Genomic DNA, 144,179 nt, shown 5'->3' with positions numbered 1-144,179 from the left:
TGCAGTTTGAAAGTAGAAGAACGGCGGACGTCGAAAGAAGACGCCAATATCAACAGCGAAACCAATTTGGTACGCCAAGACTACAGCAAACTCAAGCACATGGCTACGGAGAAAAAGCGAATCAGTGGGCAAGGAAACCCGAGCATTCAAAAACAGCCGGCGAACGTCGACAGTTCAATAGCAACCCAGGAAAAAAGTCTCAAGGCCAGTGGAGAAAGAAGGAAAGCACCGAAAGGAAAAATAATTTAAACTAAAACGGATTTCTGCCGACGAGAGGGTGCGGAAATCTGAAGGCTACGAAAACCCCTCTTCCTACAAGTTAAATACAGTAATGGTGAAAAATTTAACTCTTCCGAAGATTGAAGTCTTGGTAAATAATATCCCGGCCACCGCACTCCTGGATACCGGCGCGCAGTGTTCCTGTGTGGCAGAAGTCTTTTTAGAAAGTATTTTCGCAAATACCGCATATATAATGCGGATAATACAACAGTATTAGCGGCGCAAGGAGAACAATGTAAGTGCGTAGGTAAAGTACCTTTGTACATCCGTATCAAGGACGAACAAGTAAAGGTGATGTTTTTTATAGTAAAGAATTTGCAAGCAAATTTAATCCTAGGAATAGACTTTCTTTCAGACGCACAAGCTACACTGGATTTTAATGCAGCGTCCCTTAAGCTGACGATGAAACCAGTGCGTGTAGAAAAGGTTGAACCGCCAAGGTTAAATCTTGACCACCTGCCTAATGACGAGCAAGGAAGAATCCGACAAGTGGTAAGTGAATTTGCTTCCTTATTTAGTGATATTCCAGGATTTACTCAGGTTACTAACCATAGTATTGACACCGGAGATGCATTGCCGGTTCGTCAAAAACCATACCGGTATGATAAGAATAAGGAAAAAATTATAGAATGGCATATTACCGATATGCTACGTAAAAAGATCATAACGCCTATCTCAAGTAGTTATGCTAGTCCGGTGGTTTTATGTAAGAAAAATAATGATTATCCTTTGGAGCATCCAAAAAGGTGGAGATTCGCTATTGATTACCGTAAATTAAATTCCATAACGAAATATCCGGTATATCCGTTACCGATCATAGAAGAAATTTTAAGGAACATAAAATCAACCAAATTTATGACGACTTTAGACTTAACGAATGGTTATTTTCAAATAGGGGTCAGGCCTGAGGACGTGCCTAAGACTGCTTTTATAACCAAGTCTGGCACTTATGCATTTTTGCGTATGCCGTTTGGCCTTTCAGGCGCCCCAGCAACATTTCAGCGATGCATGGACATTGTGTTAAGACCTGTTCTTGGAAAGTCCACATTTATCTATTTAGACGATATCATTATTACTAGTGATAATCTCGACCAATATATACAGGATTTAAGACAGGTGTTTTCTTTATTAAATGAGGCCGGTCTAAAAGTTAATGTCGAAAAGTGCAAATTTGCAGCCCCTGAATTAAAATATTTAGGTTACAAAATATCGCAAAAAGGGATCGAGACAGATGAATCAAAAATAATCGCTGTACAAAAGTATCCGACTCCAAACACGGCAAAGAAGCTCTCTTCTTTTCTAGGACTTTGTTCATATTATAGGTCCTTTATAAAAGATTTTGCAGCTATCGCTGAGCCATTGTTAAAATTAAAAAGGAAAAAGGCAAGATTCTCGTGGACGGCTGAAGCCAATAGTGCTTTCGAAAAATTAAAACAAGCATTAACGCAAGCCCCTGTGTTGAAATTTCCTGAAAAGGATGAAAATTTAGAAATTTCAGCGGATGCTTCGGATTATGCGGTAGGAGCGGTACTTTCGCAAAATCAGCAGCCCGTGGCATTTTTTAGCCGAACTTTAAATCAAACACAAAGAAACTATTCCGCGACCGAGAGAGAGGCACTTGCAGTTCTGTTAGCAGTGCAAAAGTTCCGAGTCTATTTTGGAAAGGCGCCGATAACAGTATATTCTGATCATGCGGCAGTAACTAGATTGTACTCAGGGAAAAATTTATCCCCAAGGTTAATAAGATGGGCACTCAAGCTGCAAGAATATAATCTGGTAATCAAGCATACCCCCGGAAAGGAAAATATCGTAGCAGATGCCCTATTACGAATTAAATTAGACGAACAGGGTAATACCGTAAAAGTTGCAATGCTGACAGCGTGTACAATAAATTCCCGAGAAACTGTAATAACCGAACTGGGTAAGGATCCTGAGTTTGGAAGTATTTATGAGTATTTGAAGGATCCTGAAAATTTTAGCCACCAAGATATTGTGGCGATAAGAAATAGGGCGGCCCATTACGAACTAATAGATGGTCTATTATTCTACACAAAACCTACGAATTCCAACAACGAATTTCGACCTGTTATCCCAGCTAGTCTTAGATTAAATATCCTGCAAGAGCTCCATGACAGCCCTTTAGCTTCTCATGCTGGTATTCGAAAAACTACTCAACGCGTACGCGAGGCAGTCTACTTTCCTGAACTGCAAAAGTTAACAAGGGCGTATGTCCAGTCCTGCCCAACATGTCAAGCCGTTAATTATATTAATTTCCGCCCGGCCGGGTTTCTAAATAGTATTAAATCCGAATTTCCCAATGAAATAATTGGCATCGATTTATTGGGCCCTTTCCCAAAAAGTCAGTTAAACAAAAGTCGCTATCTCCTTGTTATGGTTCATCATTTTAGTAAATGGACCGAAATTGTTCCCTTAAAACAAGCCTCCGCGAAATTAGTTACCGATTCTATTTTAAATAAATATATTTTAAAATACGGGGCGCCCCTAAAAGTTATATCGGATAATGGTCCTCAATTTGTAAGTAATATATTTGAAGACATGTGCCAAAAACTGGGCATACGTCATTTAAAAATGGTCCCGTATCGGCCGCAATCAAATATAGCGGAACGGGTCAACAAAAATATAGTGAAAATTATCCGTAGTTATGTTAAAAATTTTCATAAAAGCTGGGATAACTATGTCAATGAATTTGCTTTCGCCCTTAGGACCGCAAAACATGATACAACGGGCAAAACTCCTGCTGAGTTATTTCTAGGCAGAAAGGTTATAACACCGTTAGATAAACTATTTTATGTGCAACAAAGAGCCCCAGAATTTAAAATGGGTGATATAGAAAAACTAATAAAAGAAGCAAAAAAGAATACGGAAGTAGCACAAAGAAAACAGAAGTTATACTATGATCTGAAACGACGGGGAGTAACTTATAAAGTAGGGGATGAAGTTTTAAAAATTAAGCATTCACTTTCTTCAGCACCAGAAGATAAAACTGCCAAATTTTTTCCACTCTTTGAAGGACCATATGTTATAGAAAAAATAACTCACGCTGTTGTAGTGTTAAAGGCAAGAAATGGTGAAACCTGTTCCGCAAATATTGATCAAATTAAACCCTACTTCGATCGTAATAAAATGCAAATCTTTTCAGATATTTTGCAGGATCCGGTACGGCAGACACCGCAGGTACAAGTTCCAGAGGTGAAAAAACGACAAGTACAAGGGCAAGCCAATGAGAGACAGAAGCAAGTGAAAAGAAAATTGCCCCGCGGAAAAACTGAATGTAAAAAGAAAAAGAAGCCGTTCCACCGTCCAGAAAACAGAGTTCACGAACACCCCCAGAATGAAGAAGGGAGAAGGACGACGTATGTGGAAAGGACCGGGAGAAAGGATGGCAACTATAACCCGGCTGTGAAACGGAAGATTGACTCATCCGACAGAACTCTCCGCAGCAAAAGTCACCGAACTGCGGAAGGGCCATCAGCGGCGGAGGAAAAAGTACAAGAAAAATTTGAACGGCCAACAACGAGGTCCAAGCAGGATCACGACAGAAGTTTCCCGGTTCCACCAAGACCAGCTGCCTTCAAACGGCCAAGACCACAAGCAGAGGACAAAAGGAAGATGTTCAAGGGTGGCCGTAGTGGTGAAAAACGGAAGCTTCCAGAGGAAAGCACTGAAGGGCGAGCCCGTACAAGAAGGAGGATCAACCAAGCTACTATCTCCTATACCTTTAAAGACTGGGCCCAGAAAAGGATGTCTGAATATTACAAAGATAAGTAAAATTTTATGTTACTTTACAAACTTAAGTTAATCTTTCATTCTTACTGCAAGTGGCAGATTTCAAGAAGTTTTACCTCATGCGAGGTCTACCTTTATCGCCAAAAGGGCGAGAAATGAGTTGTGACCGATTTTCTTATTATGTTTTTCAATTACTCGCGCGTAAAACTAAAGTTGATGTATAATAGCGTTGTGTAAGACTTAAATATTGTAAAAAGTTATTGTATAAATTTTATTTAAAACATTCTAGCAAGAAAGAAGTTTTAGTCTGAAAGACTTTTTGAAATGTAGTATTATTTCAATGTAGAAAGAATTGGCACTTGCTTTGAAAAGAATAGAAGTTAACAATGTACTACTAATGTATGTTTTCAAATGTGTAAAATTAACGGCATGTTGATATGTTCTTATATACATGTGAAGTGTTATTTTAAATGTTAAGAAATACCGTGATATGGTAAAAGTGAAAGTAATGTTAAAAATTTGTTATTCGTGTGACTGTAAAGATTAAATCATGACGAATATATGTTAAAGGTTGAATGATGTAGTTAGGCTCTCTGACGCTACACTTTAGAGTTAGCCACTTTTAGAATAGTACCTCAGGGTTTAGAGTTGAAAAGTAGGGTGTGTTAAGAGGTCTCGTATGTTGAATTTTAACACGTTAGTGTTTTGATTGTAGGAGGAAGTGTGGCACACGTAGACAGAAACACATTCGTGTTTGGTGTTTTTACAACACATGTCAGAGAGCACGGGGAGAGATAATTAAAATAGTCATGAATGAAATAAGAATGTTAAGAGAAGTATATTCTATATGTTATTTGCAATGTCATTCTGTAACATTTCATTAAACTAGTTTTCCTTCCAGATCTCTGGAAGGAACCAGAATTGAATAAAGCTCCTGTTTAGATGCAGTACAGATGAAAAAAAAAAAAAGAGATTGTTGTATATCCCGGGAGCTGCTATTGTAACAAATTTCTTTCTTTTAAATTTTCTAGTTTCTAGCTAAGTTATGATTGTAAAAGGTTGGCCTCGCGTTAGTTTCTAGAGCTAAAAGTTTTCAACAAGGTCGTTTTAGACCTCAGTTTCAAACTAATTAACTCTGGCGGGAAGTATGTAAGGATCTTAAGTTTTACTAACGTTTATTTTATTTTAAATCTTTACTATCACTTCTTATTTTCTACTTCCGGCCAGAATTATAAGCGTGAAGGAGTTTATGCAAAGTTGTCTGGCGAACGCCAAGTATTTAAGTGTGGCCTTTTTGCCAAGAGAGAGAGAGGAAGCAGTGAGTTCGAAGCAGGCCGCTTACCTTAGAAGTTACGCAGTTGCTATTTGCCTTCCAGGCCAGAGGTTTTAATCCTCTTGATAAATTAAACGTATTGTAGTGTTCACAGTCTCTGTGCTACATACGCTTCCTGTTATTATAAGGCCAATCTTATTCTAAAGTTAAATTAGAGTTTAGTTTTATTTTTATACCTTTTACGTTAGACCCCGAGTGGAGGGTCATTGTATTCCGAAGTACGGAAGTCATTGTATATAAAGAAAAATAAAGGGTCTTGTATACCCTTCGTCTGTATCCTGTCTACTTACTACAATTAGTGAACATAGCTTTAGTAAGCTCTCTATTCCTAGTCAGGTCATTGTATGTTTCCGAAGAAGGTTAGAAGAAACATTGAACCTGATAAAGTGATAAAAAAAAATGGGTCTGGAAGGAAAAGGGTGCATTTCGAGAAAAGAAAAGAGGACCCTCTTTTTCTCGCAATGCACCCGTTTCCTTCCAGACCCATTTCTTTTGCCTCCTCAGAACTCTCTTTCTTTTCTCCTCCCTCTCTCTCTTAAGAGGGATTGAAAGAAAGAGGCTAGATGGAAAAGTTTCTTTTTTTTTCTTTCGAGAAGATAAAAAAAAATTTGGAGGAGGAGCAAATTTTTTTGGGGTGGTGGTGGTTGTTTTTTTTAGAAGGTGATAACTTTAGTGACATTTAAAGAGACCACCAGAGGATCCGTTTGAGTCTCGACGACCTTTTCTTGACGGGGGTCTGTCTGGCAATAAGCGCTGGCATATTGTTTAGGGTAAGTAGAAGAATCCGTCATGCCTGGATGAGGCGGTATGTAGCGCACTCCCAGATTAAAGAGGGTGATGAAGGGAAATTTCTCCCCCGGATAGAGCAGTCGGTAAGCGGGTTGATTGGGTACAACTCGAACCAGCGGCTGAGTTAAAATGCTATACACCCAGGCCAGAAGCTGATTATTTTTAGGATTATTTTCGGCCAGATGTAACATTTTTTTGCTGGAGAGGACATATCCCTCTTGAGAACTGCCGAGACTCTCAAGATCTTTTATTTTCCTGAAGACGTGGTGTTCGTCGAAAAACACGGAGAGAATGCCCCAGGTTCTTTTACTGGAAGTATGAATCAGAGGCAAAATGTCCGTAGCGTTCCAAAACAATCTTCCGTCATCCACATAACAGCGAATGCTCACAAACTCATTATATAAGACGCGGATCATCATCTTGAGTAGAAATATGGATACGCACAGCAGTCTCTCTCTCTGGGAAATAGAGTCTGTCTTCCACTCGCCTCTCTATATATACGAGAAGACCACGTGATGGGCGACGTGACGGTTGACTTATAGAAAAAAAAATCAACTTTGTCTACCTCTCTCTCTATAACCTTCTATTTTTTTTTCCTAAAGAACACCCCGTCACCTTTTCAAAGGTCATGGGATTGAGAGGAACGAAAGAAAAAAAACAAACAACCATCCTTTGTATACTACCTATGACCTTCTCCTAGAGACCCCTGTCATTTTCTTCTCGAGAGCTACGTGATGAAAGCTTTTTTTTTATTCTAAAGTTTATCAACTTTGTAGACACATGATCCCGTCACCTTCTCAAAGGCCATGTCGTATGGAATGGGACCCTTTTGGTTTTTTCTTTTGAGAAAATAAAAAATAAAACAACTCTATAATCATCTCTCTATGACCTTCACAAACACTCATGTTTTATCATTTTTTTTTATTTTAGAATTCATCAACCTTGTTCCTCCTCCTCCCCTCTCCCTCTCTCTCTCTCTGAGGAGTCTATATAAACGGATCGCCAGCGAGCTCTTGTTCATATCAGACGAGTGTTTCGCCTTGAGAACGGAAAAAAAATACAAAAGCCATGCTGCTCAAACTGGAATATAACGATGACTATTACGTGCACGCGTATGTGGATCTAGGATTCCTGTACTGGAATGCCAAAGATATCTTGACTCTCTTGCCTACGAACGTCTCGCATACGACGAGTGTTCTCCAAGTCTTTTTTCCTAATCGACACCATTTTCTTCGACTAGGCGATTTGGACAACTACTCCAAAGAATGGGGTCAACCGAACCAGATTGTCCTCACTTCGAATGAAGCGGCCTTCGTCGCTTCGAAATCCCTGCATAACAAGTCGCTCTTCCCTTGGATGTGTAAAATATTCATGAGACCTCTGACGAAAATTGAGGAGGACGGGGAAACGTATATCACCCTCCGAGAGACTGTGCAAGACGAACAAGAAAGGAAAAAGAGTCCTCTCTTTTTCATCACTCAATTCGGGATCCATCATCTCCCCAAAATAATCCAGAGACATCAAGCCTTAGTTGAAAAGTATCAGAAAGAGGACGATGGTGATGGTGATGATGATGATGATGATGATGCGATATGGTCTCCAGTCGCTTAAAGAAGGGAAAACGTTCTCCGCTTTCCCTATTCCATAGACTGGAGAGTTGAATCAGGAGACCAAAAAAATGGGTCTTGGAAGGAATGAGTGCATTTCAAAATGCATTCGATTCCTTCCGAGACCCATTTTTTTGGGCCACTCTCTCCTCCAATATTGGGAGAGAGAGATAGAGAAAAGAAATTTATCATCTCCTGTCCACCCAAAAAGAAACTATGTATTTTTGTTTCTCTGGATGCGGCCGAATTTGTAGAGGAATCGTCCAGAAACCGGCCCTCAAGCCCATTTTCAGACTATTTCTATACATATTCGGTCATCAAGATGGTCCGGGGACGACTTTGTTTGGACATCATCTCTATATAGATGGTGAAATTTGTATAGCCATTTCTAAAGAATCTCAGAAAAAACTAAAAGCGAGATTGCAAAAAAAGAAATAGCCTCCAGTGAACACAATTCCAACGACAGTGGATAGGAAAAGTGAAGAGTTGAAAGTGAAAGTCGAAAAACGAAATGGGATCGGCTAGGAAAAATTTCTCAGAGCTCAGAAAAAAATTCTGAGATGTAAAAAAAAAAAAAAAAAAAAAAAAAAAAAAAACTTTTTGTTAATTTTTATCATGTCTTCTAGACATGATAAAAATTAACTCACCCCCCTTTTGTCTGGGAATGTTGTCTCCCACTTTCTAAAAATAGACCATGACTCATCCTTTTAAATTCCAAGAAAAGACTGGGTTCTGGTCTATTTTTAGAAACGGTGAGACCAAACCAAATTGGCAGTCCTCAAAATAAAAAAAAGACATCATTTTTTTCTTGGATCGAGCTCTATTTGTATTGAAATATACTGAAAACCGACTCAAACACCCGTTTTCAGTATATTCCAATACAAATTGGCAGTCCACAAAATAAAAAAAAAGACATCATTTCTTTCTTGGATCGAGCTCTATTTGTATTGAAATATACTGAAAACCGACTCAAACACCCGTTTTCAGTATATTCCAATACAAATTGGCAGTTCACAAAATAAAAAAAAAGACATCATTTCTTTCTTGGATCGAGCTCTATTTGTATTGAAATATACTGAAAACCGACTCAAACACCCGTTTTCAGTATATTCCAATACAAATTGGCAGTTCACAAAATAAAAAAAAAAGACATCATTTCTTTCTTGGACCGAGCTCTATTTGTATTGAAATATACTGAAAATCGACTCAAACACCCGTTTTCAGTATATTCCAATACAAATTGGCAGTCCACAAAATAAAAAAAAGGCATCATTTCTTTCTTGGATCGAGCTCCATTTGTATAGAAATAGCCTAGAAATCAGTTCGAACGCCCGTTTTCAGTATATTGTAATACAAATGAAATGACATGAAAAATGCAAAAAGAGGAAAAGTAGCCTACCTTGACGGAAATTCTATTCCAAAAGGGGAAAACTTGTATCCAGGTTTGCCCACAGCACGGCCGGAACTCAAGCGAAACTCGATAGGTTGAAATCGATCCATTAAATAACATTCTTAAAAAACAGTAAAGTTTTATTCTATTCCAAAAGGGGAAAACTTGTATCCAGGTGGGCCCACAGCACGGCCGGAACTCAAGCGAAATTGAAGACATCAATTTTCAGACTAAAAGGGGGGTATTTTTTTTTTTTTTTTTTTTTTTTTTTTTTTTTTTTTTTTTCAGTCAGAGAAATTTTTCTCCGGCTCTCAGAAATTTTTCTGCACTCGACTGGATGAATAAAACATCCCCGTTTCTTTAAGAATGGGCTCATTGTTAACTATTTCAGCATTCGACGTTTCGCGTCCAATAATAACTGCCGGGTGCTCAAGAATGCAGATGCACCTACTAGATTTTCTACAGAGAAGCTTGACTGGATGGAGAGAGTGGATGACTTTTTCCAAGATTCTCGACTTTGGACCGTCATGAGGTAAAGGATCTTTTTTTTTTTTTTTTTTCTTTTAAGAAAATTTATGGATAGATTCATTTCTTTTTGAATGGACCTAGAAAAATAGGACAAAGTTCTTTTCCAAAATTGGATGAGAGAGGGACCCAAAAAAAAATGGGTCTTGGAAGGAATCGAATGCATTTGCACTCATTCCTTCCAAGACCCATTTTTTTTGGTCTCCTGATTCGTCTCTCTCTCTCTCTCTTCTCAGTCCATTTCCATAAATATAGGGAAAGCGGAGAACCTTTCCCTACTTATTTCTAAAAATCTTTTCTTTATTTTTTTTTCTCCTGAGTTTATGTATATATCAATTCAAATACTTTTGAGAACGGTCATCCCAATTCTCTGTCGTCTTTTCGGTTTCATCGTCCCAACACTCAGTGGACATAGTCTCAGTCGATTTTGGAGCATGGGTCGTCCGTTCATTGTCCCAACATTCAGTGGACATAGTCTCAATAGATTTTGGAGCATGAGTCGTCTGTTCATTGTCCCAACACTCAGTGGACATAGTCTTAGTGGATTTTAGAGCATGAGTCGTCCGTTCATTGTCCCAACACTCAGTGGATTTTGTCTTTGGATCCTCTGAAGATATTTTGGGGGTCTCATGAGATTCTTTGGAAGGTTCGTCCCAACAGGCTGCTGGATCGTAATGGGGAATATTTTCAGGTATGTCTCCCCAACCCTCCGTCTTCCTCGAGTTATTGGAGGAAGTTGACGACAAAGAAGAAGAGCCCATCAAGTTTAAAGGCGTATGCTCATCCGGATGTTCCATCACTTGGAAACAGGACAGATTATACCATTTCTGGATGAGGTTATCGTACGCTTTTGGGGACGGATCCTTCTCTAACTGATCGTAGGCCTTATCAAAAGCTTGCAGAGGATTGTCTGCTTCCTCCAGAATCCTCTCCTCTTTCTCCGTTCCGTCTGGATAGACGTGATTGATATGAAAATCTCCTTCCGTAATATGCCATCGATAGTTGCGCACTTTGTTTTCGGCACAATGGAAATATTTCATCCTTTGATGATGTCGGGCACATTTTTCCCGATACTTCCAAATGATTCCATCTGGGACATAAATTTCCGTCACGGGTTTTTGATAATCCAAGGCTTTAGCAAAGAATTTAGCTTTCTGGCATCCCACCACATAAATCGTGGAGAAGCTGTGAGTGAGCGATTGGAGAATGCGTCCTAAATGGTTGCAGGGAATATGACCCTCGTTCCAACGAAGTCTGTGCCGGTTTCTCGTCAGCCAGGCATTCGTCTTTTGGTTTTTTTCATTCAGTTGGTGGAAGGGGTGAGGAGGAGCAAACGTCAACGATCCCACGGTCAAAAAATCTTTTGTCGCATAGCCCAATTCTTTTAAAACGTAGGTAAATTCACCCTTCTTGTGGTTGTAGGACTGGAAACCCTCTAGATCGAGCACGATAAAGTTTTCTGAACACGCCATGGCGATGAATACGGTGATGTCTTCCACAAACAGGAGCAAAAAAAAGAATCGAAAAGGTATATATGTATAACAGGGTAGATCTAGAAAGGAAAAAAAAAACAATAAAACGTTTTAGAGTCGTCGTCTTGAAAGAGACATTTTTCTTTTCAAAGGGTTAAGAAGTTTCAAAGTTTCAAAGGTCTTTTTAAATGAAGTTATGATTAAACCATATTCATAGGACCAAAGGGACTTACCAGCTAAGTTCACGTCTTCTTCTGTTCTCTGAAGAAATCTCGCGGAGGATACACACTTTTATACTCGCGCGACATCTGTCGGGATCGCGACCCCATCTAAATGTCAGGGTCATTCCAACCTCTTAAAAGGATCGGAATGAAAGAAACACTTTGATAAAAAATATATTTATGAAAAGATATCTGAGGGTCGTGAGAATATTTTCTCTCCCCACCCCCCGCCTATTTCAAAAAAAAAATAATAAAAAGTCTTTCTTGGATCACGTCAAGATTACAAAACAACTCACAGGACTTGTTTATCTCGATCTCGTCAGGGTCACCGTTTCACATAAGAAGATGGATGGACCCTGAACTTTAGACATGATAAAAATTAACTCTACCCGCCTTTTGTCTGGAAATAGGGTCTCACCGTTTCTAAAAATAGACCAAATCCCATTCTTGGAATTCTATTCTTTAGGAAAGGAGGAGTGATGGTCTATTTTTAGAAAGTGTCAGACAACATTCCCAGACAAAAGGGGGGGGGGGTAGAGTTAATTTTTATCATGTCTAAGACATGATAAAAATTAACAAAAAGTTTTTTTTTTTTTTTTTTTTTTTAAGGCTGAAAAATTTTTCTGAGAGAGCTGAGAAAGATTTTTCCTCCCAATCTTTTTCGACGATGGAAAGGGAAAAACTACTGATCCGATCTCCCTACGCTTTAGGGAAAAAACAAAAAAAATAGTTATGAAATATTCATGTGTTGAAATTGGCTATTCAAATAAATGACATTTTGTTTCTCATTGGAACTGTTCAACGGCGAGTCCACTCGTCTCATTCTTTGGGGTAGGGGATGAAAGTACAGCGGTTTGTTGAAATCGATGATAATTTCCTCTTTAGTTCGGCGGAACTGTAAATCTATCCCGTCTTAACTCTTCTAATCTCTTTGAAAGTCTTTCCACTTGCTCTGCTAAGGTTTCCTCGGTACTCATGATCTCTCTTAGTTTAGGAAAGTCTTGACGTATTGGCTAGAGAACAGAGGGTCTTTTTCTCTCTATACATATATCATGTGGGAGCGTGTGATTTATAAATCCTTGTGAAATCTTTCTACGTCTTGTGTAACTTGGAAGATTCGTCTTGTGTAACTTGGAAGATTCGTCTTCTTCTCATCGATTGGGGTGGAGTTATAGAAAAGAAATGGGATTGGAAAGAAATCAACATATTACAAAAAAAAGGGAACTTTTTTTTTCTATTTTTTTTCTCTAGGGATTTACATACCATTTCATTCATGAACATTCAAGGGTTCTCTCCAAGACCAAATTTTAGAAGAGGACCACAAAGAGTACACTTGAGGATCCTCTTTCAGGTCTAGGTGAGATAAGGGTTGAGACCAATATTCTTGGGTCTCTAAAGCATCCCAACTTAGACATTTATTATTATTATTAGAAAGTTCATCCTCCTCCTCCTCCTCATCGTCGCACGAGTTCTCCTGGGGAGATTCTTCCGCCTCCTCTTCGTCTTCGACAGCTTTGCTTTCGGAGGGGTAACAATGTAATTTCCGGAAAACGTAACTACCCTCCATCAAATGGTATCGAAAATTTCTCACCTTGTTCTCGGCACAATGAATCATCTTTTGGAAATATTGGTGTCGCGTGCATTTCGAGTTCCGCCACTCGGTTTTCCCTGGGATGTAAAACTCGTAAACGAATCGCTGGCAGAGCTTGCTGAAAAATTCGGCTTTATCGTATCCATTGACGTAGATCACCTCCACATTTTCGGTCAGTATTTTCAGGATCGTAGGAAGATGCTCGTAGGAAAGACGACCCTCGGTCCATTGCAGGCCGTGTCGGTTATTTGTAGTCTGGTTGACCACAGCTTGATTGCGGGACGATAAGTCATCGTAATGGACAGGAGGGAGAAAAATCATGGATCCGCATAAGGTTAAATCGCAAGTGATGTAGCCCAGTTCTTTCAAGATGAAACATATATCTCCCGTCTTTGGATCATAACAGTGAAAGTATTCCATGTCCAGAACAATGTAGGAATCTTTGAGAGGTTTGGCACTCAAAATGTCCATCTTCTTCAATTGAGGAAAAAAAGAAAACAAAATTCTCTCTCTCTCGCTGTGTGTCCTGAAGGAAAAAATGGATAGCGTTCTCTCGCCGTCTCCTCTTTTATATATATATAGAGAGAAGGTTGCACGTGACAGGTCGTATGAATTCTGGGAAAGGTCACATTCGTATATATATTTGTTTTTTGAATAATATCGTGCGTATCTCAATACACATCCATCATAATAATAATAAAGGTCACCTTGGAAAGAAAAAGAAATAAAAAACATGGAACTCGTGCTCGACTTTGAAGGTTTCTACGATTCTCAAGGAGCCTTTATTGTGAAAGAATTGGCTTACGTCACATTGGACGGTACTTCTCGAGGGGTATTTGTTTTTAAACCCCCGTTTCCATGGCAAATGCTCACCGAGAAAGAAAAACGAACCGCTGTGTGGGCGAGTGATTATTATCACGGCTTGTCGTGGTACGAAGGAGAAATTCCGTACAGTTATTTTCCATGGGTGTTAACGATGTTGACGGAACCTTTTTCCATGATTTGGGTGCGAGGAGAAATGAAACGGCGGTTTTTAGAGAAATGGTTGCAAAGATCCATTTATTGCATTTCGGGATCGACGCAAGAGATTCTCAAATACAATGGGATCGAACACATGAATTGTCCTAACCATACAAAAGGTTTTTTCAATTGCGCTCTACAAAAAGCAGTTCGGTATCATTATTATTTAAAGACACAGAGAAGAAATTCGCAAGGTCGATCCTGCACAATTCAATCTTGACAGAACTCATTAAAAAAAATACATATATCACGTTACTTCTTCAACAGCATAGATGGTTCTGAAGCGAAACTTGGAATTTTGAAATAATAGATCAGAGAGAAATCATTCTTAAAAACAAATGGTAAAGTCTCGAATCGGCTGGGAGAAAAAAAATTTCTCAGAGGTGAGATAAAAATTCTCTAATGAAGAAAAAAAAAAAAAAAAAAAAACCTTTGGTTAATTTTTATCATGTCTTAGACATGATAAAAATTAACCAAAAGTTTATTTATTAATTTTTATCATGTCTTAGACATGATAAAAATTAATGACCCTCCCTTTTTGTCTGGGAAGGATGTCTCACCCTTTCTAAAAATAGACCATGACTCATCCTTTCTCTAATGGCAATCATTCCATGAATGAATCACGATTTGTTTTTCAAAAGAGTGAGACAACATTCCCAGACGAAAAGGGAAGGGGGTCGTTAATTTTTATCATGTCTAAGACATGATAAAAATTAACAAAAAGTTTTTTTTTTTTTTTTTTTGAGTTGTAGAATTTTTCTCAGCTCTGAAAATTTTTTTCCAGCCGACTCAAGACTTTACCATTTATATTTACGAATAGTCTTTGGATTATTTATTTATTTTCTTTTAAAAAGAAAAATTCTAAGCTAGACCTATCTATTGGCTTAACATTCTGGTCATAGAAACAGTCTAGAATCTCATTTTATTTTTCGAGGCTAATGCACGGGTTCTCCAATCAAAAGGGTTACTATAAAGGGATTGGTTTGAATGCATTTATCTGCAAATGTTGTAGGATTCTGTTGTTGAGAAGGGGGTATATTATTATTATTATTATTATTATTATTATTATTATGATTGTGGCAGATTCGTTTTCTACGTGGAAGTCTAATCTCCTCCGAAGACCTTTTCTGGGGATCGTCGATAGATGGTTTTTCAATAGGAATCGTTTCCCTCGGATCCTCAAGAGATAGAGGGGGGTCCTGTCTTGAGACATGGAGCAGTCTCTCCTCCTCCTCCTCCTCGAGAAGTCTTGAGAAAGGGAGAGGATTTTCGGTTCCCTTATTCTTGAGGGGTCTTGACAAATTGAGAGGTCCCTCCTCTTCGAAAGAGAGAGAAGTTTTGGTTCCCTTATCCTCGAGGGGTTTTGACAAATCGAGAGGTCACTCATTTTCGAGGGGTCTTGATAAATGGAGAGGTTTTTCATCTTCGAGGGGGTTTGATAAAGGAAGAGGTCCCTCCTTCTCGAGGGGTCTTGATAAATGGAGAGGTTTTTCATCTTCGAGGAGGTTTGACAAAGGGAGAGATTTCTCCTTCTCGAGGGGTCTCTCTTCCTCAAGGGGTTTTGTGGAAGGGAGAGGTTTTTCATCCTCGACGGGTTTTGACAAACGGAGAGGAATCTGAACAGGCTTCTCCTCATCCCCATCATTATCGAGGAGGATGAGGATAGGCTTTTGGAAAGGTTTTTTCTTTTTCTTCTGAACAGGCTCCTCTTGATGCTCGGGGAGAGGGATGGGGTACTTGTTCCACCATTCTATTTTTTCTTGCTCGAGGATTTTTTCAAAAGTCGTGGCCTCTCTATGATGAGACGAAGGAGGAGAGTCCTCGAGAAGAATATAATAGGTATTCTTCCCAGTCTTCTCGATCGAGAGAGGTTCGTGCAAACATTTATGCAACCATTCACTAAAATGAACGAGAATCCCTTTTGTCTTCTCAAGACGATCCATAATCCTATTCATTTGCGAGACGGTTAGAAAGTGGGACGTGTAAAAATATTTGGCTCGTTTCATTAACAAAATTTGTGCATCCAAAGGTGGAATGTCACGAGCCATCAACACGTTTTCGTCGGATAAAAATTCGTCCCGCATCTTTTGATAACTCCCCAAGGTATAATAACCCGCACATTTTGAAAAATCGGAGGCTTTCAGGTAAACGACTCCTTGGATGATATAAAAGGAAAGATCAACATATTTATATTTGAAAGGAATACACGTAGTGAGCTGGGGATGCCTCCTCATGATCCACTTGGACAAAAATACGACTTTGGGGCTCTCCCCTTTTATTTATAGAGAGAAAGAGAGTGTGACCTTCCCTTCCCTCCTCCTCCTCTCTCCCTGCTTCCTCTATCTCTGGACGTCCTTGGATTGGAAAGGGTGACTTTGAAAAAAAAAAAGAAGGTCATGGTTGGATAATTTTTTGTTTATTAAATTATTACTTTCACTTCCTCATTCCCACACACATTCATCTTTTTAAGAAAAGAAAAAGAGGTCATGGAGATAAGATTTCTTGGAAAGAAGAGAGAGAGAAACAAAAAAAAACAAATAAAACGGACGTCATAGAGCCTCTATGTGTGTCTGTGTGTGTCTATATAGATATATAAAAAGACGAGAGTACTGGGCGAGATCATTTCTTTTCCATTGGGAGCCATGTCGCTATTAGACGTTTTTCCAACTCAACGGATTTCGAACGGGGAGGATTTGAAGACGCTAAAGCAAATCTCCAACTTGAAAATTTTTTTGGCGTGTCATTGTGCGACATTTATTCCGCATTTACCACCTCATCAAGCGATCGTTTCTTTCAACCAAGATGTCGAATCCTCCAACCTGCTCGTTCAGAATATATACAGAAATTTATTCGAATCGCAACAAACGAAAGAGGAATCTCCCTTCTCTTGGAATCGGATGGATCGAGCTTTGAGACGGCCCATTCAAACAGACCGGCGATATACAGATCTGCGCACGAGTTTTCGGTGGAAGAATATTTTTCTCACGAAACGATATTTTACGTTTGGAGTGAGAACGACGGCTGAGGACGAAGTTCATATTGTTCAAACCACAGCCGCTCCTCTCGCCTATTACGAATCATCGTCCCCCAATCTGAAGGAAAGAAGTTTTAAAGTCAGCGACAGGATGAAATATAAGAAATATATTCTAAGACATTTTCAAAACTATGTCGTTCCCCCGAAAACGCAATATCTCATCGTCACAACCCAGAAGAGTCTCTTTCTCGTCGATCGGTGCTCGTACTCGCTTTGGAAACAATTGAAACAGGAGATTTCTTTCCAATCGCCGATGATGTTTCAAGAAAAAGAAGAAGAAAACTCTCCGCCACCTTTACCCATCCCTTCCTTAGATGATAAGAGGAGCTGGACCAAACCGTTATTTCCCGAAACAAAATCGACCCGGCAACGGAATGAAATTGAAGTCATCACAATTGAAGATGAGGAGGAAGAAAAAAAATTACCTCTTAAAAAACGGTCGACTTACCGGAACCTACCTGGCGTGCAAGATCCGCTTCAGAATCCAGAAGCTTCTTCTTCTTCTTCCCCGACTTGTTCAAACAGGCAACCTCTTTCGGACTCCTCACAGACAGAACCTCTTCTAGTATCCTCTTCTTCTTCTTCTTCTTCTTCTCCAACCTGTCCCGACATCGTAGAGGTAGAATGTCAGACGGGTCCACAAGCTTCAAAATGTCCCGACATCGTAGAGGTAGAATGTCAGCCGGGTCCACAAGTTCCAACGGGTCCAGAAATCATGGAGGCAGAATCACAGCCGGGTTCACAAGTTCCAACGGGTCCAGAAATCATGGAGGTAGAATTTCAGCCGGGTTCACAAATTCCAACGGGTCCAGAAATCATGGAGGTAGAATCGCAGCCGGGTCCAGACATCCTAGATCCCTCCACTCATCCCAAAGAGACTCCAAGTGTTTCAAGACAGCCTTGTGAGGATCCAGCCCTTCCCGTATGGAATGATTATATGGACTTACAAAATTTGGTGCAACAGGAAGGAGAAGAAAATAATCATACGGATGGGTGGGTCAAAGACTGTTTAGATCATTTAACCTCGAATGAAATTGAACTGTTATGGAATTGCATTTCTGAAATCACATCGGAAATGGGATAAAAACCAAAACAAAAAAAAAAAAAAACAAAAAAAAAAAAATAAATAAATTTTTTTAATAACAAATGGGAGGAGGGTCATGATGTCAATTAAAAAAAAAAATTATATAGAGTCCAATCTTGGTGGTTCACTTCAGTTTTCCAGCATGAGGTGATCCACGTTTCCCGAAATATGGATCCCATTCCAAGAGAGATTGTGTAGAGCCTTCACTTCAGTTCTTTTTTTTTTTCCTACCAAGAGGAGAGGGTCCCCAAAGGGCTACCCATGTCCAAAGAGAGAAAGTGTAGAGCGTTCATTTCAGTTTTTTTTCCAAGTTTAGGGGAGGGAGGTCTCAAAATGACACCCCCCATTTTCAAAGAGAGATAGTGTAGAGCGTTCATTTCTGTTTTTTTCCAAAGTTAGGGAGTTTTCAAATGGCTACCCATTTCAGAGAAAGAGAGAGAGAGAAGGTGTAGAGCGTTCATTTCAGTTTTCCAACATTAGAAGGTCCCAAAATACCTTCTGAATTCAAAGAGAGATCGTGTAGAGCGTTCATTTCCAGTTCTCCAAGATCAGAAGAAGAGGGTCCGCTTTTCCCAAAAGGGCTTTCCGCATTCAGAGACAGCGAAATGCAGACTTCAGTTTTCTCCCTCCCCAAGAATAGAGGGTCCCAAAATGGCTTCCCATTTCAAAGAGAGAGGGAGAGGCGTTCATTTCCATTCTCCAAGATAGGGTCGTTTGCTTTTTCCCAAAATGGCTTCCCAATTCAAAAAGAGAGAGAGTAAAAGGGTGTGTAGAGCGGTCATGTTCATTCTCCAAGATAGGGTCGTCAGCTTTTTCTCAAAATGGCATCTCCCCATTCAAAAAGAGATCGTAACCAATTTTTTCCAGTTTTTTCCAAGATGGGGGGGGGGAGAAGAAAACCTAGGATGGAATAACACGACACACAGAGAGAAAGAGAAAAAAAAAACGCCATCTTGTCATTTTCTGATAGGGTACCGGTGTTCGAATACTTTTGTGACCGACTGTACGTAATGTAAATAATTGTAAATAGTATAAGATCATGGTTCTTTTTGTTTTTAAATGTGTATTTGATTTGATTTGTATTTAGTATTTGATATGCATTTAGTATTTGATTTGTTTAAGCTATCTATTACATTTATTGTTCATGTTGTTTGATATTGCAATGTAATGTTTATGCCTCAGTTGTAAGTTTGGCTTCCTGTCCAGGTATTGTACTGCCCGGGACGTGCAGTCCTTGAGAAGGGGGCAGTATTATGAATTTGGTATTTAAAAAGCTAATGTTAGTTCAATTATAAATTAAAGGGTTTTATTTCTCGCGCAGTGCAGCGCGTGACTAATATTAAAAGAAAGCTAAGCCGGAAAATTGAAAATAATAGAGCGCGTGCATTAAATAAATAAATATCTCTTTTTGATTTCAAGAAAGTACTAGAAAATTCTAGCGCGTGATTTTAAAATCTTATAAAAGGAGGAAAACATCTCAGTTCGTAGCAGTTGCTTAGTTTGTTGTTGTTTAGAAAACTGCTCTTGTTGATTGTAGCGAATTCGCGGATTAGCTTTCTTTAGGTGTTTTGAATTACGTTCTATTGGACTTTTGAGTAGTTAAAAGATAACTACTGTGAGATATTGTAATACTGCATGATAATTTGAGAAAATTTAAGCATTTTTGTTGTGATAATATTAAATTTTTGTTCATTTTTCATCGGAATTGTGCATTCATTTCATAACGAACCCGTACGCACGCAACAATATATTTGTAGATCATTTATGTTGACACTTGTGATAAATTTCCTGGATGTGTTTTTATAAAATGTATTTATTTTATTCACGTGAATGAAACTGATGTTTTCTTAAAATTTTATTATTCAGAGTATTACTCAATTATGACAGAATGCCGGATTTGCTCCCAGTATTCATCATTCATATGAACTTCAGCATTCTAAATCTTTCACGTAACTTTAATTTTTCCTATCAATACTAAGAAGACGAATGGAATAAATGCAGGTTATGAAGACATAAGGTACAAATCTGGAAGTAAAAGAAATTCTTTCGATCTAGGCAATTCAGTAGAATGTGCAAATATTCATCCTATTCAAAGGTTATTTTTGGAATTACACAGCATAAAAATGTAAATTTACTGAAAAGAGATGTAATGAAGATCAAGTACTCTGCAAAATATGGGCAGTAATTACACAAAACTAGTTATACGGAAGATTTCCATAAAAGTGGTTCGAGCGAAGGAAACACGCCAGCAGTCTCCTAAAACTTTAACCTGATCTCTGCTCTTAAAAAAGTTAAGTAGAATTGTAGATTCTACGTAAGAGCGTTCTACGTATATATATATTCTAAATATATACATTCCAACTGAGAAATTTTTGTATTCTAAGTTGGGAAAAAGATGACAAAGTTTCACTTCCGTGACTTAACGTAAATTCCATGTCCAGACATCCTTTCTTTTTAGATGTTTTACACAAATATGGCTCTATAGTGAATTTAAAATATTGCATTACAATGTGGATATTCTTCTCTGCAGTTAAAAATTCTGTAGTTTGTTAAAAATTTATGGTTGTGTTAAGTTCAAATATAGCCGTGTTTATGAAGGTCTGCGGTAAATTCTGGAATCACATTAAGAATCCGGGTGAAGTTTTCACATGATAGAAATCAAAATTTAACGTATGTTCCGTGATTTAAATACAATGTGTACAAGAAAATCAAAGATATTTTTGTAAAATATTTCAAAGAGTCAGTCTGTGTTAGTAATATATCTGAAACCTCCTGCTCAATAAAAAGGAGTGTTCTGAATATATTCATGTAAATGCCTGTAGTGTAAAATAATAGGAAATGAAATGCTGTTGATACGTATTAAACAGGGGTAGACAATAATAAGAAATTTCATATTGTTTCGTATGTATTTGAACTAAACTGGCTAGAGATGTCCATATATTAGTTCAATTTTATGCTGTGAAAATTTATTATTTCTGAATTAGAAAGTTTAATTCAAAGTCAGTAGATCTTTAAAAAATCCATATAAATCTGTATTTATTTTTAGGAAAAAAAAGAAACAGAAATATTAACAGGGATATGTTTTAAAAACATGGTAAAGGTTAAATGTAAGGCCAAATGTCTAAATGGAAAATAGAAAGTAAAAAATTTACATTTGTTTGACACATTTCGTGAATCCTTTGAACAAAAATGAGATGTGTAAAAGAGAATCCGCGACGTTTTGTATAATGTTTCAAAAAGTTAGTATTATACATTAGAAGAGAAAGTTCGAAGTATCATCTGTTAAGTGTTAGTAGTATGGTATAATACATTAGAAGAGAAAGTTTTGTATATCTTAAGTATTAGTAGCGTAAAAAATGATAAGAAATATAATATGCTAAGTAAGCTATATGGAAGGAACATCGTACTTATTGGTTTAAATTTACAGAAAATATTATCCATGAAAGTCTCTAGAGGGAAATTATATGTGTGCAAGTTCCAGCTTAAATTTCATAGACAGATTCAAAAGTATATATGTAACTTTACGCTTCGAGAAATGGAGGTGTAACATTAATAAGTATTTAAAACATTAAGAAAAACCTTAAGAGGAAAATAAAAAAAAAAAAAAAGAAAAGAAAAAAAAGAAAAGAAAGAAATGAGAGAAGAAAATTCTTCAAAGAATTCAAAAAAATACTTTTATATAAAAGAAAAATTAAAAATTACATCTTGAAGTAAAATATATAGGAAAAAAGACTGAGTTCGTAAAAAAGAAAGAAAAAATCGTATGAAAATAAGTACAACTTTTGTAAAACAAATAAAGTGAAAAATGTAAAACACGGAAAGGAAAGATTAAACTGAAGGGGAAAAAAACTTTTGTAAAATAAAAAGAGAAAAAATTATTGTGAAAACGTATTACTTTTATAAAATCTATTACTTTTGCAAGTTAAACTTAGGGGAAAAGAATGTAAAACTTAAAAATGTGGAAAGAAAAGAAAATCTTATGATTGTATATAAAAAATATGGTGTGAAAATTAGTGAATTTAATTTAAGGACGAGAAGAAAAGAAAATTACGTAAATTATGTTTGTAAAATAAAGAAATGAGAAAAGAGAAATTTAAAATATCTTAACCTAAAAATAGAAACAAAATAAATTTTAAAGTTATGAATTCATTCATTATCGAGTATGTACAAAGGTCTGATCAAATTAAAGCATGGCTTTGTGTTATCGTCCACGTTTGCCATGCCGTAGATGTAGGGTTTAAGTCCCAGCCGTGGGGTTATTTTTAAAACTCGTGCAAATACATGAATGTTTTTCACTAAATACTACTACATTAAATCAAATAGTATAATCAATTAAAAATAATGATTAATAACTTGGCCAGGAAGTGCCGTGGATAAGACTATTGCCTTCTAGCGGACGTTGCTGAACTAAACAGAATGTTCTAGAAACTTCTAGGATGTATCTAGAAGATGCAATCACGTTGGAGATTTACGTCAATCGATAAGCGCGGACATGAAACCGGATTACAACACAAACAGGATGAAACATGTGGCTCATGTAGTAATAGCAATATAATCGGAGGTGATAATGCGTGATGACGTCACAAACAGGATGCAGCGCGTCAGGGGTAAAGCCCCGTGATTGATGACGTAGTTGATGACTTAGCAACCCTCGGCAGATCCCCTCTCCGAGAGCCCCCAGCGCCCTGTGGCTCCAAACCCCCATATTATACCTACTCACTATCTTTATACAAAGATACAAAAGATGTTACACATTAAAAAATGAGCAATATTCATAAAGTAATATTATTCAATTTAAAATACCTATCCTTATTTCTCTGTTCTAAATCTAAATTAGTCTAACTTCAAAACAAATTTTACTTTTTAAGACTAATTTATAAATATTGTGAATTTACTGTGTGCTATGTTAGCTGCAGAGAATATATATATATTGAACATGAAATAATGAATTAATAATCACAACAGCTTTTTATAAAGAGTTTTAAATTAATAATACAGTTATTAAAAATCTCTGCACATAATACACATTACCGAGAAATAATACTTTTTCTCTGCTCTTAATACACATTTACGGAGAAAGAATACATTTTCACAAGAAGAAATAATACTTTTTCTCTCTAAGAGAAAAAAATCACTACATATTTTATATTAAATTTACCACTCTACAGTGTTGTAATCTCATAGCAACAAAAATACAATGCACGTAATAATCTTTTTGGTACTGCTATCAAAATGTAAACGAACGGTATGGAGGTGGTACCCTCGAGCCCAAGCAAAGTCAAGGCGTTCCTAAGCATAGACGACATGATGTTATCGGAAGCCATATCCAATCACGAGGAGGGATTGTCCCCTATGTGAGTGATGCGGTAAAAAATGTTTATATGCGCCTCGGTGTAGTCTATTCAGATCATGCGGAAGTTAGTCGCTTCTATTTCGGGCAAAAAACTTTCACCCCGGCTTATATGCTGGACGTTAAAGCTGCAGGAGTACAACTTAATAATAAAACACACGCCGGGGGAGAAACGTTTTCTCGACCATATCCTATCAGGAATTAAGGTTGACGAAGAGGGAAATACTCTCAGATGTGCGATGTTAACCTCGAAAATAATTGAGTCGCGTGAAACAATAATCAGAAGTGAAGACGTACCCTGAATTCAAAAATATTTACGCATATCTCATAAACCCCGAACATTTCGAGCATGCGGAAATAACAACAATCAGAAATAGGGCAGCTCACTATGAAATCATTGATAAATTGCTATTTTACACAAATATAACTAACTAAAGATTATTAACCTTCCAGCGGGCGCGCGTATGTGTGACATACACTAGATTTTAATTTCGCGTTTTTTTCGTAGACCAGAAGGCACTATGACCGCGTGTTCTTGGCTATTCTCTCCTCTTCGTTCGCCCTTCTTTCAGTCGTCTGCTGGATTTCGAGGGGTTAACCTTCTAAAACCGGGCCGAAATTCTCATAATATAGCCTTCAGACTGGCGCGATCCGAAACAGTTTTGCCCCCTCTTTGACATTTTCCTAATGAGAAAAGTCGTTAGTTCCCCTCCATGAATGAAGTAAAATTTACATGTTTGTCGGACGCTTACGTCCCATAGTAGAGGGGTTGCTAGATTTGCAATTTTTTCGATGATTATTTTGCTTTCATTTAAATGAAGTTCTAAATAAATAGTGCATAAATAAATATGCAGTACTGGATGCATATCCAGTGCACACTTTATTTAGAACAAAATGTATGCAATGTTTATATTTCACTCACTATTTCTAATCAATCTCGTAAATAATTTGTGAATTTTTTAACTTTGTTTTCACTCTTCATTTATATTCGAGTATTTTCGTATTAGAAATTAGAAAGCGAGAACAAAATTTAACAAAATATAGTAAATACGGACTAGATTTGTAAGTCTGCAGGCTGGAATGCGATTTTTAATAACATATTTTCATTAATAAAATAATGGTAATGACTAATTTAATGAAATAATAATAATAATATTTATTACCATTAGATGATTAGGATGAGATTCAATACAATTAGATTTTGAGATGAACTTACAGCAATAAATAAAGCTTTACATAACAATAACAGAGATTTAAATCTGCTTTTTCGATAATTTTGTTATTATAATATAAAAATCAAAATCCGAGATACATTGGTTGCGTTTAATCATTTAACTTTAACAAATATTACATTGGACTATCAGGCAAAGAAGGTATATCTTTAACGAGAATTTTTCTTTGTAAAATTGACTTTTGTTTATGTTAGCAGAGAAAAAAATCCGTGACTTATACATGCAATCATCAAAAGAATTTTCAGAACAGTTTTAAATGTTCATGAACAATTAATTATACGTCAATTTCTTTTCATAGGTAGAAATTTCGTCTAAAACCATTGTTATGTCCAAAAGTTGAAGTCTATTTCATTTTCAACGAATATTCTATTTGCACATAATATATTTTCTAATTTATTTTAGAAAGAGTAATCTTTCACGTTTTCAAAAGAATAAGGAAATATTGGGTGTTGACACAATGTAGTAAATCTGTTTTTCATATTTCTTCCAGTAATGAAAACGATTACCCTGGAATATTTTCAAAGCAAAATTAAGAAAACCGCTTACGCCAAATTTTGCATAAAGTATCTTCTCGTGTATTTTTTTTATTTAAAGTGTGGAATTTTCTCTTTGAAAATATCAAAAATCATGAAGAGCAAAATTAATTCATGAGAAATAACTTTGAAATGCAATAATTCCATCGTAATATGAAATAGTGGAGAAAAGTGCAATACAGTTTATTTATTTACAAATAATCCCCCTCATATGCGTAATTTCTGTACTGTCGATTGAGAAATATAGGTTAGTAAATTAAACCGGTTATTTCAATACTTTTCCTTTATAAATATTTTTACGGGCTCTTCAGTAGAGCGGTAAAGATGGCTGAACACTTGTAGCTCGCTTGGGTTTGAATCCCGGATAAATAGTTGGATTCACGGTTTTTGTGTAACGTAAATGCAAGCCAGCTTCTCTTAGAAAGTCCTCCGCGAAGGCATAACTCCCCTTATACAGGTAATTGTTGTGTGCTTTGATGTAATTCAGTAAGCGAACAAAATTAATCCAATCAATACCGAAGAACGGGTTGATTACATGTGGAGTTTTCCACCAGGAACTAAATGCGAGCAATTTTCTCTTAAAATGATTTACACGAAAGCATCCATCCCCTTAAGCAGATAGCGTTCGCGTGCTTTTCCGTAATCCAATCCTAATTTTCATACATTTAATAGTAAGTTGACATACACCTTATTACAGACAAAATAACAACCTTTTTTAAAGATATTTTTTTATCAACTTGTCTGAATTCCCTTTATCTCTTGAGGAGTATAAGAATTTCAGCAAATAAAACTGGCCGAAATTTTATAAAATGTAACTGATGTTTTGATTCAATTTAGAAGTAACGTGAGCTTTACTGATATTTAAATACTTTTTGGCAGATCTCATCCTAAAAGAGGGTCTAAAGATAAATTGATTTTATTTGATTTACAATCAATGAAAATCATTGAAAGCAATCACTGAATGAATGAAAATCAAAAAAACTATTATGCATACAATTGTCTCTTATTTATCTCCTGATAAATCAGACAAAATTGCCTGCATAATAGAAGCACTTTGAAAGAGTTAACAGTTCTTAAGGGTTTTATGCACTCCACAAAAAAATGTCAAAATAAAATCTTATTATTCATAAGTATGAAAAGGAAGTAAACGATAAAAGCGGTTTTACCTATTTTCTATAAGGGCATTAAATCTAAAATATTAATCTATTCTTATTTGTTATAATTAAAAAACATTAAATATGGTAAGCTTAAAGAGAGTGCAAAATCGCTGACGTTTTAATCATAGCAAAAGTCAGTACTAAAAAAATTAGCATTAAAATTGTGAGACAGATTGAGAAAGAGATGGCCTCTATTTAATTTTCAAGTATATTGGCGCGAGACGAAACCTGCGGTTTTTGCCAAAATGTAGCCAAACTGATAAGAAGAGGGAAATAATGCGTAGCCAGCGGCTACTCTGAGCAGCGACAATGGACCACCCAAAGATCTACAGATAGGCGATTCTCTAAAATGGGGAGGGCATGGATGGTACGACAGTTGTACCAATGCCGGCATCTGAGAAAGTCATTCTCCTGGTACAACTGCTGTACCAGTCGGCTTCGAGAGGTTAATGCGAGTCTGCAGCTTTACTATTTGTATTCCAGAAATACGCGCGACCGTTGAAGTAAGTTTTTGCTATATCTAATTTCCTTTTTTATTATAGAAAATCTTTATTCTTTTGCATCTAAATCTTATAATTTTGTATAATTTGTGTGCATAATTACTTTTAATGATAAAATAGAAGCACTGTATGCGTCACATACGCGCAACCATGTATCATATTTTTGTTCTTTTCTTTTCGGTTATGGCGAATAAAAGTAAAATACTCGACATGAATGATCCGAAGGATCTTGAGATTATAATAAATATGGTTTTATGTGACAGTGATGACAATGAGGACATTATTTTAGATGAAAGCATTACAGATAAAGAAGAGCGAATTTCAGAAAAAGGTGATTCAGAATCGGAGATAAGTGCAGAGGGAAATAATGATGATAATTCTTCCGAAATGTATATAGTTCATAAAACAGAAAAGTCAACGATTCTTGGACATGGCATAAAAAGAAAACTAAACGAGCGCTTCGTAACATATGTGTTCATGTTTCTGGAGACATCGGTGAAGCTAAATATCTAACAGATATTTTGGATATATGGAAATGCTTCTTTACTGATAGTTTGATAGAAATCATCGCTGAAGATACGAATAAGTTTATTTCTTCTGTGAAGTCTAATTATTCTCGTATAAGGGACAGCAGAGAAACGAATGGGCAGAAATAAGCTTTTTTTGGGCTTACTTTACTTAGCTGGTATTTATCATGGTAACAGAGTTCTGGAATCTTGAGGAACTGTGGAGAATGGAGGAATTTAAAGTAGTAATGAACTTGAAGAGATTTTTGTTTTTACTAAGAGCTTTACGGTTTGATGACATAAACACAAGAGCAGAACGAAGAGAAGTCGACCGCTTGGCTCCAATAAGAAACATGTTTAAAAAGTTTGTCTCTAAATGCCAGAAGTGCTATTCACTTGGAGAGAATGTCACAACCGATGAGAAATTAGAAGGATTTTGAGGAAGATGTGGTGTCATTCAATACATTCCCAAAAAAACCGAACAAATATGGCATAAAAATTTATGCCATGGTAGACGCTCGTATGTTTTACACATACAATATGGACATTTATGCTGGAGCGCAGCCAGATTGTCTTTTTACGTAAGCAACAAACCACAAGATGATGTAAAAAGGTTGACAGAACCTATTGATAACACTGGAAGAAATGTAACCGCAGACAACTGGTTTTCAAGTTTTGAGTTAGTACGAGAAATAGATGAAAAAAATTGTCATTTGTAGGTACTTTGAAAAACAATAAACCTCAAATTCCGGATTAGTTCAAGCTGGCGAAAACTCGGGAACCCAATACGAGTCTTTTTGGATTTAGAAAAAATATGACACTTCTCTCCTATGTACCCAAACGTTATAGAAACGTCATATTGATTTCAAATCTTCATGATGACGTAGCAATAGATGAAAATACCCAAGACCAAAAAAAAAAAAAAAAAAAAGCCTGAGATTATCACATTTTACAATCGTACCAAAGGAGGTGTGGACTCTTGTAGTTTTCTTCTCTATGCTGATTATAGCAGCAATCAACAGCTACATAATTCATTCAACGAATAACAGTGAAAAATTACTTAGAAGATAATATCTGCGAAAGCTAGCAAATGCTCTTGTGAAGGAAAACGTTGAAAGAAGAATCCCTAACTCTCTTCAAAGTGAGCTGAAATTTAAATTGTTGAAACGAAAAGCAGAATTGGCTGTTGTTGAAGAAATGACCTCAGGGAAAAAAAGATGCAGACCCTGCCAAAATGAAAAGCATACTGGAATTACGAGGTTCAGCTGTGAGATTTGTTTAAAATTCATTTGTCTAGAGCACTGTAAACATATTTGTTCAGACTGCACCGATGCAATGACGTGACTATGAAATTGATTTGTTATGTAATATTTAATGTGTTTTTTCACTTACTGATTAAAAATATAAAAGTTCAACTGAAATATTGGCAGTTTAATTTTGTTTTACTTTCAAGTTAGTTTGATAAGTCTTTAGTCCATTTTTTTTTTTTTTTTTTTTTTTTTTCTCTTTATACTTACTTTATTTTCCTTAATTTAAAGTTAATATTGTTTAACTCAATTGTACTTATTAACATTTAACTATTTACAAGCTAATTTTAATATTTTTGCTCTGGCAAATTTATCTTTTATAATAGCGTATCTAAGAAATACGCCGACCTTTCTTGTTGGCGCAGAAGGCGCGCCCGCTGGAAGGTTAAGGGTACCAGCCAGTGATCTCAATGAGTCTATGATTAAATATTCTAAAAAAGTAGCATGATTCACCCATATCGGACCACCTCGGTATTAGGAAAATATTGCAAAGAGTTCGCGAAGCGGTTTATTTTCTGCAGTTACAGAAAGTTGGGACAGCGCATGTCAAATCATGCCATATGTGCCAATTAATTAACGATGTTAATTATAAACCGGGTGGGTACTTAAATAACATAAAAACTACTTTCGCCAATGAATTGGTGGTATTAATTTGCTCGGCCCTTATCCCGGAATAAAGTTAAATAAGAATAGATATCTCTTAACTAACTTTGATCATTTTTCAAAATGAGCGGAAATAATTCCCCTTAAACGAGCATCAACGAAAATAGTGTCAGATTCGCTTTTAAATAAATGTGTCTTAAAATATGGGGGCCCATTCAAAGTAATATCTGCTAACGGAAAACAATTTGTCAGTTATTTGAAAATCTTTTCCCAGCACTTGGCACACACCATCTGAAAACAGTACCATATAGGCCGCAATCGAATACAGAGGGACGCGTAAACAAAAATATTGTTAAAATTATTCGCGGATACGTTAAGAATTATCATGACCATTGGGATAGCTGTGCCAATGAATTAGCTTTTGCTTTTAGAACGATGAAACATGATACTACACAAAAGACCCCCCACAGAACTCTTTTTAGGAAGGAAAATTTTAAGTCCCTTAGATAAACTCTTTTTTGCGGAACAAAGGCAAGAAGAATTTAAGTCAAATGATATTCAGAAAATCATTGATGAGTCGTTAAGAAACTCGAATTCAGCTTGACATAAACAGAAAATAAATTATGATAAGAATAGACGGTTGGTGGAACATTCTGTGGGTTAAAAAGTACTGAAATTAAAACATTCTTTATCATCTGCTCCAGAAAATAAAGTGGCCAAATTTGAGGCCAGGTTCGAAGGACCTTTTGTCATTGAAACAATCAAGTTCACGACGTTATATTTTAGGCTATAAATGGCCAGAAAACAGTGGCTAAGGTTGACCAAGTTAAACCGTATCGAAATGATTTTAAAGTTTTGAAGGATCTCTTTCAGGAACCTGGAAGCGTGCCAAGAGGTTCGGACGGGCAAACATCACAGTTGATTCCCCTAGTAGAGAAAATGAAGCCTGCAGAAAACTCGAATGTAAGGCCAATTAAGCGAGTTCCGCCACAACGAGGTCCAGGGCCAGCAGTAAAAAGAGAAAAATTTCATTAATGGAAGGCCAGCTAACCGAGTTCCACCACAACTGGTCCCAGGGCCAGACAAAAAGAAGTCAACAACCATGACAGCAAAGAGAACTGTTACACGCAGAAGGGTTCATATTCAACTAAGGTGGTGTGTGGTGTATTTAATTATGGCAAAGCACACTAGGGCTATCTGCCTAAAGGGAGGGATGCCTTCGTGGAGGACTTTCTAAGGGAAACTGGCTCGTATACATGATACATATGGGGAAAACCACGAAAACACCCATGCAGCCAGCCCGTTCGCGGGATTCGAACCTCGGACGGAAATACCAGTGTTCAGCGACTTTACCGCTCGGCCGCTGGTGGGCACATTCAACTAAGGAAACCTCAGCAGACGTTCACGGTTACCCATTGACACCCTCTTCAAGGAAGGCCGGTAATGATCGAGCACGAAGAAGTCTGAGGGGTAAAAGTTCTGCCGAGTCTATATCCACGTCGCTTCTGCAGATAAGGAAGTCCTAAAGGAGGGTAAAAGACTAGGAGGAAAGGAGCACCCCGCAAGAAAAGAAACGCATAGCGTACTATCGGAATCCTCAACCGGCAAGAAAGGCAGCTCGATTCATCGCCAAGAGGTTGAAGAGGAAAGAATTCCAGAAGGAAAATAAAGTTGCCCTAGGAGAAAAATTCGTCTACAAAGCCTGAATTGCCCCATTTGGGAAGACTTTATCCACAAACGAATAGAGGATTACATAAAGCAAAAAGATAAGTGAAAAGTTTCTTTGTTTTCTCATTTAGAATTGGAGTTCAGTTTATATCATTTTGTTCAAAGTTGCTTTTCTCAAGCGAGAACAATATTCTTAAATGCTGCTGAAAGGAGGAATTTTTTCTGAGTTCACAAGTGTGCGAGAAGGTGTATTGTAAGTATCTTTTAGTCTGAAAGACCTGAATTTAAGATGATAATTGTTGTAAACTAGAAATTAAAATTAAATTGTAGGAAAGGATTGTAAACTATGTAAAGCAATTGTGTACGTTTTGATGTAAAATGTACCTAAAACTTTTATATGTTAAATGTGTAAAAATGTTTTCGCTGAAAGTAAGTATTATGTAATGATTGTAAAAGTGCTTTAAAGATAAACTTTATTTAAATGAAATATTTGAAAACTTTGTTTAAATGAAATATTTGAAAACTTTGTTTAAATGAAATATTTGAAAACTTTGTTTAAATGAAAGCTTGGAAAGAAAGTTATAATAGAACGAATGTGTTTAAACTAGGCCCTCCAGTTACAGAAAAGCTTAAAACACTTTTCGCGCGTCTAGTACACTAGGTATAGTATTGATATTAAGGTGTCATTTGAGGTCTAGTGGGTCTAGATTTTATTTTTATTTTTAGGAATATGGTTATATTGTAGTGCTGTTCATTTTAACCCAAGACTTACACGCTCACTCGATTTCAGAACAAACTTCTGCAGTTCAGAGGAAATGAGTTAAAAGTATGAGTGAATGAAATCTGATTGAAGGCCTTACTCCACACTGGGGGGCAATGCAGTTTTTTGTCGCAAGAAATTTTTAAAAAGAATTTTCGCCGTTACAGACTGTTTAAAACCACGGGGCAGAAAATAATTGCCGCCCAAGGAAAACGGTGTGTCTTCACTAGAAAAGTAGTGCTGCATGTACAAGTCAAAAAATGAAACACAGAAAGTTAATTTTCTTGTAGCAAATGGTTTACTAACTTCGCTTACTTTGGGGGTCGATTTTTTACGCGCAGCAAGAGCGAACTTAAATTTTAAGAACTCTACTTTACTGGTTCAGATGTAAACTGCAGAAGAAGAAGAGGGGGCCACTCCAGACATAGACGTGAGCCACCTCCAGGAAGAGGAAAAAAGGAAAATGGGAAAATTGGTGAGAGATTTTATAAATTATTTGATGAGAAGCCAGGATTTTGCGAAGTTCTGCAACAGGAGATTAACTTGTGAAATGCCCCGCCCAGTTCTGTCTAGGCCTTATAGGTATGGCAAGGTGAAGGAAAACCTTTTGGAGCAGTACATTAAACAGATGCTGGCTAATATACTAATTATTTCGATTAGTACTAGGAAGGAAAACGGCCTCCCACCGTCAGATCCGAATTCGTGGAGATTTGCCTTGGACTACCTAAAATTAAATAGTATAACGAAATATCCTACATACCCCTTGCTGATAATTCATGAAAAAATATGAAAAATTCGATTTAGTAAGTTTATGGCTACGTTTGGCCTGACGTCAGGATATTTTCAAATTGCAATAAAACCCGAAGATGTGGAGAAAACAACCTTGATGAAAACAGCCTTTCCCTCTTGATGAAACCAGTCTTTCCTTTCATTTCATGCCTTCAAAATACTTAGCCACTAAAGACTGATAAAGGCTCTGACCAAATACTGATGAAATGGATTGAATCTGATTATAAAATTACGGCAAAGCAGGGCTATCTGCCTAAAAGGAAGAATGCCTTCGTGAAGAAATTTCTAAGGGAAACCAGCTGGCATACACGTTACACATGAGAAAATCCCCGAAAACGCCCATGCAACCAGCCCGTTTACCGGAATTCGAAACCCGGGTAAAATCCTAGTATACGGTGCAGCCTTGGCGCGACTTTGAAAATTATCGCCAACACTAAAAATGTTCCAAAGAACGTCTATATATATACTATACACACATAGTATATGTATATACACACATAGTATATATACTATATACATAGTATATACTATGTTTAACTACATATTTTCTTTGAATGACCCATTAACTACTCATTGTGTATGTCCCGTTTCTACTGCTCATTATAAAGTCGCCAAAAGTAGCCAAATCCCGTGTGCACCGGATACTAGGATTAAACCGAAACCCGGAGTGAACTACCAGTGTTCAGCGACTTTACCGCTCAGCCGTTTGTGGGCCTTTATGAAATGGAAGGCGATAACTTTATTTAAAATGATTGTCAGAAATACCAATATGTTTCGAAACGTTGGATGCTTTTTAATATACTTGCTGAATGCCTAAACAAAAAGAGCAAGAATGAAGCAGAATGCCTGAACAAGAAGAGAAGAAAAAATAAATTTTTCCGCAAAATTTAATAGTTGTACATTTTTTTAATTTAAAACTTTTTAATCTTATGATATTAGATCCTTGCGATTTCAAAAATAAAATATTTGACTAAAATATGAATACCATTCTAAGAAACCAAATGTAGGATAAAATTGTGTAAAGCAGTGGGCACGATGATAAAACTGTTTAAAGCAGCGTATGCAAGTCATCCTAAGTTAAAATGTCGGTTATACATCTCTCTTATTTATATATATCTTTTCTGAACGGAACATTGAAAGGCGTGTTAAGTGTGCTTTAATGTATTTTCTCTTTTAATATATGTAGTTTTCAAATGCATCGTAGTCTGGGTTACAAAGTATTCTTCCGAAAGAAACGCAATTCAAATAAATAAAATCAAATTCTGGAAAATTTATATTAATAAATATATTTAAAATGCTCAGTTCGAATGAATAAATAGAAAATTTTAAAATAATTATCTGAAGAGACAATGCAACACTAACAATTAAAATAAAAGTCTAAAAATTTTAAAATTACCTAAAATAGTAACTATGACTTAAAATAGAGTATAAAGAAAACTATTTGAAAAAAAAAAATAAATAAAATAATAATAAACGATGCGTCTTTGATTTAAACTACGCAGTTCGAATGAATAAATAGAAATTTTTAAAAGAGTTATTCGAAAGAAACTATGCAACGTAAACAATTAAAATAAATTCGAAAAAGAAAAAAATTGCTTAAAACTAATAACAATTATAATTAAAAATATAAGATAAAGAACATTAAGACACAATAACACGCCGAATAAATACTAATTCAGAAGTCAAACAACAAAAATCAGCGTTAATTCACAAAATTTCACAAAATCACTAGTCCTGTGAAAATTTTGTGAATTAATGCTGATTTTTGTTGTTTGACTTCTGAATTAGTATAAAGAACATTATTTGAAAGAAGGAACGATTGAGTCTTTTTTTCCTCTCACGCACTATATAAAAAAGGAAATGAAAATAGGTTGCCACATATTAAGAAGTTCGCCAAGTGAACTAATTTTGGCGCAAAATGAATAAAAAGCGCCAACATAAATTGTTGAATTTTTCCGTAAATTTCGCACCAAATTTTACAAAATTTAATATTTAGGCATAAGTCGTAGAATCGAAATATGTAAAAAAATTGATATGTTATTTCAGAAAAAGTCCGATTTTGTGTCAAAATACCTATGTTAGAATAGTGCTATATATAAATCTAATATATATCCTAAGTCGCGCTTTCGAGACGAAGGCAATTCGAGTTTCGTGAATCGGCCCAATAAAACAAAAGATATAGAACTGTCTTTTTTTTTTTTTTTTTTTTTTGAGCAGTGTACGTATTTCGCATAACTCAAAAACGAGTAGCCTCAGAGCGTTGAAATTTTGTATATAGGACTTTTTTATATAGATGTACACCTCGTATTTTGGTTGCAATCGGCCGCACCAAACGTATATAAATATATTTATATATATATCCACTCTGTTACCCGGCTCAGTGATCTCAGTTTCTTTACTCTTATATGTTTGTAAATTGTGCATTTTTTGCTTTAAAAATGATTGAATTATGTTGTTCTTATCTTCCGCTTAAGGGTTGTATGCCTTTAGTAAATCTGAATGCAATATAATTTGAATTATCAACAATTTAAAGTTGTTTAAGTGCCGCTAAGCCTAATAAATTTTTTGATAGCGGCCATTGCTTGTTTACATTTGAAAAGGCAGGATAGTGGATTTGTTGCCAATCTAGAGAAACTTAGCTTGGCAACAACAAAAATAACACCTTCATTTATTATTGCGAATTAAATCATGCTTAATCAATCCTTTCTGGAATTTTTTCGAGAAAATAAGTGTTTAAGATTTACTTCGTAATTTTTAATACAGATATTTTGAGTTTTTATGTATTTTTGCCTTGTCACTAAGTGAGAACTGAATTAACTGAATGAGAAATACTCAATCGTCTGTGAAAAACTGTTTCTTTTTTGTTTTGTTTGCTTAATTTCTTTTATACATCGTTCTAGCTTTATTATAGTATTTGAATGGAACATGTGGCAACGATTAGATAATTCTTTAAATGATATCAATTTTGTGCATTCTGAGTTATAATATGAACGAAATATAATACTGTTAAGTGAACCTAGCGCCAGAGTGTCGCTATGGTAAACAAATAGAGTGAATTTTAAAGAATGCATTTATTCTATTGTGGTTTATGCGCTATCGGTGAAGTAGATTTGATTTAATTCAATCCAATAAGTTTAAATGAAATACAAGAAAAAATGCGTATAATTTAATATTCCGTACAAGGAAGTAATGTGGTGTACACATCATATTTTTAAATTTAAAAACAATAAAACATGAATCTAATAAAAATATTTCTAAACTTTTGTTGATAGTCTAATTGTTATGTGAAGTCCTTTGCATAATCATTATGTGTGCATGCTGTTTGTTATATAGAAAAAAGTAACAGTCGATTGCTATAGGTTATTAATTATATAACAGAATATATAATAATTAATAACTTATGGTAATAATTAATAAGCATTTCCATAGCAATAATGGAATAAAAAAGTACCAGAAGAATCAGCAGAAAATGGCTAATGTGAAATTTTATGCCTGTGCTCTCAATTAATTTCCTGTGCCTTACAATTAATAGTTAAAAATAGTTACAATTAATGGTAAATATAATTGTAATTAATGGTTTACTGTATTTCTAAATCATGGTTCAATATGTCTCCAAATTATGGTTCAATATGTCTCCAAATTATGGTTCAATATGTCTCCAAATTATGGTTCAATGTATTCCTAATTCACGGTTCAACATTCTCTAATCATGGATGCATGCCAATTCATGGTTCAACATATTACCAAACAATAGTTCACTCAAAGCACCAAATTGTGGAACAACATTTTACCAACTTTTGGTTGCGACGTTTTTGGAACCGTAATTTGGTGAAACTTCAGTCCAAATTTTTTACAGTGTAGGATTTCTGAGTACGCGCGTTTGCCTTTGGGCTACGTCTCTCTAAGCTGTTGTTACGCTCGGCGGTATTACGTGCCCTTAATAGTTCGCCGGCTAATTTAAGATTACGGGCCAACTACCGTAGAACTGTGTTAGCTTTAGTTAAATCTCTTAGTTAGTCATTAGTTAAGTTCTTATTTCTTACTTTTGAGTTTATGCCTAAGTGGAGGCTTTGCTGTACGCCCAAAGAAAGGAGCCGACTGTTAATCTTATTTTGAGTGAATAAAGGGTATTTAACCTTTTTGGAGTTTACGCTCTCTGTTCTTTGAGCCAGACGATTATTCGCTTAGCAGTTCCCTAGCTTCTTCGACACTTAGTTTAACAGAATAAAAGTGAGGAACTGTATAATTTTTTATCAAATTAAATGCGCTTAAAACAATTTTTTCTTGAAAACAAAAGTCGCATTGTCATGGGACAGCGAAATCCTCAAATTTGAATTATTCTATGATAAATTTTAGTATTTTAATCAAATTAAGTATGTTCGAAACATTTTCTTTTTGAAAACTAAAATCACATCCATAATTAGTTATTAACTTAATTGGCATGTTCTAATTGAATAAAATACTAAACTCTATACCTAAATTTCCAGATTCGAATTATTCCATAAGTGACTGTAGAAAACTTTGATCAAGTTAAATGTTTGATTTTTTTTAATTGAAAACAAAAGTCGCATCGATAATTTGTTCAACATTTTTACAAAATTAAAAATATTGTATGTGCTTACGGCTTTGCAATGGATTTGGAAGCACATAAAAACGATAATAGCTTGATAATATTTATTTTCCTAAAAGAAATACTTTACAATTCTGGGAATTTTCCTATATGTCTTCGTACGGCTCTTCTCAATATGACACAGCACAAGTAGTAGTTACCACGTCAAACTACTAAGAATGTTAAACGTAAGGAAATATAAAAAGAACCAAATACATAAGCTCGCACAGTTCTCGATTCTCTCAATATTCTAAAATAAATTCTAAACTAATCTAAACTGATGCTCTCTCTGGTCTTATATAGATTTCCTCTCTTCACCGAGAAACTTCTAGTACCTTCGATTTTTCGAAATTGTTGGAAGGCATACGCAGTTACATAGGGGTCGGACCAGTTACAGTTGCATAAGTAGACCAAAATGTCGGCAAATTTGGTGATTTTTAACGATATGTTTATAAGGATCCGAAGTTTTACTAACGTTTATGTTATTTTAAAACTTTACTATCTTTCTTATTTTCCACTTCCGACCAGAATTAAATGCTTTAACTTGTTTATGCAAATTGTACTTGCTAACGCCCAAGTATTTAAGTTGTGGCTTTTTGCCAAGAGTTAGAGAGAGAGAGAGTAAGTGAGCCGCCTTGCCACTGCATTCTTACGAGTTCTCAATCAGTTGCTGCTTGCCTTTAAGGCCAGAGGTTTAGCCTTCTTGATATCTAAAACGTATTGTAGTTTCAGCAGTTTGAGTACTACCTACGTAACCTTTTAAAAAGGCCACTCTTAGTGTTAGTCATTTGTATACTAATTCAAAGTTAACTTTTAGTTAGAGTTTTTGTTAGTAGGTTTATATTTTTACGTTTAGACCACAAATGGTTGGTCTTTATCCCGTAGTACAGAGACCTGTAAAGTAATAGAGAATAAAGGGTTCAGTATACCCTTCCTACTTGTGTCGTCTATTCCACACATACTGGAACATAGCTTTAGTAAGCTCTGTACTCCTATTCAGGATACGTTCTGTTTCCAAAGCAAGTAAAAAGACATACAAGTCCTGATATCTTGCCTAATGTGGCGACAAAATTAGTCGCCGAAACTATTGCCAGCTCGCTTACGTTATTTACTTGAATATTAAATGGACTTACTCCTGTAACCCTGTTTTTCCGGCGATGCCTCACACTTTTGAGGAATTTCGTATTAGATTGCACAAGAGATACTACAATTACATTTAATTTCATTTAATTTGTTTGCATATATGTAAAATTCGTACTAATATCATTAACATTTTAAAAACGAGTATTTCATATATCAGATTTGAGCCAATATGATCATTCAATAATAGGTAGTTGAACTAGAATGCAGTCAGTCATATCCGTTCCGTTTTGCTATAAATAGTAAAGTATAGGTAAATTTTAATAAGGCATAAAAAGTATACGTAAGTTTAAATAATATAATTTTTTGTAATTATATATTAAGCAATGAAATCATTCTCAGGTAGCTGTGACAACAGTTTTTTATGAGTTTCAATATTACTGATAATGCTATCTACAAATGTTGACTCTTTCTTCTAAACACTGCTAACAATGTGATAGGCAACCACCTATCAAATTCCAGCAGCTTTACGAAATTTCCCCAGGTACTGTACGATAATTCCCTACTCAAGGGTGAAAAAATTTCCCTCCTCTGTGTTAAAATCGTCTTTTTATCTTTCACGTTCCATTTACCTTGCATGCTGAATAGCAGAATGCGCTACCTTCAAGTGATTATTGTTCTCGCTTCCCACAATCATCTTTAACCGGTATAAAAGTCGCCTTTTAGTGTTTAATTTTCTGCGTCTCATAATCTCATATTTCAGTACCGTATTATTTGCACAATATATTTTCTTTTTACTATCAAAATATTTAAATTTCTATTCATGGTAAGCACTTTTTTTATTGTTTATAATTTATTATTGTTATCTGCAATTCTAATTTGTTTGTACCATTACTTATATTTTATACTGCGATAAAAATTCAAGAAAAAGAATTTTTATAGAATCCGAGAAAGTTCTGTAAATAGAACATTATATGTTTATTTAACTTAATTTTTTTTAGGTTCCATAAAAATTTTTCTTAAGGTACTAATTTTCCATATTAGAATTTAAAAATAAAAGCTCCTTTAGGATTTTCCCTAAGTGATGTGTTCATTAACACAGCAAAATCGTTTTCAGTATGTATCCTCTATTTAAGAGTTTCATTAAGAATTGTAAGTCAAAACGACCACGAAATCTTTCTTTATTTAACAAGTAAGAGAGTTTTGTTTAACTGAAGTAGAACGCAAATTAAATTAATATTCGTCACAGATATTTAAAATTTAAATGTTGAAAAAAATTACATACGCTTATTCATCAGTCATAAATAGCTTCAGGATTACCTATTAGGCAATAGTTACAGAAAAGACAAGACCCAAGATGGGAGGTAATATAGCTGAAAGGGAAAAAAAAACTGAGTTACTGGATACTCTGGAACTCAGGGACAATGCTTCCTAGTTTTATTATGCAAAAGAAACACAAATTTATTCTAACACTAAAATATAGCATTTTTAAGCATTCCTTACAATTTATGAGTCTTTCTAAAGCATAGATGAATCACTTTTATTTAATCATAGACTGTTATTTAAATATGTGAAGATATTTGTAAGCGAAATTAACTTTTTAGTGAACCCTTATTTCGTGATGTCAAACTTCCCTTGTGAAATATTTTATAGAGGCTGATAGAGCTTTCTGAAAATTCTGAAAGAATGTTATATGTAATCCTCTATATAAATATTTATAAAATTCTGTAACAATTTATCTATAGAATTCTATAGAAATACTGCTTTTCAAAACGATACAGAAATTTTACACCACCTTTCTAGAATGATATTTACAGAAATCTGCAATGGTTTTAAACCGTAATCAAAGCAAATTTGAAGTTTCTGATGCATTTTGAGGGACATAGAAGAGCAAAAATTAGCATTTTTATTCTTAAGTTTTGAATCATTTTTGAATGGTAAATTTTGCGTTCTTTTTTCTAGTTAAATATTTTTTATCTTTTAAATTTATGCGACATTTTGCGCAATTTTTTGTACAGTTTTGGTTATATAATAGAAAAATTAAGTCTTGTAAATGTGTTGAATAAATTTAAGCTATAAAATTAAGTAAAAGATTAAATTTAATGTTATTAGTTATAAGATTTTAATTAATGAAATAAATGCTATTAATTATTGTGTATGTACCCATAAGCTAAATCGTTTCTTAATTTTAATTAAACTTCATTATTATTTAACATGTATTTATTTTTATTTAAATATTTTTTTAATTAAATTGATGTTAAAATTTTTTGTTAGGAAAATGAAATCATGTCTATTTCAAGATTTTGTTCTAATCTCCATATCATTGATCATTTCAAAATTTAGACAAAGTTAAAAAGTTCTACTAAAAATCAAAATTTATTTCATTTTTTTTAATTCCGAAAAAAAAAAAAAAAAATATTGTTGATTTTATATTGCTTTCGAGCTTTTTCTTGTTTCTATGGGGTTTTTATAAGAAAACGGACTATCTTTACAGAACACTAAAGAAGCTGTATCTAAAGTTTTATATAAATCTCTAAAAAATCTTTGACCTAGTTTTATAGAAAATTGGACTATTATTCTAAGGGATTCTGAAAAAGATTAAAGCTGAATTTTTTATAGATTTCTATAAGAAATATTCCATTTTACTAAGGAATATGACAAACTTATTTCTTATATAATGGAATTCTACACCTTTATCTATACCACTATCTAGTGATATCATCATATGCTACTGAATCGTAAAGCTGATGGATATAGTGTGAAATATCTGCAGTTATACGTACTCAATAATAGTTAATTACACAATAATAGTCAATCGCTTTAGTTAACTGACTAGTCGTAATTAACTATCACCGTAATTCCTCGCGCATTTTTCTTCCCCCCCCCTTTTTTTAGCTAATTTTATCGCAAGAAAATAAAGAGGGGAAAATTATGCGAGTCTATTAATTTCTGAAGGACGCAGTTACAGTAAGATCATAACAAATGAAAAGTAGTCATGGATAAAATACTGGTAATTGTAACAATATTATTTCTTAAAAAAAAAAAAAAAAAAAAAAAAAAAAGGCTGGTGTGTACACCACATGACTTCCTTATACAAAATATTAAATTATACGCAATTTTTCCCGTATTTCATTTAAACTTATTTCCTCAAATTTAATTATTCAATTAATTCAGCTCTTTTTTCGCGGCATGGCAAAAATACGTAAAAACTCAAACTATTTTCATTAAAAATTAAAAGATATAGAAAAACATAAAAGAACAAATAAAGTTAAAATAATTTTTTAAAAAAATTAAAATTAAAATTACAGTTTCTACGCAAAAACAAGCAATTCGGCCAGCAGGCAAGAAGACAGACTTTTCGGTGCATAAAACTGAAAGTTTCCTTTTGGTCCCACTCGGCAAAAAGACTATGAAGGTGCAGAAAGATTTAATTCACTCTTCTGCTAAGATTCAAATGTAAACAAATATGGCTGCTATGGTAAAACATATTAGGCTTAGTCGCACTTGAAAAACTTTTAAATTGTTGATAATTCTACAACTATTACATGCAGCTTAACTAAAGGTATAAAACCTTAACTGGAAGATAACAACAGCATAATTCAATCATTTTTAAAGCAAACGCGCACAATTTAGCAATATGTAAGAATATAAAAAACTGAGCTCACTGAGCTGAGTTACAGAGTGAGTATATATGAGTTGAGAAAAGTTGAAGATGATGTAAGAAAATAATGAGCTCAGTAAATAAGGAGCAATCCTTTTCCAACACAAAAGAACATTTAATAATATAAAAAGCTGCAGATAAAGTTAGGATTTTAATAGTGGATTAGCGCCTTATCGCGCAAGATGAACACAATGTCAAAACAGTAACTCAGCGCCTACTCGCGCGCGCGATCAGAACAAAGTTATTTTTTTATCACCTGTCTTGCACTGTCTGCAGTTGCGCAGGCGATGAGTTTTTCCGGTCAGGTGATGCCCTCTGGTGGCTGTAGGACTTACTGATACTACATATATATATATTTATATATTTTTGGTGGGAGCGATTACAACCAAAAAGGGAGGTTACAACTGCATGTTATACCAGTCCTATTCACAAAATTTCAACGTTCTGAAGCTACTCGTTTCTGAGTTATGCGGGATACATTCATACGTACTAACGTCCAGACACCACGAAAATATCCCTTCTGAATACATAATCAGTTTTATAATTCATTTGGGAAAAAGAGTCCTTTATTCTGTCCTTACATACAGATGTTACGCAAAAACATTATTAAATTGCATTCGATATCGTCAAAATGGATCATTTCATTGAAATATATAGTAGCTATAATATATATTGAAATATATATTGAATAATATATATTGAAATATATAGTATTCGCGATTACAATACTTCCTTTCCTTCGCACAAGGAAGTAAAAAGCATTCCAATACAAATGCATAGTAATATTAACATTGCAATATCTGACAGTTATTAAGCCGATATCTGACAATTATTGAGTCAGACACATCGCACGGCTCAGTTACCTTGTAAAGCCGCAAGGGCACCTCACATGACTGAATCTTGAAAAAGACATCGGAAGAACAAAGGACAACGAGTCGAACAAAAGAGCTGGATTTCGAAAAATCTAACATATTGGCAGTGCATAATGCTACAATGAACTGGAACTTAAATAACAGAAATAAAGTGAAATCACATAATTGGAAAGTTTCTTAAGAGTAAGAACATCTGCCACGTCCAGGAAGATTCATGAAAAATCTGCACAAAATACGTTTCATATGATAAATGCAAGTGAAAATGAAATGCATGAAGTACTAATGCAAAAAAAGCAAATACAATTTGAACACACTGAATACAAATAAAAATTATTGAGGGAATAAATACAATTTACCAATAAACTAGACCTCAGAGGGAATAACCATGTACAACAGAGGAAGGGGAAAACTGTGCAGATATTTTTAAAATTTTCAGAACTTTAGCATTAAAAAGCTAGAGGGAAAATATGTGAGGAAATATGATATATCAAATATTCACTATTATATGTTGTTGTAATTAACTGGCATGATAACATATCAGTTATTATACCATACAAAAATAACTTTTACAATTACTGAATCGTATGATTACGAGGAATAGTGTTGACAAGCAACATCCTGAAAACCTTACGAGGTTTCACTCTCAATCCAACTGAGCATATAGCGTTGCTATGAAATTTTATACAGGGTGATCGTAAATGCTTAACCACAATAAATACTGGTAATAAATACTGGATAAATACTAGACTTAATGTTATACGGCCGTATTGTTACTTGCTTGCTATTATACGCCGATGATCTTAAATAAGTGCCAATTCTGTGCAGCTTATTTTAGTTAGTATTAGATTAGTTTTATGTTTTCTATCTTGAGTTAAACTCCAAGGGGAGGCTTACAGTAAAAAGTAAACTTTTCATTTACTTTGAATTGGAATTAAGTGTAATTTAACCCTTCTTTGGACTTCTCACGTATAAGAACTCAGTGACTAGTCGCTACACAGCTCTTCAGTATTCCAACTGTCAAGGAAATTCAATTAAGCTAGAATATTACAACCTTATAAAATACGTAAAAAGAGGAAAAGTGGTTTATGAAACAAAGAAAATTATACATTATTGCATATTCTGAGCGGCAGGTAAACGTCAAAAAGTGTTCTCACCTAAAAAATAAACAAAACGGAGAGATATCTCTTATCAATCCTATCGCATGCATGTTCATTGTAAAACGTTATCCATTGTATGTTATCTCAGTTACAAGTTATTCCTTAGATAAGACAGCTGACTTTTTTTTTTTTTTTTTTACTATTTTTAGGCTGGTGCGTGACAAAATGGCTACCTACAGAAAATGGGATCATTCGGAAATTCATCTCTGTACATTTTCATGTATGTATGATATCTAAAAATTACATCTCGATTAATCAAATCTCTGAAATTTTATTTTCTACTGTATAATGACATTTTTAGTCCACTTTCTGTCATTTAGTTTTCATCTCTCCTGCTTTTTTCAGTTAACCTAATGTCTCTACAGTGGCGCCCGAACTAAAAGGGTGGTGGATGATGATTTTTTCCACCCAGGATTTAGCGATTGTGTCCCCTAAAAACCCCAGTCGCCCTTTAAAAGAAGGAGTTTATAAGGTATTTCTCCCACCTTCTTGGCGTGCTTTCGTGGTGTAGTGGTTCTGCACGCTGGGTTGGTATTCCAGAGGTCCGTGTTCGATTTCCGGCGAAGGCGTTTGCTAATTTTTCATCCTTCCTGCTCCAAAAATTCCTAATGTCTCTACAGATGTTAAAGCTCAAAACAACAAAACAGTAGAAACTTGCGGTCATGATTAATATAAATATTCATTTTGTTTTAGTTATGCATTTTGCGGCCACAAATATCTTACTCCAACTGCGCCTGATTCAGAACGTCACATTTATATTTTTGATATAATTGCGGAAGGAAGAGAATAGCACCGCAACGTTTGAACAGCAACAGAGGTAGAAGCAAATTGCTTAGTTATTTAGTGTGCAAGCTTAGTTTAAGAGAAAGATTTTGTTTGGAATTAGCTGTGTCATTGTCGTTATGTAAAAATCATATGATATGGATTAATCTAGAAATGATGCAGTCCAAAAACAATTATTACAAACAACTGATATTTTTAGAATGGAGAGAGCAAATACTGAAACTTAAATGAAGAATGAAAGGACTATTGCTGTCTTAATTTATAATTTTGCTTTACCAGTTTTTTTATTTTACATGTATGTATTTGTATTATTTATTATCTTCTTGTCGTCAAGCTCAAACATAGTAAAAAAGAATAAATTAAATGGCATTAAGTCATTTTGCCATAAACACTCGAAGATGATATTTAAGAGTAGTGCTGTGTTACCTTCGTGCTACACAGTTCGACCTGTATAGTTGATTAGGATTCAAAGATAAATATTTTACATTTTGCCGAAAGACAAAAGTCTGGTGCGCTGGAAATAAAAATGTTCTGTTTCAAGCATTATTGCCACTGCTTTCTTTCAAATCGCTCAGCATATTTGTAGGATTCTTACCTTAACTAGATATTAAGATTTTGAACTTTACTTAACTTCTTCTTTCTGTATTCCTCACTAGAGTACAAATTAGTTTTAAGTGTATTTAAGCTGGGAAGCTCTTCGACCTTAGTCGGAGAGAGAGAGTTTCTGGTACTCGCGTAGCATTTTTAGATTCTGTTAGTTCTGTCTAAATGTAGTTATCCCAGCTTCTTTGCCCACCAGCGACCGAGCGGTAAAGTCGCTGAACACTGGTAGTTCGGTCCGAGGTTCGAATCCCGCGAACGGGCTGGCTGCATGGGCGTTTTCGTGGTTTTCCCCATGTGTAGCGTGTATACGAGTCAGTTTCCTTAGAAAGTTCTCCACGAAGGCATCCCTCCCCTTAGGCAGATAGCCCTAGTGTACTTTCCCATAATTAAATAAACCAAACCAAACCAAACCCAGCTTCTTCATTGTCTAGGCAGATAGCCCTCGTGTGCTTTGCCGTAACCAAATAAACCCACACCCTCTTCATTCTCTTTCAGCCGATACTTTTAAACTTGCACACTGGTAAATTATTGGAGCTTAGTACTTGACTGTATGGTCTTACACTATTTTAAGAAGTCTGTTAAGAAGTCTGCCTTACACTGTTTAAATGTCTTTTATTGATTATTGTACATCGCCACAAATAGTGGTAGTACCACTATTTGGGATGATACGCCTCAAGTGGCACGAGTTGTGCCTGTTGAAAGTCATTTTAATAAAAGTGTTGTTTAAAAACTTTCGTAAATGTTAGTCATACTATTTCATGTATTTCAGACATAGAGATAACTCGCTATCTGTCTATTAAGGTTGTAAGACTATAACTTATAGAGACCCAACCTTTTAGGTAGCATTCTCTAAGTCAAGACTCTTGTAGACTTCAAGCGAATGATCGCCATGTCTAGATAAACGATAGAACTCAGGGAAGGTGTAAAAGAATCCTTTTATTAATAACTCGAATAAGTGAACAGAAAGCACTTTCTGTGCATACAGAAACGGCCAGCATTTATGGCACAACTCAAGTAGAAAATTTCAAATTAAGACTAAGTTAAATCTTAACCAAAATGCTACGCAGAAATACTTAACCCACAAACTGGTTCAAACCTATTCCGGCCTGAAAGGCACTATCGCAAAGAATAAATCAACGACGAAGAGAGAATGCTTTTAATTGTAGAATTTCAACTTGTAACATGGCCTTTAGCAGGCACAGCATGCTCTGACTAAACATTTAAAAACCTTCCTTTAAGCATTACCTCTTCCTACCTCATTTCAATACACTTAAGCTAAAATTTGCATTTTGGGGGCAGGAAAGCGGAAAGGAAGAAATGACAGTTAAGATACTGAACATAAAATAAGTGGTTAGATAAGCTAAATATCTCACAAACTCTAGTATAAAGCTAAATACCCATATATATTAATAAAAAGTTCATAAAATTCGTACAAATATGTATGAAATAAATAAAAAAAATTCGAAACTCAAAACTCAAAATCCAAATTCGAAGCACATATGTTTTGGTGAAAGACTACGTGTATTCAAAATTTAGTGACTGTAGGTGTCGCCATTTTCCACAGTGCGAGAAACAAACATACATACTATGTACATACAGAGCCTCGTTCACTTTCGTATAACGCTTGCAAACATTAGAGTATAATTATTAATACAAAAAATAACAGGAAGAAATATTGTAGCGAGCTTGCTAAAAAGTTACCAGGTGCTGTAGCTCCATGAAATAGTTCAACGCAGTATTTTTAAAATATTAACATAGAAGTAATTTTTTAAAAAAATATTAACATGCAAAAGTGAAAAAACAGCTTACACGCGAAATAAACTGTTAAAATCAATGTTGGAAAACATGTGAATGCACAAATAAACTAATCTGATCGTTGTGATATGTGAAAAGTTAATACATATAAAAACAGATCGACGGAACAAGTTAAAACAAAATTAAAAAAATTAAAACATGAATTGCAAAATTACAAAAATTATAAAAATTACAAAGCGGAAAATGGCAAATTAGCCCAATTGGACTTCCAACCAGGCTTTTCAAGGGAAAAATAGTTGAATGTCGAACTAGGCCAAACACCATTACGCGTTTCGCCGAAACAGACAATTGAAGCTCTTGTTTGACGAAAAAATTTTTAAATAATATGAATTGTCCCGAAAAAATCTTTTTTGGAGCTTCAATTCTCTGTTCCAATTTCCCGATGCGTCCGCAGAAAAACACATTAAGGTGTAAGAAAAAGTAAATGCAACTCCGAGCAAAACAAAATTAAAATCAAAATAAAATAAATAGCGGTCTGCTATTAGTCAAAAATTACAATAACGTACAGGCTGGTCCTGCTAGCTTAAAGAAGAATAAGGTGTGTGTGTATTTAATTATGGCAAAGCTCGCTAGGGCTATCTGCCTAAAGGGAGGGATGCCTTCGTGGAGGACTTTCTAAGGGAAACTGGCTCGTATACACGTTACACATGGGGAAAACCACGAAAACACCCATGCAGCCAGCCCGTTCGCGGGATTTAAAGAAGAATAAAAACCTTTATAAAGATTATGGTACCGAAATTAAATTAAAATGAAATTCAATACTAATGCAAACAAACGCCGTGGGTCTTGCTAGGACCAAGAAAAAGATTTTAAGAAACACAAAAAAAAAAAAAAACATAAAACAAAATGTTTCTAATTCAAAATTTCATTTTATGAACTGTTCATAACATTTCCGGAAATTATTTGACCGAATCTAAACACTTGGAGAGCGTCCCTCATGCACTGGATGAGAACACGCAAACTCAAAATTTTAAATTAGACAAAAACGTAATCTTAGCTTGGTTTCGGCGGAATTTTTGAACTGGGACCTGTGTCTAACCATCTTCAAAATCAATAGAGTTATTTACAGTTATGAGTTAAGGTGACTTTTTATGCCTAATTTTAAATTGTTGACTAAGATCGAGAAACGAGCTGTTTGGTGACATAATTCCTTTAATTGGCGACATTTTTCTGTCGGTTGTCAATTTTTACGATCTATTTTGACCTTAATCAATGAGTTTACTTAAATAAAGAAAATGCTTCGATAGTATTTTGATTATATTAACCGACTTATTCTTCCCACTAAGAGATGTATTTTTCATGTTTTCGTATACAAATAGGTGGGACTTCGGTAGTCCTATAACAGCATCTAGAATACATTAAAGGGCGTCTACTGTATTTAATAATGAAGATTTAGGGAAAAAAAATGAAGCAAAAGTCACCACAGGTTCGGTAACAATGATATCGCTTTTTGTTTCAGTTAAATGATTCACCATCGCAAAATAATGATTTGCTAAGTATATCAAAAAAGAAAATCGTTATTGCCCCTTGAATAGCATTTATTGTTGCAACCCTGCGCGTGCTGATTGGTATTATTGTTTCTACATTCATTTTTACTTTCACTTTTATATCTAGTTTATATACTTCTCGTCATGCATACCCAATCCACAAACAAACTTGCGTAATATTTGTGGTGCATTTAAGGTCTCGTCAAAATAATAATTAATTTAATGATGCTTTTTCACTTTGCGTACTTTAGCTATTTAATCCACTAGCCGCGTAAAACAGTTATTATAAAAAATATATAACGATTTTAATGAGCTCAGCTAATGGAATTTCCGAGTCCAGCTAGTTCTTAATAATAATGAAAATGAATCTGTATTTATTGCTTTTAATTTGCTTAGTTTGTTAATTAATTAACATTAAAAAGAGAATATTATCAAGCTTTATTGAACTACCACACACCTGTCGCGCTTCGAAGATAAAAATAATTTAATTAGAGCAATGTAAACACTTTTCGTTCAAATCGCCGAGTTAATGGCCTAAATTTGAAAAACAAATATATTACTTTTTACCGACCCATTTCTTTTAAATTGCTGAGTTTTCCGAATGAATTTCGAACATAGATATCTTATGCTTTGCCGAATGGCAATATATTGCTTTCAAATGGCTCAGTGTCTTAATCAAGAAGTCACTAAATTCTCATCGAATATGAATTTAATAAAAAATAAAATTCGAAAATCAAAACTCCGGCTTCTAGGAGCATATGTTAAGATATAAGACTACGAGTGTTCAAAACTGGGTGGCTCTAGGTCGCCCCGTTTTCTCACATGGTTAAATTCGAAAGATAAATACTCGTACATTGCGTTTAAACATGCTTCTTTTATTATTGCCAAATTTTCTTATAAATTTGAAACATAAAATGCTTAAATGCAATAAATATAACAACAGCATAAATGTGAAAAAGGGGCCAAGTTCGGGAGAAACGACGTTCGGTGTAGTCGGTATTACCGACAAAATAATTGAGGTCTAACGGATGGCAAGTTCCATAGCAGTTCCTTTAATCATAGCTGTAGGAATGTACAGCTTTCTTCAATTCATTACTTTCTTTGATATCGGATTTCTAACCTGGCAAGTTAATTCTAATTGTCAAAATTTTTAAATGTAATTTATTGACAGTTAAAACTTGTTAAGTTAGAAATCGGATATTTTTTTAATGAACTGAAGAACATTGTACATTCCTACAGAACATTGTACATTAAAGGAACTGCTATGGAACTTGCCATTCGTAAGATCTCAGTTCTTTTGTCGGTGGCATAGACTACACTGAATATCGTTTCTCTCGGACTTGGTCCCTTTTTCACATTTATACTGTTTGTTATGGTATCATCAATTTTTGAAAAGCTAAATTAAAAGTTATGTTGTTATTCAGACACTTCAATGAAATAGCTTCAACGTAAAAGCAAATACGTGACCTTCAAATATTTTCTTGCGTTTACGCTGCACTGGTTCCTTTTTAGTATAAAAAAGTATTCAAAATATTATAATATAAAAAGTATACATTTAGTTTAGTATAGTTTATTATAGCAGTTTCTATATTTTCCATAAAGGTGGAAATGTTGCGTTTACTTTGAGCTGCTTTCTTTTTATCAGCAATTTCTATATTTTCTATAAAGGTGGAAATGTTACGTTTACGCTGCATTGGTTTCTTTTTATTAGCAATTTTTATGTTTTCCATAACGGTGTAGTCCATTCAGTGTTTGGTAATTTTTTGGCAAGTTTGTTACTTATCGATAAAATTGCCAAGTCGGGGCGATATAACGTTTGCAAGCATTTAGATCTAAATTAATGAGATAAAATCCCGTTAATGGTTTTTTAATTCGAGAGAGTACAACATACGCCTGCCCTTTGCTGAATATTGAAGAACCTATATCGAGAAGGGCGCTGTCATGACTAAGTCATGACTGTCACTGATTTGTGGATTGTTATTGCATATGCCAAGCAAATAAGGAATTGTTTTCGCTGAACATATGCATTATTCATTAATTGAAACTTGCCCACCAGCGGCCGAGCGGTAAAGTCGCTGAACACTGGTAGTTCGGTCCGAGGTTCGAATCCCGCGAACGGGCTGGCTGCATGGGTGTTTTCCCCATGTGTAACCTGTATACGAGCCAGTTTCCCTTAGAAAGTCCTCCACGAAGGCATCCCTCCCCTTAGGCAGATAGCCCTAGTGTGCTTTGCCATAATTAAATACACCAATACTACAGTACTTGAAACTTAGTCTTCTCGTTCTAACTCGTATGTTATATAATGGCTTAGCTTAATTTTAATTTCTCTTGCTTTGTTATGTTGTCGATGTCCAAAGTATTTTTGTATTTCTCGTAGCTATACTTTTAACTGCATCTGGCTAACGTCTATGTTCCTGGCAACATTACACGCGCTCCTATTTTGACTATGATGACATTTTCTAAACTTGCAGTTAATGAAGAGCCATCCTCATTTTTTTTTTTAAAGTATCCATCCCTTGCTCGTTTAGTTAGGTACCGCGGGAAATCTATTGCATCTATAATTAATAACATTGCATTATTGAACTAATTATACATATTTTAGTGGCAAACAAACACACCGTATTGTCAGGCATCGCTAAAAATTATTTAAAATTTCAATTAACCGTTTATTTTGGTTTGGGGGTTTTAATTTTATTTCGTTTAACCTCGATAACAATGTAGTTTTTTGAAGTTTTAGATTTTTAAAGGAACGTAAAAATGTAAACAAGAAGTTTAAACAACTATTTTTAATTATTAAATAATATAAATGTTCAAATCTTATTTTAAAGTTTATATTCACGTTTCTTTTTTTATTATTATTATTTTCTTTTGTTTTATTTACATCTGGCATCTCGTTACAGGTTTCGTTACTGAACAGCAACGTTTTTATCGCTTGAAAGCTGTTCACATTCTTTTCATATTTTGCAGTAAAGCCCGAACCCACTACCAAAATGAAAAAAAGAGCCGGTCCTGTAATCTACCTCTGCGCTATCATTTCATTCATTATAAATAAGTTTGTATTCTTTACTTTCGGCAAAGTTGATTAGCATTTGAATGGCGCGGAAAACGCCATCTATTGGTGATGTTGTCAAATGCTCGTTATGAGTGTTATTTGGTTTAACATGAATAACAATGTAGTTTTTTGAAGTTTTAGATTTTTTTTCCTTTGTATGTGCCTAATGATCTACCTTGACGCCAAATTTCAAGTATCTAAGTTATTTAGAAATGGTTTAGGTTTCTGATAGTGAGTTAGTCAATTAGTGATAAAAATGACACTTTTAAGACCTTAATAATTTCATAATTATGAGAAGCAGATTAATGAAATTTGGGATTCTATGTGTTCAAGGTTTACTATACGATTAGACATACAAAAATGCAAGTTTGTAGGTCTGATATTTCTTGAGTAGCGAGGGAGTCGAAAGTGCTCGAAATGGTTCGGGTAAGATGCACATAGTTGGCGTCTCGCTGTTTTTTTTTTTTTTTTTTTTTTTTTTTCTATCCGTCTGTTTCGAACTTGGCTGTCACGCTGTTGTGTGTCTAAATCTTTAATGAGTTGTTAATAAAAATTCCGTTTATTTCACAAAAAATATTAAATACAGTGGTTCACTTTTTTTTTTTTTTTTTTTTTAGATCGCTTGTTTATTTGAAATTTATTTGCACAGATCTTGTACTAAATAATGAAATATAGACTTCACATTTTTGTTTTGGAGTATTATTTTTTTCTATATTTTAATTTCACAAAATTCATAATAAGAAAAAATTTATTAAATTGTAACATTATCTTTGTAAACGAGTCACAAATTTAATACGTTTGGGTCCGATGGACGAAATATTCTGTGGCAAAACCTCAATAGATAACGGAACTTGAAAACCTCTTGTTAATCACGTGGGATAATGTACAATGATTTGTAGATATGTCGCTGCTTCTGGGATGCGAAATTTAGTTTTCTGCAAAATAACACGGAACGTATAAATATTTTTAATGAAAATATGAAAGCATTTGCAGAAAATTTGGAATGCAAAATACATTCCAATTCTATTGGGATAATAATCCTAAAATTACAGCCCTAAACGTTTACTTGTTATTATACAGCTGCCTCGAACTTATCAAAGCTCGTTCCTATTCTCCGGACTTAAATCTTATTAAATGTATGAAGTAATTTGAAGAAAAGAATAAGAAAACATGACATTTCTTCAAAAGCTGTACTAAAAGCAATGCTTACAAAGGAATAAAACAAAATGGAACATTCTTGCACAACAACCCCCCCCCCAAAAAAAAAAAGAAAAAAGAAAAGAAAAGAAAATTAATGCATGCCAAAGCGCATAAAAAGTATTATTTTAGTTAAAAAATACGCAGAAAAATATTAAATGTCCCGTTATTTTCATGTTTTTTATTAAATACAAACTGTTTGTCTAAAAGTTTCCGATTCATAGTTCATAGTTCCGATACAGTTCATTTTAACAACTTTTTGAATATATTTTTTTTCTCCTTAACGCAAACCATTTCGAATAATTTTTCCCAATAGAAGCATATTTTCAAAACGACGGATCAATAATATATTTGAAAGGAAAATAAAATCATTTCGATAATATTTAGTAAAATGGTATTTGCAAAAAGAATGTAAAACAGAAGTGTTCGAAAACAAATGTAAGCCACTGTACACTGTTTTTTATCCCAGCTCTATTTCAAGTATAGCAATACGTGCTGCCAGTTTTGTGTTGTAAACTAGCCACCTAAAATAGATAATTAAATTAGTGAAACTTCGGTTCACTAATTTAATTAGTTCCTAAAAACCATTCGTCAAACGAAATGTTGGTAAATCAAAGTAATTTTCTCCATAGGAATTAATGTAGACTGGTTTCATTCGTTCCTGGATCACAGCTGATTGCTTACTTACAGGGTCAGATAAGACTTTTAGAGGGCCTAATTACTTACAAGATTTTGTTGCTCCCTCATTTGTTTATGACAGCTCTTTTTTTTTTTTTTTTTTTTTTTTCCCTCCGTTCTCTCTCTCGCTTTTGGCTTAGATGTACTTTGCATTCCCTGGTAAAACAGGCAATGGCAAAATTTTTGCAACCCTTTTTCCTGAATACCTAAAGACCTTTTTGTATTGCCCCCTTCCCTGATGCCCTAAGCATGTGCTGATATTGCTTAATAGTTTATCCAGCCCTGATTCTTTAAAACTTAAAATAGAACTTTGTGCACAAGTTCATAACCCAAAAATCGATGGAAATCGTTTAAATATTAAACAAGAAAAATAAATTCCAAACTTGGTCTTGGACGTTCTTATGGTTGGGTGGAGAACTATGTATATTTTGTGGCACTACAACTATGCGCATTCTCAGTTCAGATGTGTAGTAAAGCATGTGATTCCGTATCCATTATTTGTGAAAGGTGATGGACCTTTCGCAATTGCAGAGTCAGAAAGAGTGATAAAATTGTCAACTGATGGAGAGGGAAACAACAGATGGGAAAAGTATTTGCAGTCAATCTTTCAAAGATAACATTATCTCCAAAGTCGAGGCGGCGATACGGCGGAACAATAAACTGACGTTCCACTGACTCTGACAGCTGCCACGATGGCCCACTGCTAGCTTCCATCTGCGGTAAATAATTCGGGATAACTTTTCCATTATGAAACTAGGAGGAGTTGAAAGAAAGCCGTATTTCATTCAACCAAAACACGCTGATATGTCAAATATTAGAGTTAAGACGTAGAAATACTCTTCGTCTTTTGACGTGCAAGTAACTTTTTAATGCACACATTTTTTTTTATAAAGAATTAAAATAAATTACATTGCCTACTATTAACTAATGAAGAATCTGTATGCATGTATGGGACTGATGGGCTGCCTACTGCGCTACCGAGGTTTCCTGTATGTATGTAGTATGTTTATTATTTTTAAATCCTTAGTTCGTTGATCAACAACAAACAGAAAATTTTAATGAAAAATTAAATATTTTACGCTTTGTCGAATGGCTGCAATACGGCACATGAAAGATAAAAATGTTTTATTTCGGATAGTGACAAAACATTTGTCTTTAAATTTCGGAGTTTGTTGATTAAAAAAAATATCTTTTGCTTTGCTGAATTTCAACACATTACTTTTAAACTGCTGATTTTGTTATTGAAAATTCATTAATTTCGCAAAAATATGAAATAAATTTTTTAAAAAAAATGTGCGTTCAAAATCTGGTGGTTCTAGGTGCGTCATTTTTCTCATAATATGAGGAACATATTTGCGTGCCTGCAAATTCTTCATTACTAGATAAATAGGATAAGAATTTTGGCAGAAAGAACCGCAAAGATTCAGCTAAGCTCTTGGCAGGATTCGAATTACGAAACTTCCGATGCTAGTTCAGCGTGCTGCTTGTTACATTATGAAAACATGCCCGGAAGAATATAGTAGTTTTTGTAAGTTTGTTAAGAATTATACTTTAAAAGTTATCTTAAAAAATCTTATGTTTAGTAGAATGGTGTCCGGGCATTTTAAACGTATGAAAGGCGCTGCTATGACATAATCAACAGAGTTTACATAGTGCGATGGAGCAAAAAGAGAAGACGGCTGGAAATGTTTTAAACATCAAAATGGTTTCCTAGATTATGGTATGTAGCGTTTTTATAATCATAAGGTATATCTACAGATTCAGATGCAGTTGGATACAGTAAAATTTAAGTAAAAATGTCTGATGTGGCCAGCACATGACCTCCGCCTGTTCCATGTTTTAAATAGCAACGAGCTTTAGGTACAATATCCCTTTCGGTGGATCATTTGCAAACAAAAACGAATTAGTTGTTCTATTGAACAAAAAGATCTGGGATGCGAAAGTATGAATTCTATTACTTTGGATCTTTCGATTTTATTACATATACAGCCATGTGCCAAAACTGCTTTCTCTAAATTTATGCCAACATAATCAAATGGTTGCCCTTTATTTATTTTTTCTAAAAATTGTATTTTATTGAGCAGTTGAATAACATAACGTTTAACTGGATTCCAATGAAAGGAAATGAAAGGTTTATAGCTTGTTTAAAATATATTGTTTGAAATGAATACAATGATTGTCTTCATTACAAGAACTTTGAAGCTCTGCAAACAAAACGCTGTTATAACAAATTATCTCTTTTGCGGCTTGATATCACAATAGAAATAACTTTAATACGTACTGCATCATTTTAGATTGAATTCTTATTTTACTGATTCCACAGAAAATGTGTGCAGATTTTTAGAACGATTTCATTAAAATATTTTAAAAAATACAAATGTTTTGAAGTAAAAACTTCTGGCGAAAGCTTGTTATTGAAAATGAGAAATATGGTCTGCTACTTTTAAATTTATTCTTTCGAAACGTCGCATGTAAATAAGCTGTGGATAGAAGGATATATTTTTGCCCTTTCCAAAGAGAAATATTCCTATTCCATAATCCAAAAACGTTGTAAAACGTATGGTATTCAAATTTCTAAATAAGTTCACATTATGAATCGGTAAGGGAAAAACCGCCAATCGTTACTTCTACATGGAGAGAAGACTCCAAACGAATACCCGAATAAGGGATGCACTGTTTCTAATATTTCTAAAGTTAAATTATTGGTAACGGCAGAAAATCCGTCGAAGCAGAAATCACTTGCAAAGTCTTTAATTGCATCTGTAGCAACAATAAATAAAATAAAAAGGCAAGATTTACAGCTTAAAAAGTCTGAAGATTATAATGCTCACCAGCTTTTCCGAGACATTGACTCAACGCAGAACAATTTGTGGAACTCTGTATGAAAGCTATTTACCTAATGAACCCTAGGCGAAAGACATTGTAATTGTAGGTGAAGCACAATTAGGTGTTTAGATAAATGATTGCAACAAAAAAAGATATACTTATTATTCAAAACGAAGAGAAAAAAATGTACAAACTCGATTCTATCAAAGCATCTTGAAAAGAGCTCTTTCTAAAAGCGCATACCCACCACGATGGATGTACTCTGGAAAGTAGTGGAACAGGAATGGAAATTTTACGAAAAGTCCTTCTATTGTGGGATTGCCGATGCAGTCCAGAAAAAAAGGCAATCATATAGAACATTTAAAAAATACTCATTGTATTTTAAGCATTAAATAAACAGTCCTGAAATCATTCTGAAAGTGTGTATAATTTTCTTAAAAATTTATTAACAGTTTAAAGCCAAGTTGTCCTTTCGAATTATCATATATTGTCAAAATCTGTTATTTTTTTCTCAGTCATGTCTGCATATGCATCATATAGGGATATATGAGTTTTACAGATAAAATTTGAGAAGTTTTGAATTATGTAATAATACATTATCTCTTTAAAATCAGATCAGAGCTTCAAGTTAAAGTATCACTGCAGTTTACCAGATTTAGCGAAATCTAATATGTTGTTTCCATTGATATAAAAGTCTTAAATATTAAAACTGAAAAGTTTTGAACTATATTTTAATATTATTTTTCATAAAAACTGTTATGGGCTTTAATTAAAGTCCCACTTCCGGTTGTCCAACATCACCCAAAATCTAATAAACTCGTTACATGAAAATCTAAATACGGAAAGCAGAAATTTTTGGAAGTTAGATGAGTTATCGTGGACGATGAGAAAGACAAACACACGCACAGACAGACATCATTATAAATATATGTTCTGGGAACCCGTGCTTCTTCACTGAATACTAACTATTCAGTTTTTGGACTGAAAACACTGCCTCCCTTAACTGACAGAAACATGGGCTGTCGGGAGGTAAAAACATACATACCGTGAGTGCAATGCGTTACAAAATATCAGGGTTTGTTTTTAAACTGACACTACCCAAATCCATCTGCAGCTCGCTCTATCAGTTGGTATGCCACCAAAAGTGGTAGAGGGACTAATGACAATGTGGGGAAAAGATACTTTGGCAATAAATATTAATTCCTGATAAGGGGAAATACGGCGCTCTTCCAGTAAACGCAACAAAGAACTAAATAAATCAATAATAAGAAATTTTAGTGAAATATGGCTTTAATGCATCAAATGAACAGCCTAAAAGGGTTACAGAGATGATATTTCAGTGCATTATAGCACTGTATTCAATAAAAAAAACTTTCTTGGCGAGGGCATGGACCTTTTGCAATGTGATGACCTTCTCGTGGATCACGCATTGCATCCTGTGCACATCTTTCTTGACGGCCCAACTTAATAGATCACCAGGAATGCTCAGCACGGTTGGCTCATCATATTATTATAAACTTTGCACATATGTGAATAATTTTAGTGAAATTATATGTAAAATTTTAGTATCTCTTTCGCAAGTGTAACTGCCCCAGGCTGGGGTTTTGATTACTGTTTTTGTGGCCAAATTTAGCGAGAAGTTGCCAAATGTCCCCAACACATCTGGCGAAATTGGTCCAACTCCTGTGTCTTGGCGACATTTTGGTCCAATTCCTATGTAACTACACGTAGTTTTATCACTATGTAACAGTAGCCATATCCGGCTGTATGTAACATTAACTGTTTATGCCTTCTAACAATTTCGAGGAATCAAACGTACCGGAAATTTCTCAGCGGCCAGTGAAAAACCATATATAACACAGGAGAGAGCATTAGTTATCAGTTTTTCAATTAAGAGTTGACTTCGGAAAATTGAGAAGAGATTAAAGCTTTTCGTGAAAAGATGGAAGTTGGCTAAGAAACGATTGGATCAAGTCAAGCGAACGTGAAAAAGAGAAATTACTGCCATAACAGAAAACACGATCGATGCTATGTAAGTAAAGTTCGAGGAATTGAAAAAACGCTTCTGCTGTCGAAAAACGAATTGATAACAAAGATTCTGCTGCTGTTGCCAAGACATAGGGCAGCCTGAAAAAATCCATAATGACACCCAATTCTGACACCTTTAGATTGATACCTGTGTCTTCCCGACTCTCTCTAAAGCTATCCAAGTATTACAGAAGAACCTTCTGTCACGTGTGCAAGACACAGTTCTATACAGTGACAAACGCAAATGGATGGGATTCCGAAACTAAGGTATACCATCCCACTGCTTTTTTGACAGCAAACGCAGCGGATGTCATTCAAACTCTCCCCGGAAACCAGAGATTAGACATTGAGCTCTATCCCGCGCGATGGAGCTGCTCTTTGGCGAAAAGTGTTTAAAAGACTGCAGAAGGCTTCAGTTAAAATCTCGCCAACAGAAGCCCACGGAAACAATCGAGGAACTAGCCATGAATGTTGGAAGGCTGTATCATCTCTTTTTTCTAAACTGCCTAATAGAAATCCTGTCCATGGAATATGTCATCGATGGCATCCAGGATCATCAAACACAGAAGCTCTGCAAATAAAGGATATTACGGATTTAAAAACTGCTTTTATACCAAGAAATTCGAGGCAACTTATCAAGCAACCCGTTAGAGACCGCCACCCCAATCAAAACTGCTCATGTCGATTAGCCAGTGGATCAAGTGACTGCTCATCTACATGATTTAACCATACAAAGCAAAATTGTGCCGGAGCCCACCGGAGCCCGGTTCTGGTACTTCTCAGTTTTTAAGATAAATTACAGTTCTATCCGGAGTGCACCGGAGCCTTAAATAAGATGACCTTCGGTACTTCTTTTTATAACACTGAGCCACAATTTCAAGGGAAAAAAATTAGAATTCCTAACGTTTTATTTTAACAATAAGCAGACCTTGCAATACTCTATTTCCCTAGAAATATTACCTCATGAGAACATCAGACGTTCAAGTAAAGTCCCCTCACTCACATGCGGAAAACTTTCCCTTTAAGAAGGGCAATAAATTTGGGAGAGTTTGTTTAGGTACGTCTAAATTTTTCGCCATGCCATTGTATCTAGTGTATTGTTATCTATGCTTACAGTTAGTTATCTTCACAGGAAAGAAAATTTGTGTTCTTAAATGTGGCGTTAAGTGGCAGCAAGTACAATAAGAGTGAAATACTGAGATAAACTGCTCAAGCGCGTTCTATACTTCGTCTTCCCACAGTATCCACTAATGTAACCAAATACGGCGGGGGTGAAAAGTGTAACCAGCAACTTTACATTCATCCTTAAGAGTCAGATTCAGGACTCATTTTACCCCTGACATACATCTGCTTGATGGCTATAATTATATCAGCAGAGAGCCGAAGTGAAACAGAACGTTCTCTCTCAAAGATTATCTCATTATATGTTTCCCCCCACTCATGCCCTCACTCTGTTTCGCTCTGTTTTTAGCATTATCTTAATTTTCATCAGCTATCCTTTAAGTATATTTAATTTTTGTGATGATAAAAGAACTTTTCCCCCTAATCAGAGCTAAAATTGGACCGGCTCCGGTGCTTCTTAGTTTTTGTAATAAATCATAATTCTAGCCGGAGCCTTAAATCAGAAGCACTTCCTAAATGCCTAAATGCACTTTTTTTATGTAAGTGAATAACGATTTCAATAGAAATTTTATCTCGAAAATTTTATTTTTAGCAATAAAATTATATTAAAAAACGCTTATTAAATTTAATTTATCTCTTTACATTTAATTTAATTTTAATTATTTAATTACTTTAATCTTTATCGAATCATTTCAATAAATAATAATTAATTATCTAATAATTATCAATTAAATTTTAATTAATTATATAATAATTATTGATTAAATAGCAATTTATAAATATTAACGTGAATTAAATCAATTAAATATTAATAATGAATTAAAATTAATTAAATATTAATAAAAAATTAAATATATATTAATTAATTTGATAATAATTAACCATTTAATTAAACAATTTTTTATGAGTTTAATAGTCATTTTATTTATTTATTTATTCTTGTTCCTCATTGCTGACGAGCTTCCATAGGGCTCCGGCACTTCTAATTTTAGAAATTAAGCCCTGCCTTGAGACGGAATAGGAGTGACAAGGAACTGACCTTAAAATGCTAGAACCCTGGTCATGAATGCCACGTACAAACGAACTGCAGAAAGGCACGTGAGCTAAGACCACACCCAGCAAAAATGAGGGAACTAATTAGTGTCTTTCTCGTGAGGCGGAAATTACCAGATAATAGAAATCCTATTTAAAAAACTCTTCAGATTTCTGCAATGAGTGGAAGCAGTAATATAGTTTTCATCAGAGGAAATATAAATGGAGTTGCTTGCAACATGATCATCAATACAGGAGCCAGTGTGACCATTATCTAAAAGATCTGGCTCAAAAACAGAAACGCAAACTCATTTGGATGCCACTCTGCGTTATCTTCCAAACTGTGTTGTGGTAAAAATCCATATCAATGGAAAGTTAATATTAACATCATGTTCCAAAGTACCATGTGCTATCGCACGGCTGATGTGGCACATGTTATAGACACCTGCAAACTCGGATTGGAAGTTTTTGGAAATACAATTTTTTCTTCGGCTTTAAAAATAACAGATTTCATTCTGATTTTGGAGGGTATATCTCTTTTCGCAATTAAAGGTGTAACAGCCCAAAAGGAGAAATAATTATAGCTTCAGCAATCGTTGACCTGCCGAGACAGTCATTCCGGTGAGAATTGTCAATGTAAGTTATGAGACGAAAGGTATTACAAAAGGCGAGATTGGTTGCAGCATATGCAGCACTCCACTCACCTATGTTAAACAAACCAAGAGTTCTCTATAATATGTGTCTTTGGGGAGCCTAACATTAGAGTTATTGCACAATGCGCAACTAAGCGATGAAGTAGGAATGATACAGATGTCATTCAAGTGTGTCAAGACGTTCTTTCCCCCACATCTTCTGAAGCAAGACGCAGCCGTTTGGAACAGCGTAGAATAAATACTGGAGATTACACAGGCTGTTCACATATTTTTGTAACAATTTTGTGGCATAAAATCAACCTTGATATTTTAAGAAAAGGACTTTTATTTTAGAAATCAAGATGTAATATAATGGTTCAAGAAATGGGCTATCAGTCTTTGTAAATTCGTTACAAAAATGTGTGAACACCCTCTGTATACACCAACCAAGCATCATCTAAGAGGTTTACATATTGCTAAACAGGATAAAGTAGGGAAACTTCTAAAGGACATGAAAGAAAGCAACGTTGTCAAGCCTTCAGTAAGTCCTTGGATCTCTGCCATCTTCCTGGTCGATTGGAGACCACCCGAAAATATCTATCACGTGAGAAGTTTCTTAGGGCTTTACACCTCCTTTAGGTGTGTAAAGCCCACTTTTCCTCCACTGCAAGACCCCTTCATAAGCTGACCGAGAGCAAGCAAAATTTTCGTGGGCAAAAGAATATGAGGATACACTTTAACAACCCGAAGGAAGCTTTAACGTTTGTGGCAAACCTGACGTATCTTCAGATCCCCAAACCACTTATCCTTAACATGGATGCGAGCAAAGGGAGTGTCGGTGCTAGTTTTCCCAAGAAATAAACGGGTAAGTAAGTGTCAGCGCATACTGGAACAAGTGTCTATCTAAACCGCAGCGCAATTACTATGTCACCAGGAAAGATATTCTTCCCATATTTACAGCCGAAGAACATGTGGACAATTATCTCTACGGCAGAAAATCCCTATTCCGCACAGATCATGCATCTCTGACCCCACTCTTAAGTGTTAAGAACCCCGAAGACCATATCGGTACCGATAAGATTGATACCGAGTCTCGACCGTCATCGGAAAGGATCATCGCATGGAAACGCCGACGCCCTGTCCATACAACCCTGTCTAGAAAGCTGCCCATTTTATTCCAGGGTCGAAGCGAAATACGAGTTGCTTATGCCCATCACACATCAGGTTAAAAATTCAATATCATCTGATCCAGACTGATGTGAAAGAGATAAAGTTACGAACAAGTCTGAAAAGGCGAGTTGAAGAACGGCGTCATTAAACCAATAATTGACTTAAAATAGGAAACCTAACCTTGTAGGGCATTTCGATCTAGTCCTACACAAAATAACACTGGACTGTCTGTGACTCACTGCATCGAATTGGATGATGAAAATAAATTTCGATGGGAGATGATACTTCCGATATCCCGGATCCCGAACGTCCTTAAAGAAGTACTTAGCAGTACGAACTACCGATGGCAACAAATACATTCGTCATTGTTTCGTTTTTCTCACTGATTAATTTACAAAGTGGCCTGAAGCTTACACTGTCCCTTGTCAAGAGAGTGTCACGGTAGCAGATTTAATGACGCAGGCATTAGGTTTCCAGGTTTAGAGTCTGTCTTCACCTGAATTTGTATCATGGACAGAACTTTTCTATACCGTAATTAAAGAACTCTGTAAACTACTCTGCATAGATAAAACCCAGACTACATCTTTGCACTCACAATTAGGCAGCATGGTAGAGGGGTTTAATCAAACCTTCCTTAATAACCTCTCGCTGAATGTTTTCCACAAACCAATAGGTCTAGGTCCAGAAGTTACCTCTATTCTTACTGGCCTATCACAGTGCTGTCCACGAAACTATCGGCTATTCCAAATGCTCTTGTCTGGTGACCATCGTCTGCCATTTGACCTGTTGTTTGGTAGCCCTCCGGATATGGTTTCATCACCTGAAAAGTACAGTGGTGGCCAAAATTGTGGACACTTTTGGAAATTTTTATGTTTTTGAACTTTGTATGCTTATAGAAAACGTTACATTTCACAAAATGCAAACTTGTATATATCCTTTTAAAGAGAATTTATTACTGAATTCAATACAAAACACAAAATTCAATTATTTGCAATACAAAAAAAGTTAAACGATAATAGTTATCGATATAAATTAGATAGTGGTGATTGCAGTGAGTTATCAGTACTTAGTAGGGTACCCTTTATTTTTGATTACAGCTTCACATAGACATTTCATTGATCTGACAAGAGTTTTAAGCTCTATTAACACTCGAAAGCCAAGTTTTCGTTTCTATCCGTTTTGTACATTCTCTGTGAGGTTTTCACTAAACTGATTGCGAAACTTCTGGTCTCGTTCATTTGCTCTCCCAACACTGTTGTAAGTTCAAGTTGGAATTCTAATATTTCTCTTTTCTGCCTCTCAGAGTTGAATGCGACCCTATGTTCTATGGTAATTATTGCTCATCTGAATGAGTACTATCACCCCTCTTAATTTGCAAAAACAATTTAGAATTACCCTGTATATAACTTGTCCTATCACTATGTAACTGTAATGGTATGGGTTTTGGCATCTGAAGCAAATACATGAGTGAAAGCCTTGCGCTTCAAAGGGTTAAGATCATCAGAGTCGGGATCCCGACAAGATAGACCTTGAACTTCATGAAGTTGTGGAATTCCAAACTAGTCAAGCATATCATGATAACACTGGGTGGCAACAGTTCAGGTGTGTGGTCCTATGTTTTAGTGCCTGGATGAATTATGAATATTAACGATCCAATTTAGGTGAAAATAAACCTCATCTCAATACAAAATTCTCAACGGCCAGTATTGTCGACCCCCATACTAATAAGAAATGGCACAGCAAATGCCACTCTTTTATCATAATCATTGTGTTTTAATTGTTGCAAGAGACTTATCTTCTATGATTTGTGAAGAATGTTTCGCAAGATTTGCCGTACTATCACTAGCAGTTGTCCCATCATTGCCATCAACGATTGTGAAAGTAACTGTTAGTTCTGACACCGGTACACGCCCTCTACCAGTCGAGCTGTTAAGGTTCCTGTTTCTTCAAACTTCTAAATCATGCCCTTGAATGCATTAATTAATAGAGGTCCTATACGTAGGTTGTTACGATTTTTAAACTCACGAAGAGCAGTGGTTGCATTCAATTGATGAAGATCAAACAACTTCGTATGTATCGCTAGCTGACGTGATGTGAGAGACTTATCAGGACTTGTTTTCTCCTAATCTGCTTGGCGAATATGTCGTGTCCTGACTAGACAGTGAGTTTGACTACAGACTATGTCCTATGGAATGTAGGAGAAACGACAAAATGAGAAGGGTTTAATTACACTTTATTTTCCACGATATTACAGGCGCTCCCGTATTTCGGGATACAAAGACCAACCACTTGTGGTCTGAACATAAAAATATGCGAACTACTAAGTAACTAAAAATAAGAGTTAACTTTGAAAACTTTACAAAAATGACTAACACTAAGACTGCTATTTAAATTAATTACGTATGTAGTACGCAAACTGCGAGAAACTACAATGCGTCTTTAGTTTTCAATAGGACCTCTGACCTTAAAGGTGGACAGCAACTGATTGCAAGCTTGCGTGAAATATAGTGGCAAGAAGGCTCAATTTCTCCCCATCTAACTCTGCTCTTGGCAAAAAGCCACAACTCATATACTTAAGCGTTAGCAAGTACAATTTGCATAAACAATTTAACACGTTTATTCTGTTCGGAAGTGGAAAATAAGAGATGATAGTAAAGTTTTAAAATAAAATAAACGTTAGTAAAACTGAAGATCCTTACAGACTGAGTTACTGACGTTGCTGTCGGTTACATAAGTGAGCACTTACATTTTCAAATTTTGCCTGGGTTTCATGCAAATTTTCAGTTGTGCAGACTAGACCAGAGCCACATTTCACCCAGCTTTTGTAACTAGTTATTATTTTTTTTTTCGCGCAAACCTTTTTGCCCTATCATCATTAGTCTCCCTACCAGGTTTGGCGACACTCCAGCTGATAGATCCAACTTCAGATGGCTCTGAGTAATGTCATTTGTATCTAACTTTATTATAAGCGTATTCTTTAAAATTATCCGCATTAATTTTTTTAACACTTGAAACAGATATTAAAATTCAGTACACTTTTTTAAATTAAATTAACATCGACCTTTAGAACAAAGGATGGGAGATCTTGATATGTTTTCCCATTTGCACTGCCAAAACTGTTTTAGGTCTGTACAAGATTAATCGAGATATTTTTTGCACACAGCTTTTATTTTGTTTGTCTTTTCTCGACTTGCCACTTTAATTGGAAATCTATTGACAAAGTACCAGCAGGCATTCAAAAAATGTAGCCATCCGTGTAATACCGCTATTCCAAATTCTAAGCTTTTAATATTTAGTTTTTGTTTAGTCTGTTAGTAGAATAAGCATTTTAATTTTTGTTCCATGAATGTAGGAAGCTGTATCGGTCAGAATGATGAACTTAACCAATCAGTCATTGAAAAAATTAATTTATGAATTATTACCTCCTTTATCTATGTTTAGGTTGGCGGGAAGTAAAGAAAGTATTATGAGTTAATATTGTTAGCCAGAAAACTGGAGTCAGTGATAAGACACCATGTTGCTTGGGGGGAAAAAGAAGGATAAAAGAGAATAATAATTTTATCACTTGATGATGAACCTTTTCAGTGGTCTTTCTGGCTCTAACGATTGATGTTTCGCAATAACCTAAACAGCAAGAGGAGGAATAATCTTTTTAAACGTTGTTCTTTTCAAAACAACATGACCATGATATCCATCTAATCACGCGGTATTTTGTTGTTCGAGAGGGATTACTTGCGGTTGCTATAAACTGTTTTATTTTACTTGTTTACAGTTTTATTTTGTTTAATATGCTATAGTAAAATATATTTGTTATTTACGAATTAGTGAAAGATACCTAAACAAACAGTAAGATATTGTCCTTTTTTTCTCATTTGAAGTCTCTTTTTATCTTTGAAGTTTAACTCCTGAATAAAGTAAGAGAGCACGGAGGTAATGAACTGGTTCTCGTCTTCTAAAAGAGGTTAGTTTGTTACGAAACGATGGAAAGATTATTACCACAAACGATGAGCAACTAACAGAATTGTTAACAGAAAATACAGGTACAGCAAAATAAGGGGGAAAAGAATAAATAAATAAATAAATGAAATAAAAAAACAAGTATAATAATAATGTCTGTTATTAAATAATATAAAATCTGTAAGTATGTACGAATTTTAAACAGACGTTGTCTTGCACTCGAGCATATGTACTTCGAAGTGCATATCGATGCCCAGATTTTCCATTTCGGTTTTTTTTTATTTGATTTATATTTTGCGCAAAATTAGAGAAATTTTGTTCAACAAACTCCGCTATTTAAAATCAGTGTGTTGTCACTCGGAAAAATGCAAGATATTTATGTTTCAGACTGAATCCATAAACTCAGCGAGTTAAAATAAATGTGTTGTCAATGAAGGCAATAAAATGTTTTTATATTCTTCGTATCGGTGGACTGTTGTTTCGTGAATCGTTTATTTTTTCCCAGTTTAATTCTGCTTTTAACTAACAAACTAAGGATTTCGCAATCTATGATCCTCGAAGCATGCCCTTGTGGTCCTTCCAGATTTCCAAAAGCTGTCCCCCACCCCCGAAAAAAAAACTGCACTGGAACACTGTAACTGAAAAATCTCCGAATTTGGAAATTGCACATGGCAATCGTTTAGTCTTCCAAAATTGACATTTTATGAAATTTATTACCGGTTACCTTACCTCGGACTTCCCACTCTACTCTTAGCAGCAACAAACAGATTTAAAGCGCTGTAACTGTGGTGCTTCTTACCAAAGTATGTTCAAACATAGAACAGCTATGTAAGAAACGGCATGCTTATCTATCTCACTAATGTAAGCATGAGAATTTATTTAATTTTTAGTTAATAATATAAAGATTATCCAAGTTCTAATAACCTACTTTAATTCTTTAAAAAAATGTAAATTTCCCTCTATTAATTTAATTACTTAATACCAATATAAAAGTAAATGAACTCTAATTAATTGTATTTTAAAAAGATACATGTAGCTGCACTAACATTTGCTCATATTTGCTTTCGAAGTGGGCAATTATAAGTTGATCCGTAAAACATCATAATTCATAAAAATGGTCCAAACTTGAGAAACATTTATACTTAAAAAAATATCTTAAAGCCTTCAGATTTTATATTACACCCAAACAGGCGTTTTTTTTTACATTTTGTTTGTTACCTTTATTTATTGAATATCATGTTCTTCACACTTAAACCATAAAATTCAATTCACCAGCAAGATCGCAAAATATTTAAAAGAGCATATCTTTAGAATTTCCGATACACAGTCTCGCGTGCTGGAGATAATATTTCCCCCGTACAGTGTTGCCATTGCTCGCTTTGAAATCGTTGAGTTTCTTAATCAAAAACTCATAAATACTTTATAAAATATGAAACAGATAATAAAACAAATTCCAAATTTCGGCTTCGGATGGAGACTTACATTACTCAAAATTTGATGGCTGTATGTACCGTTATTTTATCACAATGCGAGAAACATGCACACATTTATACATATTCTTTATTATTTAATTTCTTTAAATGTAATACAGTTTTTTAATATTTTGTGGCAACAATTTAAAAAGTGAATCAACACAAAATGCCAAAACGAAATTAATACCCCTTCTGGGCTAAAAACTAAATTAAGTGATTTAAAAACAATAAACCCTCTATTAATAATAACTACTAGCTGGAACCGTGAAAGCGTAGCTAGACTCATTAAAATCATTATATATGTTTTCTTTTTAGTAGTAACCATTTTAGGTGGTTGAGAGATTATCGAATATTGAGAATGTTCAAACGTTGATAACTTGGTCGTATTATCAGTGATGTGATAAATTTAAAATCAAATGTAATGTATTGAATAAAATAAAAGGGTGTCGAATAATTTTACCATTCTTATTTATTGTATGTGAATGTAATTATATTTGGTAAAGTAAAATGAGTTCCGAATGAAATTCACTTTATTCTTGTATAAGAAAGCGATTATAATTAAATAAAAAATTATATCAAATAATTTTATTAATATTTATTATTGTAAACAAAAGTGATTATGAGTAAAAGGAAAATTGTCTCGAATAATTGTAGCAATCTTATTTTATTATTGTAAATGAAAGTTTATAATAGGCATTATATGTATAGGGAAAATAAAAATAACGTCGAATAATTTTAGAAAGTCTTATTTTATTCTAGTATAAGAAAGTAATTATGGGTAAAATAAAGATAGCACCGCATAATTTTAGCATAATTTCTATTGCATATTGCATGTGAAGTAATAGGAAAAATAAAAATAGTTTCGAATAATTTTAGAAGTCTTGTTTTAAAGATGTAATTACGGGTTAAATAAAAAAGTCTTGGATAGTTTAAGCAATGTTTCTAATATTTTTTGTGCATTTCCAAATCAGATAATGGTGGTTCAGTGAGTTCACTAATTTTAACACTTTTACGTTTTTAACAATATTTTAATTACTATATACAGAGCGTATTCTTAGGCCGCCGCCTTCAACGTGAACAAACTTTATTCTCTTACAATTAAGCGAGCAACAGCGCCCTCTAGCCTTTTCCTTCAAATTACACAACACTCCCCACCTGAACTCGGTGGAGAGTTCATCTTTCAATAATATATTCTAGAATATTCAGTTAATATTTCGACAATAAATCCTGGAGAAATGGTTAAATATAACAAACATGCATACATAATTATAAGCACATAAAATTTTACAAAACATTAAATGATACCTATCAGCAAGGTCAGGAGAATCAAACCTAAAAATACAAAATACAAACATTAGTTAAGTTCCATATTATATAACAATTGTATAGGCCTTTTTAAGGTACCAGTAGGTGTTTTAATTGTGCAAGATCTTATTTTAACATCTCTGCCTGGCATTAATTCCAAAATTTTACCTATTGTCCAAAGATTTCTGGGATGTTTGTCGTCATGAATCAAGATAATATCGTTGATTTTAAACTGAGATGCGTTAGAGTGTGGGGGACAAATATTGGCAGATCTCAGATTAAAAAGATACTCTGATCTCCAACGCTTCCAAAAATGATTTAAAATATCTTGATGGTATTTATATCGTTTAATAATTGAATTTCTTGATCCAATCAAATTATTTGATGTTATTTTATTAGCAGGCAGAGATAGCAATCGTCTACCAACCAGAAAATGAGAGGGTGTTAGTGGAGAAGGTTCATTAGGATCGGTAAACACGTGTAGGTAATTGGTCTAGAATTAATCATTGCCTCGATTTCAATGAGCACTGTTTCAAGCTCTTTCACAGTAAGGGATGATCGACCAATAATTTTTCGCAAGCTGGATTTTATGGTTCGTACCATACGCTCCCAAAACCCTCCCCACCATGGACCCCTCTCAATAATAAATTTCCAATTTATGCCTCTAGCAGAAAATAATTCTTTCACAGATGAGTCACTCAAAGTTTTAAAAATATGTTTTAGTTCTTTATCAGCTCTTTTAAAAGTCTTGGCAATATCGGAGTACACGGTGGTACACTGTCCTCGGCGAGCTAAAAATCTCCGGAAAGCTAGCAAAAAATTTCAGTGCTGAGATCAGTTACTATCTCTATATGTAAGGCACGAGTGACCGCACACGTTAACAACAGCATGTAAACTTTACCTTGCCTGTCTTTGGATGGGCCGGAGAAGTCCAACCCGGTTACAGCAAATGGAGGCGACTCTTGGATTCTGTCTGGAGGAAGTGGAGCGATATCCTGTACCCCAGGACGAGCACTATATCGTTTGCATATCACACATTTGCTGATGATAGTCTTAACACGCTGTCTTCCCTTAATGATCCAATATTTGTCTCTGATCTGAGTTAGTGTCGAATTAACTCCAGCATGGAATACCCTTTCATACGAGTCCATGATAATCAACTCGGTAAACTTGCATTTTGAGGGTAATAGAATAGGATGTTTTAAATTCTCGTGACAGTCTACAAATTGAATGCGACCTTTCAACCGAAGAATTCCCTCCTCATCAAGCCTTGGATTAAGGGAGTAGATGGAAGAATCGAGAATTGATTTTTCATTTGATAACTTAATTATTTCCGCTTGATACGATTCTCGTTGCGTAATTTTTACCCAATAATGTTCAGCTGCTTTAATCTCAAAAGCACTTAAAGGTCCATTCCCTGTAGACCTTTTCCAAAGCCTCCCAATAAATCTAAATACATAGGCAGTAATTCGAAGTAATTTTCCTAAAGAACTGAATTTTTCTAGATGCAAAATTGGGGATTCATTGTTAATTACAGGTGCAGTCAAAATAATACTTTTTCTTAACTCCAACGATTCTGAATTTGGTTGTAATTTCTTTTGTTTCGGAAAGTTTTCAGTAGGAAAACGTTACCAGTGTGGCCCATGCCACCACAGATCATTCTTAACTAATGACTGAGCACTAATTCCTCGAGTCAGTAAATCGGAAGGATTTTGTTTTCCTTCGCAGTGGTTCCACAATTTTTTGTTGCATATACCCTGTATTTCTGTAACACGATTGGCGATAAATGGTTTCCAATTATTTGGCGAATAATTGGAAATTATTTTTGAGTAATGAGAAATTTAATTTTGAGTAATGGCGATTTCGGAATCACTCCAAAAATAAACATCCTCAATTAAATCACCAAACAATTTTTTCAAATATTTATACATTCGAGCAGCCACGGGTGCTCCCATTAACTCTAAACGAGGAAGCGTGATTGCTCTTAAAGGTGCAACTCTGCATTTCGACATGATAAAGGAAGTTTTAATTTTAGAATCACTCGTACAATATCTGAAATATGCGATGGCCCCATATGCTTTAGGACTAGCGTCTGAAAATAGGTGAAGGCTTATATTCATTGTATCGTCATCAAAGAAATTTCGCTGTATCGATATTTCAGTTAAATCATTAAGTTCCTTTCACCAAATGTTGAATTTGTCCTTAATCTTTGCAGGAAGGACCTCATCCCAGTCAGAACCGGAACACCAGACTTCTTGCATAATAATTTTCGCCCCAATAGCAAAGGGTGCAATAAATCCAAATGGATCGTATATTTGGGCGATGCTTTGCAAAAGTTTCCTTTTTGTAGCAAAATCGTTTCCAGTAGAAAAGTCAATTAAATTTTTAAAATTTAACTTTATATTGTCTTCAATGGAATTCCAAATCATGCCTAAGAAATTCGATTCACTAGTTAATTTGTTGTCTGATCCCTTAATCCCATCTGAGACCCATAAATCGTTTAATGCTTTAGAATTAGTTCTTAATTTTCTGAAATTCATCCCAGCATCCTTAAATATGTTAACCGCATCTACAGATAACCGATATGCATCTTCAACCGTTCCTGCTCCAAAATATAGGTCGTCGACATAGACAGAAGAATTTAACATTTGGAAACTATCCTGCATTTTATCTTTATATTTTCGAATGTGATATTTTATAGTGGCGGCCAAAATGAAAGGAGATATAGTCAAACCGAAAGCTACGCGACACATTTGCATAATCTTAAAGGAGTCATTATTTTCATTAAATCAAAGAAATTTTAGAAATTTTCTATCACCTTCAGCAATTCCTATCATCAAAAAGGCCTTTTCAACGTCTCCACAAAACGCTATCTTAAACTTACGAAAATTTAACATAACGTCTAGTATATTTGGATTTAGATTAGGTCCCGATTCAAGGCAGACATTTAACGAATTCGTGTCCTCTGTCCTTGAGCCAGCATCGTACACAATTCTTACCTTAGTAGTTTCACTAGGTCGTATCACTGCTCGGTGAGGCATAAAATATCCCAAATTTGTATCATTATTCGGACATTTCTTCACAATTCCTTCTAATATCTGGTTCTCAATTATATTTTTATATTCCTGAAAAATCTCCGGAGTTTTACTTAGTTTATTGTGAAGGTTTGCGAATCGTTTCTTAGCTACCTCAAAATTATTTCCTAAATTATTCGGACTGTACTTCCAGATTAAATTTGCCTCATATCTTCCGTTTTTAAACTGCAAATTTCTTTCAAACTGGTCTACTATTTCGCAGTCAATATCGGAATAATCATCAGAATCATTAATTCCCATATGTTCTAATTCCCAAAAACCTCTTAAATCTTTCAACACAACAGTGTTTGTCATTACCGCTAAATTTCCAGAACAATTTTTGTTTGTTTTATTTTTCTCGATTCCTGCGGCAACCCAACCAAACACAGAACTGACTGCATACAACCGTTCAGATATTTTAATTCTTTCAGAATAAACTACATTCCAGAATTCATCCCCCCCAATTAATATCTCAACATCTACGTTGTTTTTTCTTGCGCAATCGGCGATCTGCAACCCCATATGCTCCATGAAGTCTGCAATTTGTTTACTAGGCACACTGATGGACGCCGAGGAAATAACATCCGAGATCAAACATTCAATTTTTATTTTATTATTTTGTTTCCAATTCTGAATTTCGATTTCAACGACCGGATAGGAATGATTCATTGCCTTCGTCGCACCAAATGAATAAAGAGAAAGTCTTTCATAACGGATTGGAGTAAGTTTTAAATGGTCGGCCAATTTTTTCGTTATAAAGGATCTGTGACTGCCTTGATCAAGAATTAATCTAGTTAATTTTGATTTATACTTAGAACAAGCATAAACTGTACAATTTGTAATAATATTTCCCTGGCATTACAGCCATTATTATTATCACCTTGAGGAACAGAAGCAATCAATTTTAAGTTTTGAACTTTATTTCTTTCCTCAGAATTCAAAGTCAGAGATTCAGTTGCATTTTCGGAATAACCTTGTTCCGACTTTTTGTTTACAAGGGATTTATTAGTACAAATCGATTCATTGTGATACATACCGCCACATTTATTACATTTAGTTTTATTTCTGCACCTTTCTGATGTATGGAATTTTTTAAAACAAGAAAAGCAGCGGTTTTCGGATCTTAGTTTCTTTAATTTATCAGAAACATTCACTTCGCATTTAAATGACTCGTGCAAATTATCACAAAAGATGCATTTTCGGTTAACTGCAGTATGAAATGTAGCCGTGGGTGCATTTTTTACATATTTTCTAGTTTCATATTTTGATTGATCGACTCGCGGAGGCACAGGATTTTTCCTTTCGCTTAATACTAGATTTGAAACTTCCCTGCATTCTATTTCCGTTTTAATAAATTGTGTTAATTCCGAAACTTCAACTTTATCTTTCGATCCTCTTTGCCGATTAAATTCCAAAACTAAATCGTCCGGAATTAATTTTAATAATATTGGAATTAATAAATGTCCATATGAGCCAGAAGTTACTTCTAAAGTTTCCAAATTACGAATCGAAACTTCTAATTCGTCGTATAATTTACGTAAAGCCTTTACGTTAGCAGAATTTTTAACGGCTTCTAAATTGAGAATTTTATTCATGAATGAATAAATGATCAGGTCTTTTCGACCATATCTGTCCTTTAGTAATGCTACACAACTATCATAATTACTTTCTGTTAACTCAAAGCCTGACACAACATTCGAAGCTTGTCCCGTTAAGAATGTTTTTAAGTATACAAATTTTTGTATTTTTGAAAGCGTTTCGTTTTTATGTATCGAATTTTCGAAACTATTCCAAAATTCCTTCCATTGTTTGGGGTCTCCCCAAAACTTATCAATCATTAATTTTGGTAATTTCAGCGTACTACTCCCACTAGAACTTACATGCAAAATTCCATTACCACTAGACTGGTTTAAATCAGAACTTTGGGGATTCCTCGCTGGCGGTACTGCGGTAACCGCACCTAGAAACTGCTTAATTTGACTACAAGCAATTATACATTTGTCATTGTATTCTTCGCTTATACTACAATCTTCTTCAATTAAGCTAACATCAATTAACTCTTGTATTTCATCATCAAGCGTTCTCAAATTATTTTTCTTTTTGGTTAATAATTCAAACAATTCTCGTAATTCTTTAATCGAATTTTCCTCCCCTTCAATTTTTAATTTATCTTCAATCACTTTAATTAACCTAGTAACAGACGATCTCAATGTGGAACGTTTACGTTTCAATCTATCTAACTTTTCTTCCATTTTATTTAATTTAAATACACCCACGACAGCAATAATAAATACTTACTAATGTACTACAAATAATAACTAAATAATTAATTTAAGATTTCCCTACCTTTATTTGGAATTCCATTGTCCCTTGAATATGAAATATCCATTGAAATCGAAACACTTGGATCGAATACCTAAAATCTTCACAAAGCCTTAATTCCTTACGCCGATGCACCATCTAATATTTTTTGTGCATTTCTAAATCAGATAATGGTGGTTCAGTGAGTTCACTAATTTTAACACTTTTACGTTTTTAACAATATTTTAATTACTATATACAGAGCGTATTCTTAGGCCGCCGCCTTCAACATGAACAAACTTTATTTTCTTACAACTAAGCGAGCAACAGCGCCCTCTAGCCTTTTCCTTCAAATTACACAACAATGTTTATTTAAAAGCGTTTATCTGTAAAATAAAAATACCGTCGAATAATTTTAGCAGTCTCATTTTCTGTCTATACGTGAATGTGATATACAGGGGCTCACAAATGTGTTCGAACACTTACTTAGTTATTTACTTACTTAATTACTCGAAGTTCGAACACTACTTAGTGTTCGAACTTCGAGTTTCACTGAAGTACTGCTTTATTCATTAATAAAAATTAATATTTTAGAATGAAAATTTTTTAATAATATCTATAAATTTCTTTTAGAAAAACCACATTAATTACTTTATGAACATATTAAAAACTTTTTGGGGAAAATCAATAGTAAAAAAGTAACAGAAAAGTTACCTCATAAAAGCCTTCGTACGCTTTAAAGAAATCTGCACATATTAGTAAATTTTGAAGTATTTCTGTCAGTTAGTATTTTGTAGTATATTCTATAGTATTTATGATAGCTTTTAAAACGTCTGGGCATAGAGTTCACCTGTTTTTTATAATATCTGCATCAATGTTCCTCCATTCTTCCATCATTAGTGCTTTTAGTTCTGATTTTTATAATGTTCTGTTTTTGCACGCTAACCTTTAATTCTCTCCAGATGTCTTCTGTTGGGCTTAGACCTGGTGACTGAGATGATGTTTTCAGAACTTGTGGATAATTATAAGCACCCAAAAGGGGAAGGTTGAGGACCATGTGCTTAGAATCGTTATACTGATAAAAAATTAAAGTTGTTTCTAGTATCAAAATTTTCGAAGGATAATTTTAAATTATCTTTTAAAATATTTAAATAAAGAGCATGGTTCATTGTGCCATCAAAGAGCATGGTTCATGTGTTAAATTATTCAATCCTGATGCTGGCATGCACCCTGACATGAGACATGCGATGGGGGACGTGGGCACCACCCCTTTACCGTCGGTTAATTGGTGTAGCGCCACGTCCACCAATATCTAGAGTTGAACCTTGAGTCTTTCAAAAGAGCAATTACATGGCCATACAAGGGCTGTTAATATTTAGTATTACATTCTTGTTTGCTGGTTAACATATTCTATGGATAACGTGATTTACAGAGTTACATACTGACTTTGTCTCTCATTTCCGGCATACAATGCATATGCATTACCTGAATTACATTAATCTTACATTGTGTGGGATTACTTTTGTGTACAGTTACAGTTTTTAGCTGTACATTTCAATAAATATACCTACATTACTTGTAGATTGCATATAAATACAGTTTGCATGTACAGTTACATATGCCAATATTACATGTGTCTTGCGTTACATTATTTTTATATACATACATAGTCAGGCACGCCTGCTTCACATATTACTTAATTTTACCTACACTGCTTAACCTTAGGTTACATATACTTGCAGTTGCATATAGATATATGCAGATACATTCTGATTAATTTTTTAGATACAAATATTTACAAACATAATAGTCTTACAGGTTACTTACATTACATGTTATTTGAGTACTTATTGCATAATTTTCCAGTACATGAAATAGACATTCCAATACATACATTGCTTTGCGTTAGACATCCTATATCCCTTATTCATAATACAAAACATATATGTTACCCATGCATTTTTATTAGACATTTCTGCATTTATATTGCATTACTTTAAATTGCATAACTTACTTATACATAGCTTACTGATACACAAAAATATTTACATATATTACACTCCCTTACATTACTTTGCTTACAGATATATGCACTTTCATACATTCGTTATGCCTACATTATATATCGGTTCATTATATATGGTCTTACGGTATAATTTGCCGAAATTTATTTACACAGTACATGCACATTGTTAAATGCAACTGACTTTCCAGGTATGAATACAGGCAGTCTTTATACTGTGAGTTTCTAGTCTACATTATAGTTTCTTACAATTCACTTGAATGACAGTTTTCCTACATTATACATGTCCTTTTTAAAATGCTTAAGTTGTTTTTACATGCTGGGTTGTTCTATAGCTGACACAAGTCTGTATCTAAGTCGGACAGTCTGTCCATCAACTGTACTAGATTTTTAATAAAGTGCCGCTGTTTTATCATATATTTACAGAACGGCTGGCGATTTGTTTCAGGGAGATTGATATGCAGTCCTTCTGTTAATGGGCATGACGTTAGATAGTGCTCTGGTGAGCCTGAGTCGCCGCATGCACATTGACTTGTGTGACTTATGCCACGCTTGAAGAAATATTCCGGGTAGGGCCCATGCCCGGAAATGAACCTTACCAACTGTGCGTTCGCTACATTTCGGCTAGTGTCCACATAGCCGATGAAGTAGTGGGTCCTTCTCCCTGTGGTGCTTTGGTCCCATTCGTTTTGCCACATGCACACAAGAATGCCACCGCCATACTTTACTGTATCAATCAAGGTCTTGGGATTAAGTTCCTCACTTTTTTCCCTCAATACAATAATACGCCAATCGAAATGAAAAATATTAAGGCATGATTCTAATATGCTTCGGACTTATTTACCATTGATTTTGAGAAGAAAAGCCTAAGCTTTCTTTATTTTTCACTTCCAAAAACTTTTCTTCGAGCAGAGCGCTCATGTAAAATCCAACTGATCTGAGTATTCGGCAAACAGTTTTAAGTGAAATTTAAGTAGAAAATTTTTCAGTATATTTCTTAGAAATCTTTAAAACACTCAAACATGGATTTTTCACAGATTTTTCTAACTATAAATCTCTAATCACATTGAGTCGAGTCCTCTTTGCCAGACAACTTCTTACTTTATTTCGAATCCGATTTTTTTTCTTTAAAGCATTTTAACACAAACTACACCGTAGAATGGGTTAAATTTACTAATTTAGAGATATCCCGAATCGAACTTCCGTCCTTATGATAAAAAATGATCAATTTTCGAATGCTAGTCGTTGTTTCCTTACGACTGCGTGCCGTTTTTAAACATTAAATAAAATATAATGAAGTAAGCAATAAAAAACTAAAGACAAACAATTTATTAAACGTCACCAAATTGTAAAAAAAAAAAGTGACAGAAGATAATTTTATTTATGAAATTTTACGAAAATGTTTCGGTGTACGATCACTTTTGAGGCGTGTTTTATCTATGCCTCCTTACATTTTCAATTTTAGAAAAAGAAAATAAGTCAGTATTAAAAATTAAAAACTTTGATTTCATTCAAAGTTACGTGGAGATGATATGAAAAAATATTGGGCTTTATATTTGAATTCAATTCCGCGTTGCAGCGCTTTTTCTGCAAATTCTTAAAATGTGGGAACACTTTTGTCAGACACTGTAGGTAAAATAAAACTAGTTTCGAATAATTTTAGGAATGTCTCTTTATTATTATGTAAGAAAATGATTCTGATTAAAATAAAAATAGTGTCGAATAATTTTAGCAGTCTTATTTTATTACTGTATACGAAAGCGGTTGTGGGTAAAATAAAAACAGTGTCGAAGAATTTTAGCAATCTTATGTTAATAATCTGTATAGAAGTGTTTATGAGTAAAATAAAATTGAGAGTGGAATAATTTCAACAATCTTATTTTATTATCGTATCTGACAGTGATTATGAGTAAAATAAAAATATCGTCGAATAAACCTAGCAATCATATTTTATTATTGTATCCGAAAGTGACTATGGATAAAATAAAAATAGTGTCGAAGAACTCGGTCTTATTATAATATGTTACGAAAATGTTTCTAAGCAGTAAGCAGTTGAAAAATGTGGGAACGAATGTGCTCATAAGGTAGTTGCGCATCATACGAAGAGAATAAAGTTCATTCATTCTGAAATCATTCAGTTATTTGATAGTGTAAATGAAAACAATAGCAGGTCAAGCGTTTATCATATTTATCTTGTTCTTCTGGTGTTACTTTATACCGTAAGAATCGTAACATAAAAGAGCACTCAAGAATTCGCGTGCATTTTCTGATATCTGAATGTGTATTTTGGTACTGAATAACAACTATTCCAGTAAAACAATACGTTCTGCCGTAATTTTAGTTTGTTTGCTACCATTTGCATATTTCTGGCTCCTCGCTTTCTTTCAAAAGAAAGAGCTGTAATTTTTAAAAGTTATTTTTTCCCCAATATATAGATTTCGCGTATTAGTAAAGGTACAAACATTTTTCTGCTTGAGAAACACATATGTATGACGCAAGCAAAAATCTTAATTTCTAAAGAGAAAGTATCATCATAATAAATAAATAAATAAATAAATAAACAAATAAAAAAAAAAAAACTGAAAGCTTTCAGATTTTACATTACATCCATACGGGAGTTTTTTTAACGTCTTGTGTGTTACCTTTATTTATTAAATATCATGTTCTTTACTTTAACCGTATAATTCAACATCAGTAGTGTAAAATAATTTTAAAATGAGCATATCTTTAGAATTTTCGATACACAGTTTCGCGCGCTGGAGAAAGAAATGATTTTTTTCCCAATTGCTCAATTTGAAATTGATGAGCTTTTAATCAAAAAGGTAATTTTATTTCATTAAAGTGCTACAAAATATGAAATCGGTAATAAAACAAATTCCAAATTAGAGCTTCCCGATGCCCATATTCGGTGGAGGATTACATTATTGAAAATTGGATAGCTCTAGGTCCCGTTGTTTTATCACAGTGCGAGAAACATACATACATTTATGCAGATTCTTCATTATTTAATTTCTTTAAATATAACACAGGGCGATAATATTTGGTGGCAACAATTTGAAAAGTGAAACGGACATTTAAAGTTTTCAACGCAAAATGCCAAAACGAAATTAATAGCCCTTCTGAGCTAACGCCCTTTGCGCTACTACTACTACTACCGCTACTAGTACTACTACTACTAATAATAATAATAAATTAATTAATTAAAAAACGTCTGAAACCTTCCAGATTTTATACTACGCCCAACCGGACTTTTTTTAACCTTTTGTATTCTTACCTTTACTTATTAAATGTTCTTTGCACTTAAATTTAATTCAACAGCTATATCGCGAAATAATTTTAAAAGGAGTTTATCTTTAGGATTTCCGATACACAGTCTCGCGCGCTGGAGATAAAAATGTTTTTTTCTCCATACAGTGCTGCTATAGCTCGCTTTGAAATTGTTGAGCTTGGTAATCAAAATTCTTTAAAGGTTTACAAACTATGAAATAGAAAATAAATGAATAAAACAACTAAAAATTAAAATTAAAAAAAAAAAAAAAAGAAAAAGAAAACTCAAAGCTTTGAGATTTTGCATTACGCTCAAAAGGGGAGTTTTTTTTTAACGTTTTGCATGTTACCTTTATTTATTAAATATCATGTTCTTCGCACTTAAACCATAAAATTCAGTTCAACAGCATATCGTAAAAAAATTTTAAAATGAGCCTATCTTTGGAATTTCCGATACACAGTCTCGCGTGCTAGAGATGAAAATGGTATTTTTTTCATACAGTGTTGCCATTGCTCGCTTTTAAATCGTTGAGTTGATTCATAAAAAATTCGTTAATGTTTTAGAAAATATGGAATGGATAATAGAGCAAATTCCAAATTCGAAATTTGGGCTTCTAGATGCCCATATTCGGCTGGAAAAGTACGTTATTCAGAATTTGATGGCTCTAAGTATCGTTGTTTTATCACAATGCCAGAAACCTACATACATTTAGAGATTCTTCCTTATTTAATTTCTTTAAATATAATGCAGGGCCCTAATATTTGGTGGCAACAATTTAAAAAGTGATTTGTCGTTTATAGTGAATCAACGCGAAATGTCAAAACAAAATTAATAGCCTTTCGCTGGCCAAATTGCCCCTTTAGGGTAATAATAATAATAATAAAACTAAAAAGAAAAATAATCTAAAATGATTCAGAATTTAATGGTTGCTCAAAAGGGCTGTTTTAAAGTTTAATATTGTTTCTCAACAAAGAAAACTCAGGTGCAAGAGCGATACATTTTATAGGCTATTAGATAAATGGACATTTCTATACTTTTATCTACATCTTCTGCATATTTGAAAAAAAAAAAAAAAAAGAGTGTAATTTTACAAAAGTATTGATTGTTTTCAATTACATATATCGTGAATTAAAAAAAAAAAAAAAAAAAAAAAAAAAGTGTGGTAGTTTTTAACCATCCTTCATATTCTCCTGATTTGGCCCTAAGTGACTTTTCTTTCTTTTTTTATTCTTGAAATTTAAGCTCTACACTAAGGATCAACGCTATTACAAGGTAATTGATATTCAAGCCACAGGCACGCGCAAATATAATCACATCTCCAATAAGGACTTTTCTGATAGTTTCATATTGGTTGTATGAATCTTCTGCGCTTTGTAGCCAAATGGGAGGAGACTATGTAGAACACCTGAAGATTTAAACGTTAATCTTACGTTTTCTCTAGTTTTCATTAATCCAGTCTCGAAACGTTTTGGACAGGCGGTGTACTTTGACCTTATTTGACGATTTTATCCCTTTTTTGATACCTTTACTTTAGTTAAAAAATTTATTCAATAATATTTTGATCACTTAACTAAAACGCTGATCTCAATAAGCGATATATTTTCCACGTTTTCGCATACAAACGGGGAAGTTATATAACAATATCTTAATGAAAACTTTAACCGTGATTACATTAAGCAACGTCTAGTGTAATTTGAAAAGGAATCTTGTTTTGTATATAATTTATTGTCTTGTGTTCCAGGCAGGTTCACAGTTGCTCCTCAGTGGACACAACTGAACAATTTTTCGTCATATTTCACTGTTTCATTCAAAATTCGCTTTTTGATTTCTGTTAACATAAAAATAAATTAATTAATTAAAATTAAAAGATCGATACTTCAGACTTAATCTAATTTAAAGGAAGTTCATTTTATAAGATGTTCTCAATCAGTTTATTAGACAAATGATAAAATATATCATAGAAGAAACAGAATACAGGTATTAATGATTCAGGTGATACCCAGTTTCACTTCATAAGCTATTAAACTGCCAAAAATAATGCAAAGAACAGCACTAATAAAGATTTACATATTTTGTTTTAAAGAAAATTCACTATCTCAGAAGGGCTGTTAGTCTTGAAATACGATTTTGCAATGATTCACTTTAAATGTCGTCCATTGTATCAATGTCTCGTTTCACTTTTCATTCCAGAATATTCTGCAAAATGTAACATGTTTATTTTTCCAATTCAGTCTGCCTGATATGTATTAACAAACAAAGCTATTTAAAAGCAGCAGATGCAGGTCTTAAGAATATTGCTTTTTTTACATCTAAGTCGGATTGATTCAAATAAAAATATTCTTCTATGATATATTTTATCATTTGTCTAATAAACTGATTGAGAACATCTTATAAAATGAACTTCCTTTAAATTAGAATAAGTCTGAAGTATCGATCTTTTAATTTTAATTAATTAATTTATTTTTATGTTAACAGAAATCAAAAAGCGAATTTTGAATGAAACAGTGAAATATGACGAAAAATTGTTCAGTTGTGTCCACTGAGGAGCAACTGTGAACCTGCCTGGAACACAAGACAATAAATTATATACAAAACAAGATTCCTTTTCAAATTACACTAGACGTTGCTTAATGTAATCACGGTTAAAGTTTTCATTAAGATATTGTTATATAACTCCCCCGTTTGTATGCGAAAACGTGGAAAATATATCGCTTATTGAGATCAGCGTTTTAGTTAAGTGATCAAAATATTATTGAATAAATTTTTTAACTAAAGTAAAGGTATCAAAAAAGGGATAAAATCGTCAAATAAGGTCAAAGTACACCGCCTGTCCAAAACGTTTCGAGACTGGATTAATGAAAACTAGAGAAAACGTAAGATTAACGTTTAAATCTTCAGGTGTTCTACATAGTCTCCTCCCATTTGGCTACAAAGCGCAGAAGATTCATACAACCAATATGAAACTATCAGAAAAGTCCTTATTGGAGATGTGATTATATTTGCGCGTGCCTGTGGCTTGAATATCAATTACCTTGTAATAGCGTTGATCCTTAGTGTAGAGCTTAAATTTCAAGAATAAAAAAAGAAAGAAAAGTCACTTAGGGCCAAATCAGGAGAATATGAAGGATGGTTAAAAACTACCACACTTTTTTTTTTTTTTTTTTTTTCTAGAAAATGCACATGACTTTCCTTCCATCATTCGGAAGTACCTGCTGAATCCTCTTGCACAGCTGATTCATGACACCCTGGAATTCTGCTCCCAGTTTTATCCCACAGCATTCAACAGTCAACCATTTAAAATCAGCAAAAAAAGCAATATTAATTGGGCTTAGAAACTTTATAGATTACGAGATTGGTCACACACAGGTTCTCTTCCTCAGAAGCAAAATAATTTCTGAAGGGTATTTTTGCTCCTGATATATATATATAATATATATATAATATATATATAATATATATATATATATATATATATATAATTTATTTCAAAAAATTCTACTTTAATTAAACTTAGGAGATAATATAATCATTTAATCAATATTGTTTAGGAAATAAATTATTATTAACTAACTTTGCAGCAATTTCGCAAGTAGTAGTAATTTGTTTTCGCACTAAATGAATTTAAGATCATACAACATTATATATATATATATAATGTTGTATGATATATATATAATGTTGTATGATCTTAAATTCATTTAGTGCGAAAACAAGTTACTACTACTTGCAAGTTACTTTCGTTACTTTCAAGTTACTTCAAAACATCTTTCAAAATATAACTTACCCGTATAGATTCACTCTTTTAAAATAATTCTACTTTAATTAAACTTAGGAGATAATATAATCAATCAGATAATATAATCAATTAATTAGGAAATAAATTATATATATATATATATATAACCATCTCATTTGAAAACATTTACCCGAAACCTAAGTTTGCTATTTTGCCTGTTTTTAAACTTTACATTTGTTTGTTCTGCTTCAGTGAAGGAGGAATACCTTCCGAGTATTAAAATTAGGAATACAGCATCGGTCAAATAATTTCTAGAAATGTTAAGAACTGTTCATAAATAAAAATGAAAAACAAAGTTAAATATATTGTTACAAATTTTGGATTTATGTTAGATATTTTCAGTAGAATTATGATTAAACTTTTTTTTTTTTTTTTTTTCCCCGTGCAATGCAGCGAGTGACAAATTTTAAGAGAAAATTACGCCGGAAAAGTAAAAATGCAAGAGTACGTGCATTTAACATTGAATAAAAGTTTATTTCCGTAATTTATCTTTAATTTAAGTATATGTAATTGACTACTATGTTCGCTGTAACCGTAATTCTACTCTTTTTACTTTCTAGAAATTGCTGGAACTGCCTCGCGCGGCAGATTTAAAAAGCTATAAAAGGCCAACAGAGAACATCTCATCTCAGTTGTTTTCAGTTAGCTGATGTTATTATAGTTAACCGGATTAGCTTTCTCTGCCCTGTGGATTGCGTTCTATTTAACTTTTAGTAGTTTAAAGTATGGCTACTGATTATATTGCGTGATATTGCGATATTGTACGAATATCTCGGAGGAAAAACCCAGCTTTCTGTTAATTTTTGTTTTTGTTGATAACAATAGCTTTTATTACCCTTTTATTGGACTTGTGCATTCAATCTATTACGAACCCGTATGCACGCAAGCCTTTTTGGTGTCAGACGTGGGATTGAATGCTAATAACAAAAGCGACGGTGGAGCAGTTAAGACATCTGATGGCAGTCATTTAAAGGAGAGATGAATGCCGTTCAAGAAGAGGTGGAAGCTGGCAGAGAATCAGTTAAAGAAGATCGGAAGCCGTTCAAGTAAAAGTGGAAGTAGGTCAATAATCAGTTAAAGAAAGATGGAAGCTTGTAAAGAATCAATTAAAGCGGAGATGAAAGTCGTTCAAGGAAAGATTGAAACAGGTAAAGAAGAAATGAAAAGATAAATTACCCGCATAATAGAAAACAAATTTGAGGGTATGGAAAACAGAATAGACGTGGTTGAAAATAATGTTGGACAAATTGAAGAAAACGTTTCTTCTGTCAAATGACAAATAGAAGAGAGAGTGTCGCCGTGGAACAACAAATCGATTACAGAGTTTATTCTGTGAAAGCACAAATAAAAGAGAGAGTTTCTGCTGTGGAACAACAACCTGATGACAGATTTTCTGCAGTAGCCAAAGAAGTTGATACGTTAAAGAAATTCGTAGCGATGGCCGAGAGCAATTCTGATTGTTTTAAATTTTTACCCATGCCTGATATCGTCCCTCCATGAAGTTCTCCACATATGATGGGAAGACCTCCTGGCAATAAGTGTATAAGATGCAATTTTCTATAGTGGCAGAAGCGAATGGATGGGATCAAGCTAAAGCCTGTCATCTCTCTGCTTCTTTGAGAGCAGACGCAGCGGATATTCTTCAGACGCTTCCCGAAAACAAAAGGATAGATTTCGATGCTCTGTCCAGCGCGTTGGAGCTGCGCTTTGGGAAGAAGTGTTTAAACGACTACAGCAAACTTCAATTGAAATCCCGTCAACAGAAGATCACGGAAACTTTCCAGGAACTTGCCACAGATTTTGAAAGACTGTTTTATCTCCCCGTTTCAGAATACCCGACAGAAACAAAGGAAATCCTGTCCCTGCAGTACTCTATCAATAGGCCTCCGGGATCCTGAAATACAGAAAGCTCTACAAATGGTGGATGTCAAGAATTTAGAAAGTGCTCTATTATACGCCATGAAAATCGAGGCAGCCCACCAGGAAACTTGTAGAGACCACCACACAATCGGAGGTGGTCATGTTCAGGAAGCCAGTGAATCAAGTCACTGCTCGTTTAGAGTATTTAACCAGACACAGTGCTTTGATACTGAATAGGACGGAGAAGAAACTGACACTAAAACTGAGAGTAAAGTGCTTGAACTGAGGTGCTTAGGGTCACGTGTGAAGGAACTGCAGAACACCCCAGAGCACGGCCAATAAGACAGACGAATCAAACAGCAACTTAATGACTTGAGACAGAACAGGAGTGACAAGAAACCATCCTTAAAGTGCTAGAACTTTGGTGATGAAGGCCACCTACGGAAGAACTGCAGAACACCCCAGGACACGACCATTTACCAGCAACGACTCAGGAAACAAATTAGTGGTCATCTCGCGTAGCGGAGTTTGAATGATAATGGAAAACCCCCTATTTTAAAGCGCTCAAGATTTCTACAGTGAGTGACACCAGTAATTGACTATTTATCAGTGGGCATATCGATGGAGTTCTTTGTAATGTGACCACCCACACAGGAGCCAATGTTACCATCATTCGGAAAGATTTAGCTCAATAATTAAATGATCGATTCATTTGGGCGCCATCCTGCGTTACCCGCCAGATTGTGCCCTGTGATAAAATCGACTGTAAGGATCTTAAGTTTTACTAACGTTTATTTTATTTTAATCTTTACTATCACTTCTTATTTTCTACTTCCGGCCAGAATTATAAGCGTTAAAGTATTTATGCAAAGTTTGTCTGGCGAACGCCAAATATTTAAGTTGTGGCTTTTTGCCAAGCGAGAGAGAGGAAGCAGTTAGTCGAAGCAGGCAGCTTACCTTAGAAGTTTACTCAGTTGCTGGTTGCCTTCCAGGCTAGAGGTTTTAATCCTCTTGATAATTTTTAAACGTATTGTAGTGTTCACAGTTCTCTGTACTACATACGGCTTCCTGTTAATATAAGGCCAATCTTCCACGTTTATTATTTTAAGGTTAAATTAGAGTTTAGTTTTATTTTTATACTTTTACGTTTTGACCCCAAGTAGCGGGTCTGTGTATTTCCGAAGTACGGAAGTTATTGTAAATAGAGAAAAATAAAGGGTTTTGTATACCCTTCTTGTGTATCCTGTCTACTTCCCACAATTGTTGAACATAGCTTTAGTAAGCTCTCTGTTCCGAGTCAGGTCCTTGCATGTTCCCGAAGAAGGTTAGACGGAACATGGAACCTGATACGACATTGACAATCACGTTGAATATCTCGTTTGGAAGTGCCGCCTACCACCACACGGCATATGTGACAGATATTACAGACCTTTGCATACTCGGATTGGACTTTCTGAGGAAATACAGTTTTTCCTTGGACTTTAAAAACAACAAACTCCATTCAGCCTCTGACAATATAACTATCCATCATCAGAAGGGATCATCATCTGGACGCCTAGTCCTGAAGACTGCTCAAAAATCTGCCGATATCATGCTAGTGTCAAAGAGATACACGAGCTGCTGAGTCCGGTCGCACGACAAATTACATAAGCATCGGCTGATCAAGACACATGGAGTAACAAATAAGTCAGAAAAGACCAGCTGGAAGACGTAGACATTAAAACCATAATAAATTTAACGAAGTCCTCAAACAGAAAATTCTGCCTGGCAGGATATTTCGATCAAAACAATACTGGGCTCTCTGGGATTCACATCACATTCGAAACGGCGTTTTATACCGAAAATTCGAATCGGATGATGCGAAGGTTTTAAAATAGCAGCTGATACTTCTAAGATCCCGAATCCCTAACGTCCTTAAAGAACTACATAGCAGCCCTACAGGAGGTCACTTCGGATAATGAAGACCTTGAGTTCTTGAGCACTTCTACTGGAGTAATGCAAAGGATGACGTGCAAAAGTAACGCCTATCATGCGATGCGTGTGTGAGTCAAAAAGGACCGATGAAACGCAGCCGAGGCAAGCTGCAACTTTACAACGTAGGAGCGTATTTTGAACGTATCGCTTTCACATCTTGAGACCTCTTCCACAAACTGCTAATGGCAACAAATACATCCTTGTTACCATTGATTACTTCACTAAGTGGCCTGATGTGTATCCTATTCCTGATCAAGAGGCTGTCCTTCTGATCAAGAGGCATCCTTGTTACCATTGATTACTTCACTAAGTGGCCTGATGTGTATCCTATTCCTGATCAAGAGGCTGTCACAGTAGCAGAGGTAATGGTACAACATTGGATTTGTAGTTTCCAAGTGTCTCTTTCCGATCAAGTAAGAAATTTTCCCTCGGCTGTAATTAAAGAACTCTGGAAGCTACTCGGCAATGGCAAAACCCAAACGACACCTTTACATCCTCAGTCAGACGGCATGGTTAGAGAGGTTTAATCGAACCATCCTTAATAAACTTTCATTGGTGGTGTCCAGAAACCAACAGGACTCGGACAAGAAATTACCGCTTTTTTACTGACACACTATTTTTTACTGACCAGTGCTGTCCACTAGACTACCGGTTATTCCTCATCTCAGGTGCTCTTCAGTCGTGACATTCATCTGCCTTGTGATCTCTTGTGTCAGCCCGGCGACGGGGAAGAGAAAGACACGATACGATATGACACGAGAGCTACAGGACATCGATTCAACAAAGGAGACAAGGTGGGGTTGTGAAATCCGATTCGACGGAAAGGACTCTGTCCTGAACTACAGTCACCTTGGGATGGTCCTTGCACGGTCCTAAAACAGGCTGAACGACGTCGTAGTTCAGATCCGTAAGTCATCGAACTCTAAGCTTAAAGTCGTTTATTACGACAGGCTAGCTCCTTACTGTGGTCGTAGTATGTAGGATATATAACGTAGGGTAGTACAAGACCATGGTCCCTTTTGTTTCTAAATTTGTAAATTTATGCATTCATTTATTGATTTGTATTTGATTTATTTTAAGTTATTTATTGCAATTATTGTTTATGTTGTTTGTGATTGTATTGTAATGCTTATTATTGCATTGATGCTTTGTAAGTATGTCTTTTTGTAAAAGGATTGTACTGCCCGGGACGTGGTCCTTGCGAAGGAGACAGTGCTGCGAATTTTTCATTTGGTTAGATAGTTTTAGTAGAATTATAATTAAAATTGTTTTATTCCTCCGTGCAATGCAGCGAGTGACAAATTTGAAGAGAAAGCTACGCCGTAAAACTAAAAATGCAAGAGCACCTGCATTGAATATTGAATAAAAGTTTATCTCTCTAATTTATATTTAATTTGAATAAATGTAATTGAATACTATTTTAGCTGTAATCGTAATTCTACTCTCTTTGCTTTCAGGAAATTGATAGAAATGTCTCGCGCGGCCGAGTTAAAAAGCTATAAAATGCAAGACAGAGAATATGTCCTCTCTGTTGTTTTTAGTAAGCTGCTGCTATTATCTTTGATCGGATTAGATTTCTCTGCGCTGTGGATTGTGTTCTATTTAACCTTTAAGTAGTTTAAACTATAGCTACTGATTATATTGCGTGATATTTTGATATTGTACGAATATCTTTGAGAAAAATCCAGCGTTCTCTGTTTATATAAGAATAAATTTTATTAACCTTTCATTGGATTTGTGCATTCAATCAAGTATTTTGAACCCGTCTGCAAGCAACAATATTGTGAACAGTTCATAAACAATCTTTTGCCTTTTTCTAATTAAAATGCTGTGAAGAGGTGTACTTTTATGTTTCTAGTTATATTTTTATTAAATTAGTTAAATTCCAATGCTCGTTTGAAGGGTAGGTTTTCGTTTATCGTTTAAGGTTATCATTCGGTTAATGTTATGAAAAGAGCCGTGTACAAACGTGATCATATTTAAGCGGCGTTTACTGTATCATATTTATTTTCATATCTATACACAAAACATAATAAGACAATCCGCTTCCATTATTATAAATACTGTAAAAATTACACATATTTCTTAATTTCCACAAAAGTAACAAAATCTTACAAATATATACAGAAAAGAAACTTAACACACTTCTGAAATACTGAGGGTGTTTACATTATTTTAGAACGATTTCCATAAAGAATTAAGAAAAGCAATTTGCAATAAAATCTTTTGCCAACAGCTTATTATGTAAAATGAGAAAATTCTAAATCGATTCTTCTATCAAAATGTCGCTTGTAAATAAGCTGTGGACTGGAGGATATGTTTTTGCGCTTTCCGAAGAGAAATATTCCTATTCCATAATTCAAAAACGTTGTGAAATGCATGGTGTTCAAATTTCTAAGTGCAAAATAAGCAACATTACTAATCAGAAGAGAAAAACTATAAATCATTACTACTTGTATTATATGGAAAGATGACTCCAAATGAATACCTGTCAATGGTACTGTTTCTAATATTTCTAAAGTTAAATCTTTTGTAACTAGAGAAAGCCCGCCGACACAGAAATTAATTGCAAAGCCTTTAAATACATCTGTAGCAATAATAAATAAAATAATAAACCGAGATTTAACAAAGGTCTATTTATTATTGAAAACAAAGAGAAAAAAATGTACTAACTTAGTTCCGTCAATATAAAGAAAGTTTCAGTAAGGGGATTATCGCAGAATTCTCTTACAACGGGAAATAAAAAATTAGAAGAGTGAGAAAAAATGTTAAAAATCAATCAAACGTACTATCAACAGACGGTACTTACAGAAGAAATTCCATTTCTTTATACCGATGACTTTCAAAGCATGAAAATTTATCAAGCACAAGTCACACTTCGAAAACTCCCACTGTATTCATTGATAAAATAGCGACTGATACAGATATTGCATACATACCTTTTTAACGTATTGCCCTGATGTTGCACCTTCTGGACTATTTTACCTTTGGTCTCCCGAAAAGAGCTCTTTGTAAGCAAAAACTTATAAGGGACTTCTCCCGCCTTCTTATATGCCTTCGTGGTGTAATGGTCAGCACACTCGGCGCGTATTCGAGAGGTCAGAGGTTCGAGTCCCGGCGAGGGCACTTCATGTCTCCTGCTTCGAAATAACCTAATTTCTCCACAGTGGCGCCCGAAAGTAAAAGAAAAGCTGGTGGAGGATAATTCTCCACCACCAAAATTTGGCGACTGGGTTCCTTAATCCCCAGTCGCCTTTAAAAGGGGGAGTACATAAGGTATTCCTCCCGCCTTCTTAGCATGCTTTCGTGGTGTAATGGTCAGCACACGCGGCGCATATTCGAGAGGTCCAAGGTTCGAGCACCGGCGAGGGCAATGCTTATTTTTCATGTCTCCTGCCTCGAAATAACCTAATGTCTCTATAAATTCACCTCGATAGATGGACTCTGAGTAGCAGTGAAAGAGGAAAGACTTTCTGTTATAAAAATCTTGATGCAGAATTATAGTTAAAAAAAAAAAAAAAAAAAAAAAAGAAAGAAAGACTATCAGGTCAAACATTTAATAATAATTAATAATTATTAATAATGTGTAAACACTCTCTGTAGAGCTTGCCATAGTTTCTGTAAAATATCATCACAGTCAGTTTATACGATCTTGTCTTAGCCACTAATACTTCTTTACGTTCTTTTAATTGTTTTGTTTTTTTCTTCATGAAGATGTTTTCTTAGTTATTTCTGTTATGATTATTTTCTATTACTTGTAAATTTAGAATAACTTTTTGAATTAAAAGAGTAAGTAAAATTTCTAATATTTGCAAATTTAGACAGTTTTTTTAACAGAATGAATAAATAAAATTCTCTAAGCAGTTTTTAGTATTTCTAAATATTGGCTCAATGTTTTTCTTTTTTGAGAGAAAACGTAAACAAAATTTTTCTGAACTATTTTTAATATTTATAAAATCAGACTTACTGTCTTTTTTAAAGAAAGCAAAAGTAATATTTCTCCAGATTGATTTTGAGAGAAAGCATGAACGAAATTTCTCGAAGCCTTTTCTAATATTTAGAAACTAAGACCCACTCTCTTTTTGAAGAAAAGCATAAAACAATTCTGGAAACCATTTCTAATGTTTGGAAATTAAGATTAACTAATTTTTAACACATCTTACCTGATTTCTAAAATAAAAATCTTTAAACTTAAGATTCCATTTTAAATTGCTTCACAAATGATTGGCATGCACGGGTTTAAAACACAGAATAATTAAACTGTACATTTTGATATTTTTCAGCTAACAGCTCTGAATTAATTAACAATTCGTATAAACTTTGTGAATAAATATGCAGAAAGAGTTAAAAAAGAAGCAACATTTTGTAAACATTTTTACACTGTAAGTAGTAACAATTATTTTACAGGTGAAGGTATTCTTAGCACGTCTGGGTATCGTAATTTGCATCCCTAATATAAATTGTGTAGCGAATAAAAAAAAAGTATGGCAACACTTAACACTCTGTAAGCATAAGCATTCAGTGCGTCCATTCCGCACACATTTTTTTCCCCTTTTTCTTTTCTAATATAACGTAAATCTCATAAAATCACTCTTAAATATATACATATTAAAGTTTGCTTGTATATGCGTAATCTGAGAAAAGGAATTCAACGCTTTAAGTCTGTGTTAACATCCCTATGTCTATTCATACATCACACGGAACAATGATGTCATAAATAAGCAAAATGGCGTCCAAAATGCATGAGAATAAATAGGAATCTTAGACGCATATTTAAATTTCGAGATGAACAATGCTTTGTTGTTTATATCCTTCTCCGAAAACAATGCCATAATTTTACTTCCACAACAAATGGACGAAAGAAGAAGATTAGTCATGACTTTTGAATCTGATGTCAGAAAATTTATTTTGAACTCAGATGATCCCAGTTTTGTGTTTTACAATACTACAATACCAGACAATTTTACAATACTACAATACAATTTTACAATACCAGACTGTGAGTCAGGCTAATTATAAATATTACTAGCCACTTGCACGGCCAATCATCTAAAATAGTTACCATAAAAAAGAAAAATGTACAATGATTTTTAATGAGTCCAGCTAGTAATATTTTATATTTCTGATTAGATAGCTCATGATTTTAATGCATTTAAATTTAAAACAATCATGTTAAAAAGTAGGAAAATATTCTTAAGAACTACATTTGGTGCTTTTAAATCGTTCGGTTTGTTACTCAATTATAATCTTTCAGATTAAAACTGAAAGTTAAGAATCTTAGGCTTTACTGAATGGCATTGCGCTGGTGTGGATAAAATAAAAAATATTTAATTTTAGTAGGGGCAACACATTGCTTTCAAATAGCGGAGTTTGTTGATTAAAACTGAAAGATTTTTATTTTTATCTCGCTTTTTGGAGCCAAAATTGTTTTATTCTGACCATTGCTGCCATGACTCACTTTCAAATCTCTGAGTTTATTAATAAAAAATTCATTAAATTCCTACAAAATAGGAAATAAATCAAAAACGACTTCGAAATTCGAAATTCAGACTCTGAGGCTTCTATGTTCGGGGAAAGAACTACGTCTATTCAAAATTTTTTATCTCTTGGTGCCGCGGATTCTTCGCAATACAAGGAACATACATACATACATACATATATGCAAGGACCAAATATTCCACGCAAGAACCAAAATATTACCTTTACGATATGCACATGTGAGTCGATTCTCAAATTTTGGCTTTCGTATTTCACATGGCAGGTGCTTTCTATTTGTCATGATCGTCCCAGTTAAGTGGCACTTTTGTTTGCGTAATTCTTCCGCCAATATGTAACTCGTATAATAACGGTTCGTGAACATGTGGTGTCCCTGAACACCGGGATTTTATCCTGTATCATTTTGTATAGATGTAGTGGTATTCTGGTTGATATCGGTAAATCGGGTTTTATCAAAGTCTCTGTTGTTAGAGATCCATAATACGGCAGAATAGCGCAAATGAAGCCGGTATTTGAATCTGCGAGCGTAAAAAACCGAATACCCCATTTTGTAGGTTTCATTGGATTGTATGTAATGAATGATATGCGGCCTTTGAATTTGACAGTCGACTCATCCACTTAAATCTGCTCTCTGGGTACAAAATAATTCAAGAACCTTTCATTTATATACTCGAGGAAACCAGATACTAACTGCAAACGGGTTCTAGGGTTTGTGTTTTCTGAGGGTATTGTCTTGAGATGAAGTCTCCAAAATATTTGACAAAATCGGTCTCTCGTAAACGTGTCTGAGTAAAACGGAATATAACTAGTATCATTTTTCGACCAGTATTCTTGTATGTTTGCCAGTGACATTGTCCCCATATTTATGATTGCCTCAATAAACGCCCAAAATTCGATAACTGTTACATCGTACCATGATCGCCATATAGAACAGGATGATAAGGTCTTGCCTTCCACCTTCCTTGCAGCGTTATTGTTAGTTTCCTGCACTATGTCAGTAACTAATTCCTCGGTGAAAAATAATTTGAAAAAATCGATTGGTTCTTTTATGTGTGCAAATGCGTTCCGGTCCTAGTTGTCTTTCACCGGATACAAACGGTATTCTTCTGGGGATTTCTTCGGATTCTGTACACACTGTCCTTCTGAAGGTTCAGTCCCTTCTGTACAATCACTTTGGCTTCCAGATTCACTATCGATTATTCGGATTTTTCGTCTTCTTGCTCCTCTAACGTCATCACTTCGTTCTTCATGGGCAAGCTGTCTACGTAGTGATGTAGTTTCGTTCGTTATTGCCGAAAAACTCATCTTCGCTAGAAGTAACTTCGTCGTGTTCCATACTTATTGGGCTCAGAGTAGACCTGTAGTGGGATTTAGTTCCCGGAGCAGGGAAGCCCAAACTTACTTACTTACTTACTTACTTCGTCGTGTTCCATACTTATTGGGCTCAGTAACTTTGAAAGAAATACTGCGATCGGCAAGAAGGTTGAGTTCGAACTGATGTCGAAGACAGAGTCCTACCCGCGGTCGCAAGTATTTTTGAGATAAGACATTTAATCGCATAAGCATTGCAAAGACAACCTTTATTTGAGATAAGACATCCTTATAGCTATTCAGACACCTCGTAATATGATCTACAAAAGGCCAAGTAGATCTCTCAAGCGATATTCCTTAGGTCAAACACAAATAAACACATCGATTGGAATGGTGCCTCTCAGGCACCGCTCGAGTTATCGCATCACATGCAGTGGTGCCTGGGAGGCACCGCTCGAATGCAAAGGGTTAAACTTCGTCGAAAGGGGAGTTTTTTTTTTTAAAGTTTTGTGTGTTACCTTTATTTATTAAATATCACGTCCTACGTACTCAAACTATTAAATTCAGTTCAACAGCAATATCGCAAATTAATTTTAAAATGAGTATAGCTTTAGAATTTCCGATACATAGTCTCGCGCGCTGGAGATAAAAATGTTTTATTTTCGTACTGTGTTGCCATTGGTCGCTTTGAAATCGTTTAGTTTTTTAATCAAATATTCGTTGAAGTGTTACAAAATCTGAAATCGATAATAAAACAAATTTTAAATTCAAATTAGGGCTTCCACATGCCCATATTCTATGGAAGATTGCGTTATTCAAATTTTGATGGCTCTAGGTACCGTTGTTTTATCATAATGCGACAAACATACATACATTTATGCAGTTCTTCATTATTTAATTTCTTTAAATATAAGACAGGGCGATAATAAGTGGTGGCAACGATTTGAAATGTGATACAGCCTTTTAAAGTTTTCGACGCAAAATGCCAAAACGAAATTATTAGTCCTTCAGGGCAAATTGCCCCTTTGGACTAAAAAAAAGAGAGAGAGAGAAACTAATTAGTGTCCTCTTTCGGGGTGGAGATTGCCAGACATTCAGAAGCTTCATTTTAAATACGCGCTTAATGAGACTGTCTAAGAAAATACGCGCCGGATAGGTTTTCGAAGTCTAACCTGTAGTTTTCGAGCAGAGTTTGGGTTTTGTAATGCGCTGGCCACATTCAAATGTCTCATGGAAATCGTGCTGAAAGTTCTTTTTAACGAAGCTGTCTCATTGTGTGATAAACTTGGATGGTATAAGGTATTTCTCCCACCTTCTTGACATGCCGTCGTGGCGTAGTGGTCAGCACACTCGACGCATATTCGAGAGGTCTGTGGTTCGAGTCCCGGCGAGGGCACTGCTCTTTTTTCACATCTCCTGCTTCCCAAAAATCCTAATGTCTCTACAGTGGCGCCCGAACTAAAAGGTGGTGAATGATGATTCTTGACCACCAGGATTTGGCGATTGGGTCCCCTAATCACCAATCGCCCTTTAAAAAGGGGGAGTATATAAGGTATTTCTCCCGCCTTCTTAGCATGCCTTCGTGGTAGGTAGTAGTGGTGTAGTGGTCAGCAAGCTCGACTCGCATTCGAGATTTCGTGGTTCGAATCTTGGTGAGAGCATAGCTCATTTTTAACATCTCCTGCTTCCAAAAAATCCTAATGTCTCTACACACCATGATCGTAAGAAAAGTTTTGAATAGCGTTTCGAAAATAATAGGTAATTGCTCGAGAAATTAAAGGAAGCAAATCCAAAACTCAGTCCTGCCAAATGTAAATTATTAAAACTAGAAGTGCTTTACCTCGTATATGTCAACTCTGCCGAAGATTGGTGTACAAATCAAGAAAAATGGTTTGACAGTGAAGGACAAAGAATCCCCAAAAATGTCCATCAACTTCGACGTTTCCTGGGACTTTGCACTTTCTTTTTCAGGATAATTTCTATGGACAATTCTTCCATCTCAAGATCATCTTCAGAAGCTGACAGAGAGCAACGAAATGTTTATGTGGTCTAAAGAATGTGAAGAGAGCATTTAACAAATTGAAGAATGTTATAACATCTGCGGCCATCCTACACGTCCTCAGTTCAACAAAACATTTATTTTTGGCAGGGATGTGAACAATGAGAATGTTGGTGCTGTTTTGTTCCACAAAATAAGCGGTCAAAACTGCGTCGTCGCATTTTGAAGTATGTACTAAACAGGAGAGGACGTACTGTCACCCGAAAAGAGATTCTCTCAATAGTTAAAGCGTATAGAACATTTCCTCTGCAACAAAAATTCCGCACAGATCAAGCATCGTAGGCCTGGCTGCTAAATTTCAAGAATCACTAACGGAAAATAGCCGGATGGATAGATAGAATGCAGGGATACGATATAAATATCCGCCATAGAAAAGGATCGTCACACGAAAACGCCTACGCCCTGTCTAAAAGACCTTGCCCAGAAGCTCGAGGTATTGTTTAAGGGTCAAAGCCAAATATGACCTGGTTAATCCGATCGATGTAAAATTACAATTTCAAAAGAGCTTGAAACAGAACCATAGCGTGACGAATTCAGGAAGGACCAGTTAGAAGACGGCGACTTAATCTTTGAATGGGAAACCTACCTCCCAGAATATTTCAATCTACAGTCCTAAGACCAAACAATACTGGGCTCTTTAGGACGCACTCTATATTTGCATTGGCGTCTTGCACCGAGAGTTCGAATCGGGTGATGGAAAGGTATTCCGATGGCAGCTGACACTTACAAGATCCCGGATTCCACGCGTTCTTAATGAATTACGTAGCAGTCCAATAGACGGCAATTTCGGAATAATGAAGACTTTGTATAGCGTTGCTTCTACCGCTGTAATGCAGGGGCTGATGTGCAAAAATAGTACCAATCTTGCGATGCCTATTCGGGCCGAAAAGGGCCGAAGAAACGCAGCCGAGGGAATTTGCAAAGTTATAATGTAGGTATGCCTTTAAAACGCATCGTCTTCGACCTCCTGAGACCTCTGCCATGAAGTACTAATGTCAATAAGTACATCCTCGTTGCCATTGGTTACTTTCCAAAGTGGCCTGAAGTGAATTCTATTCCTGATCAAAACGCTGTAGAGATGGCACAGGGAATGATAAGCATTGGATTTCCAGGCCCCGAGTGCCTCTTCAGTTACATTTCGATCAAAGAAGGAATTTTATATCGGCTGTAATTAAAGAACTCTGCAAACTACTCGGCATAGAGAAAACCCAAACGACACCTTTACATCCGCAGTAAGACAGCATGATAGAGATGTTTAATGGAACTATACTTAACAATCTCTAGCTGATGTCTTCCATATACCAACAGGATTGGGACCAGACGTTATCTGTGATCTTACTGGCCTATCGCAACGCTTTCCGCAAGACTACTGGCTATTCCTCTTCCAGATGCTGTACGGTTGTAACCTTCGTGTGCATGGCTTCAATGCACAGTTTTACACGACAGCGAGCAACTTTACGACAGGGACTTTGAAGACCGATACGACACGACATTTACAAGACAGCTATTCAAGGTAGATGAAAGTGTATATTTATGGAGTCTGATTCGACGGAGAGGATTTTCTCCTAATCTACAATCACCCTGGGAGGGTCCCTTATGCAGTCCTAAACAAGCTGGACGACGTAGTAGTTCAAATCTGTCTGTCATGAAATTCTAAACTTAAAGTATTTCGTTCCGACTGGCTAGTCCTTTACTACAATAGTACGTAGTACCCATAGTTTATCTAACGTAAATAGTCAATGGTCCTATGTGTATATCAGTTTGTAAATTTATGCATTTATTTATTGATTTATTGCTTGAGTTGATGTATATTGTTTATAGAAGTTTTTAGTTTAGTACTGAATTGATTTACTTTAGTTATGAGTATGGCTTCCTGTTCAGGGATTGTACTGCCCAGGATCTGCAGTCCTTTGGAAGTAGTCAGTGTTACGAATGTTATAATTTAAATCGTAGTATCTCTTGTATAATATAACATGAAATGCCTCAAGGAGCTCTGCTGGAAATACAAGTTTACAGGGCCAGGTCCATTTAACATTGAGGTAAACGGCTTTGTCAAGATAGTGTAAAGCTGGCGATGGTTTTAATGACTAATTTTCTCACCAGATTCAGCAAGAAATCGCCAAAGGTACCAGATCCGAACGCTAATTTGTCTAATTCATGTATGCAACTGTTACTGTGTCTGGTTTATATGTAACTTTAACCATATATGCCTTCCAATTATTTTGAGAAATGAAAGGCACTGGAAAATTTGTGGCTGCATACGGAAAACTATAAAACTATACTTAGGACCGGAGACAGAATTGTTCTCAGATTGCAATTCAGTGCTGACTTTGGAGTACTGAAAGATCTCTGTGCAAGCTTCGTCTTTTAGCTGAGCTTTGCACTGCGTTGTGTTTAGAGTTCTTAGCAGCTTAAATTAACAGCTAATGATTGTGCTGTGTGATACTGAAAAGATAAGTACGAGTACTTTTGTGAAAGTATTTAGAACTGTAAAGTGTTTATTTTGAGATAATAAATTTTGTCAACCGATCATCGGGTCTGTGTGAGTTCAATCCATTACAAACCCGTAAGCAGATGTTTTTCTTTTCTTTGTAGCTTTATCATTTCCACCATGTGAGCACGCCGAGTCACCCATTTTTCATCTTCCACCCTTTTCCTTCTCCAATCATCATTTCGCGAACACCTGAAGCCACTCGCTTTCTTTTAAAATTTTCACCACAGTCTAAGCCTACTTACAGTAACAATCTTTCCTTCTAATAATAAAACTACACATTTTCTTCTAGCAGTAATTTTTCAACGAGCAGTCATTAGAACATATACACACAGAATGTATATACTGTTTTATTTATTGTTTGAATCCTTAATTAGCATTTGTAATACTTTTTCTTTTAGATCACTGTTCGGTGGCAGCACTTTACTGCTTTTCCTTATTTGTTTCTGTTGCCAAAGGAAATTACAGGCCAGGACACTCGCAATGGCCGATATCACTGACGTCGAAAGTCAACAAGCCAGACAGGTGAGATTGACTTTGAATTTCTTAAAATTTATGTAAACAACACCATGCTTATAAACAAGAAATTCATTCTAGGTACAGTGGCCTCATTTAACGAACAAATTATCTGAACAAAAAACGCTTCGAATGGCAAACGGTGTCTCAAGTTGCGAACACTCAAGCCGGCAACCTATTACTTTCAAAGATGCTTTGTGGTAAACTATGCTACTTAATTAACAATCAGAGATTTCTGGAAACATCATTTTAACACCATATTTCGTCTCATATTTTCCTTTTATATTTACTCCTTTTATCATTCGAAAATCGAGAGGGGAAAATGAAGCAAATTATTTAATTTCCGAAAGACGCATCATGGTAAGGATATGGATAAACTACACGTTTTGCAAAAAAAAATCGAAGCACGATGAAGGAAGTGGTTGTTTTTAATGGAATTGAATATATGAATAGCTCATACACAGATAATAAAATGATGAAAAAATCAAGGTCATAGTACCTGTTCACGGCTCACAATCACCCATTGTGTGTTGAAATTAGTAGGTGGTCAAACCGCGCCTGGCGGCAATGCATGCTCGAATTCGTCGAGGCAAGGGGTGGTCGAGGTTCCTAATGTCATTCTGCGACACATTCTGCCAGGCATTCATCAGTTGTCGTTCCATATCTGCGATATTTTGTAGTGCCCGAATCTGGCGGCCTGCCATATCCCAAACATGCTCGATTGGTGAAAGGTGTGGTGACCTTGCTGGCCAAGGAAGAGTATCAACCGCACGGAGACAGTCCAGAGATATGGGAGCGGGATGTGGCCTGGCATTATCCTGTTGGAAAATAGTCCCAGGATGGCGTACCATGAAGGGTAATAGAACTGGCAGCAGGATGGTATCAGCATATTGTTGAGCTGTTAAAGATGTATGGAGGATGACTAAAGATGGTCTACTGTCATAAGAAATAGAGCACCACATCAGGGTTATGTTTTTGTAAAAAAGGCTGATTGGGACCGCCGGGCCCGTACTCTCCAGACACGAACACAGTGGTCATCTGCGTCAAGAGTGAAGCGGGATTCGTCACTGAACACTATAAGATGCCAGTCTGATGGCAGCCATGATGATCGGCTGCGACACCTATCCAGACGACTCTGTCGATGTTGTCGTGTCAAAGGCAAACGTCTTAAAGGCCTCTGTGAGCGTAACCCCGCCTCAGACAAGCGCCGTGAGACGGTGGACGGTACCACGGGAGGTGTGGTTGTAGTGAATAGTCGACAATGATACCGTTGGTGCGGTTCGAGCCTGGCGAACAATCATTCTATCTTGCCTCGCATTTGTGCTCCTTGTCCTTCCAGAGCCTTCATTTCGTCGGCAATGACCTTGTAGACCCCATTGCTGCCAACATCTTTGCACAGCAGTATCTGCACGCTGCAGGTGGCGGCCTATTGCTCGGTATGACCACCCAGTTTCACGCAACACTACAATGCGACCAAGTTCGAAGTCGTTTAATTGTCTGTAAGGTCTTCGGTATCGTCGTAATGGCATCTTTAGTTGCTTCTTTGCGGAATTACAATGGCAGCAACAAAAAAAAGATAAATTTTGCACCTCTGTTACTGGTTTTATACTTTGCGAATTGCGCACTACAAATGCGCGCTATGAACGCAATTCCTGTTCATTTGCCTTGAAAATTTGATAATTTATATATTCGATCAAGATGTTTTTGCATACCAAAATTCGTCACGATCGCAAAAGTCCTTCTTCGTGCTTCGAATTTTTTGCAAGAGTATACATTAAAATATTATTTCTTTCAAGGAATGTACATTCCGATAAGAATATGAAGTAATATTTAATAAGATAGTTCCATTTGTACTTCCCTGTAGCTCGAATCTCGTCCGTTCTCATTGTTGTCTTTACTACTCCTCAGGCCTCGAATCAGTCATATACAGTTAGAGAAGGCGAATGTATAGTCGACCTGGCGAAATCGTAGACTCGGACGTCGGTTCGTGTCGGTTCGTGTCGCGGTGATGGGTCAGCACTTACATAAGATAGGAACAAAGTTCAAGAGTCAGAAGGGAAAGGTGCGGCGTGTTCTTCGAAGGTAGTTTGCGAAGGATTGTCCTTGTGAATAAAACTACGTGGACGAATTCATTTTAAAATTTAGGAGAATTCATTTTCTGAACGCGTTAAGGAGGAGGGTAATTATGCGAATACTTTTTCAGAATCTGGCGTTAAAATGTTAAAACAAAAATACCCGAGGAAATCCTGCATTTTTCATTATTTCAAGCCATTAACTCATTAACAAACCCTGGCAGCAAGTGACTTACAGGACCAGGACTTCGGCTGGGATAAAGGATGGCCAGATTGGATTGCAGGCAGATACTTTCGGTATTTTGAGACATATTTGTTGATGATATTGTAGATAAAACCATGGATCTTGATAACGATGTCTATAAATTACTGGAGACTATAAAAATAAGCTCAATAAGAAAGAATTACAACGTCAAAATCTATTGTATTTTTAGAAAAATAGAAAGAAAACTGACCCTAGTTCTCTGATCCCCGAAATGAGCAAAATGGAATAAGATGCCAAGTTTTCATGTAACGATATCATCCTGATAAGGTGATACAACATAAGCACTTCTAATAAAAATGCCATATCTCACTTAAGAAACATTTATAAAGTCTTACTATTTTTTTTTGCAGTATAAACTAAATTCAAGACCCAATCTGAACGTAAACGACTTGTCGCTGCGTCCAGTAAAAGGCGGAGACGTACGAAGGTTATAAAAGACCCTCATATTAAACTCAGAGTAATTTAACAGAAGGCACTTTGTGTGCTCATAAAAGAGCCAGCATTTATGGCGTAACTTAAAAGTAATGAATTCTAAGTATAGATAAAAGTATAGAAATAAAAGTAATGAATTCTAAGTATAGAAATAAAAGTAATGAATTTTAAGTATCGTAAGTAGTCAAATGAATTCTACACAGAATGAATTATGCGCAAGTTGACTCAAATCTAATACCAACGTGACAAGCCTAGTGGCGAGAATAACACAATGCCGCAGACAGACTGCTATCTAAGAAATTTAACTAGTAACGTGGCCTTCAGCAGGCGGAACACGCTCTATTTCAACAATCTAACACTTCCTTTAAATACTATCTCTTTCTTCCTCGTTTGAATGCTCGTGAGCTAAAATTTGCATTCTGGCGAGAAAATCGAAAAGAAGAAAGACAGTAAATGTAAAAGCTATTGAACATAAATAACTGGTTAGTTAAAAATAAATAAATCCTTATACATTTTATAACTTAGGTAGCAAGAAATCGCATTTTGAGAAAACGGAGGCCCAATGGGTAGTACGGATGATAATGGGTAATCCCACGCATAGTGCAGGTGTGTGCTCAAAATTCTGCAACGGTCTGGATCCTGTAACTTTAGACACAAAAGTGTCAGCTATGATATCAAATTTAAAAGATTTCTGGTGCAACATCGAAAGACTTAACTTTATCGTCGATTGTCTAAGTCAATAAGACCTCAACCTGGGTCACCCTCTAACTGTACTCTCATAATGTGCAAATGCTCACCAGCGGCCGAGCGGTAAAGTCGCTGAACACTGGTAGTTCGGTCCGAGATTCGAATCCCGCGAACGGGCTGGCTGCATGGGCGTTTTCGTGGTTTTCCCCATGTGCATTTCCCTTAGAAAGTTAGTCACGAAGGCATTCCTCCCCTTAGGCAGATAGCCCTCGAGGCTTTGCCATAATCACACACACATAATGTGCACACAGTGACTCCATGAAAAAATTCTTGTAACCTTTGTAACTTTCTTTTTAAACTTCTTAACCGTCTTGTAATCTATTTGTATCCTTCTTATAACCTATTTGTAGCCTTCTTATAACATGTTTAAAATTGCAAATAAAGTACCAGTTGGAGGCATCTGAAGAGGCCAGATGGTTAGTGTGCAATTTTTTCTATCACGCCCTCACACTTGCGCCTGACCTCACGTGTCGCGGTCAAGGAAATCTTGCAGTCTACAAGGTTACATTATTACTGTTGAATTTACATCCTTTCTGAAAAGAGGTTTTGAGTTTTAAACAGGGTCCAGGTTGAATGGTAAATTTGTGTTCGTATATTTTTATGTAAGCAGTCACAAATGGTGAGAAGAGTTTTCATTCTGTTATTTATTTGTTCGATGGTTAGCTATTCTGGTGAGGATGGTTCACTTCCCAGAATATACGTTACACCTTATTTTCATGGTAATTGGGATCGCAAAATTAGTTGGAACAAACAGAAAGATGCTCCAACATCTTCCTTTTCAATTTCAACTTATGCCCTTTTTTAATACACTGCCCTTCAATGCAGGTGCATATTTGATTACCGATGACCAGTCGACCCCTTTAAAATTTCATCGATCCGAGAAATTCCTGGCTTAGACCTTTTGGGAATCGCTCGAACATCGAACACTGGTTATTTATCTCGAGTTGAAATCCCGTCAAACGGGCCAGCTGTATGACTATTTTCGTGGTTTTTCCCATGTGTAATACGAACACCAGCCAATTTTTTTGAGAAAGTCTCCATGCAAACAACCATTCCTTTAGGAAGACAGCCCTCATTTGCTTAAGTACGTGTAACATTCCTTATGTGTACTTTTCGGCCCTATCCAGAGAGGCCAATTTTTCATATTATACTTCCAATAATTATTGAAGTCTATAGCTTTAAATAGCGACTTCAAGGCCCTTCATATACAATCGTAACGGATGTCGTTATCACCGCGCAAAAGGGATTAGAGGATATTATCAAATCAGAGACTCGACCATCTTCCTCAGTATTCGTCACCATGATTATGAGTCAAGCCAAAAAGGGAGAAATCATCTTCAACTTTCAATTATAAAATAACAGATGATAATGTAAACGACTGCTCGTTTCTTAATTTTTCTCCAGTTTTCGATTGTGTCAACAAAAGAATAGGACTTTACCAGCATTTCACTTCAAGCTTTGGAAGCGTTTTAAAGTGTAAAACTGCATTTATAAAAGAGTTTTCATTCCACCTCTAATAAATATATAGTTAAATATGAACACTGAATTTCTAAAATGTCCTTCAGTGAATAAAACGTATTTTATGATCTTTATATTCAGTTTACAGATGATTTAATGCTTCTGGGTATTTTTCTTATGATTTTTATAATATAAAGCTGTAGGTGCAGTTTTTCTCCGTCATTGGTAAAGCTTTGTGTCGCTACTCTGCAAAGTATAAGATAATTATGTTTCAAATTCAATCAGAAAATTAAGGAATATAAAATAAGTGTGTTACCAATCGCATTACATTTATCTTTAGAATTTAATAAACAAACTCAGCTATTCAAAAGAAATGTTATGCCATTGCCTGTATTAAAATGTTTTCATTTTCCACGGGACAATGTTACCATTGATTAAATTTTGCCACTGATATTTAATTTTTTTTTTTCAGAGTTGTTGACAGACTAAGCGATTTAAAAGAATAAACTCAGATTTATTTTAGTTATTATTAACTGGATACCTAAAATTGCATTAGCTGGATTTATCAAATCCATCTATCTATATGCGTTGGTCTTTTGCTTGTACGTGTAATTCATACAAATCTACAGTTTCACTCTTACCTTAATTTTGAATGCTTCACTTTCAAAACAAGACGAAAGTCACTGCCTACATTAGATTTCCAAAACCCATCCCAAGGGCTCTACACTCATGGTGTTTGCATTAGAATGATGCGTCCATGACATCCCTCTTGAGTATGCATTACTCATCTTAGGTTCAAATCTCCGTTGTTAGTATGAGTTGAAATAATGCATGCTAAGCAATGAAGTTATATACTGTTGCGGGGTGGGTACAGGTACGTTATAGTTAAAGTACGTTATAGTCCCGTAAAAAGTTCATGAAATTTATTCTTATCACAAGAAATTTAACAAAACGCTAGGATTTCCCTCAAAGATATTCGTACAATATCACACAGTAGTTATATTTTAAACTACTAAAACGTTAAGTAGAACATAATCCAAAGCACAGAGAAAGATAATCCGATCTCAAAATTACAGCAGCCGAGTAAACAGCAACAACTGAATAAGCGACTGAACTGAGACGTTTCTTTACGGCTTTTTAATTGGGCACGAGAATGTTCAGGTCATTTTTGTTTTCTCGAGGTTTCTGGAAAGCAAAAGAGTAAAATTACGAGATATCTATTTATTAAATGTCAAATACGCGTGCTCCTGTATTTTTACTTTTCCGGCATAGCTTTCTCTTAAAATAAGTCTCATGCTGCATTGCACGGGGATATAAGGTAATTTTAATTATAATTCTATTAAAATAGAAAACTTAATACAAAATCTGTAACACTACCCCTTTCCAAGGACTGCATGTCCCAGGCAGTACAATCCCTACACAGGAAGCCAAACTTGCAACTAAGGCATCAAGGCAATAATAAGCACTGCATTACAATAAAAACAACATAAACAATTATTGCAATAAGTAATTTAAAACAAATTAATATATCAAATACTAAATACAAATCCAATCAAATACAAATTTAGAAATGAAAAGGACCATGGTCTTATACTATTTACATTATATACACTACGTACTATGGCCATAGTGAGGAGTTAACCTGTCGTAATGAAGCATATAGTTGGTTTAGAGTTCGATGACTTATGGATGCGAACCATGATGTCGTTTAGCCTGTTTAGGACTGTGTATGGACCACCCCAAGGTGACTGTAGTTTTGGACAGAATCCTTTTCGTCGAGTCGAATTCCACCACCACACCTTGTTTCCTTTGTTAAATCGATGTCCAGTAGCTCTAGTGTCGTATCTGGTCTGCATTTTCTCCGTCGCCAAGTTGACTCGCTCTCCTGCAAAACTGTGCATCACTTCACACCGGGCCTGGAGATCTTGGATGTATTCCGCTGGCGATGAAGGTGCAACCGTAAGGAGACCAAACAAAAGATCACAAGGCAGACGAAGGTCACGAAAGACGAGCATCTGAGAAGGAGAATAGCCGGTAGTCTCGTGTTTGTCTTCGACCCTAGTATGATTTCAGAAGCTTTCTGAGCAGGATCTTTCAGCAAGGCGTCGACGTTTCCAGGTGAGGATCCCTTCTGATGATGGATAGTTATGTTCTTTGATTCTGAAAGCAGTCTGTTGATTTTGAAGTCCAAGGAAAAATTTTATTAAAAAGTCCAATCCTAGTATGCAAGAATCTGTAATATCTGCCACATATGCCTATGATAGTAGGCGGCACTTCCATATGTGATGTTCACTTTTAACTTCCCATCTATGTCGATTTTATCACCAGACACAGTCTTGAAGGTAACACAGGAAGGCTTCCAAATGAGTTTATCTTTAAACTGTTGAGCTAAATCTTTCCGAATGATGATAACATTAGCTCCTGTGTCAATGATCATATTGCAAGGTATTCCATCGATGTGCTCATTGATGGATAGCTCCTTACTGTTGCCACTGACTGCAGAAATCTTAAGCGCTTTCAAATGAGGTTTTCCACTATTGTTCAAACTCCGCTCCGCGATATGGTCAGTAATTTGTTTCCTGCGTCGTTGCTGAAAAATGGTCTCATTTTCCATACGCTGAGGTGTTCTGCAGTTCCTTCGTACGTGGTCAGCTCTGCAGTTCCTTTGTACGTGGCCTTCAGCTCTACAGTTCAGCATTTTGCTTCCTCATCACTCCTTTTCCATCTCATGGCATTTAATTGTCTGTTTATATCATTTGTCTTATTTTCCGTGCTCTGGGGTGTTCTGCAGTTCCTTCGTATGTGGCCTTCAACACCTTAGTTCTAGCACTTTACGGTCTGTTTCTTGTCACTAATATTCCGTCTCAAGGCATTCAATTGTCTGGTTAAATAGTCTGTCTTATTTTCGTGCCCAGGGTATTCTGCAGTTTTGTACGTTGCTTTCAACACCGCAGTTCGAACACTTTAGAGTCAGTTTCTTCTCACCTTTTACTCCGTATCAAAGCATTGACTTGTCTGGATAAATCATCAGAAGAGGCGAGATGACAGGCCTTAGCTTGGGAATCCCATCCATTCGCATCCGCCTCTATAAAAATTGTATCTTATATACTTGCCAGAAGGTCTTATCATTGTAAGTTCATAACTTCAAAGAGGGAAGAGATGGTACGGGTTTTTCACTTCCTCTTGATATGCTTCAATCTTTCTTGTACAGTCTCCTCTGTTCTTTAACACTTTCCTGAACAACGTTCATATCTTCTTTAAAAGTTACTTGACCAGCTTTCATCGTTGTTTGAACGGTTTTCATCTCTTTTTTAACTTATACCTGGCGAGCTTTCATCTCTCCTTTAACGGATTCTTGTCTCGCTTTAATCTCTTCTTTAAAGGATGCTTAGACAGCTTCCATATTTTCCTGGTTTGCAGCAAATTGTTCTTCCATCGCTCTAGTTATTGGCATTCAGTCCCACTTCTGACACAAAAAAGTCTTGCGTGCGTACGGGTTCGTAATAGATTGAATGAACAAGTCCGATAAAAAGTTCATGAAATCTAACAAAGCGCAGGTTTTTCCTCAAATATATTCGTACAATATTACAATATCACACAGTAGTTATTTTTTAAACTACTAAAACGTTAAATAGAACGTAATCCAAATCTAAATCTCAGAGAAAGCTAATCCGATCTGAAAATTAGCAGCCAAGTAAAAAACAACAACTGAGTAAACAACTGAACTGAGATGACATGGCATGACTTTATTATGCCGAAAGTAGTCAGTGTAATTAAACAGCTGTGTTCCGGCTCAATCCAAGTAAACTTAACATGTAAGTATATGAAATACGTAATCTAAAAATACAAAGTCATAAATACACTGGTTATCATAAATTAAGGAAAAATCACAAAAATAGCGATAACTCCCTCAAAAATAACCCAAACCGTGTAAAATTTGAATATGTTGCCAAGTAAGAGTAGCTGAGTAAAACTGCGATATGCAAATTAGTGGCGATGCTTTCGGAATACGACATCTGCGAGGAGCATAAAAGTACATGTTTGAGAGCAAGCCCACATATTTCACTGTGACAGTGACATCAGAAATCTGAGATAGCCAATTCGTAACAATGACCTCCAGGCATTATTTGCCTTCAGAACTGCGGTGGAGAGCCATTGGGAGACTAAAGGCAGAACAAAATCAAACAGAAGTGGCCGGATGGCTAAATGTGACTCCTTCTGTGGTTCATAGACTTTGAAGACAATTTCAAACCACAGATTCGGCATCTAGGAGGTTTAGCCAAGGACGACCAACTGCTACGACGAGCGCCGATGACCGATGTTTGACATTATGTGCACGCAGGAATAGAACCGCTACTCTGACTCTTCTTAGATCCTCCCTTGCTGCAGCCGCCGGAAGGTTCGTGTCAACGTCAACTGTGCGTAGAAGGCTTCACGAAGGTGGTCTGTATGCGAGGCGACCAGCCATTTGTGTGCCGCTCACGTCACGCCATAGGAGGGATCGTTTCCAGTGGGCACTACAACAGGTCCACTGGACGCCTGATCAATGGAGGGCGGTTTTCTTTACGAATGAGTCCAGGTTTAGTCTAGAAAGCGATAGTAGGCGTTATTTGATGTGGAGAGAACCATCATTTTATCAGTTCTGTGTGGATCTTTTCAATATCCGAGTCTTCAGGTAGTTCGCGGATAACAATCTGAAGAGGTGAATCTTTTTTCTGGCGAAAAGTACTAAATTGAAACTCATTCTTGGGAAAAATAAATTGAAATGTTTCTTTCCGGCTTTTAACCCTTTTTAATCGGGCACAAAAATGTTCTGGTATAACTTTTGTTTTCTCGAGGTTTCTGGAAAGCAAAAGAGTAGAATTACGAGATATCTATTTATTAAATATAAAATGCGCTTGCTCTGTATTTTTACTTTCCCAACTTAGCGTTCTCTTAAAATAAGTCTCGTGCTGCATTGCACAGAGATATAAAGAAATTTTAATTATAATTATACTAAAAATAGAAAACTAAATACAAAACCCCTAACAATATGTTTTTTTATAAAAAATAAATAATAGTAATTTTATATAGTTTCAATTTTAAAAGTAAGTAACCTAGGTCACATTCATGTCGCCATTGTTGCATTCCGACTATCACTTCTTATTAAAACCGTTATTCTACAGTTTAGTCGAATTTGGTAAAATTCTGCACCATTCCAAAATAAGAGGAAAATCACTGTCTGTGAGACTGCGAAAATCTACCCCAGTCCCCACAGTGAATCATTTTCACTCTGCTTAAAGCCCGGCCAACATCGGGTATTTCAACTAGCAGTGTTATATACAAGAGTCATGAATTTCAATAAATTAACACTTATTATAATATACTTCTCTGTTAATTTAATTGAAAAATTATTTAATAGGATATTTCTGTGATTCTTAAAATTTAAAATGAAACTTTAAGAGAAAAGAGCTAATCTAATAATAGTAAATAAATTATATATATGATATATTTTAAATACGCGAAGTACTATGTCATTATCAGATATGTCATTTGCTTTTTAAACTAAATGAAATGAAGTACTTTCCAGCTATAATTTAAAGAGTTGTACAAAGTAAGGGACTCATACTTTCTAGATAAGTTTCAAGTGAAACATTATAGTTGAGGGCATGTTGAGTTAATTAATTTAGATGCTAAAGAAAATTTAAATTTCCAAATTACCTAGTACCCGCAGTTACCGAACTCTAATCTGATGCAGTTAGGTTAAGTGAAGAGAATCTCTTGTTGGATTATTACCTCTGATAGAAATATTAATTACAGTATTAAAATGAAGAAATACTTAATATTAAGTTATTAAAGCTTTTAAAACCGATTAATTTGTTGTGTTTTAAAAATTTGATGTCATTTTACTTCCTTGTACGGGCTATTGAATTATTCACAATTTTTGCTACACTTAAGCTTATTTCCTTGAATTATTCTAACTTAAAGAATCGATCCTTGAAGGCAAGTTGAAAATGGCATCAAAAATTGAAACTTTTTAACTTAACTATCCCGGTCAGTTTTTGTCATAAAAAGTCAAACTTCCTATAATTTTAATTTTCATAACGGGTGTAAAACTTTCCCAAATATAAATATAGGAGACCGAACTTTAAGTTAAATTCCTTTATTTACCCAAAATTAACTTTTTAAAATTTGACACTGCCAAAAAATTAATATTTGCATCATTAAAAAATTTTGCAAGTATATGACTACTACTAATGGTTGGTAAAATAAAGGCCGGGTAAGAACTTTTAAGCCGGGTAAGAGGGTTCATATATATATATATATTGTTGCATTCTACGCGTTCTTGGATTTGGAGTGATACTGATGACAGCAAGTGATGAAGAATCAAATCATAATTTATTCGTCAGTATTACGCAGCACAGTTCCAAAGACACGTTACAGTTTTCGAGAAACTATGACAAAGACACTGAAACAATCAGTAACACAGCCTTCAGGCTATCAGGTTATAACGATGAAGACAGCTTCACGACAAAGCACTAATTACAGCTCCCGACTCGGTCGATCGCTCTCGAGATATCTCTGAATTCAAGACACTACTACCGTACTCAACATATTACTGTACTGCTCAAGATACTCTCAAGAGACACTGTTTACAAGGTATACACACAAATTAAACAAATAACGCTTTTAAATTGTATAAAGTTCAGAATGAATTTCAGTCTCATGTTTTAAGTTAGATCCGGGTTAATTACTTTTTCACTGCAGTTCTCAGGTGTATTTCGTTTTGCATATCACAATCTGAAGATTCAGTCCTTTCAAATTTTGTATCCACAGGAAGATCTGAAATTGTTAGTTCACCACTCTGTAGTTTATTCGCATCATGTGTACAGTCCTCGGCATTTTTAGCAGTTGCTACATGCTTATTTACCTATATTTCTTGAAAACCAGTTCCGATGTTTGCATTAAAGTTATGAATAAACTTTTCAAACAGAAGTATTCTGGTTTAGAATCAAGTTTCTGTTTGTACAACTTGTATTATGAGACACGCACTTAGTTTGAGAAGTGGGTGTATTTTCTTGCAATATTGGAACACTCTGCTTAAGCTGTACATCAGCTTTTTCCATTTCTGCATCATATGAATTTTCAGATGGTTCTTGATAACTGCAACATAACTTCACTATCAGTTTCTAAACAGTCACATTTTCACTTTCTTCCATCTGTACTTCAGGCACCTGATAATCAGAAATATTATTTCCATGAATTATTTCTTCGCCATTTTCAGATGCTTTACTAGCCATTTGTTTCATTTCTTTATTTTTACAAACAGTGTTACCACTTTCTTCCATTACAAAATAAGGCATTTGAGAAAAAAAAAGCTTCTTTCCCGTCTATCATTTCTTGACCTTTCTCAGACAGTTCATTAGCTACTTCCTTCATTTCTTCATCCTTTGATTCTTCAGATACCACTACTGTCATTTTTCACATCTTCTATTTTCGCTGCATTTTAGCTTCACTTCCATCTGTTTGAGTTGCTCTTACAGCTTTTCTTGTCCGGCTTTTATTTCTTCTTGCCCCGATTTTATTTCTTCTTGCCCCGATTTTATTTTGTTCTTGATCTCAGCCTTCATCTCCGGCTTTCATCTGTTCTCGTCTGGCTTTTACAACTGCTAACAAATCCATTAATTCCTTTCCTCCGTTATGGCTTTCTCCTGCAGGCAGGTCGCTGTCATTCACTCACAAATCCCAGTTCTGACACCAATTGTTGCATTCTACGGGTTCGTCGACTTGGAGTGATTGATGACAAAACTTGCTGAAGAACCAGATCACAATTTATTCGTCAGTCTTACGCAGGACAGTGCATCGCAGTGTGAGTAAAAATCAGTAAGTTTGGTTCGCGTTTTTTCTTTCTATTTCAAAAGAAATTTTTTTACGAGCACAATGGCAAAGAGCTCAGTTGGAAAGCAAACTGCTATTTCGCTTAAAATGAAGATGGAGCTTCTTAAGGCTGTTGATCAAAAACAGAAGACGAAAACGGAAATCTGTAAAGATTTCGGTATTGCTAACTCTACATTATCAACAATAATTGAAAAAAGAGAGCAAATGACGGAAATGTTTGAACGGATTAAGTTTGAGCCAGAGCGAAAACGAATGAGAACGGCCAAGCACGAGGATTTAGAGACGGCTTTCCTTGTTTCGTTCAAGCAAGTGAAATCTCAGAATGCTCCCATATAAAGACCTTCAATGCTAGAAAGAAGCAATGAATGGGCTAAACAAATGGATATTACATTTTCTGCAAATCCAGGCTTATTTGAACGGTTCAAGAAAGAAATGGTATACTACTGAAAAATGTTTGCGGTGAAGGCTAATCAGGTTTTACCGGACATGAGAGCAAATTGGTTTCATTCTACGCTGCCTTCAATACTTGAAGAATATGAAGCTAAAGATGTCTTCAACGTGAGCAAAACTGGGTTATTGATAAAATAACCCAGTTTACCCAATAAAACTTTGTCGTTTAAAGGACAATCGTGTTCAGAGGGAAACTGCCTAAAGAACGAATTACGGTATTGGTAGGATTCAGTTCGGATGGTTCTGAAAAACTACCTCTATTTCTTATTGGCAAAAGTTTGAAACTGCGGTGTTTAAAGAATGTAAGAACATTATAGGTTGAATATCCAGCAAACAAAAAGGCGTAGATGGTACCTATGTTCACCGATTGGATCGTAAAGTTAGATGAACGATTCTTGCGAGAAAATCGTAAATTTGGAATGATAAATGTTCGGCTCACCCCCAACGTTGTATTGAAAGCTATAAAGCTTATATTTTTGCCGCCAAATACAACAAATACCTTGCAGCCTTGTGATCAAGGGATTATACAAAACATGAAATTTTTCTACCGGAAGCAAATACTTCGAAAATATTTACTCGTAATCGAAGCAAATGAAGATTTCTCGATCAATTTATTAGATACTCTTCATAAGTTGCACTCTGCATAAAATTCAGTGACTCCAAGGACGACTGAAAATTGGTTTCGTCATGCAGGATTCTCAAAAGTATCATATTCTTTGGCGCCAAAAGAAATGGAGAAGGAGAATATTGAAACTGAGCCGACACTTTTTTAAATGTTTGAGAAAGTATTTTTAGACTTAAAGAAATGTTTGAGAAAGTATTCTGTATTATTGGTTTGTCCTACTCTATCATCGGAAAACTTCGTTGCAGTAGATGATGATAATGTGTGTACAGCCCCAATTATGATAGACAAAGACATTCTGGAGTTTGTTCAAAGCTTAAAAAATATCATTGATGCAGATTCCGACGACGAAAATGAAATGAATAATGCAGCTCCTCTTCCCACGTCATTCGAAATAAGGAACATCATGAAAAGTATGCGCAGTTATTTAGGAGCACATTCCAATGGTGAAATGAATAACAAAAAGGACGACATCGAATAATTTGTTTGACAATTTGATGCTAAAAAAGTCAATACAAAGAAATATATCAGATAATTTTCCAAAAACTCAATAAATGTTTTGTTTAAAAAAAAAATTGAAAATTTTGTGTTAAATCTCATCAAGTTCTTGTGGGTGTTTTTTTCATTTATTTTTATTAAATACATAAATATGTACGCATCTATGTAAATAAAACGTACTCTAATAAACTTAATTTTGTTGAATATATATATATATATATATTTCAATACGAAATCCTTTGTGTACAGACGACACGAAAAAAATCCCCTTTGAATCCATTTTAAATCTCTTTTACAATCAGTTCGGGGAAAAAAAAAAGAATCCTTTATTCTGTCAGTACGTACAGACATCACGCAGAACAAATCGTCCAAATGGATTTGGGAAAGGACAAAATGGATATTTCCATTGATATACGAAACCCGAAATTTTTCGCGAATACAATAATTCCTTTACTTTGAAATTTGCTGCTCTGATTTGGGAGTTTTGCGATGCGACAGAATTCGATTCCTTTTTGCCATTCGAGACAATTCGATTCCTTTTATTTGAAAAGATTTAATTAGATTTATTTTATTTATTTACACAAAAGTGAAACGAACGCAAAATTAAGCATTTAAAGTATTGCAATTAATTGCTTCGTACGAGAGATTTAATTTAGAAATTGCTCATTCATTTTTATTTGATATGCATTATATAAATCTTAGGACCTTTGCAAACTGTAGAAAATTTAATAGAATCTCTGCACAGAACTCCATAGAATATCTATACATATCTGTATGTATATGCATAATGTTCTAGAAGCTGCATCTAAACTTTTATAGAATTCTATGGAAGACCTCTGGCATAAATTTTAGAAAATTGGCAATTATTCTAAAGAAGTTTAATAGTGGATTTGTTTATAGAATCCTGTAAGATGTTTTTGTAAGAGTACATTCTTTCACAGGAAAACAAAATTGATGTGGCCACCTGCCCATTCCATCTAATTTGTTCCGATCTATAAAATCTAATTTGCTTACAAACTTTATGGCTGAGTGTTAATTGCAAACACTACGCATTTTTTATTATTCTATTCTATCATAAAAAGCACAATGATAAGTATACGTGCTTATGTACACATAACTTCCCCCAAAAAATCGCATCGATCGTTGTATATCCTCTAGTCATAGTGTGTTTCGGATTCACTAATCATTGACTTAACAATCCCCAAATTTTTTAAACCAGTCTGTCTTCAGAATTCCCGATAGAGTACTAGGTGTTGCCATACATTTATTCTTACATTCTCTATTTAATTTATATTTGCTATATTATTTCTTAAAAATAATACAGAGGATAACATTGGGGGGCAGCATCCTTTTATTTGAAAAGCGATTCAACACAAAAGTGAAACGAATACAAAACTGAGCATTTAAAGTACTACATGTAATTGCTTCATAACGAGAGATCGTCTTCTTAATGAGCTTATCCTAGTTACACTGGGTATAATTCCAAGTATACATTTAATGCTCATAAATATAATATGTTGTTCATCAATCAATACCTATCTTAAATACAAAATTTCAGAAGTTTTGGATTATCTCATAATATATTTTTTACGATGTTCGTTTACACCATCATGTAAAGTATTATTTCATGTTTATCAGTTTTAGCCAAACCCTAATATGTTGTTTTTATTAATATAAAAGTCTTAACTACTAAAACTGAAAAGTTTTGAATTATAATTTAATATAGTTTTCATTAAAAACTATTATGGATTTCGAATAACGTACCATTTTCGGTTGTCCATTAAAGAATGTTATTGGTTTCAAGTACCACTTACGGTTGTAAATTTTACCCAAAATCTAATAATTCTTTATATGAACGTCTAAATACAAAAAAAAATATATATTTTTAGAAGTTTCATATCTTAGACAAAATAATCGTTTCACACATATTGGCACACAGATGCACAGACATCATTGCATAATAATATCATTGCATAAATAGTGAAAACTTGATGTAGGGACCCTAACTTGTTTCAAATCACTGAAAATTCGCTATCGAATTTTTGAACCAAAAACATTACTTCCCTGCGGGAGATAAAAATTCCTTAGGTATCAAGGAACGATGTGCAAGACGGATAATTTTAATGAAATTGTGGACAGATATAATTTATCAGCAAAAGTTCTCTAACAATCACAAATGCTGAACCATGAAATTTTAACGTCACCATTCCTGTTTACGTTCCGCAGAAAGACCAGTTAGCAACTTCTTTGACAGATATATTTCCAACGATAAGTTACCAGTGATAACTCTCGCACTTGTGACACATTGGATGTAATTTGATTAACATCCTTACTCGAAAGCTCTCCAAGGCTGCTATTGCAGGTTTTTTTCAGTGCTGTGTCGTAACAGTTTCCTCCTTTCTTGCTGCCGTAAACAATCTTAGGTTAGTTAAAAACAGTCGCAAGAAGGACTTTTGGAACCACAGAATGCTGGGAAGAGAAATATATTAAGGAATTTGGAGAGAAATATATTAAGCTGGGAAGAGAAATATATTAAGGATATCGGTTTGGAGAATCATTCCTTTTAGGGTGTAGAGACATTAGATTAATTGGAAGCAGAAAAGATAAAAAAAAATATGCAACCGCCTTCGCCGGGAATCGAACCACGGACTTCTGGAATACCGGCCCAGCATGCTACCGTTACACCACGAAGGCACGCTAGGGAAGTGGGAGAAATACCTTATATACTCCCCTTTTTAAAGGGCGAATAGGGTTTTAGGGAACCTAGTCGCCAAATCCTGGGTGCGGAGAACCATCATCCACAACCCTTTTTAGTTCAGGCGCCACTTGTAGAGTTATTAGGATTTTTTTTAGAGGCAGACAAGATGAAAAATATACAACCGCCTTCGCCGAGGATCGAACCACGGACCTCTGGAATACCGGACCAGCGTGCAGAACCACTACACCACGAAGGACGCTAGGGAAGTGGGAGAAATACCTCATAAGGGTTTCGACATTTAGATGACTTATTTCATTACTTTCCCATAAGAATGGAAAATGTTGTTTTTTTAGCATTGATATGAGAAAATAAGATGATTAGGTAAAGCAAAAAGACTTTGATATTTAGTCTCATGTTACTAGCCGCTTGCGCGGCTACCCGAATAAAATATGATAATTATTAAAAAGAACAAATATGTAATTGTAATGAATCCACCTAATGTCATTTCATAAAAAAAGTATTTAGTATTTTAGGAGACATTTTAGGATAAAAAAGTATATAGTATTTTTCATGATTTAAAAGCATTTATTTAAATCTATCAGATTAAAAAGTAAAGAAAATGTTCTTAACAACTACAGTGATTGCTTTTCAGTTGCTTGGTTTGTTGACAGACCGATTAAACTTGAAAGTTAAATAGTTTCACTTTAGTGAAAGACAACATGCTGGCGCGGGAAAAGTAAAAGTACTTTATTTCTGGCAGTGGCAACACACTGATTTTAAATAGTCGAGTTTGTTGTTTAAAATTGAAAGATAAGTATTTTACACTTTGCCCAATGGCAACAGTCTGGCAGCCGAAGGTAAAAATGTTTTATTTCGAACGCTGATTGGTACTGTTCTCTCTCAAATCGCTGAGTTTGTTAATAAAAAATTCCTTAAATTCATAAAAAGTAGGAAATAGGAAAAAATAAATCGAAATTCCGTTTGGTATTCGAAGTTCATATGTTCGGGGGAAGGACTATGTACACTCAAAATAGGGTGCCTGTAAGTGCCGTTGATTTTCCATACTATGGATTTTCGCTGGTGCACCGAACATGTAACTAAACTCAAGACATCGGAGGTGTTTAAAACCAAGAGAAACTTTTTCACTTATCATGTACGAACATGATCCTAGGTCACAATTTACACCAAAACTAAATCCAGTGTCTTTCAACATGAACTGCTTCTGAATTTCATAGACCATTCTCACAAATTTCACACAACGAAAAACACAAAAGTAATCAGCAGTTCATCTTTCATACTCTGCATAATTCCTTGATATTTTTAGGCTTGCTGCGCTGGGCGGCAGAAAAAAAATACAAAAATGTTTCCCACTTTAATTTCTTCAAATATTTTATTCTATGACATATTTTTTCTTGTCTCATAGGCCTGAATTTCGAATTTAAATTTAGACTTTCAAAATGCCGTTATTTTAATACTCTCTGTTAACTGCGTATGTAACTTAACTGTCTTAATGTAATAAGTAGTGCATTGTATAGTGCAATGATAGTCAATCTTTCTATAGCTACTGCCACTTTGTAAGTAGAGAAATTTCTTTACTACCCCCGGTTCCGAAGTAAGTTAATTCAGTGTAAGTGCAACGTAATTTTTTGAGTGGAGGTTTAGTAATACATATATATATTTAAATTTATATGTTTATTGCGCATTGTTACGAATTTTGTATAATGTAATATGAAAAGTCTGGAGAAAACGAAGCTTTGCCGTAAAAATAAGATTACAGGAGAAACTCCTCAAGACATTGACGTAAATGGCTATCTCGCTAAATTGGCGAGATATCAACAAACAGCTGATGGTTTCCGCGGCTAACTTTTGCAACAAAATTCGGCGACAAATTGCCAAAAGTCGCAAACCTTGGCGACATTTTCGTCAGGTCCCTGTATTAATGTAATTCGATAAATGCAATTGATCCCTCTATAGAACTGCATCCCGCTCTTACATGTAATTTTAACGTATATGCCTTCAAGTAATTTCGAGAAATGGGAGGTACTAGAGATTTCTCGGCGGCAGCGGAAAACAATATAACCCTGTAGAGAGCATCAGTTCTCAGTTTTTCTATAATCGATTTGGGAGTATTGAAAACTCTTCGTCCGACCTTCGCTCTTTAGGTGCTCTTTGTATTGCATTATTTTTAACGTTTTTAGCAGTTTGATGGTTCGGTTTATTTAATTATGGGGAAGCACACTAGGGATATCTGGCTATGGAAAGGGATGCCTTCGTGGAGGACTTTCTAAGGAAAACTGGCTCGTATACACGTTACACATGAGGAAAACCACGAAAACGCCCATGCAACCAGCCTGTCTGCGGGATTCGAACCTCGGACCGAACTACCAGTGTTCAGCGACTTTACCGCTCTGCCGCTAGTGGGCCTTAGTAGTTTGAAGTGGTTAACTACTGATTGTGCTCTTTCATACCAAGAAGAGCTGTACGAGTATTTTTGTGGAATGTTCTTGAATTTCAAAGTGTTCAAACTACCATCGGTTCTTTGTGAATTCAATTCACAAATCCGTACACGCGCAGCAGTTGTGTCAGGAGTGCCATTGAATACGGTGACAAGAGCGATGGAGGAGCAACTGAGAAAAAATTTGACAGCCTTTGCTGCATTCCTGGAAGGGGCCATCAAACCGTCAGACTGTAAGCTGCTTCATTACTTGGAGTGTAAATGTCGATTGTAAACTACCCAAAGTTTCTTTTAAAAAGGATTACAAAACAAGAAACATTACAAGATATATTAGCTGATTATACTTCTGAGAAATAAAAACAATTGAGTATTTACCACACGTTCCATACATATATACTTTAACAAATTAAGGATTAAATATAGTTTAAATTACTGAATTAAAGGTCAAATAAATTACTGTAAGTAAATGAAATAGACTGTTGCAATTGTAAACGGTTGATAAGACCTACATGACGAACAGGCTTGTGTAGGGTTTCTTATGCTTAGTCGCCAGTATTTTCTCCCACGCCGGCGGTACACCATTGAGCATGCGCAGTAAGCGAAATTCGATAACATTGATGAACTCAATGTGCGGTTTGCCATTAAGCTTCCCGGAGCTTAGCACGCTCTCTTGACCATGCACTATCCGCGATACACTAAGAGACTCCTTCGGTGAACTCGACGACGGCGCTCGCTGGCCGGCTGTCAACTCGATCGTCTCCGCACGAACTAACCAGATGAGACACACTAACTCGATACTAACTATCTCGCGCTCTAGACGAGGCGCACACACACTGACTCGCCCTCTCGACGAGGCACTAACTGATTGCGGACCAGCACGGTTTATATAGCTTTCGGCTTGTGTTCGAGAACATTCTGGGCTAAACCGGTGAGAATTCGTTCCAGAAAGTTCTCCATCTGTCCATGTCATATCGCCGATTTGTCGCCAAATGTGACAACCCTGCCTTCCCTTGCCATTTTATGCCAATCCTAAAATTGCTTTGCGGGGAAGCTATCTTACCGAGCCTTTACATTTCGTAACAATACTTTACGTTGAAGTTTCACGTTTCTTTTAGAATGGCCACTTGTAAATTGCACTTAGTTTTCGCGTGCAGTTTAAGAATGCATGCTGTCTGGGTAGAAACAAACACCATGGTTTCCCTATTAAAGGTAACCCTTACAGATTGTACTGTGATTCTAAACTAATAAGTGGATTGTATAGCAAATGAACTAACTAATTTATTAACAGTAATTAACTATTCAGATCTAATACATGCTCTGGCATGTTGCTTAGCCGAATCCAGATGGCCAAGTGAGAGTTTCTCTACTTATCCAATAGGTGGCGCTGTATTCTAACTTAACATGCCGCCGCCCGTTGAAATTACAAATTTCAACATACAAATTACTAACATACATACAATTTAACAATCAAGAAAACTAATTCTCCAATACAATATGAAAACTAATAGATAATCTTTCATCATGAATATAATATAAAATAATGCAACATTTTAAAAACGTAAACATTCACTATGCTACAATCGAACTTATTCTTTAAACAGTTCCATTTTTATGTAAATCACAATTTTCAATAAGAACATAATATAAACTAAGCATTATTATCCTGGATAGGTAATAAACAAATTTTACTAATACATCGAATATACACACCATTTGATGTTTTCACTTTAACAACTCTGGCCTTATTATCTTTACCAGGTAAAACTTCTAGAATTCTAGCTAAAGACCATTTAAATGGAGGAAGATTATCTTGCTTTAACACAACTAACATACCTGCCTTTAAATTTTCTTTATTAATAAACCATTTGGTGCGTTGTTGCAGATGATTTAAATAATCAGTTTGCCAACGTTTCCAAATAACTTGAATGAACTTGGTAATAAGTTGCCATTTAGAAAGTCTATTATCTATATCTATTATCTATTTATAGACAAATCTGGTTCAGGATATGAAGTAATGGAACGTCCAATTAAAAAATGACCTGGCGTTAAGGCTTCAAAGTCATTTGCATCTGTTGATAAGGGTAAAATTGGACGAGAATTGATAATACCTTCAATCTGTGTGACAACAGTCCAAAATTCTTCTAAAGTTAATTTATAACTGCCGATTGTACGTTGAAGATAATATTTAAATGACTTAATACCAGCTTCCCATAAACCACCGAAATTTGGTGCTCTAGGTGGAATTAGTTTCCAATTTATACCTTCAGATGTTAAAAAATCTGCTATATCAGAATCAGATTTAAGGACTAAACTATGCAATTTTTTCAGTTCTGATTTTGCACCAACCATATTAGTACCGTTATCTGACATTATGGTATTACATTTTCCACGTCTAGCAATAAATCTTTTAATAGTAGCAAGTAATGAATCTGTGGTTAAATCAGTTACTACCTCTAAATGTATTACTTTAGTAGCTAAACAAATGAATATAGCAACGTACACTTTTGCATAATTACCCTTTCTCTGATTTTTATACTTGATGAGGAATGGACCAGAAAAGTCGAGTCCACACGTATTAAATACAAACCCTGGATTAACTCTCTCACTAGGTAAATTTCCCATAAGTTGTTCACATACAATTGGTTTAATCTTAAAACATGTTACACATTCATGTACAACCTTTCGAGCTACATCTCGACCATTAATAACCCAAAATTTACTACGAACCTGATGCAATAGTGCTTGAGCACCAAGATGTAAATATTTAACACGGTAATACTGAAAAATTAATCTAGTAAATACATGATCTTTTGGCATTACATAAGAAAACTTTTGGTTGTAATTAAGATTACTATTGGCAAGTCTGCCTCCTACTCTCAGAAGAGAATCATTATCTAGAAATGGACATAAAAATTTTAACTTACTTTTGGAAGAAACACAATTCTTATTTTTTAAAGATAGAATATCCTTGTTAAAATGTTGTAACTGTACATACCTGATCATGATTTTCTCAGCGTCATCCAATTCCTTAACAGTTAGAGAACCTATTAAATTTTTTCCCTTACAATTGGCTATAAATCTACAAACAAAACTTAACACACGAATAATACGAATATAGTTATTACTAATGTTAAGAATATGATCTAAAACAAGAGAATTAGAGTTCACATTTAGATTAACTAAGTCATTATCCTTAAGTTTGAGTTCTTTGACGTATTCCACATCATCCGTATCAGATGAAATTACTTCACAAGGATTAGTCAAAAACCTCTCCTTAGTCAAGAAAGTTGGTCTTGAGTTCAGCGACTTTAAATTGCTAGTAGCCGCGGATGCATTAAACACAACGCGAAGCTTGGTAGAGGCTTTCTCTGGCCGATAAACTCCATGATGACTAAGATAATAGCAAGTCGATGTTTCAGTTTCTTGAACTTCTTACATGTGATTTAGATCCTTATATTCTTTAATAAAATTCTTATATAATGTTTCATCTTCGAATCGCTTTCTAGTCGATTCCACACTTGATGCAATCTTTTCTCAGCCAGCGTTTTCGATTCTCCTAATTCTATACCTTCCCTTATGGGTAACTGAACTACGTATCTTCCATCATTTTGTCTATAGTGAGTACGCTTGAAATGTTCTTCACAGTATTTTTCTTCTTCACTCAAAGCATCCTCGATATTTTCAATGGATTCAACTTCCCAAAATCTTTGCAAAATTTCTTCAACTCTTTCTTCACTATTTAGAACTAAACCATAATAATTTACTTCTGAGTCACTCTTGCATGCACCAGACGCGATATATCCAAAAACTGTTTCTTGAAATATCAACGGTTGATTTTCTAATTAAAACAACAGTTGATTTTCTAATTGAAATTTTCCTTCTTTTAAAATCTCAAAGAACAATTCGGCCCTAGTAACATATCTATTTTGTTAGGTGTTCCAAATTGCGGATCCGCTAATTCAATATCAATGGGAATATTTAATGACTGCACATCTAAACATCTTGATGGAGTTACATTGGTTATTTTAGAAATAACCAAGCAATTAACTGATCTTACATATGTTAAATCCTTATTCGAAATCTGTACATCTAGTTCATAATTAATATTTATAACGTTCTCATTAATTCCGGATACAGATGCATAAATTCTTTCTTTCTTTAAATTTAACAAATTAGCAACTCCTTCACACAGGAAACAACTCATGCTGCCGTTATCAAGTATTGCGCGAACTGGGATCCTTTTTCCTTCGGAATTGCGAATATATATTATTGCAGTCGCCAATAACACGTTTTTTCTGCGTGTCAAAAGACAACTTGATTGATTTTTATTAGAGACATCTGCGTTCTTGTTTATAATTTCGTCACTCATTGCTTCCGTTTTTGTTTTGTCTAACTTATGTTGAATGGCGCCATTTCTGAGAAGGCGATGTATTAATGAATGGTGTTTTTTATGGCATTCCGAACATCTGAACTTAGAATTGCATTTTGCGATTAAATGCTCGTTACTGCGACACTTTAGACATAATTTATGGGTTTTAACTATTTCATATCTTTGATTTGGATATAATTTAAAAAATGAATCACATTTATGCAGTGGATGATTATTATTTTTGCATATAACACAAATCGAAACACTATCGGTTTCAACCATCCGAGCCTTTGATTTCGAACTTTTTTCTAACGGATATTTCCTTTTATTAATACTACGGTTAATGTCATCCAATAACTGACATCTTTTCTCTAAAAACGAAATTAATTCATCAAACGTAGGAACTTCCGTAGCATTAATGCTTAGTTCAAATTGTTTGCGCGTTTCGAAATCTAGTTTCTGAAGTACGATATTTAATAACAGAATATCCGATAAATTATTTTTCTCATATTTTAAAACATTCAAAGCCCTAACGTTTTTAATAACATTATCTATTACATATCTTATTCCTTTAGACGATTCGAATGTTAAAGTACGTAAATCCATTATTGACTTTATATGCGTCTCAATTAATGTTCTTTTATTTTCATACCTATGTTGAAGAGATTTAAATAGAGAACTAAAAGTATCATCAACAGTTTCAAGATTTTTTGCTTCATCAGTTAATGCAGCCTTTAAATAGTAGAGTTTCTGAACTTCTGTTAATTGCGTGTTATTCGCTATGATGTTTTCGAATTGAAGCTTAAAATTATTCCATTCGGTATATTTACCAGAAAACTTAGGAATTGGTAATTCTGGCAAACGTATTTGTACTTTAGGATCAAATTTACTACAATCATTTTCATTTTCAGAATGTGCTATAGATGATAGAATTTCCATAATTCTTACCTCCAGAACTTCAGTTCTTTCTTCCATTTCGGCGATTTCTTCATCGATGGCTGTGACGTCTTTTTCATCAACGCTTTCGAAATATCTAATCCTCAAGTTTCTAATATCCATTTGAATGCTTTGTAGCGATCTATACTTTATTTGAATTTCATTCTTATTCGAACTATCATCATATTCCTTCACTACATTTTCTAACCTAGTTAGTTTCGCTTTTAACGAAGTTTTGTTTCTATCTAATGCCAGCATTTTGTTCACTTCTCCGGTTCTGCTGACCATGTACTGTGATTCTAAACTAATAAGTGGACTGTATAGCAAATGAACTAACTAATTTATTAACAGTAATTAACTATTCAGATCTAATACATGCTCTAGCATGTTGCTTAGCCGAATCCAGATGGCCAAGTGAGAGTTTCTCTACTTATCCAATAGGTGGCGCTGTATTCTAACTTAACACAGATCAAAAAAAGATTCTACGGGGATTTGGCCTGTGGCTATACCTAAATTTTACCTATAATTTACCCATATTGTTAAAGCAAAAATAAACGTAAATAACTACTAATGTTTTTTTTTTTTTTTTTTTTTTTTTTTTTTTTTTTCAAGACACATTTTATGATACTTTACGTTGAAATTTCACGTTTCTTTTAGAACGGCCACTTGTAAATTGCACTTAGTTTTCGCGTGCAGTTTAAGAATGCATGCTGACTGGGTAGAAACAAACACTATGGTTGCCTTATTAAAGATAACCCTTACAGATAAAAAAAAAAAAAAAGATTCTATAGGGATTTGGCCTATGGCTATCCGCATGTGAAATCTCCATAAAAAGCCATATAATTCTTGTACACGTTAGTCAAATCCTCATGAAAACCCACAGACAAAAACTTGTAGAATTGTGCGAGTATCCGTACACCAAATACCTATAGCCCAAAGTAGTAGAACTGTAATGGGTATAGGATTTTGTTGATACCCGTAAAGAAAAACCTCTAAAGATCAATAGAAACCAAGAGGTCAATGGAAATCTGTAAAACCCATAAATAGTTTTACGGGTTTCTTTCATTGCATTTTTACAGTATTATTTGTACTCATAAGGAAAAGCAGTAAATATAAATAGGTAGTAGTAGAAGGCAATAGAGATGTGTAAAAATTTTAATAGTATCAGTAAAAAATTTTATAGCTTTCTTGCGGGGCATTTTTATCTGGTTTAGTTAAATAAAAGTTTACAAAAAATAAAAAACAATTTAAGTAGTAATACTCAATATTGTAAATGGCACCAAAGGTATAGTAGGTGCCGCTTAATGTAATGGCGGTCAATGTTATCATTTGGATATTGTTATTAAGTTGCCTAAGTTATTAAGCTATATACAAAAATACGGAAAATTCATTCTTTATTGTGATGAAAAAATCGGTTAAGGTAATAAAATAAACAAAAAATATAGCTATGAATGCTATAGATACGAATATTATAGCTATGAATTCTGTAATTCTATACAACGTTCTTTTTAGTCGCCAAATGAAGTCGAAATAGAGTACTGAAGTCGCCAAGTGAAGTCGAAATAGAGTACTGAAGTCGCCAAGTGAAAGAGACTTGTTGCCAAGTAAAGGATTAAATCGCAAAAGAGCTTGATTTTGATTTATTTAAACCAAGCATGTACCAAAAAAAAAAATGTTTTAGGAAGATTATTTTTTCAAGTTTTAAGAAGAGCATCTAGACTATAATTAGTGAATTAACGAGGCGAATTTCTAGATGAGTCAACTTTTTAGTGCCTAAATTCCTCTTCCCTTGATTAAGCTTAATACTTTTTATGAACATTCTGTTTTAGAAATTTCTAATTTTATACTGTGTTTAGGGATTTTTATCATGGAGGTCTAGCAAAAGGTTTAATAATCTAAGGAATAAAGTCCATTAGTTAAACCGCTGTGACTAACTTCCAGAATTGAGTCAGCTAAACTACTTCTCGCCTATTAGGTGGCTCCACAATAAAATGGTCACCGCTTCTGGTCTTAGTAGTGGCCAATTCCGTTATAGGCAAATGCCCGCCATTTGTAAAAAAAAAAAAAAAAAAAAAAAAAAAAAATCTTATGAAACTTCTAAGATTCTTCGGAGTATAAAGATTAGGCGTACAGCATCGTTCAAATAATTTTCAGAAACATATATGAACTGTTCATAATTGAACTTATTGGTGTTTCGGCGTAACCATTGCAGGCAATCAATTATTGCTTACTTTTTTCCAATTCAAATGCTATGAAAAAATAGGTATTTATATGCTTTTAGTTATATTTATATTAAATTTATTAAATACCTTTGATATTTCGAAAAATACTGTTCTCACCGCTTAATGTTATCAAAATAGCCTGAAGAAATATGATTACATTAAGCGGTGACACTGGACAAAGGTGATCACATTAACATAAATTTTAATTCGTGCATTATGTCTGTCATTTTAGGGAGCTTCACGAAACCAACGTCGAAGTGACACACATCAGCTGATTACTGCTATTATAACACCTCCACCGGACTATGCCACAGTGATCAAGAAAGATTCCTTGTGCGAGCCAGCACCGCCAGCATACGAAGTTGCAGTCGCTGGACTTCAGTCAGACGGTTATGTGTGAAAAAAATATGCGGAACTTTGCCGAAACACCAAGGAATATAAAATTGATATGTGATAAGAAATGACTCTACAGGTTACAGAGAAAAAAAAAAGAAAATTTGAGACAAATCGTTTGGTAATACAAGATGTATCTAGAACCTGATTCAGTAATTTCATGAAATTAAATATACGTGTGAATTATGTGTGCGTTACTATTGGAGCTGCGTTTAGTTATTTTCTGCCATTCAATTACGTGAACAACAAAGGTATAAAGGGGGGAAAGAAAGCGACTATAAATATTGTAATGGTAATAGAATGATTCAAACTTACAGATTGCGCAGTGATTAAATCAGTGATATTTGGATATTGCGCCACATTTTTATGCATGAAATTTATATCTAAAACTATTAAATTCCTCTGTAATAATTAAGAATGTAAATAAAAGCATGCATCTTTCGTTGTAGACATGTCATTGCTGTCATTCACAGACATAATGACACGTAATTTACTGCTGAAGAATTGCTGCTTTACTCTGTTATTCATGTTAGAAAGTCCTCCACGAAGTCATACCTTCCCTTAGGCAGATAGCCCTAGCGTGCTTTGCATAATTAAATAAACCAAAATAAACCAAACCTATTATTCATGATTCTGCTATTATGAGCATATCGCACCCGTTTTATCATTTTCCCAAAAGTATGGGGACAGGCCATTTTTGTTCGTTTGCTGTTAATTCACTCAATACATTAGCCACTAGGAGGCGCGTCTGCTATAACATGAAGAGGGGTTCATAGATCTTAGTAAATCATTTATTGCAAGAGTTGCCAACTCTATCGAGTCCACAAAAAAGGGACGATACAAAATATATTTATATTAATTCCATTTTTATTATTATTGCAAATTCTTCGAATACGATTTTAGGATTATCATTTATGTGAGTAAATACTTTTTTAAAGATTCGAAAACAAATAAAAAATGTTTAAGTTCATTAGATAATAGATTGACTAGTTTTATTGCAATAGGTAATAATGCATTGGCTCATTCAAAACAAAAGATGCATTATTAGAATTGTCATTAAAATTCATTAAAAAGTTATAAACTTCAAAAAATATTTGAAACTTTTAAAATTAGATTTTTAGAAATTTTAGTTTTAAATTTAGTTTAAAATTAGATTTTTAAATTATTTAAAATTAAAAAAATTTTAATTTTTAAAATCGTATTTGTTCTGCTTTTTGGTAGACTTCAGAAAATGAGCATCATTTTTTATCTTTCGGCGAATTCTGAACAACTTTCTTTCAAATTAAAATATTGCGTTCTGCGGGTTTGTGGATTTAGAATGATTGATAACAAAACTTGATGAAGAATGAAAACGCAATTTATTTGTTCATATTACACAGGATAGTTCCAAAGACGCGTTACAGTCATCGAAAAACAACGATAAACGCGCTGAAACAACCAGCAACACAGCCTTCAAGGCTATCAAGCTATAACGGTGAAGGCAGCTTTCCGGCAAAGGACGAAAGTACAGCTCCAGACTCGGTTGTTAATCTCTGAAATCAAAGCGCTAGTATTGAACTAAATGCAATCAACATACTCTTCATGATTAAAAAAAAAAAAAAAAAAAAACTACTCCGCGTACAGGCAGGGTACTTATAGATTTCGACCTACCTTCGAGAACATTCTCGACTTTACATTCATTTCTATGGGGGCGAAAGCCGACTGCTCTGCTTGGTCACATAAAATTTAAGAAAAAATCGTTATCCGCTGCAGCGCCTATGGATGTAAAGAAAGTTTTGTAAAAGGAGGACCTGTAACCTTTCATAGGTAAGTTAAAACTGCATGATTTATTATTTTATTTCCAGTATTTTTGTCATCTTACTACCTCTTTGAATTGGTTGGAAAGATTCAGCCATATTGTATAAGAAATTTGCCCCCGTATATGACACACACGATACTCTTCACAGGAAAAAAAAAAACTACTCCACGTACAAGCAGGGTATTTATAACTTTTGACCTGCCTTCGAGAACATTCTCGGGTAGACCGGTAAGATTTCGCTGTGGAATGTTCTCGCTCCGTCTATGACATAAAGCGAATTTTGTTGCCGAAGGTCGCCAAATGGCGAATTCGCGCCATATCTGGCGACCCTAAACCCGTTTTTCGAGAAAGCTATCTTATCGCAGCTGGGAATTTTTGTAACAATATAAATAATTGATTATATATATAAATATATTAAATTCAACTAAACACATGTTTCCTTTATTTGGTTAGGGACACAACATGGTTTTGGAAATGAGTAACATTTGATCTTGGAAATGAGTAACTTTTAAGATGGTCTTGGAAATCAGTAACTTTTTAACGCAATCGTGAGAGTTAAAACGCCTTTTCGAGCTGTTTAGAGGGGTAGCGTTTAATTTTCCTGGCTCGAAACTTTGAGATAACGTGTTTAATGTAGGACTTCCACGTGAGATTTTTCTGGTATCCTAGAAATTAATCATATAACAGTACAATTGCTATCAAAATATTCTAAATAAATAATTTCTGAAGTAAAAAATAACTTAGTTGCCAATAATGTAATGAGAATCTGCATTATCTATTTTTTGAGATGTTGATGAAACTGAAATCCAAAAAAATTTTTCACATCATATCGAGATTTAATATTATTTCTTATGTTGGTCAAAACGTTGAAAATATCTACACGAATTTTTTTTTTTTTTTTTTTTTTTTTTTTTTTTTTTTTTTCTTCTCTAGGTCTTCAATGACTAAGCTGAATATAGACATTAAGTATCGCAAATGTCAACAATAAATATGGACATTTATTATCGTAATGTATTTCATTAATCGGCGTGATTTCTATAGAATTATCATCAATTAGAAGAAGTCTGACTAATTTTTAGGCCAATCAATTGGTCTTCTTAAACGAGTTTTAGGGGTTACAGCCGAAAACATCGCAGACGAAAACGTCGCGGAGAAAACAACGTAAGGCGAAAACGTCGTGCTACAAAAGATCGTGGGAGAAAACATCGCAGTTCTAAAACATCATGGTACAAAACATCGTCGTCGAAAATAAAGCGGTTAAAAAACTTTGCAGTTTAAAAACATGGTCGTCAAAAATATCGTGGTAAAAAACAAAGTATCTACAAATCATCGCATGACGATAACATTGCAGACATACTTATAACTGTAAATGGATATTCCCATAATGATTTGTGAGCGCAAACTGGAAAGAAGGATAATTTTTACTTTCATATTTTTATTAACTATTAAATTTTTGCTGAGAAAATAAGAAGGAAATTTAAGCATAGAAAATTAATGCAACTTATAGCACTTAATAGAATTTTAAACCGACATAGTTAACTAACAAAGACTATTAATAAATCGTTTTTTATAAAGTTTTTACTCGTAATTTTTCATGAAAAGTATAATCTATAAGTTGCATTTAATTTTCTATGCTTAAGTTTTCTTCATACTTTTTCAGCAAAAATGTATTAGTTAATAAAAAAAAATGTGAAAGTAAAAAATTATCCTTCTTCATATCTTGCGCTCACAAATCATTATGGAAATATCCATTTACAATTATTAAACCCTGAAAAAAGCATGTCTGCGATGATTTGCACATTATTTTTTACCACGATATTTTCAACGACGATGTTTATAAACTGCTAAGTTTTTGAACCGCTTTATTTTCGACAACGATGTTTCGTACCACGATGTTTTAGAACTGCGAAGTTTTTGTCCGCGATGTTTTTGCCGCGATGTTATCGGCGGACACCGTTTTAGAAATGAATTCGAAATAGCATTTTCTCTAACCTCAAGAAAGAAAGGCAGGAAAGTTGATTAAAAGTCTGTCCTTTTCAAAAACGGACGGTTACCAACGGTAATTATGGGCTTGTTATTCTTACACCTGCATTTCCTTATTTCCTATTATTCAATAATGTGAATAATAAAAATGTAAAGGAGAAAAGAGCAGATATGAATACTATAATTATGCAAAATAACCTTGCATCGAGTAAATTAATCAACATTAAGCATATTTGGATATTATATCACATTTTTATGCATGAATTTTATTTCTAAAATTCTTAAATTCCTCTGTAATAATTATGCATGTAAACAAATTTCATGCATCTTTCATTATTCTGATTTATTTCTACAGTCGATAATTCTTTATTTTACAACGCGTCTGAAACTGTGCTTCTTGTAAAAATCAATACCTGGAAAGTTCAAAGCGTATACTGGTGAATTTAATTCATACCAAAACTTTCAATATTAATTAACATCTCATAGTCTCGCTAACATGAACGGTTCGGTTTGGTTTGGTTTATTTAATTATGGCAAAGCACACTAGGGCTATCTGCCTAAGGGGAGGGATGCCTTCGTGGAGGACTTTCTAAGGAAAACTGGCTCGTATACACGTTACACACGGGGAAAACCACGAAAACGCCCTTGCAGCCAGCCCGTTCGTGCATGAACTTTCGGAAATTTGGTTCTCTTTATATACCCGTTCCGATAAGAAAAATGGATTATCGCACAAACACGTGTAAAAGCTGAATAATGAAGAGAGAGAAAAACTTATTTCTTGCAAAAGTGAATAATAAATCTAATATTTGTTGAAGTGATTTCTGTTCAGCTGGTTTCAAAACAATCAATTTTACTGTTTTTAGTAGAATCAGTTTTATATGTTATGTTCTGTACACATGAACAATGCACCAAATGTTACTCGCCATTTTAAATTAATTTATAAAAAGCCTAATAAGTCCTATAAACGTTTATCGATGCTAAAGTGCATTAACAAATCTTTTATGAACAGTGTTAGAATCTTACAAATTTAATGTGGAAACAATTTGATAAAAATTAAAATGCAAACGACATTTTAAATGCGCAAAATTTTCAAAGAGCATAAACGCATGGAAATTGAATATAAAGAATTTCTCCCAGTTGCATACTTGAAAACTGGCTTATATATGCTTTTAATATTGTAATATATCATTATATCATCACTACCTTTTCCTATGTTCTTGTTTTTGCTCGATTGGTTTCAGAACAAAATTAATTTTATTTGCTGTGTCATATTCTGTAGACAAATGTCGTACATGAATGTCACTTACCATTACATTTCATATACTGCTAACCTAATTTTGTAGAGTCCTTAGGTTAATTGGAAGCAGAAAAGATGAAAAATAGCAAACGCCTTCACCGGGAATCGAACCACGGACCTCTAGAATACCGGCCCAGCGTGCAGAACCACTACACCACGAAGGACGCTAGGAAAGTGGGAGAAATACCTTATATATTCCCCTTTTTAAAGGGCGACTAGGGTTTTAGTCGACCTAGTCGCCAAATCCTGGGTGCGGAGAATCATCATCCACAACCCTTTTAGTTCGGGCGCCACTGTAGAGACATTAGGATTTTTTGGAAGCCAGAGAGCTGAAAAATTAACAACCGCCTTCGCCCGCCGGGAATCGAGCCACGGACCTCTGGAATACCGGCCCCGCGTGCTACCGTTACATCACGAAGGCACGCTAGAGAAGTGGGACCTTATAATTTTACTTATATTTCATATGCTAGACAACAACTTATTTAAATGCTTTCATATTATTATTCTATTTATTAGTTCTTTCTGAATTCAATAAAATTAATTTTATATGGTATGCTATGTAAATAAACATAACACAAGATGCATCCCCTTCTATTATTATTTCAAATATTGTTAATCTCATGTAACTTATATGCTAGAAAATATTTTAGGCATCCTCATGCATTTTAACATATAATATACCACTACTTCATTTATTAGCTTTTGCTGAATTCAGTTTTTTGCTTAATTGGTTTCAAAAGTATCAAATACTGTACACAAAAATTATTCACAATACATCACTTACTATTATATTGCTAACCTATTTTTACTTAAATTTCACGTGTTACTGCCTAAAAACTTATTACTTTAGTTATTCTATATAGCAATGCCAATAAAATATTAAGTAAGTGTAAATATATATATCAAAACTTATATTTATTAAATTTATACAGCTTCTAATTTTGATTACTGCATCATTTTGAATATCTTTTAATATTTAAGAAAAATGTTATAAGTAAATCAATAAAATATATTTTTGTTATTCTGTATAATATTTCATATAAGAAAATGCGTAAATTTTAGTTACTAAAAATATAGTTAATTAAATATCTGAGCTTTCCATGTCATCACCCCCATAATGTAAAACTTCCTTTAGATGATCTATTGCTTGCAGTTTTTTCTTGTCATGATTATGTCAAGGACATGAGTTTGCTTCATCTACCTGCATGCTTTGATTTAGATATAACCATAGATTTTTAACATACAGCAAACGAACTTCGTTACGGCGCTAATATAAACAAAGTTGAAAGCAGATGTTCTTGTCATACAAGGGGAAAATAATGTACGTATTGCTGTTCTTAACAGTAAAAAACAAAATGAATTTGCTGACTGACATGGCGAAAAATGTAAGGAAACCATAATGTGTCAGTCCTTTAAATGCCATTGAAATATTCATGCATACAGGGAAAATTCCCCTCAATTTAAATTTTTTTACGTATTCTCTTTACTTACATTATTTTTTATTTTGGGGAATAAAAAATGAAATTTCTAATTTTTGAAGAAATTTCACGCTGCCTAGAAGCTGCGAGCCTGTTTATTCCTTTATCCGCTACTAGTGACGTCACGATCGCAGTGTCGAGGCCTTGTTTTTCCGGTGGTGACGGTATAGCCGGGTACCCTGCCCCTGGGGTTATGTCAGAGGACTCGTCCTCAGGTTGAGACCAATAACCTCACCCAAGGAAAAATTACATATTAGGAAAACTCGGGAAGAAAAATCCGAACAAACCTTATCCAGATAACATGGAATGAAACAGGACATGAGGATTGAATCATGCAATGTACGCACGCGATTCAAGAGTGGAGCACGGAAAAATATAATAGATGAAGTTACTAGATATAAAATTGATGTATTAGCTGAGCAGGAAATAAGATGGTTAGGAAAAGGAAAACTAGACAAGAGAAGTTGCAGCCTATATTTTAGGTGTCAAGGTAAACAACATCCCTTTGGAACAGGGTTCATGGTAAATAAAAGAACTAGAGATAAAATTATAGACTTTGAACCTGTTAACGAGATCAAGATTCGAGTAAAGACCGTACAAAACATGAGCATCATATGTGTACACGCACCTATTGAGGACAATGAAGAACTAGAAAAAGATGTTTTATGACCAGCTGGGGAAAAAAACCTACAAAAATGCCCATCTAATAATATAAAATTGGTGATAGGAGATCATAATGCAAATATAGGTAGACATTATAATGTATTATATTGGAAAGCATAGCCTTCATAACAAGTTTAATGAGAATGGAAATAGACTTTTGGACTAGGCATTTGGAGCGGAAACGAGCATCAAGAGCACAAGTTTTGCGCATAGAGGTATATGTAAAAATACATGGCGCTACCCAGATCAGAATATACTGAACAGATTGATCACGTATGAGGCAGATTGATCACGTATGGTCACATATAATCACGTATGACATTTGAGGCTAAAAGCAGCTTCTTGATGATAGAAGTTATCGAAGGACTATCATAGACTATGATTATTATCTGTCATCTCAAAAGTAAGACGCAGAATTTCCAAATGTGCCCCCCCCAGAAAAGGAAAAAACAAACAAAAGGAAGAAATACTGGACACGGATACCTCAAGAATCTTTATGGTTATTTCTATGGATAGGAATAAAATAAAGGGAAATTTATAATGACTGAGATTAAGCATAATGATGATCGCAGGTGGAAAAAACTTAAGCCTACAATATTAGAGTCAGCTTGAAGAAGTACTTTCAGTCCTAAAGAAAGAAAGAAAACAAAGGGCTGGTATGATAAGGAATGTAAAATAATTAACGGAAAGAAAAATCAAGCGTACCGTCCACTAGTGCAAAAAACATTATATAAGAAATCCCTAGGATGAGTACAGAGAAATTAGAAGACAGGAAAAAAAAATATTCAGAATGAAGAAGAGAACATATTGGGAGATTTATAAGGAAATAGATAAAAAGAATTTTACAGTTTCTCAAAAGAAACAGAAAAAGATTTTGTACTAGGACGCACACATGCCATGATAAAAACGGTGAGCTTATTATTGACAAAACTAAAATATTTAGGAGATGGAGAAAACATTTCAAGACTCCGCTTGATGGTAAAGATACGTTGGATAAATTGGGGGAAGAATCGAGAGAAACTTCTCGGAGCTATCTGTACGCCACGTAGCAGGCTTTCATCCTAGAAATCCATGAGGAATAGTGCCTGTTTGGTGGAAGAATCTCAAGGTAGGACCGACAGATGTAGCTGTATTCATTGCCACTGAAGAGTTTCATGGACAGGGTAGGTTATTTTTGCTTAGTCACCTTGCAAAAGAATGCTACGATTATTCGTGGGGGGGGGGAATTACTTTTGACAATAATATGCCTTTGTGTCTGAATCACTAAATGAGTCCATAGTCATAGTAAAAGTAATAGTAGAGAGTCCGAAGTTCTAGGAAAATAACATCGTGCCTTTGTGGATATTTCCGTAGAATTATTCCTAAGAATAATGAACAATGATTAAGACATTACTAAACCGTTATGCTATTATGCATACCTATCACATAACCTGGTTACTGCCCATAGATTATATACGTTATCAATGGCCTTTCCTTGGGATACATGCTACAGTTATTAACAAATTAATGTGGATAGCCTCAGTAATACTTTAGGTTATAACAGATAGTAGAAGACTTACACTGAATATCTAAATACAGACATGTTTTAACATAAGTGCATATAGTATAACTATACACACACACATTCGGTATACATAGTATAAAACACTACAACTTAACTTAACCAAGTATGTAAAGTACCAAGTATCTAAGTACTGACTATTTATCACATAACATGGTTACTGTACATAAATTACATGCATTATTAATGGCTTTCCCATTGGGGATACATTCCACAATTATTAGCAAATTAATATGGGTAGCCTCAGTAATACTTTAAGTGTAACAGTGAAGACTTAAGCTAAAGTGTAACTTTAAATCATGTCAGTGTAACTTTAAATACAGACATTTTTGAACATAACTGCACAGTATAAGAGCAATATATAGTATAATAATATACATATTCGGTATACCTAGTATAAAAACAGTACATAAGCAGACTATAAGTACTGATGTTGCATGTATTCAGCATTACCGATACTACTAAATACAGTATAATGAAAAATTTTATAAAAATACAATAATAATTTTACAATAGTAAGTTACAACGATTGTAGGATGAAACCTGAATGAACTATGTAGAATATACGTTCATAATTTATTGAATGCACCTTTATGCCCCATTAAATGCAATATCCACTCTTTCCAGTATGATTCTAATGGCTTGGAGAGGTGGCGTTTCTTTGTAAACTCTTAAGAGAATGCATAGTGGTCAGGATTGCCTTGCTATCCCTACTCGCATGCATCGCTTTCAGCAATTCCAAAACGGTGCAGTTATGTCAAGAATCGGCCGTGGCCAGTGAGGAAGGTAGCGCTGGTGAAAACGAAGATACATCTGTGGAAACGTGAGGTAAGAAACGAAGAGTTCGTCTTCGTATAGTTGATTCATTCCATTTCGTTTGCCATTTGGAAATTAGCTGTGCATATCTATTCTTCTTGAGGTAGGAATTTTGGAACAATTGTAGATGTTCTGGTAGGTAAATACTCATTGCTGCTTCTTTGGCAAGTTCGTCTGCAATTTCGTTACCGATGATACCAGTGTGCGCTGGAACCCAGAGCAACTGAGGCCTTAATGTCTGGCGAAATTTAAAGCAATTGTTTTTGTATTGCAAAAACAAGTGGTTTTCTGCACCTGGTACCGCCGATGACTTCCAGACTTGAGTTCGAGTCGCTCAAAATTTGACATGTGCATTAAAACGGCTGGAGAGGTTAATCGCCTTTTTAAGGCCGTTAACTTCGCTTGGAAGACTGAATAGTTTAGATCCAGCCTTCGTCGCCATTTGTGTACGGGGACGCCATATTTTATAATACACAAGCCACTGTCAGTTCCGGTTTCTGTTCTAGAGCCGTCAGTATATATCGTAATTCAACAATTTGTTGTTGTTATAAATTTTGTCCTAATATTGTCCTTAAGATTATTACTTGAAGGGTGGCAGAGTTAATTGTGTGTTTTCCCTTTGTAATTAGTACGCAAATATGTTCTGTTCCATAGAGACTTATCTTGCCCAAGGCGCAAAACACAGGTGAGTGTAAACTCCCGCTCTGCGAGCAAGCCAAGAAGCGGAATATCAGTGAGCACTTGCAGAGCTGTGTTGGATGTGGTAAGGTATCCCTTGCTAATTAGCAGCAGATGAGGTCGCTGAACTGATAAAGGTACTCTTCGTTCATACTGAGTGAGGGAAGAAGCCCAAATACTTGAGCCATAGAGAGCATCTGCACTGTTACTGTGTTGTACCATACTTTGAGCAATTTCGGGGAGACTCCCTAATTTGTTGCAGCCGTTCTCTTCATGTTGTTATTCAGAGCTCCTATTTTGTTTTTGATATATTTTAGATGGGGTGAGCCGTGAATGTATTACAAGCCGTGAATCTATTACAGGAAAGCCGTGAATCTATTACAAGCCCTAAATACCTCATATGGCCGACTATTTTGATTGAGGTCCCCTGTAATTTAATTACAGGTTTTTTTAGAGGTCTTGCCGCACCAATTAACATGGCCTGCGTTTGGGAAGCTGAAATTTCGATTTTATGTATCCTCGTCCAATTACTGAATAAATGGAGGAAATATTGGGCAGTTGACTCCAACTTCGACTTTCCTTTTACAACAAGGAGAAAATCATCCACGTAGGCTATGACGTCCAAGCTTTGTGCGCCGTTAAGTTCTTTGAAGATTGTATTTGCAACTGCAGTCCAAAGGATAGGTGCTAAACATGAAGCTTGCAGAAATCCTTTAGAAAGCTTCCTTGTAATGATTCCAGAGATTGACTTGGATTGTGCATTTTTGTAGGTAGCTCCGAATTATAAACATTAACGTGCCCGGACAGCCCATGGTGACCAGGGTGTCTATTACATCTAACCACTACAAAGAGTCGAAGGCGCCTTGGATATCGAAGCTAATGATTAGCGAGTGTAGATTGTTGGCCCTGTTTGTTCGAACCACTGAAATTAGCCAAGTGATTGCATGATCGGTGGATTTCCATCTGAGGAATCCGAATTATGCAGGATCTAACTTATTGGAACTTGATAGAAAGAACTGGAGTCTTCCCAGTACTACTTTTCCAACAATTTTCTAAGGCTCGAAGCAAACAGATTGGCTTATAAGATGTAGGTAGCTCAGGATTCTTATTTTTTTGTGAAACAGCACTTTTGCCGTTTTAGTACCGAGTGGGAAGTGTGTCACTTTCCAACAGGCTTGGACAAAATCTGTAATAAGGTCAGGCGCTATTTTATTTAGCATCTGTATGATAGCATTGTCGATGCCATCGGGCTTTGGGGCATTTTTAGGATTTAGATCCTTTATGTAGTTTCCCAGTTCCGATTTATTCGGGAGGGGTTCTCCAGGGGGGGTTTGGGGAGCATAGTTATTAAAATAATTTATCAATCTACGTATTTTGGCTTTTTGTATCTTTCTCCGTGGAGTCGTCCTTAAATATCGCTGAAATAACGAATTATACTACATCAGATGAAGACTAATTTGTTCGAAGGATGCCAGCTGGAAGTTCAGTTGGTGTTGGAGACAGCCGCTGCAGACAGACGATTACGCAACGGCTCGGCGAAGGTCGACAGACGGAGCGCCGCATTTCATTGGACTATTTTTTATTAATATTATTTTTTTCCTTTAACTGCGAACTAAGCGGGGAAATTCCCTTTTCATTCAGTTATATGTACGCACTTGATAGAGTAATGTAATGTTTTCAGCTTGTGTGAGATATAAAAATTAAATCTTTATATTAATAATCCCTGCTGTGATTATTTAATTTGTAACCTGCACGTTGTAGCCCTGAGAGTTGCAACATAGTAAATTTGACGTCCGTTACATAATTGTTGACTAAGAACTTTAAAGTTGCAATTATATTTTATTTTATTGCAATTATATTAATTTAAAGTTGCAAATCATAATTATTATATATTATTATATTTATTATTATATTTTTGGATGAAATATGGATATTATTATATATATTATTATATTTTTGGATGAAATATGGATATAAAAGTCTTGAAAGAAAAGCGAAAGTTGTTGAGAACAGCATTTACGGTGTCCTGCAACGATATAGCTCAGAAGATCGAAAACAAAAGTTTAGGAAGTGACGAAGTCAGTACGTTGTTTCGGCAGATTCAAGCCAAATTCACACGTTTGGAAATAACTCAAGAAGAAGTTTCGAATTTGTTGCTGAGTGATGATGCCCTTCAAGATTAATATTTCGAAGATTTTTTGAAAGCAGAAGAATACCGTGACAAGTTCTGCTTGATTTGTTCGCTGTAAGAAAATACAAAGAAGGCAAATTCGGTTACGGATGGAACAACAATCGAGCAAAAAAGGAAATTCAAGCTTCTGAAACTTGAATTGAGGAAATTTAGTGGAGAACCGAAAGACTTTCTTGCTTTTTGGTCCCAGTTTGAGAAAATCCACATAGATAACTCTATTGCGGACGAAGACAAATTTCAATATCTTTTACAATGTGTGGTAGCAGATTCTAAAGCGTCAAGACTGGTCACAAGTTTTCCGCCTACTAAAGAAAACTATTCAAAGGTCATCGCAAAACTTAAAGAACGCTTCGGGAGAGATGAACTTTTGGTTCAGATTTATGTACGGGATCTACTTTCCATAGTAATGAAAAATGCAGCTGGTAGTTAAAGTAGATTTAGCTGAACTTTACGATTAACTTCAGAACAAGCTTATGGCACTAGAAAGCCTCGGTAGAACTAAGTAAAAATATTTGCAGAATTTTTGGAACCACTTGTTGAGTCCTGTTTACCCAAGACTGTTCTTCGTGCGTGGGAAAGAAGCCGCTCGATGGAAGATACTGCGTCACAGCAAGATAGTGCGCGTTCGTTGGATAAACTTTTGTGCTTTCTTCGAAACGAAGTGCAAAAAGTGAGGAAATGATTAAGCTCGCTCGTACCGGGTTGGGAGCTTCATGTTCTGTTCAATGTGATGATACGGGTTGCTCTACAGCTGCTGCCTTGGTAAATGTTCAAGACAATACAGGTAGGCGAAATTTACGTTGTATTTTTTGTGAGAAATCCCACAATTCTGCCGAATGTTTTTCTGCTCGCAAAATGTCTTTAGAAGACAACCCAAAACTTTTGGTCCAAAAGTGCGCCTGTTTTCGCTGCCTACGAGTTGGACATAGTTCACGGGCATGCAAGTTTAAAGTAGAATGTTTAACTTGTGATAAATTTCACTATACCATTATGTGCTCAAATTGCGAACCTGTAAAGCCAAATGAAACTGACAGTACTGTTATTTCAAGTAATACATTGTCTAATCAGTCAACTGTTAATGAAAATGTGTATTTGCAAACACTTGTTTTAAAAATAGTATTTGAGGGTAGACAACTTACAGTTCGTGCGATTTTGGACAGTGGTTCTCAGAAATCTTATCTTTCAGAAAGGGTTATCGCGTTTTTCCATCTGCGTCCTAAATCGAAACAAACCATTATACACGGTTTGTTTGAGGGGAGAGAGACAAGTCCTCATTCCCATTTAGTGTTTGATGTTAATTTAAGAAATTTTGAGGGCACTTATGACAATAACTTTGAAGTACTTTCTCAAAACAAAATATGTGAATGTGTTCCAAAAGTAGTTGATCCCAATACCCTAAAAGAATTAAAAGAAAGAAATATTACCTTGTCTGATTTGCAAGCTAAAGAATATGACATCGAATTGCTTTTAGGAGCAGATGCCATTGGGGACATTATTACTGGCAGTTCTCTGAAACTGAACTCTGGTGTAACTGTAGTTGGGACTAAATTCGGATACACTGTGATTGGTAAAGTAAACAGCTTATCTAAAGAACCTACTTCAGCTGCTATTCCAGCATTACTACAAAATAATTTGTGCAATAATGTAGTTTCGTTGCATTGTGCTAATCTTAGCGTAACTGTGGAATTTAGATGCCATTGGCATAGATCCAACTGAAGATGTTAAACGTAAACTTGCTCACTCTGACACCGTTGTGAAGTTGAACCTCTACCTGATTATTATCTTTATTTTGATGTAATTTAGTAAATCGCGATTGGCAACAGTTGAGTTTTTACATCTACGTTTTCGAGTTTGTTCTATTGTTTACTTTCGTTTTAAGTAATGAGAATAATGACTTTTTGAGATGTTTTTCATGAGTATTTAAAAACTGATGAGTAATATTTTATGCCATTTTATGTTCTGAGTATTGCTTTGAGGTGTCAAAGCTAAAACTAACACTTAATTAGACTTGTAAATAGAATCCTAATATTAAACTGTTTGTGTTGCGACGAGATGTCTTTCATTGGATGATTGATTGTATACATATTTTCCATCATAATTCTTCTGATATCGAAGGTAAAACGGGATATCTGGCGTCCGAACAGGATTCTGGCGTGAACAGGACTACGGCTGCATTTTTAAGAATGAGTGAAAAAATATTTTATTTTCTTTTATTCTTTGTGCATTATGGATATTGTTTTGAAAGATAGAAAGCAACTTAGAAGGTTGTTTACTCGAGCATGTAATACTTTTGATGAGGAAGAAATCAAATTAAATCATGCTGATAAAATTAATAAATTAAAGCTAATTGAAGAGAAAGCTTTATTAATGATAACATGTGAAGAGAAATATAAACATTTGTTGTATTCTGAAAATACTTCCGATACCGAAATAGAGAAAGCGGTAGATGAGTCAGAAATGTATATTGATCGATGGAGATCTTTTAAAACAGAAGCTAGAAACACTAGTGAGTGAACAATTATCTTCTAGAAATGAAAATTTGAACATTGTTTCGCAGCCGATCACTTTATTACTTTACCCAAAAATAAAATTACCTACTTTTGACGGTATGTACGAAATTGGCTACACTTTTGGGGTCAGTTTCAAAAAATTGATGAGGACATTAATATCGATTTTCACGATAAATTTTCGTATTTATCTCAAGCAATGGAAAAAGGCAGTCCTGCTGAAGAATTAATTAAGAGCTATTCCCCAGGGGGTAATAGTTACGAAAAAGCTTTAAAACAGCTTAAAATGCGTTTCGGCAGAGAGGAACTATTGATTCAGATATATGTCAGAGACTTATTAGTATTAGTTCTTCAAAAACAGAACACTTCTAAAAATTCATTAAGAAAATTGTTCGATCAACTTGAGAGTAAACTGCGATCACTTGAATTATTAGGTGTTACTAGGGAAAAATATGCTGCAATGCTTTTTCCACTAGTTTAATCATCATTACCCGAAGAAACTCTTGTTGCTTGGCAGCGCTATAGATCTGCTCATCGTAGAATTCGAGAAGTGAATTTAGATGATTCAGACGAAAGTAAAACTATAATTGAGAAAAGTGATTTAGAATGCATTTTAGAATTTTTACAAGCCGAAGTTGAAGCTGAAGAACGCATTTTTTTAGCCTCTCAAAGTTTCAACACATCGAAACCAAAAGCAGAAGTAAAACATAATCTTTCATATGAGAAAAAGGTAATAGAGAACGAATGTGAGAGTAGAAAGTTTTCAAATATACCTAGTGCAACAGACCTCCTAACTTCATCTCAAGTATCAAAACAGTGTATATTCTGTTCTAATTCACATTTTTCTGGAGACTGTCTAAAAGTAAGAAAAATACCTTTAAGGCAGAGGGAATCACTGGTTCAACAATCTCACAAGTGTTTTTTATGTTTGAAATCTGGACATTCAGTCAAGGATTGTAACTTGAAAGTTAGTTGCTTGTGTTGTGGTAAAAACACCATATTCTTCTGTGTAGAAAGATGCACCAAATAACTATGTCAAAAAACGAAGAATCACCTGAAGTTGAAAAGAAAACTGAGATTAGTGCTGAAGTGGATCAAGCTCTTTAGAATTTATCTTCTACTCCGGACGTAATGCTTCAAACATTCAAAGTTATAATTAGAAGTAATGGGAAAAAACGCGTCGCAAGAGCTATTATCGATACTGCTTCACAGCGATCATATTTATTAAGAAGTACAGCTAAAGAAATGAACTATGAACCTCAGAGTTGTGAATATTTACAACATTCTTTATTTGGAGGGAAGGACTCAGGGATATGCAAGCATGATGTATACACTTTATATTTATCGAATGTGCATGGGAATTATAATTGCAACTTTAAAGTTCTTAGTCAACAAATTATTTGTAAGTCAGTGCCACCTACTGTCAACAAGCTTTGTCTGAAAGAGTTAGCAGCCTGTAATATAAATATTGTGGATGACTGTCAAAATCCTATTGAGATTCTTATTGGGGCTGATGTAGCTATAAAACTCATGACAGGTGGTCGTCGAGAGTTGCCTTGTGGTCTCGTAGCTATTGAGACCAAATTTGGATGGTCAGTTATGGGACGAATGCCGAATACTTCGAAAAGTGAGTTTTCATCATCGTTCTTAGTTACATCCTTGTTATCTACTGTGGAGACCATATCAGATCTATGGACTTTGGACATACTTGGGATCACTGACCCATCAGTCAAGAAAAACCAGACTGAACTACAAGAAGCTGCTCGGTTACATTTTCTAAATACAGTTCGTATAGTCGATGATCGTTTCGAGGTTGATTTGCCCTGGTTGGAATATCATCCACCACTAATAGACTATTTTGACTTAGCCGAGAGAAGACTGAACAAAACTGTTAAACGTCTTAAAATCGAGTCCAAGTATGAAGCTTATGGAGATGTTTTCAAGGAATGGCTAGAAGAGGAAGTAATTGAAGAGGCTGATAAAAATTATCAAGGGCAAGTTCTTTACCTTCCTCATCGAGAAGTTATCAAAAAGAATAGCACTACAAAACTCCGACCGGTATTTGATGCTTCGGCCAAAGTAAAGGGATTTCCTAGTCTCAATGACTCTTTCACCTACTGATAGAGACTTTTTTCGGTTCTTATGGCTTGATAGTGATGGTCAACTGAAAGTGTACAGGCACTGCCGTGTAGTTTTTGGTGTAGCAAGTAGCCCTTTTCTTTTAAACTCTACTATTCAGCTTCACCTACAAACTGTTTTAGAGAAAATAGAAACCGGTGAATCCTTATATACGAAAGGTGTCATTCAAAAACTTATGCATAGTTTTTATGTTGACAATTGTGTCAGTTGTGTTAAAAATGAAGAAGAACTCAATCATTTTATTAGTGTATCAACTGAGGTAATGGCTTAGAGAGTGGGAGTTCAATGATATTAATGCTGATGCTTCTGCTGATACAAATGTGCTCGGTTTAATATGGAATATAAAATCTGACACTCTAAGAATAAATA

General features: G+C 34.9%; 1 protein-coding gene across 1 annotated transcript; it reads left to right on the top strand.

The window, feature by feature from the left end:
- The first annotated feature begins 38,810 nt into the window (after positions 1–38,810).
- On the top strand, positions 38,811–127,147 carry LOC118192011 (uncharacterized). The gene is made up of 4 exons (XM_035362890.2): positions 38,811–39,012; positions 44,026–44,096; positions 99,090–99,213; positions 126,539–127,147. The coding sequence occupies exons 2-4, from the start codon at positions 44,059–44,061 to the stop codon at positions 126,704–126,706; spliced, it is 330 nt and encodes a 109-aa protein (XP_035218781.1). The 5' UTR covers positions 38,811–39,012; positions 44,026–44,058; the 3' UTR covers positions 126,707–127,147.
- The last annotated feature ends 17,032 nt before the right edge of the window (positions 127,148–144,179 follow it).

This window comes from Stegodyphus dumicola, chromosome 10 (genome assembly GCF_044657685.1).
Source record: "Stegodyphus dumicola isolate Sdum_Otavi_A_Nest chromosome 10, ASM4465768v1".
NCBI lineage: Eukaryota > Metazoa > Arthropoda > Arachnida > Araneae > Eresidae > Stegodyphus > Stegodyphus dumicola.
Note: the sequence above shows the minus strand (reverse complement) of the source record. Positions and strands in the feature narration are given on the sequence as shown.

Excerpts from the sequence above, each read along its gene's own strand:
- LOC118192011 (XM_035362890.2), top strand. The coding sequence starts at position 44,059 with ATGGGATCATTCGGAAATTCATCTCTGTACATTTTCAT. Across the intron at positions 44,097-99,089 it reads TCATCTCTGTACATTTTCAT|ATCACTGTTCGGTGGCAGCA; the intron begins GTATGTATGATA and ends TTTTTCTTTTAG. Across the intron at positions 99,214-126,538 it reads AAAGTCAACAAGCCAGACAG|GGAGCTTCACGAAACCAACG; the intron begins GTGAGATTGACT and ends CTGTCATTTTAG.